This window comes from Bufo bufo, chromosome 4 (genome assembly GCF_905171765.1).
Source record: "Bufo bufo chromosome 4, aBufBuf1.1, whole genome shotgun sequence".
Classification (NCBI taxonomy): Eukaryota; Metazoa; Chordata; class Amphibia; order Anura; family Bufonidae; genus Bufo; species Bufo bufo.
In genome coordinates, this window is record NC_053392.1 from 144,552,103 (window position 1) to 144,696,281 (window position 144,179).

The window sequence follows — 144,179 nt, forward strand, 5'->3', positions numbered from 1 at the left end:
ATGACCAGATGTCTGTTCCAGTGTGTAATCCCATCGTTCCAGCATCTAGCCGTGAGCCAGCTGTGACTTGTGGTGTCACACAGCTTGTCCCAAAGGCGGGGGCTGATGCTGCTCCTTCAGCTTGTCCTGGGAGACTCAGGAATGCAGAGGTCACGGAGCTGCAAAGAGGTCAACCTCTCAGACAGCAGATGGGTAAACATCCTAACTTTCTCTGTGATTTGTTCCAGGTGGATGGCAGATACTTTGTGGAGATATATCTCCAAAATGAACTTATCGGACCAATCAAAGGATTAATAGACACTGGATCACAAGCCACCATTTTATCTATCAGTTATTTCCAAAAGATTTTGAATTTAACATCAAAGAAGCCACGATTAAGGTCATTTGATGGATCTTTGATAAGTGTAGGTGGAGATGCCTTACAGGTAAAAGGAACATCCTGGTTGACATTTAAGATTGGCAAGAAAACAATTAGACATCCCACATTGATTGTGGATCTTCCATATGATCGGATGATCATAGGAATCGATTTATTAAAAAGATTAAGTCCCATAATTGATTTCATTAATGAAGCAGTATGGACTCAGGTGAAGGCACCCATTGCCTATGAATACTCTTGCAACACACAAGCACAACACAGTTGTCATGTGATTGAAGAGAAACCTAGCTCTATTGAAGTGCATTTCAGGAACAATCAAACACCGGAGGTCACAATCCTGAAGAATGGTAAACCCGAGGAAGATGTCAATGGTGCCGCTCACATCATTACCATCCAGAGGGATAAAATCAAAAAGGTAACTCTGGATGATGATATATTAACCATTTCTCTTGAAAGGGGCAATCACGAAGTCGCGGACCTGACAAGGCACATTCAATCGATGGTACGGATTAAAAAGGTCAATGACAATTTATTGATTCCCGTACAGGTAAACAATATAGCCCGGGTGAAATTTGCCAAGTTGGATTTGAAATCCGAAGCAAGTTACATAAGCCTAGGACTCTTGAAACAGATCACCAATCCTAAAATGATTAAAAGTTTCTCTCCACAGGACCAATGGGTTCATGATCTGGATGGAGATTCCCAAAGTCATAATGTGTTTGCAAGATGCGTTTTGTCTATCTCCATAGGAAACAAAACTACGGAGCACGTTTTCATCGTGATAAATGAACCACGGTATCAAATGTATATAGGTAATGACCTTCTGCACCGATTTGCCGTACAGATTGACCTGGTGAATAACACCTTATGGTCCAGATTGCCGGGAAACCCAGAGGGATTCCAGGATATAAAACAAGCCTTACGATGGGGACAACAGATGCCCTATGCCGTAAGTATCATGGTTGCTGAGAAAGTTGAAATTCCTGAAGGATGCAAACCATTTCTTCTACCCATTAAAATAAAGAAGGGACAGAAGCTGAAGAACACAGACGCGTTGATCTGTTTATCAAACAGAATACAGCAACTCGGCCTAAAGGTAAAGCCTACTCCCCTGATCAATATCCATCAGGATCCGTTACATATGGTAATTCATAACATGGTTTCCCATAGCATATCCCTACAAAAGGACACCGTAATTGGTTTGGCTATGGATTCGGAATACTACACATTTGGATTCCAAAATGATGTTATTGGAATAATCCCTGATGAATACCTGACAGAAGAACAAACAGTGGAACAACATTTTTCCTCAACCCCTGAGGGGTTATTTAACATCCACTCTGTTTATCCTTTCAGCTCTGAAGAAGGTACATGCCACATTGAAGAATCATCATTGGTTTTCAACCATGAGATCGATGAAAAAGAGTATGAATCGTACCAGCAAGGAAAGGATAAGGTATGCTACACCCAGAACGATTTAACTAGTGAGCTTGAAGAAGCTTACGAGTTAAGTCAGCCTGAGATTTTTCCAGAATTTCAGGAGCGGGTGGAAGAACAAATCTCCATGGCTGACGCATGCTCCGATGAGTCAAAGCGTCAACGGCTAAAGGAGCTCTTCGCAGAGTTCCAGGAGATGTTCGCAAAGGATTCTTATGATTGTGGGGAAACAGACCTACACGTTACAAGAATCCAGACAGATCCCGATGCACCCCCTGTTTTTGTCAAACAATACCGACTTCCGCTGGCGGCTTACGAGTCACTATCGGAAATCGTCAAAAACTTGGAGGAGAAAGGTATCATCCGTCCAGTACACAGTTCATTCAATCATCCGATACTTGGAGTCCTCAAACCTAATGGTCAATTTCATCTCTGCTCGGACCTAAGACAGTTAAACAAACGTGTTTACATGTCCGGATGGCCCGTGCCATACATTGACCAGTGTTTGGCACAAATACAAGGATCCAAAATCTTCACTGCCCTTGACTGTGCACAAGGATATTGGACGATTAAGGTAGATGAAAGGGATCAGTACAAACTGGCCTTTACATTTGGCAAACGACAGTATGCATGGACCCGACTGCCCTTCGGGTACATAAATGCAGGCCATGAGTTTGCAGTGTTCATGCATAAGGCAATGCCTGATGCCACTGAACGAGGTACCTTATCATATGTGGATGACATCCTGATAAAAAGTACAACTTTTGAGGAACATATTCAGGAATTGAGGCATGTACTAACCCAGCTGAGGAAAGCAGGTGTAAAACTTTCTTTGCAAAAGGCTCAATGGTGCCGGACCAAGGTTAATTTCCTAGGTCATGAAGTCACTGCGGATGGAATTAACCCACAGAAAAAGAAGGTGGAAGCAGTGACTAATACAAAATCTCCTACAAATCTCAAAGAGTTGAGATCATTCCTGGGCATGATGAACTATTCACGTAAGTTCATAGATAATTATGCCGAAATTACAAAACCTCTTTTACAGTTGCTAAAGAAAGGAGTAAAATGGGAATGGAGTGAGCGTCATGAGCAAGCTGTAACCGAGCTCAAGGCCAAACTTATCCAGGCTCCATGCCTTGCTTATCCAGAAGGGGGAAAACCTTTCTTTGTGGAAACAGGTTTCACTGATAAAAGCATAAGTGCAGTTCTTTTCCAAAAACAGGAAAACCGAAACAAGATCATCGCCTATGCCAGCAAGTCCTTGTCACCGGTTGAGGTAAAATTCAATGATTGTGAGAAAGCATTATTGTCAACTGTGTGGGCTTTGCAATATTTTAGGAGTTTCATTCAAGGCGAAAGGATCATTGTGGAGACCGCACATCAGCCACTGCAATACTTGCAGAGTGATCGTATAAGAGATGGAAACTTGTCAAACAGCAGGATAACCGCCTGGACAATGTCCTTAATGGGATGGCCATTGGAAATCAGATACAAACAAAATAATAAAAACCCAGTTGCTCAAGGATTAGCAGAACTCCATGACTGTACCCATACGGAACATAAAAGTGAGTCAACGGAAAATGATTTCCTGGATGAACAATCATCATCACCATATAAATCTTATGAAGAGGAGTATTGCAAATTGTTACCATGTGTGTACGTAGACGGCTGCTCCTTCCATGTCGATGAAGGATCCGAACGTACATTGGTTGCAGGTATTGGAGTCGTATGGAATAATACATTCCTGGATGTATCCGTTGGATACAAGATTGGTTCCAAAAGCAGCCAAGTTGCAGAACTTACTGCTGTGTACAAAGCCGTACAAATGGCTATCGAATATGATGTTAAGGAATTTGTAATCATCACAGATTCTGACTATATTCGTAACAGCTTTGTGGAGTACTTTCCCGGATGGAAAAGGTCAGACTGGACGAGAAGTAATAACAAGCCAGTGAAGCATGGTAAGATGTTTTGTAAAATTGATGAGATGGTTACCGCCCACAGTCTTACCATTTATTGGAAGAAGGTAAGAGGTCATTCAAAATATCCAGGCATGGATAAAGAGGGGAATGACCTAGCGGATTCCCTTGCCAAGCAAGCAACCATTGATGGAGAAGTCTTTGACGTTGATGACCTCATGGGAACTATCCAAGTGGATGCTATGACAAGGAGTCAGGCCCAAAAGGGAGCTGAAGCCAATGTGGCGCAGTGGAGCCAAAATTCCCCTAGTGAGGATCTCATTGCAAGCCAAAAGGGGGATCCAATTATTGGTCTCTTTTATAAGCACATTGAGGATCCACACAACTTCCCCATAACCACGGAAGACTGTGTGGGTAAGGAGGAGTTACGAATTTTGATGAAAGGTAAGTCCCAAATCTCCTTACTGGATGAACTGCTGATAAGAACCTCCAAGAATGGTATCACGCAATGGATAGTACCTGCAGCATACCGAGGTCTGATGTTACAACATGCACATGATGCCCCAACAGCTGGTCATCGAGGTGAGAAAATAACGTACGAGTTACTACGGGACTACGCTTACTGGCCACATATGCTGCAAGATGTGCGAACATATTGTCAGGGATGTCTAATCTGCCCTCAATTCCAGCCACAAGGACCCACTCATCGGGCACCATTGATGAAAAGGGGGATGTCCATGCCATGGTCAGACATCCAAATTGACTTCATTGGACCAGTAACAACCTCATCAAGAGGCAACAAGTATATGTTAACCGTAACTTGTTTGTTCACCAAATGGGTGGAATGTTTGCCGTGCAAAACATGCAGTTCAAGCGCATGTGCATCTCTACTCATTAACCATGTATTTTCTAGATTTGGTCTTCCCCAGCGCATCGAATCCGATCGTGGAAGTCACTTCACCAGTGAGGTGATGACAAAGATGTGGGAAATCCTGGGGGTAAAGAGGAAGCTACATATAGCTTATCGACCAGCCTCTAGTGGTGGAGTAGAACGTTACAACCAGTCCATTGTGAACATCCTGAAAAAGTTTGTCAATGAATCTGGTAAGGACTGGGATGTCAAGTTGCCTTTGGTGCTTATGGCCATCAGAGCCACCCCAAGCGCAGCAACTAAACTTTCTCCCTTCGAGATGATCACGGGAAGGAAGATGGTGTTACCCCAGCATTTACTTTACAGGACAACAGACCATAACTTGATCAATGCTACAACGTCGCATCAGTATGTGGAAAATTTACGCAAGCACCTTCAACATGCTTTTGCGTTCGCCCAGAAAAATATAGAGAAAGCCGCAGTGAATGCTAAGACATACTATGATCTGAAGACTACACAGAAGGAGTATCAAATTTCCGATCGGGTATATCTCTATAACTTCGCTCGGGATCAAGTGAAGGAGAGAAAATTCCTACCTTCCTGGAAAGGTCCCTATGTCATCATTGACAAATTATCTCCAGTGGTCTACAAGATCAAAATCCCCAAGGGGGATGAATTTATTGAAAAATGGGTGCACATTAATCAGCTACGTGTTTGTCATCCTAGTGCACGACTTCGAGAGATTGAAGGAATTGGATGAAAAGAGGTGAAAAGACTTTATGGTTCCAGCTAAAGACGGAAATAAGGATTGGTATCGCATGAACGGAAAAACGTTATCTGTTATTCTACATCTTTAACGCATACTAACCCATCCTGATGTATGTTTCCTCTGTAACAAAATGTCTCCTAACTCACCTCTGAGACCAGAACTTACTCTGTCCAAAAAAAAAAACTTATGCCAATCAGAGGTATATGGTATTAGTAACTCTTTTCTTGCAGGATAAAATAAAAAAAATGTATATACTCATATGTGTCATATAATATTTTATAGGCGTAAGATGTCATCAAAGATGATTGCCATTATCTACGTCGTGCTGATCTTGGGGAAGGAGTTCCATGCTGAGCCGATTGCTGTGCCAGGTCCTTCATCGGGGATCATGCTACAAGATACAGCGGGGTTCATCTTGACGAACAAGAGGATATTATCCCAGAAGGTCTACATCAGCCTGGATCCACGCGTTTTCGTGGAAAGGCAATTCAACGTATCCAAGATCCAGTCATCGGAAATCCAAGCCTGATATCAGATGCACATCGGATATTCCCAAGGACGGATTACGCAAATCCTGGAGCAAGCAAGGAAAACCTTGACCAGAGAACAGTTTTCTACAGACCAAAGCGATTCATGTTTTTGCAATCGTAGCCGCCATAATCTTTGGCGTAGTGGGCACTGTTATTACTACCGGTGTGACAGTTGCCGATTCCATCTCTATCAAGACATTGGAACTTGAAGTTGGTTCATTAAAAAGGAACCTATTAAACATTCATGTGGAGATGGAGAATCAAAACAAACCTTTATCGAACTTATACCCTGTTTTGCAGGATCTATGGGATGGTTGAGTTTGTTGACCATCCAAGTCATGCGTTAGATAAGGTTCTCCAGAAGAACTTTAGTCAAGCTCTGGTTGGAACATTATAAGCCAAGTCTACGCATCGAAGAAGATAATGAAAAGCCCTTTTAAGCATTCCAAATACATTCACATTTTATGGAATATTTTGGAATGAAGGGGGATTTGTTGTGCATTTTCATAAGTGTACAATGTATCTGATGATACCATATTCAATATGGATGATCATTGCCTTTAACAACATGTGATCAGCATGAACCTGAAAAAAACCAAGATGGGTTCATAGCAAGTTCAATGTGTTAAAAGTGAATATATAGAGAAGACTATACTTTTATTATTGTTTAGAGACATGGATTTATCTACACAGGTTTCTCTAAACTTGTCTGTCTGAGGAACAATGGGTGTTTCATGGCTAAACCATGATCTGATAAGAGACGTCCATAAAACACATCTGGTGTGGAACAGATATCTATTCATATATTCGCATATAGATATATTCCTGTGTGCATTTATTTAGCGTTTGAACTTATTAATGATTCATATATACTATGTGATATTGATGTATTATAACCAAATATTATTAATGTATCTTTATATGTCTGTATCTCACTGAGAGGGTATATTCCAGGGGATATAAAATGTGTTTAAGTGGAAATTTCTTAAATAGGGTTTATTTTAGAGGAGCTGATGTTATCTCAAACATCATCACTCAATAGCTGAAGACAGTTAAGGTACACAAACCAGAAAAACCATCCTGACTCCTATCTGCCCCATAAATTCAGGGATTAGGAAAACTTCTGATACCGCTAGTCAGTCTGAGCAAAGTGTCAGAAAGAACCCCTCCTAATTGATTTAAGGTGTGAAAGGGCAAAGTTTAAGTAGTAATAAAACAATCTGTATATATGTTAATTCTTAAAATATTCAAAATTGTTATATGATACAACAGTGCCATCAAGTGGTAGATGGGCAGAAGTTTCTGAGGAATGTCAGTTAAGTGACATCATTCCCATGTTTAACATATGTCACACCCACCTTATCTAATTGGTAATCCCTATTCCAAGAGGGGATGGGCATAGATAAGGATGGGGATATCTGATCCAGTTTTTGGGTAGATCAGCACACTTCTTCACAGACACTTCACAAACTTCACAAAAAGAAAAACTTCACAAGGACTTCTTCACAACGGAACTCTTTACAAAGATTCATTCATCAGCATCACTTCACACGTCAGGAACATACCATAGGACGGGACATATCTGAACCTTGGAAAGCTGGGTCCATTCTAAAAGCTCTTTATCCCAAAGCCAGGGGTAATGTATAATTTATTTCATTTGCAGTAATTATAAATCGCTCCAATTGGCATATAGTTGAGACCCCATTATTAGTGGGTCAATAGTGTTAAAACAATAATTTTATGGGAAATTTTAATGAACGTGCACATCATTAGAATTCCTGTAATATTGATATCAGAGTAGAATCTCTGATCGGATATTATTATCCGTAGTTAGGCCAACGGGCGTATTTATAAGGTGTCTCTTACTGCCATATTCTTTGATTGAGCATGAGGGATTTTCCACAGATTCACTTCTATTGTTTTGTTGTTATTGTTACATTATAATATTTCAATAATCGGTAATAATTTGATAATAATTTGAATAACATTGTATTGTACTTGGTGTACTAAATTAAGTGAGCATCATCTTGTGGTCAATTTTGATATTATCCTTATATTCATTTGTATGCCATTTTTACTGCATGTATTTATTTGTAATAAATTATATTTTATATAATTAATTGCACCCTGTTTCATTATCTGCACAAATTAACTTTAGATCTCATCAATAAAAGAACTGGCGTTTATATGTCCGCCAATTAAATTTTTAATTTTTAATTTTTCATATTTCATAAAAATATGAAATCATAATTTTTATGATTTCATATCTTATATGAAATAAATACCCGACACACCTCTCCCCCCTTGCAAATCAGCCAAGCAGTCTGAGCCCCAAGTCATGCAGCAGTCTCTTCTGCTTTTTGATGACTCTGTTAGCAGGGTTTCCCAGGGCCATCCACCTAGCCCTGCCCCAGAAGTCGAAGATATTGAGTGCACCGATGCCCAACCACTTATTTTTCAAGATGAGTACATGGGAGGACCATTGCAGCACGTCTCGGATGATGACGAAACATAGGTGCCAACTGCTGTTCCTTTCGAAAGTGTGCAGACCGACAAGGAAGTCAGGGGTGAAGACTGGGTGGAAGATGATGTGGAGGACGATGAGGTCCTCGACCCCACATGGAATCAAGGTCATGCGAGTGACCGATGTAGTTCGGAGGAAGAGGCGGTGGTCGCACAGAGCCACCAGCACAGCAGAAGAGGGAGCAGGGTGCAAAAGCGGAGCAGCCGTCCTCTAGACAGTACGCCTCCTACAGCCCACCGCAGCAAGGGACTGAGCACACCAAAGCCAGCTCCAAGGAGTTCCCTGGCATGGAAGTTCTTCAGACAATGTGCTGACGACAAGACACGAGTGTTTTGCACGCTGTGCAATCAGAGCCTGAAGCGAGGCATAAACGTTCTCAACCTGAGCACAACCTGCATGACCAGGCATCTAAGTGCAAAGCATGAGCTGCAGTGGAGTAGACACCTCAAAAACCAAGAAAGGTCTCTGGCTCCTCCTGCTTCCTCTTCTGCTGCAGTCGCGGCCTCTTCATCCACCTCTGGAGTGACAGTGCCAGCTGGCACCCCGCAAACAGAGGATCTGCCAGCAACACCAACACCTGGGTCACCAAGCATCTCCACAATGTCCCACGCAAGCGTTCAGTTCTCCATAGCCCAAACGCTGGAGAGGAAGAGGAAGTACCCCCCTACCCACCCACGATCCCTAGCCCTGAATGCCAGCATTTCTAAATTACTGGCATTTGAAATGCTGTCATTCCGTCTGGTGGAGACGGATAGTTTTAAAGGCCTTATGGCGGTGACTGTCCCACAGTACGTCGTGCCCAGTCACCACTACTTTTCAAGGCGAGCCATCCCTTCCCTGCACGACCAAGTAGGGGACAAAATCAGGTGTGCACTGCGCAACGCCATCGGTGGCAAGGTGCACCTGACTACGGATACGTGGATCAGTAAGCACGGTCAGGGCCGTTATATCTCTATAACAGCACACTGGGTAAATGCAGTGGCGGCTGGGCCTGAGGAGGATAGCAGTTTGGCGCATGTCCTTCCACCACCGAAGATTGCAGGGCGCTTCAGTTTGCCTCCTGTTGCTTCCTCCTCCTACTCTGCTTACTCATCCTCTACCAGCTCCTCATCCGGTCAGCGTAACACCTTCACCAACAACTTCAGCACAGCCAGGGGTAAACGACAGCAGGCAGTTTTAAAACTTATTTGTTTGGGGGACAAACCCCACACCGTGCAGGAGCTGTGGACGGGCCTTGAACAACAGACCGATGAGTGGTTTGTGCCATTCAGTCTCAAGCCCAGCCTGGTGGTGTGCGATAATGGGCGAAATCTCATAGCAGCTCTGGGACTAGCCGGTTTGATGCACATCCCTTGCCTTGCGCATGTGTTGAATTTGGTGGTGCAGAGAGTCCTTAAAAATTACCCTGACATGTCAGAGCTGCTGCAGAAAGTGCGTGCTTTTGGTATTCTCACCCTGCTGCTGCTCGCCTGTCAGCGCTGCAGCGTAATTTCGGCCTTCCCGCTCACCGCCTCATATGCGACGTGCCCACAAGGTGGAACTCCACCTTACACATGCTGGCCAGACTATGCGAGCAGCAGCAGGCGATAGTGGAGTTTCAGCTGCAGCACGCACGGGTGAGTTGCTCGCCGGAACAGCACCACTTCACCACCAATGACTGGGCCTCCATGCGAGACCTGTGTTCCTTGTTGCGCTGTTTCGAGTACTCCACCAACATGGCCAGTGCAGATAACGCCATTCTCAGCGTTACTATCCCACTTCTATGCCTCCTTGAAAAAACGCTCCTGGCGATAATGGAAGAGGATGTGGCACAGAAGGAGGAGGAGGAAGAGGGATCATTTTGTAGGGTTTCCGGCCAGTCATTCCAAAGTGGCTCCGAGGGTGGGTTCCTGCACCCACAAACCCAAGGTACACAATTGTCCAGCCAGGGCACAGTTCTGGAAGATGAGGAGGTGGAGGATGAGGAGGAAGAGATGCAGGGTGGAGGAACCATGTTCACAGCAGGGTGGCACCCAGACCAGCTCATGGCCATCACTGGTGCATGGATGGGGGGATACAGAGGACACAGACGATACACCTCCCACAGAGGACAGCTTTTCGTTGCCTCTGGGCAGCCTGGCACACATGAGCGATTACATGCTGCAGTGTCTCCGCAACGACCGCGGAGTTGCCCATATTCTAACTTGTGCTGATTACTGGGTGGTCACGATGCTGGATCCCCATTACAAGGACAATGTACCGTCCTTAATTCCGTCACTGGAGTGTGATTGTAAGATGCGCGATTACAAGTGCACGCTGGTAGACGCGCTGCTGGTGGCATTCCCACCTGACAGCGGTGGCACAGTGGAAGCACAATGTGAAGGAAGAGGACGCGGAAGAGGTCGCCAACGCATCTGGGGCACCGCCAGCACTTCTGAAGGTAAGGTTAGCATGGCCAAAATGTGGAAAAGCTTTGTCAGCACGCCACAACAACCAGCACCACCAGCTGATATGGAACGTCTTAGCACGCTGAAGCATTTCACCAACATGGTGGAGCAGTATGTGTGCACACACCTACACGTACTGAATGACGGGTCTGCCCCCTTCAACTTCTGGGTCTCCAATTTGGGCACATGGCCTGAGCTTGCCCTTTACGCCTTGGAGGTGCTGGCCTGCCCTGCAGCAAGTGTATTATCTGAACGTGTGTTTAGCACAGCAAGGGGCGTCATCACAGACAAGCGCAGCTGCCTTTCCACAGCCAACGTGGGCAAGCTCACGTTTATTAAAATGAACCAGGCTTGGATCCCACAAGACTTGTCTGTACCTTGTGCAGAATAGACATTTATACCACCATCAAACATACATTCTTGTACTCAAGTCAAGTGCAATGATTCTTTGTTTTCTTTTTTTTTTATTTGTCTCAATATTTTGGGGGCTACCTACCCCAATAAAAAATAAATAAAAAAACATTGCTGGCTACCTCCTCCTCCTCCATTGCTGCCTCCACCTACAACACCACATTCACCGCCTCCTCAACCTCCGACTCCATATCCACCTCCTTCTCTGAGTTGCAGGTTAATAATTTGCAATTTGTAGTTATTTTATTTTATTTTAAGTTATTTCCCTATCCACATTTGTTTGCAGAGCAGTTGCCATGATCTTAAACACATTTTACTGCCTTTTACATCCCTCTAGCCTTTTCAAGTGCCCTAAATTGAAAAAATTCTTATTTTCAATTGTCGGGTGACATTTTACCATTTTTGGGGTAAACAAACCCCTGCTGTGCCTGGGTGACAGGGGCATAAATCTCTCAAAATCCTTTGTTCTATTGCTGGGTGACATGAACCCCCTTTTGCCGTGAATGAACCCCTGCTGTGCCTGGGTGACAGGGGCCTAAATCTCTCAAAATCGTCTGTTTTATTGCTGGGTGACAAGAACCCACTTTTGCTGTGAATGAACCCCTGCTGTGCCTGGGTGACATGGGCCTAAATCTGTCAAAATCCTCTGTTCTATTGCTGGGTGACATGAAGCTAGTTTTGCCGTGAATAAACCCCTGCTGTGCCTGGGTGACATGGGCCTAAATCTCTCAAAATCCTCTGTTCTATTGCTGGGTAACAAGAAGCCCCTTTTGCCGTGAATGAACCCCTGCTGTGCCTGGATGACAGGGGCCTAAATCTCTCAAAATCCTCTGTTCTATTGCTGGGTGACGAGATCACCCTTTTGTCGTGAATGAACCCCTACTGTGCCTGGGTGACATGGGCCTCGTTCTCTCAAAATCCTCGGTTCTATTGCTGGGTGACATAAACCCCCTTTTGCCGTGAATGAACCCCTGCTCTGCATTGCTGACAGGGAACTAAATTTAGTGAAAACATCTGTTACTGATCGGAAGATGCGCGACTACAAGCGCTCCACCACCTCAGCCGAAGGTAGCTGTCTGTCCTTCCCATCATCTACTGGTCCTGATGCTCCTGCTCCTCGCCCTCCTACGCCTCATCAGTCATTCCATCAGCAATCAATCACTGAAGCGATTTCCAAGAGACAACAGTATGCGTGCACTCATCAAACGGCGCAGAAGCTGAACTTGCTCCTGGCCAAGTTGCTGATGCTGCAGTCCCTATCTTTCCAAGTGGTGGACTCTGCACCTTTTAGAAAACTGATGGCTTGTGCCGAGCCGAGGTGGAAAGTCCCAAGCAGTCATTTCTATGCGAAAAAGGCAATACCAGCCCTGCACGAATATATTGAATGGAAGGTGGGCCAGTCCTTCAGCCTGTCGGTGTCTGCCAAAGTGCACCGCAGCACCGACGTGTGACATGTGTAGCTGTAACTATGGTCAAGGACAATATATGTCCTTTACGGCCCACTGGGTAAATGTGGTTCCGACCCAGCCAAACCAGCAACTTGGCCAGGTGACGCCACTTATGCCTCCATGTTCTCACGCCGTTGGTCCTGCGTCAATGTCCGCCTTTGCCTCCCCATCCTCCACCGTGTCCTCAGCCTTCACTGCAGGGACAATTCACAGTGCTCCTCCAGCATTCCACTTGTGCGGTGGTGTCACGCTGTTCTACATGTCATTTGCCTGGGCAAACTGAGTCACACAGGGGAGGAACTGCTCCGTATCCTTCATCCAGAAATCAAATCCTGGCTTTCTCCATGACAACTCAAAACCGGAACCATGGTGTCAGCACTGCGTCAAGGAGGGCTGAGCCATGTGACCTGCAAGGCTCACATTTTCAATCTTTTTTTGTCAAGCGGTTCCTGAAGTCTTCCATCTGTAAGACATCCTAAAAATGGGCAGTAAACTTTGCATGCACTTCAGCCACTCGTACACCACCAAGCATACCCCCCTTGAGCTGAGAAAAAGGTCCCCCAACATAGCCTGATTTGCGACGTTTCCACCCGTTGCGACGTTTCCACCCTCCATATGTTGGACCGACTATACGAACATAGAAGCGGACAGGAGTACTCCCCTGTGTTACTTCGATGTCAGTCAGTGGGAGCTCATTAGTGATACCTGCTGTTTGTTCAGGCCCTTTGAGGAGGCCACGTTATTTGTCAGTCGCAAGGACTACGGGATGAACAATGTCATTCCACTGCTTCATATCCTGGAGCAGATGCTGGTAAATCTGGCTGGTCAGGGGACTGGAGACGTGGTGCCTACATCTCACGGCCACATGAGCCCTGTGGGGGCTGAATTGGAGATGGAGGAGGATATTGGAGCACAAGCAATGTGTAGCGAAATTGGTGGTTTTTCTACACAGATGACAGGAGAGGAGGAGCAGGAGCAGCCGAAGGAGCAAGAGGGAGATGAGAAAGACGAGGCAGATGACCCAGGTACACCGTGGCAGTATGCAGTGGAGATATGGTGGCAGAGAGTCTCTCCGAGTCACTTGTGGCAGAGGGATGACTTCTGGCTCTCCACCTTTTTGGACCCTCGCTACCGGTCCAAAATTACACCCTCTGAGAGGGAGGACAAAACTGAACTACTATAGAGACATTCTATCTGCGCCATCGTCCATCCTCTCACAGGTCTGACCGGCGGGCCCCTGCAGCTTTCTTAACCCGCCTAGTGAAGAATCTACTTACCAGCAGAAGAAGCTAGACCTGGAGCAGAACCTGAACCAGCAGGTGGTCGCAGATGTGAAGGATAGGAGATCTTTTCTTGTCTTATGTCAGCCATCTTAAAAGTTAGAGGACAAGAGATCTTTTCTTGTCTCATGTCAGCCATCTTAAAAGGTTGAAGTGCTTGTGATTATTTTAAAATAATGGTTACATATTTCACATACTTCCTCTTCTGTCTTTTTAATTTTTAAATATCATTGCAGTTTTAGCTGTTTGCACCTGGTGTCGTTTCCTCTTATAATTTTCCGAGAAACTAGGTTCCTAATTTGTGGTTAAGCTGATCTCTGCAATTCTGGTTGTTTAATATTTTCTGCTCTGTAAGCAAATGTGATCATGGCCTTTTATGAGACGTGTGTGGGTGGTTTTCTTCCTCCCCCTTAAAAAACAGTATAAGATTATGTACATTTTGCTTTGAATAAACAGAGACTTGTTTGATCACTGAGTGTCGGTCAATCAATCCTCAATGGGTACCCATTACAAAATCTATGGGCAATGAGCAGCCAAACTGGATTTGTGGCCGCAATTGGCTGAGTTTGCCCTGGAAAAGCTGTCCTGCCCGGCCAGTAGTGTGGCATCAGAGCGGGTGTTTAGTGCAGCGGAAGCCATAGTTACCCCAAGGAGAACTCGCCTGTCCACCCAAAATGTGGAGAGACTGACTTTTGTCTAGATGAATCAGATTTGATCATCCATGCTGCCTTACCCAAACCATTCTGTGATTTCCTTTACAGTAGCATTCCTGTTTGTGGTGCAGTGTCGTTTAAGGGCCCGGAGATCACGGGCATCCAGTATGGTTTTACGGCCTTGACCCTTACGCACAGAGATTGTTCCAGATTCTCTGAATCTTCGGATGATGTTATGCACAGTTGATGATGATAGATGCAAAGTCTTTGCAATTTTTCGCTGGGTAACACCTTTCTGATATTGCTCCACTATCTTTCTGCGCAACATTGTGGGAATTGGTGATCCTCTACCCATCTTGGCTTCTGAGAGACACTGCCACTCTGAGAAGCTCTTTTTATACCCAATCATGTTGCCAATTGACCTAATTAGTGTTAATTGGTCTTCCAGCTCTTCGTTATGCTCAAATTTACTTTTTCCAGCCTCTTATTGCTACTTGTCCCAACTTTTTTGGGATTTGTTGACACCGTGAAAATTGGAATCAACGTATTTTTCCTTTAAAATGATACATTTACTCGGATTAAACATTTGATCTGTCATCTACGTTCTATTACAAATAAAATATTGACATTTGCCATCTCCACATCATTGCATTCAGTTTTTATTCACAATTTGTTTAGTGTCCCAACTTTTTTGGAATCCGGTTTGTATTTTATTTACTATATCAATAACAAAAGAGCTTTTATTAGCTTCAGAAGTGATCCACTGTATCTGTGAAGCCACAAAGTAACTCCTCAGGCAACCATAAATACAACTGCTTTATTCTAACTCTTTTCCGTCCCCATATAAGTTCATTAATTATTCTTTCAATCAACCTAAAAAAATATTCTCTATCCAAATCGTGCAGGGGGTTAAAATACATAATATTTGTGGAATAATTATCATCTTAACTAATCCAACTCTGTCCGATCTACTGAGAGTTAACTTCTGCCATACACTCACCTTACTTTTTATCTTACTGAGAATTGGGGAGATATTTTGTATTGGGTATTCTTTGATTCTAGCTAATATTTTAACACGTAGATACTCAAAGCAATCTGTTTTACATAGTACTTTTAAACCTTCCTTTGATATTATTATATCACTATCCAAGGGGTGCAATGTTGATTTACTGTGATTAATCTTAAATCCTGACAGGGAACTAAAATCTTAAATGACCTTAAATAGCTTAGGAAGTGTCTGTTGGGTAGCCATTAAAAATATTAAAATGTCATCCGCATATCAGCCAAATTTTTCCTTCTCCCCTTGTACCCCAAAACCACAGATTTCCTCGTCATTTCTAATTTTACAGGCAAATGGTTCTAAAAAAATTGCAAATAACATTGGATGATAAAGGGCACCCTTTTCTGGTACCCGTCTTCTACCTATATTAAAGCTAACTGTTTGTTCCCCATTGATCTTTATTTTTACCTTGAGTTTATGATATATCAATTTAAACCAATTTATAAAGTTTTCTTTCTATTTCATTCTATCCATTTCCTTCCAAAGGTAGGACCACTCCACCCTGACAAAGGCTTAAGCAGCATTTAGTGACAGGATGGAGCGGTCCACCCCTTCCCCTTTTGAAATATTCAACAACGCTCTGCGTATATTCATCTTGGCACCCCATTTGGGGATAAATCCACATTGATCCGGATGAATCAATTCACCAAACATCTTTTTTAATCTGCCAACAATTTTGCAAAAATCTTGCAATCTGTATTTAATAATGAAATGGACCTATTAGTTTATACTTCTGAGCCATCTTTCCCTTTTTTTAACAGTAGGGTTATCAATGCTTCTGATTGGGATAGTGGCAGGGAACCATATTTGCATGATTCATTAATGCTTTCCAATAGGAAAGGCAGTAATGCATGTTCACATTTTCTATATACCTCAAAGGGAAGTCCATCTGAGCCCAGAGTTGTATTTCTTTAATACTATACAGTGTTTTTCTAAGCTCTGCCAAACTCATAGGGGCATTCATGTCTGCTTTCTGTTTTTCATTTACTGATGTTAACTTTACCTGTTTAAGAAAATGATCAATCTCTTCATCTTTATCTTTATTATTAACACCATGCTCAAGATCTGCCTATTACAGTTTCCAAATGCACTCTCATATACATAAGGTTTTTCTGACAATGAAGTGCTAAACTTAAAAAGGCAATACTATTAACTGTTATTATCTAGTGTAGGAAGGCGCAAGGGACCGTCGTTGATGGAAGGTATGTGTCACTGAGGTTCCTGGCCTTGGTGGAGTTTTCATGTGTCAGCAGCAGTGAAAGGGGCAATATTCGAATTTTGCAAATATTTAAGCGAATATTCGTCATATATTTGCAAATTAGACAATTCATAATCTCCATTCATTACTTTCTTGATTGCAAAAATCGGCAATCAGAAAATTCTAGATAATAATTAGCAATACGAAAATTTGTGATCAACACTACTCCAAAAGTCAAAGATATTGCAGTCTTCTCATTGGCCCACAAGCAAGAAGCAGTGAAGGATCATGGGTAATGATGAAAATTTTTTTTGAATATTCGTGATTACGAAGATATAGCACTATATTCTAGGTATTGGCGAATTCTCAAAGTGGCAATATTCGCGATAAAAATTTGAGATTAGAATATTTGCGATCAACAGCAGTTGCTGTTTGATACCTTGCTATTTAGTATAGCTGTAATAGCTGATCCGGGACGGCTCTTACTGGGAGTAGTCAAAGTGCTGGGTGGGTGGATACTCCCCACGTTCCTGGCTGGGTCTTGACTAGCCTATATTAAAAATATCAGCCAGCTGTGTCAGCTGTTGGTAATTACCTCTCTCTCTGACAGAGGAGCTCTGGCAATCGCTGGATTGGGATCTGAGCCGTGCGCTAGGCTGGAGGCCTGAGTTTGTGAGGTCTGCTCTGTACTGAGCAATGATGATTGGGTGTGAACTAATACCTAGGATTACAGGTGATTCTTTTGCTGTATCAAAAACTGCAAATGGACTGTCGTACTGTTTTGTTGCCATAAGTGTAAATAAAACACTGAAGTTTTTGAGTTACAAACTGTTCTTTGCCTCTATACTGCATCCGCTTGTCCTGTCTACCAGAGCGAATCCCCACACTAGTTTTCTTTACTGCATTATAACTGTTTGCTCTAGGTTTCCAGCTTTCCAGTTAATATTTATCACTTATAAACCATAGATATTATTATAATTTTTTTCACTTATTTCATTACTTAATTATGGCTTATATGACTATTCAAACAGTCTAATAAACATGTGAATACTGTGTTGTGAATTCAAAGTACCAAATACAAAAACATAATAAAAATGACCTAGGGATCAATGGCAGCTAGCTTATACAGACCACTAGGAGACCATGGAAAAAACATTTTCAGGAAAAAACTGGAAAAAACCTAAATAATGATTATCCCTTACTTTAGCATCACTGTTGTTACTATTTCTAGAATGTGACATCATTATTAAGTACATTATCCCTGTACAATAATACAGTATATATGTCCATTATTAATGTGCTGATGTAATTGTGTCATTTTTCTATACTGTGACATTATTACTTATTTAAAAAATGCATGTGTTGTGACATCACGTTGAAGCATGCCTGTACTGACATCAGTATGTGCTTTGCTCCTCTGCTGTGACATCATACTTAGGCATTATACTTGTACTGTAGCAGCATTTTGTGCTTTATTCTTGTGCAATAACATTCCGTTACACATTTTCCTGTAATGTTACATCATTGTGTGCCTTATCTTTGTGTTGTGACATCACTGGTTATGATATCATTGTACTGTGACTTCACTGGTTACATTAAACTTGAACTAAGACATTAAAGGGGTCCTCCAGGCTACAGATACTGATAACCTCTCCTTTGGATAGGTTGTCAATATCAGATTGGTACGGGTTTGACACCCGACACCCCCACTGATTAGCTGCTGTGGCATCCAGAGGTATATGGTGTATAGAACTGGAGGCAGACAGCATCATACATTATTTAATAGCCGTGTCGGGGTACTACAGCTCTGCTACCACTCAATTAAATGGAAGCTGGGCTTCAGTATACTGCTGCCAGAAAGTACACAATGTACAGATCCTTCTGCTTCCACTCCATTCACTGTTAGTTTCTGGAGCCATATTAGCCTGAAACAGTGAGTGTGCTGGGTGTTGGAACCGCCACAATCTAATGTTGATGAACTCTCCTGAGGATATCACATTAACTGACATTAACTAAAGCATGGTTATCCAATTTGAGCTCCAAGGCAAATGACATTCTATATAGTTGTGTAGTAGAGATGAGCGCATTTTTCAAAAATTTGATTCACCGGTTCAAATATATTTGCGGTGAATTACGTTAAAAAAACAGCAATTTCCTGGCTGCTGAGAGCCTTTATAGTAATAGCCGGACTGGGGGGCATAGCCTTTAGGGGAGGCGAACATGACGGAGGGACTGGTTTGAGGGAGCCCCCAGGGAAGCTAATTGGCTAGTTTAAGTTATGGGGGGCGTGGAGCAAGGGGTTAAATAGTCGAGGGTCCGGGAAGAGGAGGCCATTTTATGGTGAATCAGAGCAGTACACATCGCTACTCACCATGGACGTCGATTCGCTCATCGCTGATCTCAGGATGGCTGCTCAGGGACTCGGCTGCTCAGAGGGGCGGCTGAGGCACCCACTCTGCCTCAGCCAGCTTTATCCCAGCCGCGGTGGTCCAGGCCACCAGCACGCCTCAGCCCAGAGCTTGCCTCCCCTCGGGCTCAGCGCTGAAGACGGTGCCCTGCTTCTCAGGACCCTTCACGTCTGCAGGCACCGGGTACCGCTCCTGCCCGTGCGCCCAGGCATGGAAGGAATCCGGCCAGTAGGCGGAGCCTATGTGTAGGCCACAGGAGGCCTGATCAACAGCCCAGCAGCGCCATCTTGCGGTCAGGACCAGGAACGGCGGGCCCTCTCCGGGACCTGGATGCGGATGAGGCCCCTCAGCTTGACCAGTATCCCAGAGTGCACGGGGCTGCTGCGGACATCCACGGTGGTTCTGAACATGAGGATATAATGAGGTTAGACGATAGGGCGAAGGGCGAAGTCTACGTTTGTTTTGAGGGCCCGTTAGGGGCACATTTAAAGCAGGAGAGGGGAGTACGTGGAAATATTTTCCCTTCTCCCTTTGGACAAATTCAATTTGGATAGGGCGCGAAAGGATGAGGGCAAGAGGGAGGACGAAGAAAAGCGTAGGTACCGGCTGATACCGCGGACATTCCCGAACTGGTTGCAGGTGTTCGCGATATTGGCCAGTGTGATAGGGGAAAAAGCGCCGGAGTACTGCTCCATGGTTTTTTGTTACTTGGATGTCATCGGGGAAGCTTACCGTGTATATGGGGGTATGGCCTGGCTGCGTTACGACGAGCAGTTTAGGCAGCGGAAGGCGGTGCGCCCAAATATAAAATGGGACCACAAAGACATCGCTTTGTGGCTAAAAGTGACGGCGCCGATTAGGTCAGGTCAGCCCTTTCGGAGCGAATCAGGAGCGGGGGGACAATCAATCCGGATTCACGGCAGCATCCACGAAGGGATTGTGCTTTCTATTCAATGAAGGGGGGTGAAAATTTGGAGCTAAGTGCAAATTTAAGTACAAATGTTCCAATTGTGGTGGGTCCCACGGAGCCACGAAGTGTTTTAGAGGGGCCAAGCAGAGGGGGAGCGAGGGTTCTGGAAAAGGGGGAGACACCGGTGCGTCTGCAAAAGATGGACCGGTTTCTCGCTAGATATCCGGATGGGGGCTGAAAAATTGTTACGGGAAGGTTTTTCGGAGGGATTTAAAATTCTGTTTATTCCGTCTGGGCCCGTGCTGCTTAAAAAGAACTTGCAGTCAGCAAGGGAGCTCCCAGACATAGTTACCAAAAAGTTGGAAAAGGAGGTTAGGCTGGGAAGGATGGCTGGCCCGTTTTTGGACTTGCGTTTGTCGCCACTGGGGGTGGTTCCAAAAAAGGAGGCGAATACGTTTCACCTGATTCAACATCTATCCTTTCCAAAGGTATCGTCGGTCAACGACGGTATTGATCCGACCCTGTGTTCGGTAGTCTATACCTCGTTTGATGCGGCAGTGAAGTGGGTTAGGAAGTTCGGGAGGGGGGCATTGATGGCGAAAACGGACATCGAGTCAGCATTCAGACTGTTGCCGGTGCATCCGGATAGCCTGCATTTGTTGGGATGTTTTTGGGAGGGAAAATTTTTCGTTGATCGTTGTTTACCAATGGGGTGTTCTTTATCATGTGCATATTTTGACAAGTTCAGATCTTTTCTAGAATGGACGGTAGTGGACTCCTCCGGATGTGAATCAATCATTCACTATCTGGACGATTTCTTATGTGTTGGCCCCCCGAAATCCAGTGTGTGCTCTTTACTGCTGCACACGATGGAGGTGTTGTTTAATTCCTTTGGGGTTCCCCTAGCGGCAGAAAAAAACGGTAGGACCGACCACGGAATTGAGCTTCCTGGGCACAGTGATTGACTCAGTGAGGATGGAATGTAGGCTGCCCATGGACAAGGTTGAGGACTTAAAAATGGAAGTGGAAAGGGCGCGGCGACTGCAAAAAATTTGATTGCGGAACCTACAGTCACTCCTGGGAAAGCTCAATTTCGCTTGTCGGATCATTCCCATGGGAAGAATATTTAGTAGGTGTTTGGTGGTGGCAATGGCAGGGGGTGGAGGCACCGCACCATTACATTAGGCTAGGAAAAGAGCTGACTGCGGATCTGCAAATTTGGGCATCATTTCTGGAATGTTATAATGGCAGGGAAATGTTTTTGGGGGAGGTGGTGGACTCCTTTGATTTCGACCTTTTTTCCGACTCGGCGGGGGGAGGCGGTTATGGGGTTTACTGTGGGGGTCAATGGTGTGCAGGCAGTTGACCCGATACCTGGGTGGAAAGGGGCTGGGTTAAGAACTTAGTGTTACTGGAGCTTTTCCCCATTGTAGTGGCGGTAATGCTATGGGGGAGGGATTTTAGAAACAAGAAGGTCCGTTTCCACTGTGACAACATGGGAGTAGTACAAGCGATCAACGGGTTGTCGGCTTCTTCACCGTTAGTGGTACGCCTATTACAGAGGCTAGTCTTGGAGTGTTTGTCACTCAATGCTTGGGTAGTAGCAGTGCATGTTCCAGGAGTCGACAACTGTATTGCTGATGCCCTCTCTCCTTCACAGTGGGAAAATTTCTGCCATCCGGCCCCAGAGGCAGAGGAACATGGGCTGGACTGCCCGAGTTGCCTGTGGGAACTCCTGGAGACACCGTAGTGGGGCTCATACGGGCTTCACTTGCACCCGGTACGTGGGAAACATACAATAGGGCATGACAATGCTGGGAAGAATGGAAGACAAGGTTGGGTGTTGAGACAGATGAATTCGAAATTCCCATGCTGTTGTTCATTGGCCATTGTAGAGAGAAGGGGTGGTCTATCTCTAGAATTAACAGTTGCATTTCGTGTTTGGCTTTCGGTTTTTGCCTCAGGAATCTGCTGAACGTCACCAAGTCTTTTCTGGTGGTGAGGGCGTTAAAGGGTTGGCGGCGTTCTCAGTCGGGGGAAGATGAGGAGTAGGACGGTGTCCTTTGCCTTGCTTTTAAGGTTGGGGGAGCAATTAGAAGGTGTTTGTGCCTCGCTGTGGGAGTTGCGTTTGTTTCGGTTAGCTTTTTCACTGGCTTTTTTCGGGGCATAGCGTTTGGGTGAATAGGTTTGTCCGTCGGTTAAAAGACAGGGCGGGCTGTTCAGGGATGATGTGGACCTCTTTCCGGATAGGGTGTAATTTCGCATTAGAAGATCAAAAACGGATGGGGAGAAAAGAGGCCGCAAGGTGGTTCTTTTTGCGGTCCCGGGTTGTTTAATGTGTCCGGTATATTGCTTGCGGGAATATGGGGTGGAGGTGCGGGGGACAACTTCCCCTCTCTTGGTGCATGCGGATGGGTCTTTCCGTTCCCATTTCCAATACACATCGGTCTTCAAACGGTGTTTAGGGCAGTTGGGCATAGAGCTGGCAGGTTACTCTAGCCACTCCTTTAGAATCGGGGCAGCGACCGAGGCGGCTAGACGGGGGCTGGGTCAGGACGTGATAAAGCGGATAGGGAGGTGGGAATCAAATCGTTTTAGATCTTACATACGTCCAGAACAACTGTGATACTGCGTTTTACTTTGTTTCATCCTGCATGGCATGCTTCTTTGATCTTATTATTTCGTTACAGATTCGGACCCAGAGTTAATCTGGATAATGGGTTATTCGTACGTTTTCTGGGGAGCCATCCGGGCAGCGGTTCGGCCGGATGGTCAACAGTTGGGGTTTGATTGATCGGTAGCGCTGGTAAGATGGTTGAGTCGTAAGGTAAAAGTGTGAAGGGGGTGTTGCCTGAAGTCCACAAGTTTGTTAGGTTGGACAGGGCACCGAATGTGTTGGTGTTGCACGTGGGGGGCAACGATTTGGGAGTGCGGCCGTTGAGGGAATTAGTTAAGGACGTAAAGTTTGATTTACTTCGGTTGTGGGCGTTGTTCCCGGGTTTAATTTCCGCTTGGTCGGACATCGTTCCCCGAAAAGTGTGGAGGGGAGCACGTTCTGTGGAAGGGATCAATAAGGCTAGGATAAAAGCTAACCGGACCATAGGGCGGTTCATGGCAAGGAATGGGGCAGTGGTAGTAAGGCATACTGAATTGGAAAAAGGGGTCAGGGCTTTTTGGCACTCTGACGGCGTTCACTTGAACGCAGTTGGGATAGACATGTGGTGCCTGGCGATACAGGAGGGCATAGAGACAGCTCTACGGATGTGGAGGGATGCACAGGCTTAAGGGGTCAAGCAAGTGCGTTCGTGGCGGTGGGAGATCCTTGAAGTTGGAGAGATTCAGGTGATGAGGATGGGAGGGCTCCACAGTTGGGGCTGGACTCCCATGGCTGGTGGTCGGTTATGGCGGAATTTGGGCGAGCCGTCAGTGGTGCCTCCGAGCTGGCGCTTAACGGCTGGCGGGCAAGTCGGCTCAAAGATACTGGTGGAAAATTCCTAGGTTTGGGGCTTCCAGGACCTCCCCCGTGTTACTCAGGGATATGTTGGGAATAATTTGGATATATATCTTAAGGTTATGTTTTGTGAAAAATAAAATGTTATTTATTTATGTATGTGTTTGTAATAAAACGGCTGCTCTGGCCGATATACTCCAACTTGGTGTCCGTGTCTTATTGGGGTTCGGACAAGGCCTGCTTATGGGGATCGGGCTGGGGGTGGGGGAGTCAGGGACTAGTAAGCAATAGATCAAGGAGGGTGAGCGGAGAATAACCAATACCCCGTCAAGTGGTGTATATCACTGTGCCTTGCAGTAACACGCATAGGGAGTCTGCTTTGGTAGTGACTAGTGAAAAAATACTGAGAGTTCATATGACATGCAGATGACAGGTGTCACTCTTAGAATCACTGCACACTTCACTTATTTGGGCAGTCACTGGGCCAAAACTGACCAAATAACAACTGAGTATGAACTCAGCCTTACAGGTTGATGTTAGCGCCAAGAAGAAGTGCACTCTTTACACCGTCGCCAGCTGATTCCACATCAATGTCAACAGAACCTGTTCTATTAAAAGTAGAGCCCCCTGACAGAGTGTTGATGTCACTGATTAATTAGCCCTTCCTCTGATCTGTCAGGACAATAACCCACAAAAAACGGATCCTGTCTGTGGATCTGTGGAGCATACACTTTCACTCGGTCAGTATTGCTAATGCCAAAAAAAACAAACAGGAGTGGATGTAAAACAGAGATGACACGTGAATGGAATATTTGCATGTCTTCTGTGTTTTCTTCTCCTGCTTTTGGCTACCAAATCATAAGCCAATTCTGATGGGACCATACAGGCCTTACAGCTGCTACACAGACAGGATCCGTTGTGCGTCTCATTTTTCCTTCCTTCTGACAGATCAGAAAAAAGGTCAAATAAATGATGATTTTAGCCAGGCTGAAAGCCAAAATAGTGGACCAGTCATGGAGTGGGGAGGGTGGGAACAGCATGAGAAGTCCACAGAGTGGACCTATGAAATAGTGGTGAGGTGGAAGCAGCATGAGGAGACCACAGAGTGGCCCAATGACAGGGTCTGGAGGTGACAGCAGTATGAGGAGATCACCAAATGGCACAATGACACAGTCTGGAGTTGGCAGCATCAGGAGAAGGCCACCGAGTGGCACAATGACAGGGTCTGGAGTTGGCAGCAGTATGAGGAGGCCACCGAGTGGCACAACAACAGAGTCTGGAGTTGGCAGCAGTATGAGGAGGCCACCGATTGGCACAATGACAGAGTCTGGAGTTGACAGTATAAGGAGGCACAATGGCAGAGTCTAAAGGTGGCAGCAGCAGCATTCGGAAGCCACAGAGTGGCACAATGACATAATCTGAAGGTGACGGTAGCATCAGGAGGCCACAGAGTGGCACAATGACAGAGTCTAGAGGTGGCAGCAGTATGAGGAGGCCACTGAGTGGCATAATTACAGAGTCTGGAGGTGGCAGCAGTATAAGGAGGCCACAGAGTGGCACAATGACAGAGTCTGGAGGTGGCGGCAGCATTAGGAGGTTTTCATTGTTTTCATGTACTTTTTGCATATTTGTTGTTTCAAAATATACATTTTCCTCACACTTTCAGACGTCACACGACCTCACACAATGTCATTCGGTCCATACAGAAAAAGGAGTTTTTTAGTCACCCATCAATATTACCAAGGTGGAGGTGGTGGATGCAGCAGCAGCATCATAAGAAGGCCACCGAGTGGCACAATGACAGTCTGTAGATAGTAGCAGTATGATGAGGCCACCGAGTGGCAAGGTGACATAGTTTGGAGATGGCAGAAGAATGAGGAGACCACAGAGTGGCAAGGTGACAATGTGGAGATGGCAGCAGCATGAGAAGACCACAGAGTGACAAGGTGACATAGTGGGGATATGGCAGCAGCAGGAGGATACCACAGAGTGGCAAGGTGACATATAGTGCAGATGGCAGCAGCATGAGAGACCACAGAGTGACAAGGTGACATAATGTGGAATGGCAGCAGGATAACAAAGAGTGGCAAGGTGACAAAGTGTTTAGATGGCAGCAGCATGAGGAGACCACAAAGTGGCAAGGTGACATAGTGTGGAGATGGCAGCAGCATGAAAAGACCACAGAGTGGCAAGGTGACAATGTGGAGATGGCAGCAGCATGAGAAGACCACAGAATGACAAGGTGACATAGTGGGGATATGGCAGCAGCAAGATACCACAGGGTGGCAAGGTGACAGTGTGGATATGGCAGCAGCAGGAGGATACCACAGAGTGGCAAGGTGACATATTGTGGAGATAGCAGCAGCATGAGAGACCACAGAGTGACAAGGTGACATAATGTGGAATGGCAGCAGGATAACAAAGAGTGGCAAGGTGACATAGTGTGGAGATGGCAGCAGCATGAGGAGACCACAAAGTGGCAAGGTGACATAGTGTGGAGATGGCAGCAACATGAGGAGACCACAGAGTGGCATGGTGACATAGTGTGGAAATGTTATTCAACTAGATCAATATAGCAGGTGCGTACAAGGGTGTACTTCCTCTAAATATTTATCAACACAATGATCAAGTACCAAAATACCCAAAATATCAAAGTTTATTATTATCACATTAAAAACATACATACATATATACAGACATGTGGAAACAAAATAAAGTGCCAAAGAGTGACAGCTCGCAATATGGTATTAATCATGGACTACCATCTGAAATACGTGTAAATGTGGGCATATATCTATATCCTCTAGCGATCGCGAATCCTGACTGACACACTCCTGGGTAACCAGGTAAGAGAGGATAAGATCATGCAACCACATTCTTGATTAGTATATGTTAACATTGATTAGTATGAACCGGCTTATGCTCTTTTTACGTATTTGGATTGGTATAGGATAGCATGTATTGTATTATGTGACTCCCGGTTTCATGTGACCATATGACATGCACCACATTTGGTTGCTAGGACAATCTGAGAGGATATAGATATATGCCCACATTTACACGTATTTCAGATGGTAGTCCATGATTAATACCATATTGTGGTGTCTCAGGATATATGCGAGCTGTCGCTTTTTGGCACTTTATTTTGTTTTCACATGTCTGTATATATGTATGTTTTTAATGTGATAATAATAAACTTTGATATTTGGGGTATTTTGGTACTTGATCATTGTGTTGATAAATAGTGTGGAGATGGCAGCAGCATGAGTAGGCCACAGCGTGGCACAATGACAGAGTATGGAGATGGCGGCAGCAGCAGCATCAGGAGGAGGCCACAGAGTGACACAATGACAGAGTTAGGAGGTGGCAGCAGCATGAGGAGACCACAGAGTGTCAAGGTGACATACTGTGGAGGTTGGTGGGATTACCATTACCCGCTGAAGATGGTGGGTGAAAGAAGGAGCACTTGGCATCAGATGTGTGGAATCAGGCGGGTAACAGCATCAGAGTAGTAGCTGAGGCAGGTAGCCAGGAGAAACCGGTCTCTTTTGTCAAATTGTTGGTGGGGCACCATGGATGATCTAGTCTGATGCATCAGGCATTGGTGTGTGGAAATCCTGGCTGATCCATGCCTGATTCATCTTGATGCAGTGTCCCACTATGTGCTATATGTGGGCACTTTAAACTGTTGCTAAATGTCATTTCAAATGTTTTGTGTTATCATGCTGTAATTCCCTTTAACAGTCTGGCAGTGTCATTTACCTTTAGTCACCCCTAGGTGGTGCTGGCACCACTTATATATATAGCTGGGGGGTGTCAAGTCAGTTTTGTGTTGAGGATAAGAATAAAGAGAGGAGGAAGTTAATGGAGGAGGTGGAAATTAGTTTTTTCACCGAAATAATTCACAAAAGATTTCACCGCATATAAGTGCAGTGCTTAACGCTGAATACAATTTTTTTTCCCACCAAAATAAGTCACAAAAGATTTTACCAAATATAACTGCAGAACTGAACGCTGCATGAAATATGTTTTTCTAACAAAATAATTCACAAAAGATTTTACCGCATATAAGTGCAGCGCTTAACGCTGAATACAATTATTTTTTCCACCAAAATAAGTCACTAAAGATTTTACCACATATAATTGCAGCGCTGAACAAAATTTGTTTTTCCACCGAAATAATTTACAAAAGATTTTACTGCATATAAGTGTAGCACTGAACGCTGAATAAAATTTATTTTTCCACCAAAATACTTCAATAAAGATTTTACCACATATAACCGAGCATAGAGATGGAAAGGGACTTCGGATTCCCCCTGCACTATACTGACGTCTCAGAAATGAACCACTACTCCCGACAGCAGCTCCTAGGAAGGTCATGGAGCATCCTGGTCATCCCGCATCTATTTGCTCCGCTAGAGGATTTTTTTGAAAGTGTGTAGAAGCCACATGGGGCCCCCATGCTGCAGATTTATCATGCACGCCGTGGATACACGCAGACCGGCCATCCAGCTTGACAAAGGGCACCGAATGGGCCCGAAACGTTGCAGACAGCAATAAATGTCATAAAATAATTTGAGAATGTACCACTGGTAAATAAAGGTTGAATAATAAGCTACATCGGTGTGCTGTTTCTGAAAAACTTATTTAAAGCTATAATTTCACTCCGCGGGTGGAAGGAGGTTAACAGGAGACGAGCACCCACAAAAGCCGCTTAATTTAGACGTGTGCTGAGGTGTCACTACAACTAAGCAGATTTATCATGGAGACATCATAGAGATTTAACCGCATATAACCGCAGCGCTGACCGCTGAATACATTTTGTTTTTCAACTGAAATACTTCAATAAAGATTTTACCACATATAACCGCCGCACTGACTGACTGCTACCGCCGCTACTCCCATGAACCCCTGCTACTTCCCGGGTAGGTAGACTGCTGCAAAGCAGGTGCTCTACCCCAGGCACGTTTGGCTCCCGACCTCCCACTGCTGCCACCCTGCTGAATACCAGTCATGCTTTCAACACATATAACCGCCAACGTCAACTGATAATGTATTTTTCTTTATGTACTGAAATAGGCCACTAAGCGCTTTCAACACATAACTGCCGCCGACATGAACTGAGAATGTATTTTTAAGTTTGTACTGAAATAGTCCACTAAACGTTTTCAACACATCTAACCGCCGCCGATGTAAACTGAGAATGCAATTTTCTGTTTGTATTAAAATAGGCCACTAAACGCTTTCAACACATATAACCACTGCCGACGTGAATGGAGAATGTTTTTTTCTTTTTGTACTGAAATACAAAATAACACATATAACCACCGTACTGACTGACTGCTACAGCTGCTACTTCCGTGCACCCCTGCAACACTACTTCCCGGGCAGTTAGGCTGCTGAAAAGCAGGTGCTCTACCCCGGGCACATTTGGCTCCCGACTTCCCACTGCTGCCAAGTGAACTGAGAATATATTTTTATTTTTGTACTGAAATAGGCCAGTAAGCACTTTCAGCAGAAATAAATGCACCAGTGAAGTGCGTATATATTTTTCTTTCTGTACTGAAATAGGCCACTGAATGCTTTTGCCACAAATAAGTGCACCAGTGAAATGCATATATATTTTTCTTTTTTTACTGTAATACTTCCCTATACGCTTTCAACGAAATAACTGCAAAAGTGAACTGAGCATATATTTTTATTGTTGGACTGATACAGACCACTACATGCTTTCACCAGAATTAACTGCAACAGTGCAGTGCGTATATATTATTTTTATTTTACTGAAATACGCCCCTATATGCTTTCACCAGAATTAACAGCAGAAATGCACTGAGGATACATTTTTCTTTTTTTTTTACTGTAATACAGCACTATACATTTCAGAAATAACTGCAAAAGTGCAGTGCGTATATATTTGTCTTTTTTTACTGAAATACGCCCCTATATGCTTTTACCAGAAATAACTGCAACAGTGCACTGCCTATATATTTTTATTTTTTTAATGAAATACGCCCCTATATGCCTTCACCAGAAATAGCTGCAACAGTGCAGTAAGTATATATATTTCTTGTTGTACTGAAATACACCCCTATACGCTTTCACCAGAAATAACTGCAACAGTGCAGTGCGTATATATATTTTTTTGTTACTGAAATACGCCCCTATACGCTTTCAACAGAAATAACTGCAACAGTGCAGTGCGTATATATTTTTTATGTTACTGAAATATGTCCCTATACCCTTTCAAATAACTGCAACAGTGCAGTATGTATATATATTTCTTGTTGTACTGAAATACACCCCTATACGCTTTCACCAGAAATAGCTGCAACAGTGCAGTAAGTATATATAATTCTTGTTGTACTGAAATACACCCCTATACGCTTTCACCAGAAATAACTGCAACAGTGCAGTGCATATATATATATTTTTGTTACTGAAATACATCCCTATACGCTTTCAACAGAAATAACTGCAACAGTGCAGTGCGTATATATTTTTTATGTTACTGAAATATGCCCCTATACGCTTTCAAATAACTGCAACAGTGCAGTACATATATATATTCCTTATTGTACTGAAATACGCCCCTATACGCTGTCACCAGAAATAACTGCAACAATGCAGTGCGTATATATATTTTTTGTTACTGAAATACGCCCCTATACGCTTTCAACAAAAGTAACTGCAACAGGGCAGTGCGTATATATATATTTTTGTTACTGAAATACGCCCCTATAAGCTTTCAAATAACTGCAACAGTGCAGTATGTAAATATATTTCTGGTTGTACTGAAATACGGCCCTATACGCTTTCACCAGAGATAACTGCAGCAGTGCAGTGCGTATATATATTTTTTTGTTACTGAAATGCGCCCCTATATGCTTTCAACAGAAATAACTGCAGAAGTAAAATCTGTATATATTTTTCTTGTAGTAGTACTAAATAAGATACTAAGACATAAGCCAATAAAGGCTTTTCAACATAAGACTTACAGCCCAATAATTAAAAACTTGAATGACAGAGCTGTCTAATGACTATGTGGATCCCCAAATAATCGGTCCCTGCACTTGTAAATCACTTTTCTTTTAATGTCCCTAGCGCCTATCAATGTCCCATAGTGTGATTCCTCCCTATCCTTTCCCTGCACTTATAAATAGTTTTTTTCTGTCTTTTTTTTCCACAATAGTTTTTCCAATAGCTGTCCCTAGCGCCTTCACACGTCTGTCCCTGCACTCTGAATGCTGGAAAATGTCAGATTCTAAAATGGCTGCCGTATTTATAGGGCTGTGACATCGGAGTGATTTCTGGCTGCTGATTGGCTGCATGCAGGCATGTCAGTCTGGGTGATCCCGACTTCCAAGAGTTTCTTGCCCCATGTCCTCAGTCCTCACACGTGTAGCCGACATTTTAGGAATATTGTGATTCGTTACCTTGAGGTGGAGGAAATTTGCATTTGTTGCGAATCAAATTTTCCCTGAAATTCTAAATGAATTCCACTTTGTCAGCTTCGATTCGCTCATCTCTATTGTGTAGCTTACTAAAGGAACTACAGAAGACTTTGTAGCAGCTCTGCAGTGTGCTGTGTGTATTATTTGTTCACAATCATATAGTACATGACAACCTCTTTCAAACAAAGCTAAAACTATCTCTGTACCTCACATGGATCCAGAGATCTCTCATTTTATTGCTTCAATTCCTCTGCTAGATTTATTTCAGGCTAGAGAGTGTGTCCTTGCTCAGGGAGTGTGCCTTTTCTCAAGGGATGTGCCTTATCTGCTGTAGCTTACTCCCTGTAACTGTCCAATCTTATAACAGCAGATCAGTAGAGAGCTGAGAAGCATCTTTGTCAGGAGCTTACTGTCCTCTCCAACAAGAACAGGAACCTTTCCCTGCAACCAAAAAAAAGATGTTTGGTCATATATGTGGACAGGTTTTACAAGATAAAGATTCCCTAAACAAATCAGGATTGCACCAAAAGTGGCCTACAGTATATGGGATAACTATTAGATCAGTGGGGGTCCTACTGTTTGGACCAACACCGATCACAAGAATTGGGGGCCCACACTACATGGAGCCTCCCAAAATGAACAGAGAGGCCAATCAAGCATGCACATGGCCACTACGTTAATTTCTTTTGGAGTTTCGTAGATAGTGGAGCACTGTGCTTTTTGTTCTATGGAACTCCCATAGAAATCCATTTTGGAGGGCTCCCCAGAGATTGGGGCCCCCATTCTTGTGATCGGTGGGGGTCCCAGCAGTAGGTCCCTCATCAATCTAATAGTTATCCCCTATCCAGGGGATTATTTAAAATAACTGAAATATCCTTTAAATGGTATGTACTAAATGTCTAACAGGCATTATTGCAATTGTTTTAGGTTACTTTAACACCAGCGTTTTTCTTTTCCGGCACTGAGTTCCTTCATAGGGGCTCAATACCGGAAAAGAACTGATCAGTTTCATCCCCATGCATTCTGAATGGAGAGAAATCCGTTCAGGATGCATCAGTATGTCTTCAGTTCAGTAACTGAACGGCTTTTTGGACGGAGGAAATACTGCAGCAAGCTGCGGCATTATCTACGTCCAAAATTCTGGATCGGTTACCGGAATGCCAGATCCCTGCATTCATTTACATTGAAATGTATTAGTGCCGGATCCGGCATTAAAAATAGCACAATGTGAAAAGAATATATAGCTAATCCATTTCTCCGGATGACATCAGGAGAGACGGATCAGTTTTTGCAATGCATTTGTAAGACGGATCCGGATCCATCTACAAATGCTGTCCATTTGCATGCAGATTGCCGGCGACGGAACTGCTTGCCGGATCACTCTGCCGCAAGTGTGAAAGTTGCCTTAGTCGGTTGCGGTACCGACAGTTTCTTGCAGCACTATCAGTTTGCATTGCGAAATAGCGCCAGTGATCACAATTCTTGTTGATGCCTTTAATTATTTATAATGGCTCATTTTGTCTAGGGAACAAACATAAAGGGCAATAAAATGGCCGCCGTTCTATTAGTACACACAAAACCTTTCCTAGTCACACAGCTGGACAGGTTACTTCAGAACACTGAGCTAATTCAGAGGCAGCTCTTCGGCTCACTGCTTTGAAGTAACTTGTCCACACAGATTGTGTACTAATAGGACAGCAGCCATTTTATTCCCCCTTCTGATTTCCCCCTAGACAAAATGAGTCATTACAAATAAGGAAAGGTATTTGGAAATGTATTTATAATGAAGTTAGATTTAAAGGAGTTGTGCGGTATCCTAACAAATATTTAATTGTGTAAACCTTGTCTAGTTTCCTACAGAACATAATGGTGTACCTGGCGACTTTTCCTGATTCTCCTTGCTCCTGCTGCCTTTATTGTTTACAACCCCAACTTCTAGGTCGGGGTGCAGCAGCCACAGCACTGTGCTCTGCAAGATCAGGCAAACATGTAAACACCGACTACATCCTTTCCTAGTCCAAACCTCAGTCCATTACACCTTTCATAATCCTTTTGCTGTCTCCTCCTAATGTTTCCTATCACAAAGCCTCGATATGACAAGCAGTGGACTCTGCCTACCCTGCTTGCGGATCAAGATCACATAGGTCTAACATTACCACCATTCTGGCGAGGATTCTTATAGAGGGCCTGGTCATGAGGATATGCAGTCTCTACAGAGTTTGCGGTCATAGGATCACAAGACAGAAAAAGTTGCGAAAGTACATTTGTAAGGCCTGGCAGTTGAAGCATGGGGAAAGGAAAAATTTATACCAGATACTCTTTTTATTTTTAGTAAATTTATTTTTATTAATACAGTATCTGGAGAACCGCTTTAGGAAATAGACCCCTCAAAACTAGTAGAGGCCTCACAACCATGGACCAGATCTCGATCAGATAACAATAAAACTTTCACCTCCTTATTTATGACTTGCTCAAATATTTCCTTCTATAACTGTTTACTCCTCTCCTATATTGATAGACCTGTTTTACATCTCATTTACCACACTATTATCATATCCTTGTGTATAAATAAGTGACTCTTTAAATATGGTCTTATACCATGCCCAATGAAGAGGCTTAAAGGCTATATTAACCCCTTCACGACTGCCATACAGCTATATACGTGCTACTTGCACATACCCCGTGCAGCTAGAACGTGTATAGATGTCATGGCAGCTCTTCAATCCAAGCGCTGCAAAACAATTGGATTAAAGCTTCTGCCCCTGAACTGCTGCTGTCAGGGACAGCATACAGTCCAGTAATGTCAGCAAGGGACCAATCGGAGTGGTCCCTTTCCGACGATCACTTGGATTGGTTAGTCTATGCAGAGCGCGGCACTTTAAAAATGCCGGTTTCAGGCTGTGATCTCCACTCTGGAGATCACAGCCTGAAATCAGGTAAGACACCCATTGTTCCCCGTGCCCCTGCCATTTTATATTAGCCCCTTATGCTGGGATTGCCATCCTGTTTGCCCCCATTGCACCCCTTATGCCCCCTGCAGCGATATCCTCCAGCCAGCCAGCGATGGCAGCAGCTCAGGAACGGAGCCGCTGCCATCAGCAGAGAGTGTTAGCTGTAACTTACAGCTAACACTTTGCTGCAACGGGCAAAATTGGTGCTGGCACCAATGGGCTGTTTAACCCCATAGATGCAGCGGTCAGCAGCCGCCTGCGGCATCCATGGGGTTGAGAGGGAGGGAGCTCCCTCCATCTTTCATCGCGTCGCCGCTGCTCCAATGGCAACAGCCCGATGGCTGCCATGGCAACCGGACGCATTACAAAGGTGTCTGGGCTGCCATGTATCTAAGGCTGATCAAACCCTGAGGGTCTGATCAGCCTAAGAGTCCATTCACACATCCGTAGTGTATTGAGGATTCACAATTTTGCGGATCTGCAATACACCTGGCTGGCACCCCTATAGAAATGCCTATTATTGTCCGCAATTGCGGACAAGAATAGGACATGTTCTATTTTTTTCCGGAGGCTCAGACCGGAAGATCGGCGGCGCGCTCCGGAAATGAAGATGCGTAGAGCACATAGTGTGCTCTGCGCATCCATTCCATCCCTATAGAGACTGAATGGGTCCGCAATTTTGCGGAATGGATGCGGACCCATTTGTGGACATGTGAATGGAGCCTTAGTGTAAATGTAGCAGTTTAGCACTGACTATACAGTGCATTGCAATAGAGGACGATAGGTCTTGATAAATAAAATAAAAAGTGTGGATGGAGTAGGAGGAGTAGAGGAGGTGGCAGCAGGCCTGCCTGCAAGTCGTGGCGGTGTCACCAACTCCTCTGCAGAGCCACGCATTCTATTCTTGGCAGCCGTCAGCAGGTTTACCCAATACGCAGTGTAGGTGATATACCTGCACTGACCGTGCTTTGCAGACCAGGTATCAGTGGTCAGATGGACCCTTGCCCCAACACTGTGTGCCAGACATGCCATTACTTCCTTTTGCACAATAGAGTACAGGTTGGGGATTGCCTTTTTTGCAAAGAAATTTCAGCCGGGTACCTTCCACTGCGGTGTCCCAATAGCTACAAATTTTTGGAACGCCTCAGACTCCACCAGCTTGTATGGTAAAAGCTGGCGGGCTAAGAGTTCAGACAAGCCAGCTGTCAGACGCCGGGCAAGGGGGTGACTTTGTGACATTGGCTTCTTACGCTCAAAGATGTCCTTGACAGACACCTGACTGTGGGCAGATGAGCAGGAACTGCTCAAGGCGAGAGACGGAGTGGCGGATGGTTGAGAGGGGGCAAGGAGGACAGCAGTGGTTGACGTGGCTGAAGATGCTGGACCAGGAGGAGGATGGTGGCTTTGAGTTTGTGTGCTGCTTGTACTCATGTGTTGATCCCATAGGCGTTTGTGATGTGCGATCATGTGCCTTCGCAAAGCAGTTGTACCTAGGTGGGTGTTGGACTACCCACGACTCCGTTTCTTTTGGCACAGGTTGCAAATGGCATCACTGTTGGTCTGCAATGACGGCATTCTGGTGGTGGCAACAGCATGCGTTGATTGGCGTGCTGTCTGGCTGACCCCGGGTGCCGATGCATGCTGTCTGACTGTGCCACTAGCTCCTTGCGACGACCTCCCCCTGCTTCCAACTTGTCTCCTCCTCCTCTCTGTCTCCCCATCAGAACTTTCCCCCTGTTCTTCTTCTCTTCGAGCGGGCACCCACGTGACATCCACGGACACATCGTCATCATCAACCGCTTCACTTGTATCTGACAACTCAGCAAAGGAAGCAGCAGCGGGTACAACATCATCATCATCACACCGTACGTCCATGTGTGTAATGCTGCCTGTCTGAGACATATCCCTGTTATCTACATCCTCTGGCAATAATGGTTGCGCATCACTCATTTCTTCCAACTGATGTGTAAATAACTCCTCTGACAGATCAAATGAAGCGGCTGTGGTGCTAGTGTTGGTGGTGGCGGCAGGTGGGCGAGTGATAACTTGAGAGGTGCCCGAAGCTGAGCTGGAGGAGGATGGTGCGTCAAGGTTCTGAGCGGAAGCTGTAGAAGATTGGGTGTCCTGTGTTAGCCAGTCAACTATGTCCTCAGAACTTTTCGAGTTCAGGGTACGTGGCCTCTGAACACTGGGCATTAGTCTAGGGCCAAAGGGAATCACAGCTCCACGACCACGACGGCCCCTGAGGGGTGGCCTGCCTCTGCCTGTCATTTTTTTTAGATTAGTTAAGTTGTACTATGCGTGCAAGCTACTGTGACACAAGATATGAGTTGCGTTGAAGTGACACTGTGCACTTGCAGCTGGGCCTTAAACACACAAACGTGTGTAACTGACTGCTATTTATTCATCCAAAATAGTTATTTTTCTTTAAATGGAATCGAATGTGACACCAGATATGAATGGCGCTGAAGTGACACTATGGACTGCACTGGACCTTAAACACACAATCCTGTAAAACCCCTTTTATGATAATGGATGGGAATATAACAGGAGGTTGAATTTGTACTCTTTGTATATGTGGTATGCTTGGCGTACACTGACTAATTGTCTTTCCCTCCACATGTGGCTTCATATTTTAAACTGAGTCAGCCAACCCCTAGTAAAGGTGACATTTAGTATTCCTAGTGCATATATTGAAGCAGCACTGACTGGATTGTTGATGGTATTTGAGAGGAAATAATTACAGCAATAATGTAGTTTTTACAATCTGAGCTTTTGGAGTAGTTGTACATGAATATTACATATTTCTAACTTGTTTGAAAGCTTTCCAGGGGAAACTTTCTAAATAATTAGCAGAATTATGTGGTGCTTTACATTAGGTGCCTGCTGATCAGTAGTTTAATCTACGTTTTCGTTGATTAGGTTTGCATATGTTTGGTACAGTATGTAAAATATAATCATTAGCACAGGGTGAAAACATTTTCCAAAGTCATAAAATGGAGATATTGCCATTTGCCATGATTATTCCATAGTACAACGTAGAGGAAGTAATTATCTGTATTCGTTTTTTAGCCACAATAAATATTTATTTATGTTAAAGTGAAGCTTTATGGCTCAATTTATTCCATTATTAAATTGTGTGATGTTTTTATTGTTTAATATAGATGGAGTTGACAGTAATATCCAATCATTTATATATTCTATTATTATAGTTAGTAGATGTTGCCTTGTAGAGGGTTGTTTAATATTCTGATCTCCGCTGCTCAGTATATGGCTATGATATTACTGGGTGGTACAGTGTTGTTATAGCGAAATACTATTTACTTAATCAAATCTAGACAATTGTGTTTGTGGTTGTTATTATCATTCACACCATTATCTTTTTTTTTCTTTTTTTTCTGAGAATTAATCAATACTTTGCTCTCCTGGAATGTCTTTTTTGTAAAGGTTTGCATTCCCCATGCAATAATGTTTCTAGAGTATAGAACTTTGTTTTGCGCAGTTCTTTTGTTAAAATTACAAAACAATGTGCAACTCACTGCATTGAAATCCCAATGGCTAAAATGCCGGGAGCATTGATGATATTCCATACCCCAGGAAAAGGAAAAAGTAAATAAATCAGAATAAAATATATTGTGTGGACAGAAATAAAATGTTTCAATATACTCTTAGCTATAATTAACACTGGCAGCCTCAGGTGCCCCACTAAATGCAACTGTATTGCTGTCCTCAGACTGGCGATAGTGTTGAATACTGCCGCAGAGCATAGGATCCCATGATTCCCTGCCCTGTTGTTTACCCTCATTTTTTGATTGAAACGTCTTTATTACAATCAGTCGTCATACATACATACTTTAGTACTGTGACGCAGCACAGGCCACGAATCAGTACATAATAAATTACTTACAATCGTCTTGCGAGCATGGCATTGTTATGTAAAGCACAGGCTAACCTACACTATACATCGCAATAAATGCTACACTAGTTTGCCTATTCAATCACAAAACCTTCCAACAAAGCCTTTAGACAGTGATGAGGGAAGGGGAGGTGGGAAGGAGGGGGTAGGGAGGGGGGATCACATGCCTTTAGCTTTATGGAGAAGACAAATGGTGGGAGAGGGGGAAGGAGAGGGGTTTAGTCCTCTTCTTCTTCGTCGACGTCCAAGATGTTGTAGTCCTGCAGCATACTATGGATAAGTCTGCGGCAGTCCAGGACGGACTTGTTCTCCCTCCTGAGAATGAGCCGGTTCCTAGCAAACCAAATAGCGTCCTTTAGACAGTTCATAAGGCGCCAGGCCTCCTGGATGGCTCCAACAGTATGAATCCCAGGAAATAGTCCGTACAGCACCGAAGTGCATTGCAGGCTGTTCCTGGGCACAGAGTCTTTGAGTTCATGTTCCAGGGCGTCCAACAGGCGCCGTGCAAAGCGGCACTCCCAAAACAGGTGATAAGATGTTTCCTCCACGAAAGGGCACCTGGGGCAGTACCGGGTTTTGCACAGGTTACGGGCATGCATGAATGACCGTATTGGCAGTCCGCCCTGAATGGCCATCCATGACAAGTCCTTTTGCCCGTCGGTCAACCTGTTTGACGACACATTAGTCAAAACTGTCTCTACTGTGTCGTCCTGGATCCCTGTAATTGACTCAACCACGTCCTTTGCTCTGATGAGTTTGTGGATAGTTTTTGGCTTCCACAAGTCGGGTTTGAGGCCCTCCAGCTGGTGTTCCCTCACAAACCTGACGACGTCCCCGTAGAACCAGGGAGCATGCCAGTTGTAAGGGATGGAGCTGTCCCACTTGTCCCAGCCCAGACCACTCCAGAGGGGCAGGAGGAAAAAGCGAGACATAGCCTTGCCCGCAGAGCCGTTGGCAGTTCTCAGAGTCCGGCGAACGCTGTCACAAACAAAGGCGATCCACGATAAAGTGGGCAGGTCCGGTATGCCCTTTCCGCCCTTGCGGGGCTCTTTGTACATGATGGCTCGCTTCACTCTGTCCATCTTAGATCCCCAGATGAAGCGGAACACTGTCCTGGTGATGGCCCTGGAAACGGTGGCAAGAGGGGGCCATGCCTGTACGGTGTATTGGAGCACAGGCAAAACTTAATTTCGCAGGACGAGTGCTTTACCTTCAATCGTGAGGTGTCTAAGGCTCCACAGTCCGATTCTTTGGTTGACTTTGGCCAAGCGTTCTTCCCAAGACTTGAGGGCTGCGCCTTCCTTCCCGAACCAGACTCCCAGAATTTTGATGAAGCCCGATTTGATGGTAAATGGGAAGGGGGCAGAAGAGGCCAGTTGCCAGTCCCCGAAGAGCATGGCTTCTGACTTGCCGCAGTTGACTTTGGCCCCTGAAGCTTGTCCAAACTCCTCGCAGGTCTGGACAAGTGCAGTCACCGAACGCAGGTCAGTGCAAAAGACAGTCACATCATCCATGTACAGCGAGCACTTGACCTCGTAGTGTCCAGGTCCTGGTGCGGTGATCCCTCTGATCTCTCCATTCTGCCGGACAGACTCCGCGAAGGATTCTATAACACAAACAAAAAGGAGAGGTGAAAGAGGGCCTTGTCTGACCCCGGAGCGGACCGAAAAGGGGTCAGTCTTCCAGCCGTTCACCAACACCGTGCTGCAAATGTCAAAATACATCAGGTCAACAAACGTACAGAACCTCCTGCCTAGACCCAGCCTGCGCAAAGCCCTGCCCATGAACGCATGAGACACTCGGTCAAAGGCCTTCTCCTGGTCCAGGCTGACCAGGGCCGCATGTACGCGGCGGTCCTTGACGTAATGTACCGTGTCTCTCATGAGAGCGAGGCTGTCTGCGATCCTGCGGCCGGGAATGCCACAGGTCTGGTCCGGGTGGATGATTCTGCCGATGACGACCTTCAGCCGGTTGGCTAGCACCTTGGCGAGGATCTTGTAGTCCACGTTCAGGAGAGAGTTGGGATGCCAGTTTTTCAGGTCACATCTCTCCCCCTTCCGCTTATACAGGATCGTGATCATTCCTTCCCTCAACGATGGGGGCATCCTACCCTCCACCACCATCTCCTCATAGAGTTCCAGCAGGTCCGGACAGATCAGGTCCCCCAGCGCTACATAGAGCTCCGCTGGGAGGCCGTCACTGCCCGGGGTCCTGCCGGATCTAAAGGATCTAGCGGCAGAGATCACCTCCCCCACCGTCAGAGGGTCATCCATTGCCTCCGTACCTGCAGGGTCAAGGTGGTTAGTGATACCTGACAGGAATTTATCGGCGGCCGTCTGGTCGGTGTTCTTCAGGGAGTAGAGGTCGCTGTAGTAGTCTGTGACGACTCCCATTACTTCCTCCTTCCTCGAACTCATGTTGCCGTCTTTGTCTCGCAGTTCATTCAGGGGCGTGTGACCGGCGTGGAGTTTCTTGAAAAAGAACGAGTTACACTTCTCATCCTTCTCCAGGTTTTCCACTTTGGAACGGAAGACGATTCGCTTGGATTCCTCCTCAAAGTGCCTTTTCAGGTTCTTTTTGGCCTCCTCCAGCTCCTGTCTAACGTTCCAGCCGCACCGGTGAAGGTCTTGCAGGGACCGCAGCTCTCGCTGCAGCGCTCTGAAGGCCCTCTTCTTCTCACACACCTGATGTTGTTGCTTGGCCTGAAAGAAACAACGAAACTGGACTTTAACATACTCCCACCAGTCACTAGTTTGTTGGAACAAGCATTTGACATCCCCCCAGGCTATGTAGACCTCCCTAAGTTCCGCAAGCACGTCCTCACGATTCAGCAGGGCGCAGTTCAGTTTCCAGGACCCACGGCCCGGGGGAAACCCGGTGCCTAGGGTGCACTGGACCTGAATGGCCCTGTGATCGGAGAAGAAGCAAGGGACCATAGAGTGTCTACACTGCCTGACTGCCCGAGAGGTAAACACAAAGTCGATCCGGGAGCGGAGTGAGCCATTGGGTCGGCTCCACGTATAATTAATGGAGCCGTTCCCCATGGAACCCACAACATCCTGCAGACGCGCTTCGGTCACCATCCAATGAGCAGTTTGGAAGTGACGTCAAGCTTGCTTGACGTCCCGGAGCTGCGTCCGTCCTCCTCGATCGGGCAGTTGAAGTCCCCGGCCATCACCACGGTCCTAGTGGTAGCGAGTTGCAGTCGGAGGGCCTGGAAGAGCTCCAGTCGCTCACCATTGTCAGGGAAGGCGTACACGTTGATGAGCCTAACCGGCTCTCCAGCCCAGGAGCCGTCTACGACAAGTAGTCTGCCGCAGACGAGCTCCTGGATGGAGTCAAGAGTGAACGCATTTCCCCTGAGGAGGATGGCAACCCTGGCCGACTTGCAGTCGCCACCACCGGACCAGTAGGACGGGCCGTGGGACCACTCCCTGGCCAAATGGTTGTATGACCTAGAGGGGGGCAAAGTACACTCCTGCAACATAAACACGTCGGCGACCTGTGAAGAAAGAAAGGTTAGTACCGTCTGACGTCTGAACCTGTCCCTGATACTCCTAACATTAATGGAAAAAAGGTTAAGATTTGCCATCATGTAAGGGAAAGAAAAAGGTTAGCAGAAACGATACATCTTAGTTACCACTCCGGTCGTCCGGCGGTTTCTCTATTTCTTGTCCGCTGTCTGTGGGTTGCCCCTGCAACAGCGCAAAGCTGGCTACGATCTCCTCTAGGGTTATCTGTAGCCGCATCGGGTCGGCGGTTGCTCCGTTGGCCACTATTTCCTCCACCTCGGTCTCATCGAGGCTAACAGGGGGGTGGAGGGTTTGCTGTTGGGGGTCCTCGTTGGTGGCCACCGGTTCTTCCGTCTGCTGCTCTGTTTCCTCTTTGTTGGGTGAGGCCCCTTCCTCTACCTCAACCATCTTCTTTTTGGAGTGGTCAGCGATGGGGCTGTCCCTCCCCTTCCTCTTCCCTTTCCTGACCTCTGGGTAGTCAAGAGGGGGAAAATCCTCCAAAGAGAGGGCTGCAGCAGCTGGAGGGGGGGTTAGTGCTGCTGCAGTGGTGACAATGGGGTGGGTTGGGCTTGGGGCGGTGGAGGGTATCACTGAGGTAATGGGCAGTTGGATAAGGGAATTCTCAGTGGTGGTGACGACAGGGCGGGAGGGGGGCTGGGAGAGGGGGGGAACGGAAGCCTGGCCTAGGGCAGGTGTCTGCTTACCCTCCTTCTTTTTAGACTCCTTCGCTTTGGGTCTTGTTGCTGCCGGAGGTGCGGTTGCGGTGGGGTTCCCGCTGGCCGGTGCTCTGGCTGCGACCGCTGCCCAGGTGCGTTCTCTTTGTGGGCAGTCCTTGTAGATGTGCGAAGCCAGTCCGCACAGGTTGCAAGCTGTCCTCTTAGGGCAGTCCCGGGTTTCGTGCCCTGTCACTTGACAGATCCAGCAGGCCACTTCCTTGCAGTCGCTCAGCCTGTGCCCCTTCTTGCCACATTTCCTGCAGGTCTGCGGCATGTCGGAGTAGTAGACGAGCACTTGGGAGTTGCCCAGTGAGAAGGTCGGGGGCAGGTGTTGCACGCCATCCGGGTCTGTGGAGTCCCTGTTCAGGCGGACGATGACTGACCACTTGCCGGTCCAGAAGCCGTTTCCGTCCAAGATGTGGGTGGGGTCCCTCATCACGGTACAGAAGCGCTTCAGGTATGTGACGATATCCTTGCCTGGGATGTGTGGGTTCCACATGGCGACGGTCACTCTCCTTTCTTCTCTCTGGACTGGGCAGCTGCCCACAAAGCGTCGAAAGGGGGAATCTGGCTGTGCGGCTTTCACCATCTCCCAGTACCTCTTGCAGATGGTCACGGAAGCGAAAGTTATCCAGAAAATCCCAGCGAAGAGGGAGTGGATGCTCGTCACTTCCGGTTTGGCAGATCCCTGCTCCAGGACCATCTTCTTGTCAAACACATCCTGGCTCATGTCTGGTGCTCTCCCGTCCACTTCCTTTAGCTTCAGGACGACCGTCTGCCTCATCCAGAGGCCACGGCTTCCTCCTTCTTCCTGCCTTCCTCTCCCTGGAACGTCTTCTTGCTGGGCGGAGCTTCTTCCGGGTAAGGGCGGAGCTTCTTCAGGGGAAGGGTGGAGCTTCTTCCGGGGAAGGGCTTCGCCGAGCCTCTTTTCCGCGTCGGGGCCCCCTGAGGCCGGAGTCTTCAGGCCAGAGTCTTCAGTGCTCGTCGTCGGGGTTCCTTGTCGAGTCTTCGCAAAGTCTTCTCCTGGATCGCAGTCGGAGAAGATCTTCCAGTGGTCGTGTTCAGGCTGTCGAGATCCAAGTAAGCACTGTCTAACGTCGTACACCAAGACTATTAAGCCACAGGCAAAGAGGAGGTCGGAGACCAGAGCACTCTTGTTCCCTGGGGAATAGCCCTACACCCAATAGCAGCAGTGAGCTGAAGCTGAATTAAATCAACGATGCTCAAAGGCAGAGTGCAGGGGGTACCCACAAGGACCTGGGCCGGCAAGAAAAGGCAGACTGATAAGAACAGATACTACACTTGATCTTAGCCAAAAGGCTGTGCACCTGCATATTGGGATGAGCTGACCCCCCCCCCCCCCTTTTGTGTTTCTAGTGTTATATATAGGAGTAGTGGCTGACTCCTATATGCTGGGTCGTGCACTCCCTCCTGCCCCTCCCCTGCCTCGCAGGCTGATTTTAATCAGTTTGAGTATATAGTCTGCTCAGTATGCATGCTGGTACTTGTAGCCCCTGGATTCAATGAAGGCCATTTTGGCTCCACACAGACATAAATCAAGGGGGCCCAGCATACATGTGGGACCTGCACTCTCTGGATCCATGGTCGCAGTTATGGCACCCAACAGGTGAGTTTTAGTGTTAGGACCCGTCTTATAGAGGTCGCCTTGGCGTTTGGCAGACGGGCTCAAATGATTTTGTACAAAATGTATTTGCTAAGCATCTCTAAGTTATTAGCATAGTATATGCAATGTAATATACTTTTGTACTTTTGGTTTGTAGTGTGCTGTTGCACCTTGTGTTTGTCAGATGTATATTTGCAGCCACAAGCAACGTGCACCTGCGTATTGGGATGAGCTGACCCCCCCCCCCCTTTTGTGTAGCTAGGATATGCCTAGTTTGTAACTCCAGTTTCCCTACCTTAAAATCATAATAGCTATGATATAACTAGTAAAACAGCACAAAATAGGAGATGAGTCAGGGGCACCACAACATTTTTTTCTCTCTCTATTTCTATGAGCCTACATGCCGTGAGATGGGAAAAAGGGAACAGAAATAGGGAGACTTCTTACAAAGCAACGCTGAAGAAACACCAAGGACTATGGAACACCCTTTAAACTGAAATATACTGTACATATACTGTAGGACTATTTAACAATGATCAAATGGTTAATTTTTGGCAGAATTTGTATGCTTCCGCCAGACTGCTTGCTTACCACAAATTTTTACAACTAGCCATAGTACTTATTTTTTATTGCAAACCGTTACAAACTGGAAGTTACCAATTAAATTTACTTTAGATGTAAAAAAGGGTTTTTCAATTTGAAGCTTTCTTTTTCTATGTTTTGATGTTTTTGATTTTGATATACCGGTATATATTCTGTTTCTAAAGTTAAATCAAAGAGCACTGTCTCTTAGAGTTTCCAAGCTCTGTAGCCCCAAGCACTGGTATGAACAGCAACATATTTCTGATGTAAGGGTTTGGAAAATAGTTTTTACATATTCATAATGTGCCTGATCTAAAAAAAAGAGTTTAATAAGGTTCTTTATGTCTACCATCTAACTGCATTTTGCACTGTAAAAAGCTGATTGTTATAGTGGTGCATCTACAAAACATGACTATATTTCTTATATCCAGAATTTACAAAGAATGATCAGGAGAGGAACATGTCCTTTTTTATCTCTGCATGCTTCTCTCTTGCCACCAGAAACTAGTACACACAGAAATATTGCCTTTGCAAGTATCTTGGAAAGGAAACAATACAGAATGAGTCAGGGTCTGTTCAGGGAAAAACTGATGGTTCTGCATGCAAGTTTCATCAGTCTTGTCTGCGATTGCATTCAGTGTTTCAGTTTTTCAGTGGGATGCAATCAGTTTTTGACCTGTTTTTCATGCACATGAAGAAAAACGTAAGAATAAAACACATCTCCAAGCAACAGTCAGTGAAAAACTCATCTGGATGCCTTCCATTTTAGTGTTGATCGAGAATATTTGAATTGCTAATTTTTATCGCGAATATTGGCACTTTGAGAATTTGCAAAAATGTAGAATATAGTGCTATATATTCATAATTGTGAATATTCTAGAGGTTTTTTTTCATCAGTAACCTCCCTTCTTGCTTGTGGGCCAATGAGAAGGCTGCAATATCTTTGTCAGAGATTAGCAACATCCCTAGCAACCAATAGGAAAGTTGCCTACCCCTATACCTAAGAAACTCCCCAACAGCCATTTTCTGCAGTTTAGGCTTCCTGCACACGACCGTTTTTTTTAAGGTCCGCAAAAACGGGGTCTGTAGGTCCGTGATCCGTGACCGTTTTTTCGTCCGTGGGTCTTCCCTGATTTTTGGAGGATCCACGGACATGAAAAAAAAGTTGTTTTAGGTTACTTTCATACAGATGGATCCGCTGATCCGTCTGCATAAAAGCTTTTTCAGAGCTGAGTTTTCACTTCGTGAAAACTCAGAACCGACAGTATATTCTAACACAGAGGCGTTCCCATAGTGATGGGGACCTGAGGGGTTAATTGTGCGGATCACAGCCCTCTGTAAGAGATCGGGTGCTGCCAGGCAGCAGGGGGCAGTCATGTACACAGTTCGTAGTATATTCTAACTAGAAGCGTCCCCATCACTATGGGAACGCCTCTGTGTTAGAATATACTGTCGGTTCAGCTTTTATGCAGACGGATCAGCGGATCCATCTGTATGAAAGTAACCTACGGCCACGGATCACGGACGCGGATTCCAATCTTGTGTGCATCCGTGTTCTTTCACGGACCCATTGACTTGAATGGGTCCGTGAACCGTTGTCCGTCAAAAAAATAGGACAGGTCATATTTTTTTGACGGACAGGAAACACGGATCACGGATGCGGCTGCAAAACGGTGCATTTTCCGATTTTTCCACGGACCCATTGAAAGTCAATAGGTCCGCGAAAAAAAACGGAAAACGGCACAACGGCCACGGGTGCACACAACGGTCGTGTGCAGGAGGCCTTATTTGCAGTTCTGAGAGAGAGAGAGCAGTGACATTGCAGTGCTCTGTGCTTTCGTCTGGTTCCTATTCCTTATCCAATTACATTAGATAGTTAGCTCATATGTGCTACAGTGTGATAGTAATTACTGTTTCTCTGCTGTCCATACATACATGCTACAGACATAGTGCTGTGATGCCAGAACAATACTTAGTGCACCAATCAGTAATATCTACTCAGACCTGATAAAATGTGAAGTTGCATGTATTGCACAATTAGTGCCGATTTGCGCAATCGCAAAAATAATGACGAGATCACGAATTCTAGAATTTGCAAATTTATTTTTAATATTATGTGAAAAATTAGCAAAATATAGCGAAAACGATTATATTGCATATGCCGCTCATCACTATTACATTTTTCAAACAAGCCCCATTCATACCTATGGGGCCATACAGTGATTTTTCCTGAACGCACAGATGATCAGTGATAAACAATGTTCATGTGCACAAGCCAGGATTCAGAAAACTCGCTCTTGTGAAAGAGATCTTACATCTAATCCAGCTGCTGAAAACAAATTATCACTGCCATGAAATTCTGTAATCCACATATACCTATGATAGCTATGCTATGCAACGTGAGATTATAAAATGTAACAATGCCGGTGGTGCACAAGATCAAAGTTTTTCAAGTCCTAATAATGATTTTTAGTTCCCCTAGAACAGTGGTGGGCAAACTTATTAGTAAAATGAGCCAAATATCGACAAAACAGCGATTTTATTTTTTTTGAGAGCCAAATTTTTTAAACTTCAAATATATAGGAAGGTACATTGTTATTTACTTCATAAGGGTATTCCTAAACATCTGAACATACCTTTCGCAATCCTTGACACTACATCTTCTTTCACTCCACAACGTTTCACCCTATAAGACGCACGTAGGTTTTAGAGGAGGACAATATGGAAAAAAATATTTTTCATTACACCTCAGGTCAGACCACTAATCAGAACCCCAATGTTAATAAGACCTCCCTGAGATCAGACGTCAGCTCAGACCCCAAAGTAAATGACCCCCTCAATCAGACCTCAGATAAGAGCCCCATGCCTCTCATCATCCCCATTATCATCCATGATGCCTCTCATCATCCCCATTATCATCCATGATGCCTCTCATCATCCATGATGCCTCTCATATCCCCCATTATGATTCTCATCACCCCATTGCCTCAGATCAGCCCCAAGTTTCATAAAATAAAAAAGCACTTACCTCTCCGGCTCCTGGATGCCGCTGCTCCTCACCACCCGCGCTCTGTGTTCCTCCTGCTGTCGGCTGTGCTGTGAACTTGCGTGCACAGCGTGACGTCACAGAGCGCCTCACACTGTGCGCAGCCCTGCACAGCCTACAACCGAGGACCAGGAAGCGGTGAGTACAGAGCCCTCACCGCTTCCTGGTCTTCACCCTCCTGCCTATTTTTGCTACGGGCAACGAAAATGCTATCGCACTGTACATGTGAGCCCGCACCTGGAAGAGCCAATATCAGGGGGCTAAAGAGCCGCATGTGGCTCTAGAGCCACAGGTTGCTGACCACTGCCCTAGGACAACTAATAGAGGTAAATTGCAGAACAACAGGACAGTATCAAAAACAACACATGAAGCATGAATACTGGCAGAAAACAAGACTCACAAGAGGATTACAGGAAGTGATTAATGATGGTCCAGGAAAGAGAAGATGATCCAGTAAGAGTGAATGGCAATCAAGTAGATAACACTATGTATTATAGAACCACCAAAAATATTGAGGGGGAACAAGCAGCTAACATGTTGAAACTAAGGGGCACATTTATTAAAGGAAACCTGTCACCTGGATTTAGTGTATAGAGCTGGGGACATGGGCTGCTAGATGGCCGCTAGCACATCTGCAATACCCAGTCCCCACAGCTCTCTGCGCTTTTATTGTGTTAAAAAACCTTTTTGATCAATATGCAAATGACCTGATATGAGTCCTGTATCCGGAGATGAGTCAAGCGGAAAGGAGCCCAGCACCGCCCCGCGTCCTCCGAATCTCCTCCTTGCTGGCTGACGTCACAGAGCTGGAGCGCCGAAATCTCGCTATGCGCGAGCTAGCGCATGCGCAGTGTCGGCATCATGTTCATTCCCTGTGCTGGCATCAGCACAGGGAACGAACTACGCATGCGCTAGCTCGCGCATCGCGAGATTTCGGCGCTCCAGCTCTGTGACGTCAGCCAGCAAGGAGGAGATTCGGAGGACGCGGGGCGGTGCTGGGCTCTTTTCCGCTTGACTCATCTCTGGATACAGGACTCATATCAGGTCATTTGCATATTGATCAAAACGTTTTTTTAACACAATAAAAGCGCAGAGAGCTGTGGGGACTGGGTATTGCAGATGTGCTAGCGGCCATCTAGCAGCCCATGTCCCCAGCTCTATACACTAAATCCAGGTGACAGGTTTTCTTTAAGACCAGAGTTTTAGATGCTGGGGTTGGATCAGCCAAATTTATAAAGAGGTGCAGGCCTCTCCATAACTTCGGCGTATCCAATGTCAGTCTAAGGCCTCTTTCACACTACCGTATGGCTATTTCAGTGTTTTGAGGTCTGTTTTTCACTGATCTGTTGTTCCGGTTTTTTTCCGTTTTTCCGTTCCGTTTTTCCGTATGGCATATACAGTATACAGTAATTACATAGAACAAATTGGGCTGGGCAAAACATTTTTAATAGATGGTTCCGCAAAAAACGGAACAAATACGTGAGACATACGGATGCATTTCTGTATGCATTCCATTTTTTTTGCGGACCCATTGACTTTAATGGAGCCACGGAACGTGATTTGCGGCCAAATATAGGACATGTTCTATTTTTGCACGGAACGGAGATATGGAAACACGGAAACGGAATGCATACGGAGTACATTCTGTTTTTTTTGCCGACCCATTAAAATGAATGATTCCGTATAAGGAACGCAAAAAACGGCCTGCAAAACTGAAAAAAAAAAACGGTAGTGTGAAAGAGGCCTAAATGTAAGACAGCTCCCTTGCTGTCTTAGATTTTGACCATTTTCAACTGATGAATGATATGGGCCTGCTGGGCTTGTCCTCTTCCCCGCCCATGCCACGCCCACAATTTTAAACCTTGTGTGAGAGGGGAGAAGCGGTGCAAATAACTGTTACGCTGCCAGCTGCACCTGGAATATGCCTAATTTAGGCATATTTCTGATTAGTAAATGACCCCCATAATGTTTATTGTTATTAGGATAAAAACTGAACTTTGATAAAACCAAAGTCATAAACATGCGTGGTTCCAGAATGGATTAGTGAATAGGGGTTCCTTAATATTGTTCCTTAAATAGCACCAGAGCAGGGTCACTACAACATGCCTCGCTGTCTGCTGCAGGAGATTATTTAAGCCCTACAGCCAAACGTGAGTGGAGCACTCATCCTGATAAGGGTGACCCTTGGACTGGCGCTGGGACCTAATCCATGGACCTGAACTTGCTTGCCCTAAATGCTGAGACCTGCTCTCTAATGTGTTTTGCTAATAAAGGTTACTACAGGCTTATCTGGAAGACCACCAGCAGTATAACAGCATAGGAAGAGAATGAGGCAATGGCTGAGACTGTCTGTGGAGGAAGCTACAGTATTTAAGAGGAGAGGCCACCACTCCTTCCCCACGGTCACTCTATACAGATCAGTGCTAAAGGGCTTTCCTCCCAGTGATGCCCACACCTGATTGGACAGATTCAGGTGAGCCTCTAGAGGGTGTATAAGATGAGTGAAAGAGACCTGTTAGTGCGTCTCCATGCCAGGATAAATAATGTCAGACATCAGTTAGGGACACATGGATCTCTATATACTTTGAGATAACATAATGATTCCCTTTGAAAGGGGTAAAGTGTTATAACCTGAAGGAGAGATGTGAGAAGGATCTTGACAAAGCATTGGGGAATACACCTTGCTGATCCACAACTTGGATATGTTCTTGCTCCCAAACCTGTGATCAAATACAAAAAAAGGGAGCAGCTATTAATTGTAGCACTACTGGTATAGTAAATTTGGCACAGTGTCCTTGCCCATTAGACTATGTCGGTAAGACTAAACATCAGCTTTGTCGTAGCAGGAGAGAGCATCATAATGATATTGTTTAACCTTCCTCCTGAGCGGCACCCTTCTGGCGGTCTAATATATAGGAGCATTTATCTAGTTCACCTGCATCGTAATACTAATTTACTTAATTTGTTCTGTTATACATAAAGCATATAAATTACTAAAACTGGAGGGTAGCACGGAAGCACTGAAAAACTATAAGGAAAAAAATAAAACATGTAAAAAACAAATAAAAGCGGCCAAACTAGAGACCGAGAGATTAATTGCCAAAGGGAGTAAAACTAACCCTAAAATGTTCTTCAATTATATAAATGTTAAAAAGTATAAATCTGAAGGTGTCGGCCCTTTAAAGAGTAATGAGGGGGGAGTCGCAGAGAGCGACAAGGAGAAAGCAAAGCTGTTAAATGTTTTTTTCTCCAATGTATTCACTGAGGAAAATAAACTGTCAGATGACATGCAGAATGTAAAAATAAATTCCCCATTAAAAGTGTCCTGTCTGACCCAGGAAGAAGTACATCAGCAACTTAAAAAGATTAAAATTGACAAATCGCCAGGACCGGATGGCATACACCACCGTATCCTAAGGGAATTATGTAATCTCATAGCCAGACCCTTATTTCTGATATTTGCGGACTCTATACTGACAGGGAATGTCCCACAGGATTGGCGCATGGAAAATGTGGTGCCAATATTCAAAAAGGGTCCAAAAACAGAGCCTGGAAACTATAGGCCGGTAAGTTTAACATCTGTTGTGGTTAAACTGTTTGAAGGTTTTCTAAGAGATGCCATCTTAGAGAATCTCAACGGAAATAAGCAAATAACGCCATATCAGCATGGCTTCATGAGGGATCGGTCATGCCAAACTAATTTAATCAGTTTCTATGAGGAGGTAAGTTCTAGACTTGACAGCGACAAATCAATGGATGTCGTATATATCTGGACTTCTCCAAAGCATTTGACACTGTATCACATAAAAGGTTAGTATATAAAATGAGAATGCTCGGACTGGGAGAAAACATTTGGATGTGGGAAAGTAACTGGCTCAATGATAGAAAACAGAAGGTGGTTATTAACGGTACACACTTGGATTGGGTCACTGTCATTAGTGGGGTACCTCAGGGTTCAGTATTGGGCCCTACTCTCTTCAATATATTTATTAAAGGGAACCTGTCACCTGCAAAACGCATATTAAACCGACCACAGTACCTTACAGTATCCCCCAGTGTGTTTCTAATCATGTTTTTCTTTCCTCTTTGTGTTTCTTCATACTTGTTAAAAACGCTGTTTTAATGTCGGTTGGTGCTGTCTCCGAGTCAGGCTTGAAGTCAAGGGGGCAGCGGCCTCCTTGCTACAAGTAAAGCTAAGCCTGCCCCTTACCCCTCCTCTCTACAATTAGATGGACATGCTGCCGTGAAGCCGGGATCGTGCTCTTCTAGCGCATGTGCGGTACGCTGCCTGTTACAGCGCGATCCTCACTCACCCGTATGCATTTCGCTGACTGCGGATGCGCCGGAAAGCTCGATCGCGCGCGCGCCCGACCATCACGCTGTAACCGGCAGCGTACGGCACATGCGCTAGAAGAGCGTGATCACGGCAGCATGTCCATCTAATTGTAGAGAGGAGGGGTAAGGGGCGGGCTTAGCTTTACTTGAAGCAAGGAGACTGCTGCCCCCTTGACTTCAAGTCTGACTCGGAGACAGCGCCAACCGACATTAAAACAGAATTTTTAACGAGTATGAAGAAACACAAAGAGGAAAGAAAAACATGATTAGCAACACACTGGGGGATACTGTAAGGTACTGTGGTCGGTTTAATATGCGTTTTGCAGGTGACAGGTTCCCTTTAATGATCTTGTAGAAGGCTTGCATAGTAAAGTATCAATTTTCGCAGCTGACACTAAACTGTGTAAAGTAATTAACACTGAAGAGGACAATATACTACTACAGAGGGATCTGGATAGATTGCAGGCTTGGGCAGATAAGTGGCAGATGAGGTTTAACACTGACAAATGTAAAGTTATGCACATGGGAAGGAATAATGCAAGTCACCCGTACATACTAAATGGTAAAAGACTAGGTAACACTGACATGGAAAAGTATCTAGGAATTTTAATAAACAGCAAACTAAGCTGCAAAAACCAGTGTCAGGCAGCTGCTGCCAAGGCCAATAAGATAATGGTTGCATCAAAAGGGGCATAGATGCCCGTGATAAAAACATAGTCCTACCACTTTACAAATCGCTAGTCAGACCACACATGGAGTACTGTGTGCAGTTCTGGGCGCCTGTAAACAAGGCAGACATAGCAGAGCTGGAAAGGTTCCAGAGGAGGGCAACTAAAGTAATAACTGGAATCGGGCAACTACAGTACCCTGAAAGATTATCAAAATTAGGGATATTCACTTTAGAAAAAAGACGACTGAGGGGAGATCAAATTAATATGTATAAATATATTAGGGGTCAGTACAGAGATCTATCCCATCATCTATTTATCCCCAGGACTGTGACTGTGACGAGGGGACATCCTCTGCGTCTGGAGGAAAGAAGGTTTGTACACAAACATAGAAGAGGACTCTTTACGGTAAGAGCAGTGAGACTATGGAACGCTCTGCCTGAGGAGGCGGTGATGGTGAGTACAATAAAGGATTTCAAGAGGGGCCTGGATGTATTTCTGCAGCGTAATAATATTACAGGCTATATCTACTAGAGAGTAGAGTTGAGCGAACACCTGGATGTTCGGGTTCGACGAGTTCGGCCGAACTTTCGAAAAATGTTCGGGTTCGGGATCCGAACTCGACCCGAACTTCATCCCGAACCCGAACCCCATAGAAGTCAATGGGGACCCGAACTTTTGGGCACTAAAAAGGCTGTAAAACACACCCGGAAAGGGCTAGAGGGCTGCAAAAGGCAGCAAAATGTAGTTAAATCCCCTGCAAACAAATGTAGATAGGGAAATGATGAGTTAACATAAAATAAATAAAAATTAAACAATATTAATTGGTGTGAGGTCCCATAGCACAGAATCAGGCTTCAAGTCACCCACCAATGGAGAAGGTCACTTACTATTATTTTGACCACAGCACCCAGACAAAGGAGAGAGGTCCCACAGCAGAGAACCAGGCATCATATCACCCACCACAGGAGTAGGCCACCATTTAGTTACTTTGACCCCTACACCCAGACGGAGGAGAGAGGTTACACAGCAGAGAATCAGGCATTTAGATCACCCACCACAGGAGTAGGCCACCATTGAATCAGACCCCGGCAACCATGTCAGATGGCACAAGCATAAGCTTTATATCAATCAGCACAGGAGAAGGCGACTTTGACAGACTTTGACCCCTACACCCGGACGGAGGAGAGAGGTTTCAAAGCAGAGAATCAGGCATTTAGATCACCCACCACAGGAGTAGGCCCCAATTTAATGGGACCCCGGCAACCATGTCAGATGGCACAACCATCAGCTTCATATCAATCAGCACAGGAGAAGGCGACTTTGAAAGACTTTGACCCCTACACCCAGACGGAGGAGAGAGGTTTCACAGCAGAGAATCAGGCATTTAGATCACCCACCACAGGAGTAGGCCCCCATTGAATCAGACCCTGGCAACCATGTCAGATGGCACAACCATCAGCTTTATATCAATCAGCACAGGAGAAGCCACCATTGAGTTACTTTGACCCCTGCACCCAGGAAGAGGAGAGAGGCCCCACAGCACATATTCTGGCATCATATCAGCCACCACAGGAGAAGCCACCATTGAGTTACTTTGACCCCCGCACCCAGGAAGAGGAGAGAGGCACCACAGCACATATTCTGGCATCATATCAGCCACCACAGGAGAAGCCACCATTGAGTTACTTTGACCCCTGCACCCAGGAAGAGGAGAGAGGCCCCACAGCACATATTCTGGCATCATACTAACCACCACAGGAGAAGCCACCATTGAGTTACTTTGACCCCTGCACCCAGGAAGAGGAGAGAGGCCCCACAGCACATATTCTGGCATCATATCAGCCACCACAGGAGAAGCCACCATTGAGTTACTTTGACCCCCGCACCCAGGAAGAGGAGAGAGGCACCACAGCACATATTCTGGCATCATATCAGCCACCACAGGAGAAGCCACCATTGAGTTACTTTGACCCCTGCACCCAGGAAGAGGAGAGAGGCCCCACAGCACATATTCTGGCATCATACTAACCACCACAGGAGAAGCCACCATTGAGTTACTTTGACCCCTGCACCCAGGAAGAGGAGAGAGGCCCCACAGCACATATTCTGGCATCATATCAGCCACCACAGGAGAAGCCACCATTGAGTTACTTTGACCCCCGCACCCAGGAAGAGGAGAGAGGCACCACAGCACATATTCTGGCATCATATCAGCCACCACAGGAGAATCCACCATTGAGTTACTTTGACCCCCGCACCCAGGAAGAGGAGAGAGGCACCACAGCACATATTCAGGCATCATATCACACACCACAGGAGAAGGCCTCTTTCAGTGATTTAGGCCTTTGGACCCAGACAGAGGAGAGAGGCACCACAGCACATATTCTGGCATCATATCAGCCACCACAGGAGAAGCCACCATTGAGTTACTTTGACCCCTGCACCCAGGAAGAGGAGAGAGACCCCACAGCACATATTCTGGCATCATATCAGCCACCACAGGAGAAGCCACCATTTAGTTACTTTGACCCCTGCACCCAGGAAGAGGAGAGAGGCACCACAGCACATATTCTGGCATCATATCAGCCACCACAGGAGAAGCCACCATTTAGTTACTTTGTCCCCTTCACCCAAACAGAGGAGAGAGGTTCCACATCAGAGAATCAGGCATCATATCAACCACCACAGGAGTAGGCCACAATTTAGTTTATTTGACCCCTGCACCCAGGAAGAGGAGAGAGGCCCCACAGCACATATTCTGGCATCATATCACACACCACAGGAGAAGGCCTCTTTCAGTGATTTAGGCCTTTGGACCCAGACAGAGGAGAGAGGTCAGAGATTAGCTTCATATCCCCCAGCACAGCAGAAGACCGCTTTATTTGACTTAGGCCTCAGCACCCAGACAGAAGACAGAGGTAGCATGGCAGAGGTTATGGCTTCATGTCACCCGTTAGTTTAACCGGCCACTTTCATCTGGTTAGGCCCCGGCGCCCAGACAGAGAAGAGTTTCATTCAACTGTGGGTTTCATAAAATTTGTATCAAATAAAGAAGTGGCCCGTAGCACAACAAGACATGTTTTAGGCAGTTAATAAGGACTACTCTGCACAAGGGAGGGACAGGTCCTGTGGGATCCATGCCTGGTTCATCTTTATGAAGGTCAGCTTGTCCACGTTGGCTGTGGACAGGCGGCTGCGCTTGTCAGTAATGACGCCCCCTGCCGTGCTGAATACGCGTTCAGATAAAACGCTGGCCGCCGGGCAGGAAAGCACCTCCAAGGCATAACATGCTAACTCTGGCCACGTGGACAATTTCGAAACCCAGTAGTTGAATGGGGCCGAACCATCCGTCAGGATGTGGAGGGGTGTGCAGACATACTGTTCAACCATGTTAGTGAAATGCTGCCTCCTGCTAACACGTTCCGTATCAGGTGTCGGTGCAGATAGCTGTGGCGTGGAGACAAAACTTTTCCACATTTCTGCCATGCTAACCCTGCCCTCAGATGAGCTGGCCGTGACACAGCTGCGTTGGCGACCTCTTGCCACTCCTCTGCCTTCACCTTCCACCTGTTCCCCTGTGACATGTGGGAATGCTCTCAAGAGCGCCTCTATCAGCGTGCGCTTGTACTCGCGCATCTTACGGTCGCGCTCCAGTTCAGGAATTAAAGTGGGCACATTGTCTTTATACCGGGGATCCAGCAGGGTGGCCACCCAGTAGTCTGCACACGTTAAAACGTGGGCAACTCTACTGTCGTTGCGCAGGCATTGGAGCATATATTCGCTCATGTGGGCCAGGCTACCCATGGGTAAGGACAAGCTGTCCTCTGTGGGAGGCGTATCGTCATCGTCCACCGTATCCCCCCAGCCACGCACCAGTGATGGGCCTGGGCTGCCACCCCGCTGTGAACTTGCGTCATCCTCGTCCCCCTCCACCTCCTCCTCCTCATCCTCCTCGTCCTCCAGTACAGTGCCTTGGCTGGCGACTTGTGAACCTGTCCTCTGCTGCTTAAACAAACCTCCCTCTGAGCCACTTCGAACAGACTGGCCCGAAAGTGTTAGAAACGAGCCCTCATCCTCCTCCACCTGGGCCACCTCCTCTAACATCATTGCCCTAAGTGTTTTCTCAAGGAGACATAGAAGTGGTATTGTAACGCTGATAACAGTGTCATCGCCACTGGCCATGTTGGTGGAGTACTCGAAACAGCGCAGCAGGGCACACAGGTCTCGCATGGAGGCCCAATCATTGGTGGTGAAGTGGTGCTGTTCGGCAGTACGACTGACGCGAGCATGCTGCAGCTGAAACTCCACTATGGCCTGCTGCTGCTCGCACAGTCTCTCCAGCATGTGCAAGGTGGAGTTCCACCGGGTGGGCACGTCGCATATGAGGCGGTGAGCGGGAAGGCCGAAGTTACGCTGTAGCGCAGACAGGCGAGCAGCGGCAGGATGTGAACGGCGGAAGCGCGCACAGACGGCCCGCACTTTATGCAGCAGCTCTGACATGTTGGGGTAGTGGTGAATGAACCTCTGCACCACCAAGTTCAGCACATGCGCCAGGCAAGGGATGTGCGTCAAACCGGCTAGTCCCAGAGCTGCCACGAGATTTCGCCCATTATCGCATACCACCAGGCCTGGCTTGAGGCCCACCGGCAGAAACCACTCGTCGGTCTGTTGTTCAATACCCCGCCACAACTCCTGTGCGGTGTGGGGCCTGTCCCCCAAACATATGAGTTTCAGAATGGCCTGCTGACGTTTACCCCGGGCTGTGCTGAAGTTGGTGGTGAAGGTGTGTGGCTGACCGGATGAGCTGGTGGAAGCAGTGGAGGAGGAAGCCGAGTAGGAGGAGGAGGCTACAGGAGGCAGAGAATGATGCCCTGCGATCCTAGGGGGCGGAAGGACGTGCGCCAAGGAACTGTCCGCCGGGGGCCCAGCCGCCACTACATTCATCCAGTGTGCAGTTAGTGAGATATAGCGTCCCTGGCCGTGCTTACTGGTCCACGTATCTGTGGTTAGGTGGACCTTGCCACAAATGGCGTTGCGCAGTGCACACTTGATTTTATCGGACACTTGCATGTGCAGGGAAGGCACGGCTGTCTTGGAGAAGTAGTGGCGGCTGGGAACCACATACTGCGGGACAGCCATGGCCATCAGCTTTTTGAAGCTGTCTGTGTCCACCAGCCGGAATGACAGCATTTCAAAGGCCAGCAGTTTAGAAATGCTGGCGTTCAGGCCAAGGGCTCGAGGGTGACTCGGGGGGAATTTGCGCTTCCTCTCTAAGGTTTGAGATATTGAGAGCTGAACGCTGCTGTGTGATATAGTGGAGACGCTAGTTGACGGTGGCGGTGGTGGTGGTGTCGGTGGCACATCCTCTGTTTGCTGCTCGGCAGGTGGCAACATTCCTCTCGAGGCGGAAGCCGAGGCAGCAGCGGTAGAGGGAGCAGGGGGAGCCTCAGCGAGTGCCTGGTTTTTAAGGTGTGTACCCCACTGCAGTTCATGCTTTGCATGTAGATGCCTGGTCATGCAGGTTGTGCTGAGGTTCAGAACGTTAATGCCTCGCCTCAGGCTCTGATGGCAGAGCGTGCAAGTCACTCGGGTCTTGTCGGTAGGACATTGTTTAAAGAAGTGCCATGCCAGGGAACTCTTTGAAGCTGCCTTTGTGGGGCTGGGTCCCTGTTGGCGATGTCCAGTAGCAGGCGAACTCTGGGGGCGGCGGCTCGTCTGCTTTGGCCCCCTGCTCCCTCTTTGGCTTCGCTGTTGTCTCGGTCTCACCACTACCTCTTCCTCTGAACTGTGAAATTCATCGCCACGACCTTCAGTCCATGTGGGGTCTAAGACCTCATCGTCCTCTGCATCGTCATCCACCCAGTCTCCCTCCCTGACCTCCTCCTGTTCAGTCTGCACACTGCAAAAAGACGCGGCAGTGGGCACCTGTGTTTCGTCATCATCAGAGAGTCGGTGACTCTGCTGTGGTGGTATTCCCATGTCCTCTTCATCTGGAGACATAAGTGGTTGTGCGTCAGTGCATGGTATGTCTTCCTCCACTGGGGAAGGGCTAGGTGGACGCCCCTGGGAAACCCTGGAAGCAGAGTCTTCAAACAGAAGAAGAGACTGCTGCATAACTTGTGGCTCAGACCGTTTCCCTGATATGCTTGGGGGTGATGTGACAGACTGATGGGCTTGGTTTTCAGGTGCCACCTGTGCGCTTTCCGCAGAAGACTGGGTGGAAGACCATGTGGTGAACGTGCTGGAAGCACTGTCGGCCACCCAATCGATTAATGCCTGTACCTGCTCAGGCCTTACCATCCTAAGAGCGGCATTGTGCCCCACGAGATATTGCGGTACATTCTGCCGGCTAGTTGAGGGAGTTCGTTCCCTACTGTGTGCGCCTGGGGCCGAACGGCCACGTCCTCTACCAGCAACAGAGGCTCCACGGACACCACCACGACCGCGTCCTCGTCCCTTAATAGTATTTTTCTTCATTGTTGCGATTCAACTCGCACCACAATGAAATATATTATTTTTTATAAGCAAAATCCCCTCACTGGAATACTTTCAGTCTTTTGACTGTATGGATTACAGATGGAATGACTGTTATATGTGAGTACCGCTTTCTTTGACAGATTCTAGTATGGGTACATATATGTTTTCCCAACCCCAGCACATTAGTTTGCTAATTCCAGATGTATGAAACGCAGGCCTAACTGTATCTAGTATATTGAACGCCAGATAAACTAACTTGGCCTTTTTTAAATAAAAAAAATTCCCTCACTGGAATACTTTCAGTCTTTTGACTGTATGGATTACAGATGGAATGACTGTTATATGTGAGTACCGCTTTCTTTGACAGATTCTAGTATGGGTACATATATGTTTTCCCAACCCCAGCACATTAGTTTGCTAATTCCAGATGTATGAAACGCAGGCCTAACTGTATCTAGTATATTGAACGCCAGATAAACTAACTTGGCCTTTTTTAAATAAAAAAAATTCCCTCACTGGAATACTTTCAGTCTTTTGACTGTATGGATTCAGGGCCGTCTTTAATATTGATTGGACCCTGGGCAAGAATTTACTTGGGCCCCCTGGATCCCGCCTTCCCACACCTTAAAAAATAGTGAAAATCTTATACTCACCTGTTTCCTTTCACTGGCGCTCACTAGCTGCTGGTACGGCGAGGGATGGTGCAACGCAGACGCGCACACCTCACTGCGTCCTGGCACAGGCGGGCGTGATGACATCATCACGCCTGCCTGCGCTGGGATTTCACTACCAAATAGACCTCAGGCCTGTAGCCTATGACAAGTCTTGTCGCCATCTGCAAATTTTAAGGCGCATTGGCGACCATTTTGGTCGCCATCTGGAGCGCTGTATTGCATCAGTGACATGAACACTCTCCACATATAATGTTATATTACATCAGTGACATCACCGCTCTCCACATATAAGTGATATTTTACATCAGTGACATCACCGCTGTCCACATATAGGCGATATATGTGGAGAGCGGTGATGTCACTGATGTAATATATGTGATGAGCTGTGATGTCACTGATGTAATATATTACTTACCGGTATATGTGGACAGCAGTGATGTCACTGATGTAATATATTACTTATGTGTGGAGAGTGGTGATGTCACTGATGTAATATATCACTTATAAGTAATATATTACATCAGTGACATCACCGCTGTCCATATATAGGTGATATATTACATCTGTGACATCACCGTTCTCCACATATAAGAGGCATATTACATCAGTGACGTCATCCCTTGGCGCTGGGGTGCGCAGCCAGGGCCGGCCTTAGGTGTTCAGGCGCCCTGTGTGAGCTAACCTTGTGGTAGTGTTACCTGCAGTCCTATGTAAAACCACAGATAACACTAGTGCTAAATAATGTAGTAGTGTTACCTGCAGTCCTATGTAAAACCACAGATAACACTAGTGTAGATCATGTGGAAGTGTTACCTTCGTCCTTAGTGTGCCTCCCTGTGTCTATCGCACGGACTCCATGCTGGCGCTGCCTCCTCTTCCATCTTCTTCCTCTTGCCCCGCACAGAACGTTCTGAAGCAGCTGCGTCAAGACATAGGAACACTGTGGGCATGGTGATACACACAGGGAGAGACACACACACACACAGGGACGGACACACACACAAAGGGACGGACACACACACAAAGGGACGGACACACAAAGGGACACACACACACACACACAAAGGGACAGACACACACAAAGGGACGGACACACAAAGGGACAGACACACACACACACACACAAAGGGACGGACACACACAAAGGGACGGACACACACAAAGGGACGGACACACAAAAAGGGACAGACACACACAAAGGGACAGACACACACAAAGGGACAGACACACACAAAGGGACAGACACACACAAAGGGACAGACACACACAAACGGACAGACACACACAAACGGACAGACACACACACACAGGGTCGGACACACACACACAGGGACGGACACACACACACAGGGACGGACACACACACAGGGACGGACACACACACACAGGGACGGATACACACAAAGGGACAGACACACACACAGGGACGGACACACACACACAGGGACAGACACACACACACACACAGGGACGGACACACACACACACAGGGACAGACACACACACACACAGGGACGGACACACACACTGGCACACTCAACATCAGCAGCAAGGAGTTAAAGTCCAACCCTTAATGGCTCCCAAAATCCCTGGCTACCAAATACCTGTAAGTTCTGTTAGTTGCTTGGCTGGCTCAGGCTGTGTCTGTTGTGGCTGCTGGCTGGGGCTCGCTCCGCCTCCTTCTTCTCTCTGCCTGTGCGGCAGCTCAGCTGCGTCACGCTCCAGCAGCCACTGGTCTGCTCTGTTAAAGAGACAGGCAGGCCAGGCAGCAGAGCGGAGCGCAGAGCGGCCGCGGGCCCGGCCCCCTCCTCACTCAGTCTCTTTCTATAGTCCGGACCGTGACTTTGTGATGTTACATGGCCGCCGGGCGGCAGCGGCAACAAAATATAGGGGGTCCAAGTAAAATCCAAGTAAAATGCTGCTTGGGCCCCCCAGGAGCAACTGGGCCCGGGGCAGCTGCCCCGGCCCCCTCCTCACTCAGTCTCTTTCTATAGTCCGGACCGTGACTTTGTGATGTTACATGGCCGCCGGGCGGCAGCGGCAACAAAATATAGGGGGTCCAAGTAAAATCCAAGTAAAATGCTGCTTGGGCCCCCCAGGAGCAACTGGGCCCGGGGCAGCTGCCCCTTTTGCCCTGCGGTAAAGACGGCCCTGTATGGATTACAGATGGAATGACTGTTATATGTGAGTACCGCTTTCTTTGACAGATTCTAGTATGGGTACATATATGTTTTCCCAACCCCAGCAAATTAGTTTGCTAATTCCAGATGTATGAAACGCAGGCCTAACTGTATCTAGTATATTGAACGCCAGATAAACTAACTTGGCCTTTTTTAAATAAAAAAAATTCCCTCACTGGAATACTTTCAGTCTTTTGACTGTATGGATTACAGATGGAATGACTGTTATATGTGAGTACCGCTTTCTTTGACAGATTCTAGTATGGGTACATATATGTTTTCCCAACCCCAGCACATTAGTTTGCTAATTCCAGATGTATGAAACGCAGGCCTAACTGTATCTAGTATATTGAACGCCAGATAAACTAACTTGGCCTTTTTTAAATAAAAAAAATTCCCTCACTGGAATACTTTCAGTCTTTTGACTGTATGGATTACAGATGGAATGACTGTTATATGTGAGTACCGCTTTCTTTGACAGATTCTAGTATGGGTACATATATGTTTTCCCAACCCCAGCACATTAGTTTGCTAATTCCAGATGTATGAAACGCAGGCCTAACTGTATCTAGTATATTGAACGCCAGATAAACTAACTTGGCCTTTTTTAAATAAAAAAAAAATTCCCTCACTGGAATACTTTCAGTCTTTTGACTGTATGGATTACAGATGGAATGACTGTTATATGTGAGTACCGCTTTCTTTGACAGATTCTAGTATGGGTACATATATGTTTTCCCAACCCCAGCACATTAGTTTGCTAATTCCAGATGTATGAAACGCAGGCCTAACTGTATCTAGTATATTGAACGCCAGATAAACTAACTTGGCCTTTTTTAAATAAAAAAAATCCCCTCACTGGAATACTTTCAGTCTTTTGACTGTATGGATTACAGATGGAATGACTGTTATATGTGAGTACCGCTTTCTTTGACAGATTCTAGTATGGGTACATATATGTTTTCCCAACCCCAGCACATTAGTTTGCTAATTCCAGATGTATGAAACGCAGGCCTAACTGTATCTAGTATATTGAACGCCAGATAAACTAACTTGGCCTTTTTTAAATAAAAAAAAAATTCCCTCACTGGAATACTTTATGGCTTTTCACTGTATGGATTACAGGTGGACTGGTATTAGTAGGGGTGACACAAGCACACCCAAGTCCCTGATGTAGGATTTCTATGGCACAGACCACTATTACAAGTGATTAATGGACGTTGGGAGAGATTGTGCTGCAGCACTAGTCCCAAGATAGCCGCCGCCTATCAGCCCAGTAACATGTGCCACAAAATGGTCTGCACAACCTTTAAAAAAAATAGCCTTGGACTGTGCTGCTAAATCGCTATTGGTCTGAATCCCAGGTGTAGATGTCTGACTTGTTTGGAGCTTTGGAATGCACACTGTGGCAGCTTCTGCTGCAGCACTACAAGTCGCAAAATGGCGGCCGGCGGTCAGCCCGGGTACATGTGGATGGAAAAATCACTCTGGCCACTCTAAAAATAGCCAATCCCTATCAAAAAAGCAGCTCAGCTGCAGTTGTTCAGATGAATCACAGGTGGAGGAGAGAAATTTGCTTCCAGTTATTCAATTATCCCTGCCTATTCTCGCCCTAGCATCAGCTGCGTCTATCCCTGTTCTATTCACATCGGGAGTGAGCACGTCCCGACGTGCGCACAAGCTTATAAGAGGCTGAGTCACATGCTGCACTTGGCCAATCACAGCCTTGCCAATAGTAGGCATGGCTGCGATGGCATCTTAGGGCAAGTAGTATGATGCATGTTGATTGGCTGCTTTGCAGCCTTTCAAAATGCGCCAAAATACATGCCGAACGACGAACCCAAACCCGAACTTTTACGAAAAAGTTCGGGTTCGGGTCCGTGTCACGAACACCCCAAAATTCGGTACGGACCCGAACTATGCTCGAACTGTTCGCTCAACACTACTAGAGAGGGGTCGTTGATCCAGGGAGTTATTCTGATTGCCTGATTGGAGTCGGAAAGGAATTTTTTATTCCCCTAAAGTGGGGAAAATTGGCTTCTACTTCACAGTTGTTGTTTTTTTTGCCATCCTCTGGATCAACTTGCAGGATGACAGGCCGAACTGGATGGACAAATGTCTGTTTTCGGCCTTATGTACTATGTTACTATGTTACATAGACTTAGGGTCCATTCACACGTCCGTAAGTGTTTTGCGAATCCGCAAATTGCAGATCCGCAAAACACAGACACAGACAATGTGCATTCCGCCATTTGCGGACAACACATCGCCGGCACTATAATAGAAAATTCCTAATCTTGTCCGCAATTGCGGACAAGAATAGGACATTTTCTATTTTTTTGCCGAAATGTAAGCGGAAGTGCGGATCCGCAAATGCGGACAGCACATTCTGGCCCCATTGAAAATCAATGGGTCTGCACCCGTTCCGCAAAATAGAACGGATTTGGACCCATTTTGCGGACGTGTGAATGGACCCCTACTGTACATCAGACTTGATCACAACAGGCAATCTACTATATAGGTGTGTTTATCTAGTTCACCTGCTTTATCATTAATACTTAATCTGTTCTGTTATACAGTACATAGACTTATTATGCGTCAGACTCAGTCTCAACAGGGTGGTCTTATATATAATTGTACATAGTAACATCATAAATTCAGTTACTGTACACTATGGCCAACAGACAGTTGTCTGGTCCCTCTAAAGGAATGGGCAGTGTCAAAAATGTTGCTGTACCTGGTACAAGTAGCAGCGGAAGAATGATTGGTGGTAGCAGCAACCGCAGCAAGAGACCAGGGCTGCCACTGTCATCCAGCGGTTGTGTTTTGACCAATAATCCAGCTGTACTGGAATGGTTGACTTGCTCTTTAACATCATCTCAAGTGACATCAGACACACACAGCCAGTAATCTTTGGCTTCCCCTGACACCACACTTAGTTGGCAGGAACAACCTCTGTGACCTCACCTGTCCTAAAATTGCCTCTTTCTTTTGCTGCACCTTCTGCTTGGGAAGTAATGTATGCTGCAGACTCTGCTCTGCTTTTCAACAAGGACAAGCTTAGTGAGGACATTCAGCAGCTACAGGCCACCATAGACTGGCCACAGACATGGCCATGAGCCTGGTGAGGGTGACATAAGTGACAACCTCACAGAGGAAGATGTAGTTGATCGCCGGGGGAAGAGGAGGCATAATCATCAGGGGGTGAGGGTGGCAGCAGGCACATGAGACAGTAGCAGGGTGGCAGCAAGCCGATGAGCCAGCAGGGTGGAAGAAGTGGGAGATCTGGAGCCACACCTGGGGTAAAACGTCTGCTACTCAGGACTCTACCTGTCGGGAAACAACTAGTGTTTCACAAGTTCATAAAGGCAATGGCAGACAGTCAGCACTGAGTAGGGAGGAGAAAATGCCATACTCGAGAGTTAGAGTGGCGGTATGCAGGATATGTGTTCAGAAGGTGAAGCATGGTCAGATTGCTAATGTTAGCACCATGGCCCTGCCTCAACACATTGAGTGTCACCATAAAGTGGCCTGGGAAAACTGTGGCACTGATGCAGTGGTACAACCTGACACAGCAACTGCTGTATCTCCCAGTGGCCAGCACACCTTCACCAGCAGTCATGGCTCAGACGAATGTGCACCTGGCCAAATTGCTGAAACTACAGTCCCTCCCATTCCATATTGTCAACTCTGAACATTTTAGAGAACTGATAGCTTGAGCCTACCCAAGGTGGAGAATCCCAAGCTGTCATTACTTCTCTAAAGAAGCTGTACCAGCCCTGCACACATATGTTGAGCAGAAGGTGGGCCAGTCTTTGGGCCTGTTAATGTCTGGTGCAATTCATGCCATCGCTGACGTGTTGCGCTATAACAATGGTCAAAGACAATATATATTCTTTGCAGCTCACTGGTTAAATGTGATTTCTGCCCAGCCATGCCAGCAACTTGGCCAGATGATGACAATGCTGCCTCCGTGTTGTAATTGTGGGACTTCTGCACCAATGTCCTACTCTGCCTCCTCATCCTCCACCTTGTCCTCAGCCTCCACTGTAGGCATAGTTCAGAGTGGTCCTCCAGCATACCACCTATGCAAACCACTGCAATCTAGCAGGAGCAGGTTGGGTCCTGGCTGACAGACACAGCGGGGACCCTGAGGAAAAGGCAATAAAATAAATAAACCACTTCTGCCTTCTTCTGTGCCATCAGGAGAGCGCTGGACGAGCGCATGTTGCAGGGAGCAGGAAGCGGCAGAGCTGCTCCCTCTTTTATACTCGGCGGTCACGTGACCGCCGGGGGTGTCTGGAGCAGAGGCAGGAGCAGAGCTGCAGGGTCTAATGGGACCCTGATCAGCTCTGCCTGTGTGTAATGCCCCCACAGGAGGCTGTTTCCCCTGTAACTGGGGCTCATGTGGATGCACCAGTTACAGTGGAAACGGGGGGGGGGGGGGGGGGAAGTAAAAATAAAAATAAAATAAAAAGTCAGTATCCTCCAGAGGTCTCCTGGGGGACATATGTGCCAAAAAGAAATTAAAATATGAGTGGAAACAAAAAAATAAAATAAAAAATGCAGTCGCTAACAGAAACTTACTTATATATTCCCTCGAGCTCACACATACTGTATACATAACATTGCTCTATCCATCTCACTCAGCTATTTATGTATCTAAGGCTACTTTCACACTTGCATTTGGTGCGGATCCGTCATGGATCTGCACAGACGGATCCCCACCGATAATATAACCGCATGCATCCATTGAGAACGGATCCGTATTATCTTTAACATTGCCAAAACGGATCCGTCTTGAACACCATTGAAAGTCAATGGGGAAAGGATCCGTTTTCTATTGTGCCATATTGTGTCAGTGAAAATGGATCCGTCCCCATTGACTTACCGTATATGCCGGCGTATAAGACGACTTTCTAACACTAAAAATTATTTTCAAAAGTCGGGGGTCGTCTTATACGCCGGGTATACTCAGATCCGATGGTATATTCTAACCCCCAGGCGTTCCCATGGTGACGGGGACGCTTGCCTGGGTGTTAGAATATACAGGGCCCCACCGCTCACTACATTTATTAACTGTAATCTGTAACTTTAACTTTAAATGAGCGCTCATGTCTTTACTATTGTACCTTACTCTCAGCTCCGCTAACAGGCAGTGCGGGCGGCGCTCACTCACTGACGTCTGACGTTACGTGCCTGCTCCTTCCACTAGGCGGCGCAGGCGCGTGACGTCAGTGAGTGAGCGCCGCCCGCACTGCCTATTACCAGAGCTGAGAGTAAGGTACAATAGTAAAGACATGAGCGCTCATTTAAAGTTAAAGTTTACAGATTACAGTTAATAAATGTATACTCCTCTGGGCGTCGGGGAGGGGGATCTGTGGATGGCACTGTCATGGGGAGGGAGATCTGTGGATGGCAGTGTTTAGGGGGGCATCTGTGGATGGCACTATTTGGAGGGGGGTCTGTGGATGGCACTGTTATGGGGAGGGGGATCTGTGGATGGCACTGTCATGGGGGGATCTGTGGATGGCACTGTTATGGGGAGGGAGATCTGTGGATGGCACTGTCATGGGGGTGATCTGTGGATGACACTGTTATGGGTAGGGAGATCTGTGGATGGCACTGTTTAGGGGGGGATCTGTGGATGGCACTGTTTAGGGGGGATCTGTGGATGGCACTGTTTAGGGGAGGGGGATCTGTGGATGGCACTGTCATGGGGTGGATCTGTGGATGACACATATAGCATAAGATGCTATATAGTGTCATCCATAGATCCCCCCCATAGCAGTGTCATCCACTGGTCCCCCTCCCCATAACAGTGCCATCCACAGATCCCAGTCAGTTCCCTGGACTGGAGAAGATCGTCTTGAAGACAGGGAGGGCTGGGCATTCAGGGGTAGTCTTATACGGCGAGTATAGCCCAAACCCTATATTTTAAATGGAAAAGTTGGGGGTCGTCTTATACGCCCAGTCGCCTTATACGCCGACATATACGGTACATTGTGTGTCAGAATGGATCAGTTTGGCTCAGTTTCATCAGACGGACACCAAAACGCAGCAAGCAGTGTTTTGGTGTCCGCCTCCAAAGCGGAATGGAGATGGAACGGAGGCAAACTGATGCATTCTGAGTGGATCCTTTTCCATTCAGAATGCATTAGGGCAAAATCCGTTTGGGCCACTTGTGAGAGCCCTGAAACTGATCTCACAAACGGAAACCAAAACGCCAGTGTGAAAGTAGCCTAAGTCCTGCAATTTCTACACTGCTGCTATTTTGTCAGTATTATAGCCATGCATGTTTTCTATGTAATCCCCCGATCACTATAGTTCCTGTGATTATTTTTGTTTTTTAGCATACAACATTTTAGCAGGCACTCGCTTTTCAACTGGATACACGTATGTTTATTAATAAAATGACAGATTTAAATATAAAAATAAAAGGTTAAAAAATCAATAGTATATAGTAGCTCCTCTGCTGGATAGTTGAAAAAAATTGTATGTATAAATATATATAAAAAATATATAAATAAATGTATAAATAGAAGAGACGGCTGATTAGACTGGATTGCTGGCTATAACTGTATAGTAGTACACTTGTTTGGTTACTACAGTATGTAGGCAGTCCCAATGTTGGAGGCACTAATCAAAGTAGCTCTAGGTACAATAGTTCATAGTTCCAATGATTATGTAAGAGGTCCCCGTACTATATACGCCATATGGTGATAGTTGTCGTCAGGGTATTAGTTTCACAAACCACTATACAGACGCTGTCACCTATTGCATAGCTTCATATACCACAATCAAATTGTTGTTGTCAGAACGATATTTCACCTTTTAGTAATATTAGGGTAACTCACGATTCTGGGGATAATGTCGTTCCGAGGGTGTGCCCAGACGTGGCGTCCCACGTAGTCTGTGGCATTGGTCTTACCTCTAGTTCAGACCTTCCCCTTTACAGAGTTCCCTATGTGGATATTTCTTCTTCAGTGATTTTCTGTCTGTTTCGTGGCTGGAGGTAGGTGCTGCGCTGTGTGTGGTTGCAATAGTCAGCGTTCCTCGAGGCTACTAGCGGCGTGTACTTCTGGGTATGATGACGTGATTGTCTGCGTGACTCGGGACTCCGATCATGTGACCCGAAGGCTCCGTGAGGCAAATAACAGTTCAATGATGAATGCTTTAGGAATCCTTTGCTTTAAATCCCTAGTGATCACTTTGGTATGAGGTGGACCCATTCTTTTCCCAAACGCGTTTAGGGACACAAAGTCCCTTCATCAGTGAGTAAGGGTCTTCCTCCGGATCCCTGCTTTTTATAGGGGATTGTGGGTTGATGTCATACTGTTGATCCCAAAATCCAAAGCCTGGATTACGTGGACATAGATGTTATATAAGACGAATACAAATCGATTTCCATTCCAATGTCTAGATAGCTACTAATGCTAAAATAGATATATGGTCTCAATTATTGGAATAAATAATATACAATAATATACGACAGTGGAATACTATATGAGAGTCATCATTTAGGTCAAATCCATTAATTCATATATAGAAATTGTAAAAAAAACTTGATTGGAAATCATGTTAAAAAATAGTAAAAATATAAAAAAAAATATGTCTATAAAAATTGGATATCGACGTGTGAGCGGAGATATTGGGAGTGGGGGCCTTTCGCCAAGGGGGAACCGGACAGATGAACATGCCTCGTTTCCCCATCTACAAGAGGCGCCCACCACGTTCGTCACCCCCCACAAAAAGCCCAAAAGCTCCAATTCGGCGTTCAGGCCCTTTGGTACTATAGAGTTGAATTTGAATATTCTCTGTGACTCTAAGCGGGACATTCTGCAGATGTGATTGCCTCCCTTCCAACTATTTTCTATCTTTTCTATTGCTGCATATCTGAGACCAGACGGATCCTGATTATGAGTAGTCTTAAAATGGTTTGAGACTGTATGTTTGATGTAACCTTTCCTTATATTGGAGATGTGTTCTGAAATGCGTGTTTTAAATACTCTTTTTGTTTGCCTAACATACCGTTTTTGGCATGGGCACTCCAAAACGTATATTACGTTGGTGGTGCTACAAGTCAAAAATTATTTTATAGAATGTGTGTGGGAATTTGTAGTAGATACTATTTCGGTAGTCTTCCTTGGGAATCATGTAGTCATACAATTTGAGCATTTCCCACATCTAAAAAAAACATACTAGATCTACCCATTCTTGTATATTAGTTGTTTTTCTTTCATTCCTTTTAATGGATGGTGCCACTTTTGGGCCCAAGTTGGGGGCCTTATAGAATGTTATCTTAGGTGATAATGGAACAAATGGGCCTATTACTTTATCTTTTTGTATATGATGCCAATGATTCAGAAGGATTTTTTGAATTTTTTTGTATTTAATATTGTATGGCAGAACTATCCTAATTTGACTTTCTTCCAATGTTTTTTCATTTTGTTGTGATTTGTTTACAAAAAAGGTATTTCTATCTAGAGTTCTCACTTTATCTAATGATTGCTCCAATAATTTTGTTGGGTATTCTTTGTTAACAAAAAATTGTTTCATTTTATCTGCTTCTTCCTCAAATTTCCCTTGGGCGGTACAGTTTCTCTTTATTCTGTAAAATTGGCCCTGCGGAATGTTTGAAAGCCATCTGGGTAGATGGCAGCTTATAAATAATATATAGCCATTTTTGGCTGCGAGATTTGCGTAGCTGGGGGCGAACCTGGTACCCATGGCCATTCCTCGTGTTTGTAGGTAATAGTGAGAGTCAAAATAAAAATAATTGGGGTCCAATATAAATTGTATCCCCTCTGTTATAAACTCAATCTGTTATACTTGTAATCTTGCTTCTTGAGTTAATTGCAATCTCGTTGCTTCAATGCCTTGTTTGTGGTCTATACATGTATATAGGGATTGGACATCCATTGTCCCTTTAATACAACTTGGGTCATTGATAAAATGGCCAGTCTCTGTACTCACTTTCACAATGAATGCACTGCAGCGAGCGAGCCGGCCGGCGCGTGACTGACGTCACTTTGGTAACGCTCCTGCTTCCTGAATTAAGTGGGAGGAGCGTTACTAAGTGACATCAGTCACGCGCCGGCCGGCCAGCTCGCTGCAGTGCATTCATAGTGAAAGTGAGTACAGAGGCTGGCCATTTTAGCAATAGGAGAGAGCTTGTTTCAGACAGTAGTAAAATACTTTACACACAAAGCCAGTTATGTGCGCAGTTAAGGACACATGAGAGGACACATAGGGCCATGAGGGGGACCAGCATAGGATGCTATATGTGTGTCTTATGCTGGCCCCCCTCATGGCCCTATGTGTCATAGCACACATCCCCTATAACAGGGCCATCCACAGATCCACCCCATAACAGCGTCATCCACAGGTCCCCCATAAGTGTCCTCCACAGATCCCCCATAACACTGTCCTCCACAGATACCCACATAACAGCGTCATCCACAGATCCCCCACATAACAGCGTCATCCACAGATCCCCCACATAACAGCGTCATCCACAGATCCCCTCCATAACAGTGTCATCCACAGATCCCCTCCATAACAGTGTCATCCACAGATCCCCCATAACAGTGTCCTCCGCAGATCCCCCATAACAGTGTCCTCCGCAGATCCCCCATAACAGTGTCCTCCACAGATCTACACCTCCACAGATCCCCCACATAAGAGCGTCATCCACAGATCCCCCACATAACAGCGTCATCCACAGATCCCCCACATAACAGCGTCATCCACAGATCCCCCACATAACAGCGTCATCCACAGACCCCCCACATAACAGCGTCATCCACAGATCCCCCACATAACAGCATCATAAACAGATCCCCCACATAACAGCGTCATCCACAGATCCCCCACATAACAGCGTCATCCACAGATCCCCCACATAACAGCGTCATCCACAGATCCCCCACATAACAGCCTCATCCACAGATCCCCCACATAACAGTGCATCATCCACAGATCCCCCACATAACAGCGTCATCCACAGATCCCCCACATAACAGCGTCATCCACAGATCCCCCACATAACAGCGTCATCCACAGATCCCCCACATAACAGCGTCATCCACAGATCCCCCACATAACAGCGTCATCCACAGATCCCCCACATAACAGCGTCATCCACAGATCCCCCACATAACAGCGTCATCCACAGATCCCCCACATAACAGCGCCATCAACAGATCCCCCACATAACAGTGCATCATCCACAGATCCCCCATAACTATGTCATACCCAGCCGCATCAGCGGCTCATATGGGAAAATCCAAGCAAATAGACCTCTAGCACAATTCCCTTAAAATATCGCATCGCATATCGTTATCACAATTTTTAGGGCCCTAATCGCAATCGCACAAAATTCCCATATCGTGCAGCCCTAGTTTTTACTCTCGGTTGCAGTAACCTATCAATGTACAGGGTGGGCCATTTATATGGATACACCTTAATAAAATGGGAATGGTTGGTGATATTAACTTCCTGTTTGTGGCACATTAGTATATGTGAGGGGGGAAACTTTTCAAGATGGGTGGTGACCATGGCGGCCATTTTGAAGTCGGCCATTTTGAATCCAACTTTTGTTTTTTCAATAGGAAGAGGGTCATTTGACACATTAAACTTATTGGGAATTTCACAAGAAAAACAATGGTGTGCTTGGTTTTAACGTAACTTTATTCTTTCATGAGTTATTTACAAGTTTCTGACCACTTATAAAATGTGTTCAATGTGCTTCCCATTGTGTTGGATTGTCAATGCAACCCTCTTCTCCCACTTTTCACACACTGATAGCAACACCGCAGGAGAAATGCTAGCACAGGCTTCCAGTATCCGTAGTTTCAGGTGCTGCACATCTCGTATCTTCACAGCATAGACGATTGCCTTCAGATGATACGAGATGTGCAGCACCTGAAACTACGGATACTGGAAGCCTGTGCTAGCATTTCTCATGCGGTGTTGCTATCAGTGTGTGAAGAGTGGGAGAAAAGGGTTGCATTGACAATCCAACACAATGGGCAACACATTAAACACATTTTGTAAGTGGTCAGAAACTTGTAAATAACTCATGAAAGAATAAATTTACGTTAAAACCAAGCACACCATTGTTTTTCTTGTGAAATTCCCAATAAGTTTGATGTGTCAAATGACCCTCTTCCTATTGAAAAAACAAAAGTTGGATTCAAAATGGCCGACTTCAAAATGGCCGCCATGGTCACCACCCATCTTGAAAAGTTTCCCCCCTCACATATACTAATGTGCCACAAACAGGAAGTTAATATCACCAACCATTCCCATTTTATTAAGGTGTATCCATATAAATGGCCCACCCTGTATTGTGACAAATTGGCCTATAATGACCCTATTCCCGATATGATGGGGCGGCCTGGGGGATTTTCCTTATCCTTATGTATTTTAGGCAGGCAATATAGGACAGGTAATCTCTGTTCTGTGTTTCGGATAAATTTGTATTCACTGTCTGATAATATGCCCTTGTTTAGGCCTTTGTCGCAATACTCAATGAGTTCTTGATAGAACTGTGCCGTAGGGTTGCCTATCAACTTTTTGTATGTTGTGGTGTCGGATAATTGTCTATAACATTCATTATTATATTTCTTGAGATCCTGAATTATAATGGCACCACCTTTGTCAGACGGGTATATGACAATTTCATTTTGAGATTGAAGTTCTTTAATTGCATCAATCTCTTTTTTACTTAGATTGTTTTTGATCTTTAGTCTATCTTATAATTTTACTTAGATCTGTCTCCACGCATTGTCTAAAAGCCGCTATCTCCTGGCTTATTTCCTGATGGGGATATTTCTTAGATGCTTCTTTCAGGTTTGTGTGTATATATGTATCCTTTTTTAAGTCAGTATTTATTGGATTTTTAAAAAAAATATTTTTTAAGACACAATTTCCTAATTAATTTTTCCACACCAATGTAAGAGTAAAATGTATTTAATTTCTTGGTAGGTGCAAATTTCAATCCCTTATTCAATAAATTCCTTTGTGCTGTTGTGAGAGTAATTGAACTTAAATTAATTATAGAACTCTCTATGCTATCTTGTGCTATCTGTTGGGGTATTTTCTTCCTTCCTTCCCTTTGTATCAGTTTTTTTGAGTTTCGTATTTCTTTGTTTGGTGCCTTTGTGCATAATTGTTTCTAGACCGATATGGTGGTGATCTCCGTGTGCGTGTCTCCTGTGTGTATTGTTCCCTGTAATTCTCTTCCTGTGATTGGTGTCTTTGTCTCAAATTGTATGGGTGATTGTATTGTGTCCTGTGTCTCTTTATTGGTGATTGTGGTGTTCTTTGACGTATTTGTGCTTCGTGGTGTGATTGTGGTGTTCTTTGACGTATTTGTGCTTCGTGGTGTGGTGGAGTTGCGTCTAAAAAATGCTGTTCTTCTAGTACTTCAAACCTATTGCTGATTGGAATAGTTGGAATATTTTGTGTATTTATTGCCTCTAATGTTCTTCTATTTTGGATTGTAGAGGATTGATTTCTATTACCATTCTCCTCCCTCCTTTGACTCCTATTGGTATTATTATTTAATTTCTTTATTTTTTTTCTCTAAAATTTCTTGTTCCACTTTGTCTAAATTTTTGCTAAGTTTCTGTTGGAAATTGTTATGTTCTTCATTTTTCGGTAATTCATTCATAACTTCTTTAATTTGGTCTATTTGGAGTGTGACCTGATCTAAAATTGTTTTGCTCCTTTTTATTATTAGTTGGATTAGGGCAAGGGATTGATCATGAAGTAATGACCCCCATTCTTTGATAAATTCTATACCGTACAAATCCTGAGCCGGAGATTTGGTCAGTTGTAATCCTTTTGGCACCTTTCTATGTTTTATATATTCTTCTAATGTTTTAATCTCCCACCATTGTTTGAGCTGTCTAGTGAGAAGAGTTTCTGCTTCTCTAAATAGATTAGACATATTGACTTCTTGGTTTTCGTTATTAGTATCTTCTATTGTGTCCAGAGTGAATGTTTCTACTTTATGACGTTTGTCATCTAAGTGTTTCCAGATGTCCATTTGTGTCAGTAGGTGAGCACTACCTCTTTAGGTGAATTTGTTATTTGTAAAATATGGCTGAAGTGAGATGGCTCCGCCGTCTGACTTTAGTGGTAGCGGTGCTCTTGCTATGCTACACCCAAGCTCAGATAAATAGTATACAAAATTTTAGCAGGCACTCGCTTTTCAACTGGATACACGTATGTTTATTAATAAAATGGTAGATTTAAATATAAAAATAAAAGGTTAAAAAATCGATAGTATATAGTAGCTCCTCTGCTGTATAGCTGAAAAAACTGTATGTATAAATATATATAAAAAATATATAAATAAATGTATAAATAGATGAGACGGCTGATTAGACTTGATTGCTGGCTATAACTATATAGTAGTACACTTGTTTGGTTACTACAATATGTAGGCAGTCCCAATGTTGGAGGCGCTAATTAAAGCAGCTCTATGTACAATAGTTCATAGTTTCTCTCACACGTCGATATCCAATTTTAATAGACATATTTATTTTAATATTTTTACTATTTTATTTTGATTTCCAATCAAGTATATTTTACAATTGAATATATATTATATATATTTCTATATATGAATTAATGGATTATATATACCGACTTGTGATATTGACCTAAATGATGACTCTCATATTGTATTCCACTGTCGTATATTATTGTATATTATTTATTCCAATAATTGAGACCATATATCTATTTTAGCGTTAGTAGCTATCTAGACATTGCAATGGAAATCGATTTGTATTCGTCTTATATAACATCCATGTCCACGTAGTCCAGGCTCCGGATTTTGGGATCAACAGTATGACATCAACCCACAATCCCCTATAAAAAGCAGGGATCCGGAGGGAGACCCTTACTCACTGATGAAGGGACTTTGTGTCCCGAAACGCGTTTGGGAAAAAGAATGGGTCCACCTCATACCAAAGTGATCACTAGGGATTTAAAGCAAAGGATTCCTAAAGCATTTATCATTGAACTGTTATTTGCCTCACGGAGCCTTCGGGTCACATGATCGGAGTCCCGAGTCACACGGAAAATCATCTCATCATACCCGGAAGTACATGCCGCGCCGCAGCCCGCAGCCGGCCCACACGGGCGGGCGGCCGGGCCGGCCTGATCAGAAAGAATCATCAGCCTCAGACAGTGAAACACTCACTAACTTGAGGAGGGAGGAGGTCGCCGGGCAGCAGGACCGCAGTGCGCGGCAGCGGCCGCACAGTGTGCAATGTATGATGTGACGTCACACGTCATCAGCTCAGCGCTCTCTGCTGTGTGAACTGTGGTGGCACTGTCTGAGTGTCATCTCTATTCCATATCTATTCTTTAGGCGCCGGCGCTTCATCTGGGGGAGGTGCTTCACTGTCTGTCTACTTCAGCACTACCCCCTGGCGCAAATAGGGCAGTCAGGCAGTCACTAGACAGTGAGACTGAGAGAGAGCTCAGAGAGAGTGACTGTGTCAGTGTCGTGACCGTCACCTTTTAGTGGCAGCAGTGCCCACTCTGCCAAGTGCCACTGCCAAGTAAAGTGCCACTGGCAGCACTGCCACAGGCCCATTTGCCATCCTGCAGCAGCACCCCAAGAAAGCAGCAGAGGCAGGCTCAGGCGGCTGGCCGCTGGGAACTTGGGAAGGCTAAGCCACTGCCACTCTGCCACCTGCCACTGACTGTGCCAGTAAAGTAGTGTGGAGCCAGTGGAGGTCGACTACTAGAGCCTCTGGATTGGAGCCTGGAGGAGGAATCTGAGAAAAAAATATAAACTCATAAGGTAAGTGGCCGTGGGCCCGTGGGTGAATGAATGATATTGATAGTACAGTAATACGACCCTAAAAATGCAATTGCAGCCCACTCAGAGGGGGGGGGGGGGGCGAATTAGTAAAAAAAGTGGTTATCAAGTTATTAAAAACGTACATATTACCTTTCCACAGGATAGGGGATATAATAAGTATTTGATCACAGGGGGTCGACATCCAGAATGGGGCCCAGCTCACTCTTCCCCCATCTTCCAAATTGTATTTGTCTTGGCAGTGACGGTCGCTAAGCGAATCGCCCGCTATAGTGAACAGCGCTGAGTGGTCCACCACTGTCTGCCAAGACAAATACGGGCCCCATTCTGGAGATCGCTGGGGCCCGGGGGAGTCCCCCCCATCCTGTGGATAGGGGATACATTTTTAATTACTGGATAACCCCTTTAAAGTCATACAAGTCTGTCATACGCCATTTATTAAAATTTCCCTCCTTTGTGCCCCCATATAGTACAGCCCCCCCATATAGTACAGTCCCCCCATATAGTACAGTCCCCCCATATAGTACAGCCCCCCCATATAGTACAGTCCCCCCATATAGTACAGTCCCCCCATATAGAACAGTCCCCCTGTGCCCAAAAATACATTACAGACCCCCCTCTGTGCCCCCAGATAGTACAGTCTCTCCCTCTGTGCCCCCATATAGTATAGGCCCCCCTCTATGCCACCAAATAGTAAAGACCCCCCCTCTATGCCGCTATATAGTACAGGCACCCCCACTCTGTCCCTCCATATAGTACAGGCCCCACGCCTCTGCCGCCATATAGTACAAGCTCCCCCCTCTATGTCACCATATAGTACAAGATCCCCCCTCTATGTCACCATATAGTACAGGCTCCCCATTTGTGCTGTCATATAGTACAGACTCCCCTTCTCTGTGTCGCCATGTATCGACAAATAGTGGGCTCCGCTATTACTGTGTAGGGCAATACACATTGGGAGTTTGTAAAGAGGTGGGGATGGTGCTGGAATAAGTAGCCTAAAATATTTGTCTTGCAGATTCTGCGGAGATGAGTGGTGGCCAGAAAAAGAGACCGATTCCAATCAAAGAAGACGTCACCTTTGATTCACTCTGAGAAGTCGCTCTGTGAGTCAATAATTTTAAATATGAACTTTTAATCACTTAACATAGAATGTGTCGGCAGATAAGAACCATTTGGCCCATCTAGTCTGCCCAATATACTGAATACTATGAATAGCCCTTGGCCCTATCTTATATGAAGGATGGCCTTATGCCTATCCCATGCATGCTTAAACTCCTTCACTGTATTTGCAGCTACCACTTCTGCAGGAAGGCTATTCCATGCATCCACTACTCTCTCAGGAAAGTAATACTTCCTGATATTACTTTTAACCCTTTGCCCCTCTAATTTAACACTATGTCCTCTTGTAGCAGTTTTTCTTCTTTTAAATATTCTCTCCTCTTTTACCTTGTTGATTCCCTTTATGTATTTAGCAGTTTCTCTCATCTCCCCTCTGTCTCGTCTTTCTTAGTGGTTACTTATGGTTTGCAGAAGCTGTGTAGTGCTAGTATTTTCCACTATATGGTCATATTGGTCTTTGTTTAGTGGATTTTATTTAGTTACAGTGTGGTTTTAGTATCCAGTCACTATGCTGGGGTAATTGTAGTGGTCCTAGTGCACCGGTATACGGTATACCTTGTATACTGGTATTATTGGAAATAATGGTCAGTGTACAGGATTTGATCAGTAACAGTATGATGGTGATATGTATGGTGATAATATTTCTTCTTGTATACTGGTATTAGTGGTAACATTGGTCTCAGTATACAGGATTTGGTCAGTAACAGTATAAGGCCTCATGCACACGGCCGTGTTCAGCGGCCGAGACCGGTCCGTGGTAATCCGGCCAGTATTCCTGCTGACAGCAGGAGCGCACGGTGTCATTGGTTGCTATGACGCCGTGCGCTTCATGCCGCCGCTGCTGTACAGTAATACACTCGTATAGATCATACGAGTGTATTACTGTACAGCAGTGGCGGCATGAAGCGCACGGCGTCATAGCAACCAATGACACCGTGCGCTCCTGCTGTCAGCAGGAATACCGGCTGGGTTACCACGGACCGCTCTCGGCCGCTGAACACGGCCGTGTGCATGAGGCCTTATGGTGATATGTATGGTGATAATATTTCTTATTGTATACTGGTATTAGTGGTAACATTGGTCTCAGTGTACAGGATTTGGTCAGTAACAGTATAATGGTGATATGTATGTTTAGAAATTTGTCTTAACATATGTTAACACTTTTAGTGCTGTTGGGGGGTTAATCAGACACTGAAGCATGTCTACTAGTGACTCGTGAATTTTTGTAGTCTTGGTAATACTCTATATGACGGACCCCCGTACTCAGGAAGAGTATGTCCGCCGCTGTCTTCTTCCTTGCTGAGGAGATATTGGAACCCACTGATTTGTAGCTCCCAGTTTCCCCAGTCACTGGTCGGGACTCAGTGTAGGGTAAACAAAACTCTGGTTTATTGAGAAACTGCACAAACTTTTATACAGCAAGTGATGAGATCAGATTATAATCCCATCACATCTACCCTCCCCGCCTCACAGACCATCGGTCTGCTCAACACCACAGGGCTTCTCCTGCTAACGAGCTCCAGACACCCATAGCAGGAGACTAGCCAGAATGTCATTGTTCTGAGCTCCCTCAGAGAACAATGGGAGATAATGAGGGATGGTGCTGATAGTCTTTTCATATCAATGTTATACAGCATAACGCACTCAAACACAACTCGATACCAATACACATTTAACTTATAAACTCATCAACATGTCGTTACACTCTACATCAGTATTCCCCAACTTGTGGCTCTCTGGCTTTTGCAAAACTACAACTCTCTTTTAGGGCATGATAGGAATTGTAGTTTTGTAATGTATTGTCATATACGGAAAATACATTTGTAAAGGGGTGAAGTTAATAAAGATAGCCACGACCTAGGGGGGCCCCAAGAAATAATTTTGCATGACCCTAGTATCAGCCGTGTTTGGCCACTCAAAGCCAAAAGCTCCTGGGCAGGGCTGCAAGCCTATAATATTCTTGTGGGTCAGCCAGGCCATACCTGCAGTCAGTCAGTATGAGTAGAAACCTGAGGTTTCTACTCATACTGACTGACTGCAGGTATGGCCAACCTGGCATTTGATTTGCCAGTCTTCTGTAAACTAATTATGCACAGGTTGTGCCCTGAGGTCAAAGGGCACAGCTGTACCATACATGACAGAAGCCTGGTAAATCAAATACCAGGCTTCTACTACATAAGCTCTTATCACTACAGCCTGCCAGGGAAGCTTGACATTTGATTTGCCCAACTTCTGTCATCATGTTGCAGACTTGACGCTGTGCCCTTTGAGTCAAAGGCCGCCCATAACATCAAGTTTGTAACACTATGGAAGCCCGGTAAATGAAATGTCAGGCTTCTCTATCCCCTAGCATGATGCTGAGTTCATACACACTTTTGTTTAAGCAAGTATCTCTTTTTTAGTGATTGTCATATTGCTATGGATAAGACAGGCGAAGGAAAAAGGAAACAGAAAGGAGGTGCAGAAAAAGAACGTGAAAAAAAAAAAAAGACTTTTAGAACAAGATGCAAGCCAATGTCAAAAAGTTAGTAGCTTGTTCAAGATAGTGGCAAAAAAACAGGATCTACCTGCATCTCCACATGAAGACAGTGATGCTAGTTGTAGCACAGCAATGCATAGTACTATGCAAAGCAGTGTAAGTGAAGATATTAATACTAATGAAGGAGAATATATTCACCACTGTATTGGAGCTGCTATTGCGCTAGAAACTGATGAAGAACTTGAAGAAGTAATTGCTAGAAAATCATTAGGAGGGGAAGAAATTCCAGAAGTAGTTCCCAGTAAGGAGAGTGCACCTGACACAGTTGATGACAAAATGTGGTTTATCAGACCAAAATCTGAAAATGTGGATACCTTCTTATCGTTTCATCCATGTCAACCAGATGTACTTCCTTTTACCTCAAAAAAGTTATATCAGAGGAGAGAAGGACAGAAGCGTTACTGGTTGACATATTCACATGGATATGGTGCTTTTTTCTGCACGGTGAGTCTTGCTTTCAGTAGAAATACAGACAGCAGTGCTTTTGTTGATGGTTGCATTGATGAAAAGCACATGTATCAGAGAATTGAAGAGCACGAAAGAAGCAACCTCCACAATAATAGTGCTGAATCTTTATTGATGAAATCAAAGAATATGGACATATCCAGTCGTTTCTTTGAGAAACAAACAACAGCCAGAAAAGAGGAAGTAAAGCAAAAACGTTCCATCCTTGAAAGAGTGATTGAAACCATCAAGCTGATTGGGAAAAGAGGCCTAAGCTATCGTGCATCAACTGAAGCAGCATATACTTTAGATGATGAAAAGTTGGACCATGGAAATTTCTTAGAGATTTTGATACTCCTAAGCAAGTTTGATCCCTTGTTAAAAAATCATCTTGATGCAGTCATCAAAAAAAGTAAAAAGCAGCATGAAAGTGCAACGAGTAGCAAAGGCCGTGGCGGATTTGTTACACTTTTTTCAAAAACTACAGTGAACAATATCATCAGTGTAATTTCAGCACTTTTGAAAAAAGGTATTGCCGAAGAGATCAGAGATGCTGGCATGTTCTCAATACAGCTGGATACAACACAGGACATAAATGTCTCAGACCAGTGTTCAATAATAATTTGGTATGTCACAGATGTGGTCCATGAACGTCTGGTCGCTGTGGTGACTTGCACATCCACTACAGGGAAGGCTTTGTGTGAAATGGTCAGCAATGTATTGGAATCCTTGGATATTGATATTACCAACTGTGTTGGGAACTCAACAGATGGAGCTTTTAATATGCAGGGTCAGTACAATGGGTTCAGCACATGGCTGAGTAAGAAAGCACCTGGCCAGATCCATGTGTGGTGCTATGCACATGTACTAAATCTGGTGATGATGGATGTCACAAAGATATCTGTTCAGGCAATATCATTGTTTGGTTTGTTAAATTCATGTGCTGTCTTTCTCAGCGAATCCTACCTCAGGATGAATGTATGGCGGGAAAAGTGTCATGAAGAACGATTTCGATCGCTTTCCGTGATAGGAAAAACAAGATGGTGGTGCAGAGATGCAGTACTTAAAAAAGTGTTTGGTTCCTTTAATGATCCAAGTCAAGCCTTGTATGTAGATTTGATCCAGACCATGACAGAGATATCACATTCTGATCGGTTTAATGCTGACACAAGGCTGGAACTTACTTGGACTCCCTTAAGAAATTCAACATAGTTGGAACAGCACAGCTTTACTTATTCATTTTCAAAAATACCGCTCCACTATCCCTGTACCTTCAAACACAGGGTATGGATGTACTGCAGGCATACCGGATGGTGACAGAAACCGTGGATATGTTAAAAAAACATGATCGTGATTTTAAAATGATTAAAGATGCTGCAAAGAAGTTTGCAGTCTGGGCTAACAACAGGTTGGATACAACTGACTGCAAAGTTGAGATTGAGGAAGACTTTCCACCACTGCGAAGGATACAACGGAAGAAAAGAATGGCTGGTGAGCTTGCAGTAGATGAACCAATCTTGTTGGCGGATGATCAGTTCCGGGTGGAGGTGTACAATGTGACCATAGACAAGATTATTAATAGTTTGCAGAGCCGATTTACTACACATGGTCAGCTGTTTGCAGATTTGGCATGTTTGGATCCCAAGCATTTTGAAGACATTTTAGCACACCTTCCCAACAATGCACTCGAACGACTGAGCAGCCTTGTAATTAGATTTGACCCTATGGCAACTAAAGAGAAACTGCAAAGTGAGCTTCTTGATTTTGCATCAAAGTGGCACCGATTAAAAATGTCTCTTGATGAAGAGTATACAGATGCCAACAATGAAGGTCAAGATGAAGACGTCATCCATTCTCATCTTATGTCTGAAACTGAGAGACAACTATACTCAAATGTTAGTGAGAAAAGTGGAAAGTGCAAGACTTGTAAGAGCTGTATAGCCTGCTGCTACAATGTGTTACTGCATTTCAACTTATACAGTCTAGCATATTGTTCACTTTTCAATGCATACAAATTGACCCTGACACTTTCCTCTTCCCAAGTAGCATGTGAATGGTCTTTTTCGAAACTTAAGTTTATCTTAAACAGGCTTCGAAATTCCCTCTCCCAACCACATTTGGAGGCCTTTATGCTGATGTCCGTGGAAAAAGATGCCCTGGTTGGACTAAACAATGACACCATCATTGATGTTTTGGCTTCAAAAAGTAGCTTGCTTCAAGGGATGTTGCTTACATAACACAACAAGCATGTCAATGGACTAGTTAATAGGGATGTACCAATGCCAGTTTTTAATGACAGAGTTTCCAGATACTTGGAAATAATGATCTCTAAATGGTGGAATTTGAGTGATTCCAGCTCATACAGGGCTTATACTAAATGCCTATTTACTGAGAGATTTAGTAAAAACCCTCTACATGCTGGAATCATATAGATTTCCGCATGTACTGGCTGCCAGCCTGGGCATGATAGGAGTGATTGCTTAAAGCACTAACACTTTATATCATGCCCGGGCAGCCAGTACATGCGGAGATCTAAGCAATTCCAGCATGTATAGGCTGAGGCTGATAGTGATAGGAGCGTGATTGGTTTTTTGAGTAATGTATAAATGTTTCATTCTGAAAAGTGTTGGGTTGCTTACCATGATACTGGTGGATCTTAAACTTTAGTTCTTTTCTGAAATGGGGATGTTATTATGACATCTATAGAAAGTTTTTTGCACTGTTAAAGAATTTGTTAAAGAATTAATAGCAACATATTTGCACTTTTTTTGGGTCAAAAACGTTATGTGAACTGTTAAACTATCTAATTATTGTTTAGTGTAACATTTTGCACTTTTTGCCTCAAAATGTTTATTTGCACTTTTTTTGTCAAAAACGTTATTGGAACGGTTAAAATACATAATTATTGTTTAGTATAACATTTTGCACTTTTTACCTCAAAAGGTTTATTTGCACTTTTTTTCCCCTCTTAAGGTTTTTTTTGCACTATTCATCATCTACTGGTTTTGTGTGTGTTGAGTAACTAAAATAAAGTAAGAGTTTGAAACGGTGTCTTCCATTTTCTTTAAAGTAAAGTTGTTTGATTGATTATTCTTAGTTCTGACCCAATTGGATGGGATAATGGTCTACTGTAGTGTTTCCCTACCAGGATGCCTCCAGCTGGTGCAGAACTACATCTCCCAGCATGCCCTGACAGCCAAACGCTGTCAGGGCATGCTGAGAGTTGTAGTTTTGCAATAGCTGGAGGCATCCTGGTTGTGAAAAGCTTGTCTACTGTGATATGAACAATGGGGGTTCTACAAAAGAGCTATTGTGGGGCAAAGTTCATATTCGTGTTTGCACACGTGTTTTAAAATGAATGCTTTCCCCTTTTATAAACAAGTAAATAATGACGCGATGCTGTGGGGCTGGTATGCAACTTTTTCCAGGGCTGGTTTTTATCCCCAATCCGGCCCTGTTCAAAGCCCTGAACAAGCAGGAATTTAAATGAATAAAATGCAAGTTACACTGAATATCAATCTATTCAGCTCCTCCTTCTCTATAACCTGCTGCTGGAAGATTACACTACATTTTCATGCTGACAGGTTCCCTTTAATAGTATAACTTACATTTTTAAATCTTCAGTTTTACTCAAAGTAGTTGATGCAAAAATGAATGTACCTCACATCCAAAAATACTACAGCTAGGATTTTCTAGTATTTTGTATGACCTCCAAGACTTCTAGGCATGGAATAAACAAGTTGGCAACCTACTGTATTGTAATATATATATCTTTTTTCATTCTTCGAGAAACTCTTTTAGAGCCTGGATGCTGAATGGAGAGTGAAGGGACAATTTCAGAATTTCCCTTATTGGGTTCAGATCAGGAGACTTACTCGATTTAACCCTGTTTTCTTCAGAAATGCAACAGTGGCCTTAGGGCTCATGCCTTCCGTATATGGGCTGTATTTTGATTCCGTATGCGGAACCATTCATCTCAATGGGTCCGCAAAAGATGCGGACAGCACTCTGTGTGCTGTCAACATCCGTTGCTCCGCTCCGTAGCCCCGCAAAAATTATGAGGCATGTCCTATTCTTGTCCGTTTTGTGGACAAGAATAGGCATTTCTTTAGTGGACCTCCTGTTCCGTTTTGCAAATTGCGGAAGGCACACAAGCGGCATCTGTTTTTTGCGGATCCACAATTTGCGGACAGCAAAAAACGTTCATGTGCATGAGCCCTTAGATATGTGTTTTGCATCATTGTCATGTTGGAAAAGTGCACCACAACCAAGAGCACAGAGTGATGGTAGAATCTTCTCTTTCAACATAGAGCAATACATCTGTGAATTCAGGAAATCATCAATGAAAGTGGGTTCCTGACACCAGCAGCACTCATGTAAGGGCACTGCCACCTATGACATCATACAGTTTTGAAACCATCAGTTTCGAAAAACATTTATCTTGGTCTCATCACTCCAGCATATAGCGTCCCAGTAGTCTTCATCTTTTTCAGTATGGGGCCTGGCAAATTTTAGGTTGGCTTTTTTGTGTATGAGCCTTAGATGAGGCTACCTTCGTGGATGACACACATGCATGCCATTCCTCTGCAGTGTACGCTGTATTGTGTCATCGGAAACATTCACCTTAGTTTGGTTTTCAACCTCCAGTCCGCGGTTCCCGAAAAAAAAAGAACATGTTCTATTCTTGTCCGCAATTGCGGACAAAAATAGGCAGTTCTATGGGGGTGCCGGCCGGGTGTATTGCGGATCCGCAATACACTATTGACGTGTGAGTGGAGCCTTAGAGTTAATGTCTATGGACAGCCTGGATGTCTCTGTGAGATGGTTGCAGTTCCATCTTTTTTACATTTTTATATTACTTTTGCTACACTATTCTGACTGATAAGTAAAGCTTTTCTGGTCTTCTTGTAGTCTTCACCTTTCTTGTGTAAAGAAATTATTTTCTCTCTGTTGCGGACAGCATGAAATGGGAAGAGATTTTCTTTGTTAACCACCTCAGCCCCCAGTGCTTAAACACCCTGAAAGACCAGGCCACTTTTTACACTTCTGACCTACACTACTTTCATTTATTGCTCGGTCATGCAACTTACCACCCAAATGAATTTTACCTCCTTTTCTTCTCACTAATAGAGCTTTCATTTGGTGGTATTTCATTGCTGCTGACATTTTTACTTTTTTTGTTATTAATCGAAATTTAACGATTTTTTTTGCAAAAAAATGACATTTTTCACTTTCAGTTGTAAAATTTTGCAAAAAAAACGACATCCATATATAAATTTTGCTCTAAATTTATTGTTCTACATGTCTTTGATAAAAGAAAAATGTTTGGGTAAAAAAAAAAAATGGTTTGGGTAAAAGTTATAGCGTTTACAAACTATGGTACAAAAATGTGAATTTCCGCTTTTTGAAGCAGTTCTGACTTTCTGAGCACCTGTCATGTTTCCTGAGGTTCTACAATGCCCAGATAGTACAAACACCCCACAAATGACCGCATTTCGGAAAGTACACACCCTAAGGTATTCGCTGATGGGCATAGTGAGTTCATAGAACTTTTTATTTTTTGTCACAAGTTAGCGGAAAATGATGATTTTTTTTTTTGATTTTTTTTTTCTTACAAAGTCTCATATTCCACTAACTTGTGACAAAAAATAAAAAGTTCTATGAACTCACTATGCCCATCACGAAATACCTTGGGGTCTCTTCTTTCCAAAATGGGGTCACTTGTGGGGTGGTTATACTGCCCTGGCATTCTAGGGGCCCAAATGTGTGGTAAGGAGTTTGAAATCAAATTCTGTAAAAAATGACGAGTGAAATCCGAAAGGTGCTCTTTGGAATATGGGCCCCTTTGCCCACCTAGGCTGCAAAAAAGTGTCACACATCTGGTATCTCCGTACTCAGGAGAAGGTGGGGAATGTGTTTTGGGGTGTCATTTTACATATACCTATGCTGGGTGAGAGAAATATCTTGGCAAAAGACAACTTTTCCCATTTTTTTATACAAAGTTGGCATTTGACGAAGATATTTATCTCACCCAGCATGGGTATATGTAAAAAGACACCCCAAAACACATTCCTCAACTTCTCCTGAATACAGAGATACCAGATGTGTGACACTTTTTTGCAGCCTAGGTGGGCAAAGGGGCCCATATTCCAAAGAGCACCTTTCAGATTTCACAGGTCATTTTTTACAGAATTTGATTTCAAACTCCTTACCACACATTTGGGCCCCTAGAATGCCAGGGCAGTATAACTACCCCACAAGTGACCCCATTTTGGAAAGAAGACACCCCAAGGTATTCCGTGAGGGGCATGGCGAGTTCCTAGAATTTTTTATTTTTTGTCACAAGTTAGTGGAAAATGCTGATTTTTTTTTTTTTTTCATACAAAGTCTCATATTCCACTAACTTGTGACAAAAATAAAAACTTCCATGAACTCACTATGCCCATCAGCGAATACCTTGGGGTCTCTTCTTTCCAAAATGGGGTCACTTGTGGGGTAGTTATACTGCCCTGGCATTCTAGGGGCCCAAATGTGTGGTAAGGAGTTTGAAATCAAATTCTGTAAAAAATGACCTGTGAAATCCGTGTCACACATGTGGTATCGCCGTATTCAGGAGACGTTGGGGAAAGTGTTTTGGGGTGTTTTTTTACATATACCCATGCTGGGTGAGAGAAATATCTTGGCAAAAGACAACTTTTCCCATTTTTTTTATACAAAGTTGGCATTTGACCAAGATATTTATCTCACCCAGCATGGGTATATGTAAAATGACACCCCAAAACACATTCCCCAACTTCTCCTGAGTACGGCGATACCAGATGTGTGACACTTTTTTGCAGCCTAGATGCGCAAAGGGGCCCAAATTCCTTTTAGGAGGGCATTTTTAGACATTTGGATACCAGACTTCTTCTCACGCTTTGGGGCCCCTAGAATGCCAGGTCAGTATAAATACCCCACATGTGACCCCATTTTGGAAAGAAGACACCCCAAGGTATTCAATGAGGGGCATGGCGAGTTCATAGAATTTTTTTTTTTTTTGGCACAAGTTAGCGGAAATTGATATTTTTTATTTTTTTCTCACAAAGTCTCCCGTTCCGCTAACTTGGGACAAAAATTTAAATCTTTCATGGACTCAATATGCCCCTCACGGAATACCTGGGGGTGTCTTCTTTCCGAAATGGGGTCACATGTGGGGTATTTATACTGCCCTGGCATTCTAGGGGCCCTAAAGCGTGAGAAGTCTGGAATATAAATGTCTAAAAATTTTTACGCATTTGGATTCCGTGAGGGGTATGGTGAGTTCATGTGAGATTTTATTTTTTGTCACAAGTTAGTGGAATATGAGACTTTGTAAGAAAAAAAAATAATAATTCCGCTAACTTGGGCCAAAAAAATGTCTGAATGGAGCCTTACAGAGGGTGATCAATGACAGGGGGGGTGATCAATGACAGGGGGGGTGATCAATGACAGGGGGGGTGATCAATGACAGGGGGGTGATCAGAGAGTCTATATGGGGTGATCACCACAGTCATTGATCACGCCCCTGTAAGGCTTCATTCAGACGTCCGTATGCGTTTTGCGGATCCGATCCATCCATCAGTGGATCCGTAAAAATCATGCGGACATCTGAATGGAGCTTTACAGGGGGTTGATCAATGACAGGGGGGTGATCAGGGAGTCTATATGGGGTGATCACCACAGTCATTGATCATGCCCCTGTAAGGCTTTATTCAGACGTCCGTATGCGTTTTGCGGATCCGATCCATCTATCAGTGGATCCGTAAAAATCATGCGGACATCTGAATGGAGCTTTACAGGGGGTTGATCAATGACAGGGGTGTAATCAATGACAGGGGGGTGATCAGGGAGTCTATATGGGGTGATAACCACAGTCATTGATCACGCCCCTGTAAGGCTTCATTCAGACGTCCGTATGTGTTTTGCGGATCCGATCCATCTATCAGTGGATCCGTAAAAATCATGCGGACATCTGAATGGAGCTTTACAGGGGGTTGATCAATGACAGGGGTGTAATCAATGACAGGGGGGTGATCAGGGAGTCTATATGGGGTGATAACCACAGTCATTGATCACGCCCCTGTAAGGCTTCATTCAGACGTCCATATGCGTTTTGCGGATCCGATCCATCTATCAGTGCATCCGTAAAAATCATGCGGACATCTGAATGGAGCTTTACAGGGGGGTAATCAATGACAGGGGGGTGATCAGGGAGTCTATATGGGGTGATAACCACAGTCATTGATCATGCCCCTGTAAGGCTTCATTCAGACGTCCGGATGCGTTTTGCGGATCGGATCCATCTATCAGTGGATCCGTAAAAATCATGCGGACATCTGAATAGAGCTTTACAGGGGGTTGATCAATGACAGGGGTGTAATCAATGACAGGGGGGTGATCAGGGAGTCTATATGGGGTGATCACCACAGTCATTGATCATGCCCCTGTAAGGCTTTATTCAGACGTCCGTATGCGTTTTGCGGATCCGATCCATCTATCAGTGGATCCGTAAAAATCATGCGGACATCTGAATGGAGCTTTACAGGGGGTTGATCAATGACAGGGGTGTAATCAATGACAGGGGGGTGATCAGGGAGTCTATATGGGGTGATAACCACAGTCATTGATCACGCCCCTGTAAGGCTTCATTCAGACGTCCGTATGCGTTTTGCGGATCTGATCCATCTATCAGTGGATCCGTAAAAATCATGCGGACGTCTGAATGGAGCTTTACTGGGGGTTGATCAATGACAGGGGTGTAATCAATGACAGGGGGGTGATCAGGGAGTCTATATGGGGTGATCAGGGGCTAATAAGGGGTTAATAAGTGACGGGGGGGGGGGTGTAGTGTAGTGTAGTGGTGCTTGGTGGGACTTTACTGAGCTACCTGTGTCCTCTGGTGGTCGATCCAAACAAAGGGGACCACTAGAGGACCAGGTAGCAGGTATATTAGACACTGTTATCAAAACAGCGTCTAATATACCTGTTAGGGGTTAAAAAAAATCACATCTCCAGCCTGCCAGCGAACGATCGCCGCTGGCAGGCTGGAGATCAACTCTCTTACCTTCCGTTCCTGTGAGCGCGCGCGCCTGTGTGCGCGCGTTCACAGGAAATCCCGGCTCACGCGAGATGACGCGTATATGCGTCGCTGAGCGCAGGGCTGCCACCTCCGGAACGCGAATCTGCGTACAGCGGTCCGGAGGTGGTTAAAGGGGTTTTGCCACTTTAGCAAATAGCATTTATTATAAATGCTAATAATACAAAGCACTTACTAATGTATAGTGAATGTCCATATTGCCTCCTTTGCTGACTTGGTTCATTTTTCCATAACATTATACATTGCTCGTTTCTATAGTTACAACCACCCTGCAATCCAGTAGTGGTGCTCGTGCTTGCACACTATAAGAAAAAAATGACAGCCTCTCTGGTGGCTGGGACCGTGGGAGCTCACGTAAGCTGGTGCTTTTTTCTATAGTGTGTAAGCATAGCCATGCTGCTGGACTGCAGGGTGGTCATAACCATGGAAACTTTCTCTGCATAATAAATGCTTTTTCTGAAGTAGCAAAACCCCTTTAAGTAATACCCTTATAGCCAATTGTCTGCTGCACACCTGTTTAATGAATACTTACTCACCTGTGACTGAATTCTTGTGAATTAGAATTTTGTAGTCTAAACTTTAGCTTTGCTCCTAAGACTTTGATTGGAAGTTTGTGGGAGTATTTTGTAGCATTGTATCCCTTAGAAAATGTTGATTCTGAAAGGAAGGTTTTCTGACATATCTGTTGGGGTGTACTCATTACATAGCTATGGGAAAACACATAGTTAAATGGTGTTAACGTCCCATGTGGTTTTTTTTCATATTAGAAACGTTCCCGAAATTGTCCTTTATTGGAGGCGCATGGCGTTTTTAAAACACATGGTGTTATGAGAAAAAAAAAAACTGTGGCATGTTGGGACCAAGTGTCCAAAAATTTTGCCTCAATGAGGACAGATACCTACCAGTGTTTATACACACACAAATGTTAGTCAGAAGCAATCAGTATGGTTATGAAAAAAACATGAAAAATTATCCCATATTTTTGGGAGCAGCAGCAGTACAGTGTGGATGTGGAAAGGGTAGGGTAAGGTCTAAGGAATGTAGGATTAATAGTGGCATGTGGCAGCAGCTGAAATAAAGCATAGGACAGACACGCCAGTTGATGAGTGTGGGGATGTTTAGTGGTAGTAGTAGTTGTAGCAGTTGGAAGGGGTAATGGTAGTTGTATTAATGGGAGTAGCAGCTGTTTCAACAAAATGTGGAAGCTCTTTCTCTTCTGCTGTCCCACCATCATGAGCCTGTACTTTAAAATAAATATCAGGGGGATGACATTGCAGATTCCTCAGCTGTCCCTACTGACAAATCTGGTGGCTGCGTTAAAGGTCCCGAGTATGTGACATGCATCTCTGATTAGCTGCCACTGCCTGACACCAAAAACACATGCTCCCTGCTGAGGTGAAAAAATTCATTCACTGCTTTATCCTGCTTGCACAGTTTTTTCAGCATATGCAAGGTAGAATTCCAGTGAGTGTGAATGTTGCAGATCAAGTGGTGCAATGGTAGACCATTCTGTGGCTACAAGTCCAGGAGAGAGTTTTTGCCACATAAGAATGGGTAAAATGTGAGGACAGTCTCCTGGACATTGCTAGCGCTTTCTGCAAGCTGCAACACTTTTTCAAAAAGCTTTGCATGACAAATTTATCACATGCACCATGTGGATATTCTGCTCCGTACAGTATTAGAACAAAATTTTATGCGAATCGGGATGTTTGCTTCATGATCCACTTTAGCAACTGATCGCCTGTGTGGATACTGTCACCCAGGCTAGATATGCTTTACAGGGAACGTTCTAAGGAGGTCATATGCACCAGAAGACCATCTCGCTTGGCTCCATCCTTCCAGAGGCCGGTTCTTCCTCCAGTGTCCACCCCATCTGAACAGCCCATGCAAATAGAGTGCCTTTGATTGTCTGACCAGGAATGTTTCTTCCGCAAAGCAGAGAACCTGTGTCTGTATTGTGGAGGCAAGACCCATTTTGTGCTTAATTGTCCACAGAACCCGGGAAATGTCAATGTCTAGAATCAGTTGGAGAAGTGGTTCTAGACAAGGAGAAGTCCTCTCCAAAACTTTCAGTTCCGGTGACTCTCTCTCACAAGGGAGTCACACTGTCTATGCCTGCATTCTTGGACTCTGGGTCAGCCGGTAACTTCATTCAGCAAGCTCTGGTCCATCAGTACCGGCTCCCTACCATCAGTACCAGCCTGTGATTTCTGTTACTATGCCCCTTAAGTTGCAAATAGGGGTTCTGCATTCAGAGATGATCTCCTTCTATGTGCTGCCAGCATCCGTAAATCCGGGTATCCTTGGTATTCCCCGGCTGCGTCAGCACACTCCAGTTATGGACTAGCACTCTGGTCAGATTCTGCATTGGGGGATGATCCTGTCAGTCCACCTGCTTATCGGAGGTCTGACCTGCTTCCTCGCCTACAGTACCTGAAGACCTGCCTGGACTTCTGCAGCAGTATGCCAGTTTTGCTGATGTCTTTAGTAAGAAAAAGGCTGAGACCCTGTCACCTTACGGTCTATATGATTTGTCTGATTGACCTTCTACCTGGTGCCACTCCTCCTTGTGGTCGAATCTACCCACTCTCGCTTCCGAGACCCAAGCGATGTCTGATTACATCAAAGAGGATATCAAGAGGGGGTTTATCCGGAAAGCTATTTCGCCAGCCAGTTCTGGGTTCTTCTTTGTACAGAAAGATGGATTCTTAGGCCTCTTGCACACGACCATATATCTTTTTCAGTATTTTGCGGTCCGCAAAAAACGGATCCGCAAAAAAATACGGATGACATCCATGTGCATTCAGTTTTTTGCAGAACGGAACATCTGACCCCTAATAGAACAGTACTATCCTTGTCCTTTATGCGGACAATAATAGGACATGTTCTACCTCTGAACGGAACGGAAATACGTAAATGAAAGGCATACGGAGTACCTTCCGTTTTTTTGCAGATCCTTTGAAATGAATGGTTCCGTATATGGTCCGTATATGGAACGCAAAAAATGAAACAAAAAATAAATAAAAAAACATTCATGTGAAAGAGGCCTTGCGGCCCTGTATCGACTATCGAGGTCTGAATAAGGTTGTGGTTAATAATCTATACCCTCTTCCGCTAATCTCCAAATTCTTTGACAGGATCCGGGGAGCTAAGGTCTTCACTAAATTAGACCTGCGCGGTGCATACAACCTTATTCGCATTCGAAAGGGTGATGAGTGGAAGACTGCTTTCAACACTCGTGACGGTCACTACGAGTATCTCGTTATGCCCTTCGGTCTGTGTAATGCTCCAGCGGTGTTCCAGGAGTTGGTAAACAATATCTTCCGTGACCTGCTCTATGTCTGCGTGACAGTGTACCTAGGTGATTTACTGATCTATTCTCCAAATCTAACTACTCACCGGAGGCTTGTGCGTTCAATTTTACAACGGTTGAGAGAGAATGAGAAAACTGAATGCGGTAATGGACTGGCCCTGCCCACAGGGTCTTCGTGCCATACAGCACTTCCTTGGATTTGCTAATTTCTAAAGTCAGTTCATCCCAAATTTTTTATCTGAGGCTGAACCCTCTTTTGTCCAATTAAAGAGGTCCTTTTGCTTCTGCACCTGTTCTGCATCATTACGATGTCTCCTGTCAATTATTTTTAGAAGTGGACTACTCCTCCATAGGAGCCATTGTTGTTTTACTACAACAATGTTCAAAGGGCAAGACATCTACATTTTTCTCCGAGCTCTTCTCCCCTGCAGAGAAGAATTACTGTAAAGAAGATAGAGAGCTTCTGGCCATAAAGCTAGCCTTGGAGGAGTGGCGTTATCTATTGGAGGGAGACCAGTATCCGGTGATAATCTTCACTGACCACAAGAACCTTATATATCTGCAGACGGCCCAGTGTCTGAACCCTCCCCAAGCCAGATGGGCACTCTTCTCCCATTTTGATTTTGAGCTTCACATTCATGTGGCCGAGAACAACATCAAGGCAGATGCTCTGCCTCAGTCATTGGACTTCTCTGACCAGCAGAATGAGCCCCAGTACATTGTAGATCCTGCTCGCTTGATCACATTGGCTCCTGTCCTGGTCAAAGACATTCCCGGGAATACATTTGTGCTGTCTGCCAAGAGAAAATTTATTTTTAGCTTGGGGGCACAACTCCAAACTGGCTGGTCACCCAGGATCCGCAAGACCTTAGAAATTTTGTCTCGCCACTACTGTTGGCACACACTGCCTAAGGATGTGCGTGATTATGTGTCTGGCTGCACCATCTGTGTTCAGAATAATGTCTCCAGGACCAAACCACCCGGGCTGTTGTTACCTCTTCCTGTTCTTAATGCCCCATGGCAACACATTGCCATGGATTTTGTTACCAATCTGCCCTCTTCTGCCAGATGTACAGCTATCTGGGTGGTTGTGGACTGGTTGTCCAAGATGACGCACTTCAGTCCTTTGGCTGGACTGCCCTCGGCTGCTAAACTTGCTTAACTGTTTGTTAAACACATATTCCATTTGCATGGACTACCTTGGCATATTGTTTCCGATCGCGGAGTCCAGTTTATCTCCAAACTATGGAGAGCTTTTTGCTGCCTGCTCGAAATTTAGCTAGACTTCTCTTCTGGTTATCATCTCCAGACCAATGGGCAAGTAGAGTGGGTCAAACAAATATTAGAGAATTATCTCCGGCATTTTGTTTCAGCCCAACACGACAACTGGGTACAATTGCTAACTTGGGCTGAGTTCTCCTATAACAACCGCTCCGGTGAGTCTACTGGATCCTCTCCATTCTTTGTTGTTTATAAACAACATCCTCGTACTCCTCTTACTGTTCCTATATCATCTGGGGTACCAGCTGAGGATTCCTCTTTTAGAGATTTTTTTGAAGATTTGGCGTGACACCAAGGACTGCATCAACAAAGCGGTGACTCGCATGAAAATAAATGCAGACAAGAGAAGAAGAAGACTGCATTAGTTCTCATCTGGAGAAAAGGTATGGCTCTCCTCAAAAAATATCAGTTTAAGGGTTCCCAGTTTTACGTTTGCTCCTAGGTTCCTTTGAAGTATTTAGGAGGATCAACGGAGTGACATATAAAAGTTATGTCTGCCTCTCTCTGCGGATTCCTAATGCCTTCCACATGTCCTTACTGAAACCAGTAGTTCTTAAAGGGGTTGTCCGGGTTCAGAGCTGAACCCAGACATACCTCCATTCTCACCCCGGCAGCCCCCCTGACTTGAGCATCAGAGCAGTTTATGCTCCGATGCTATCCTTTGCCCTGCTTTAACTCGTGCAGGGCAAAGGCATTTTTTGGAGATCCGGTGACGTACAGAAGCTCTCCATGGGGCTGCCAGGAAGCCCAGTGACGTCAGCGGCACTGATGGGCGGGATTTAGTGCTGCCCTAGCCAGTAAAACGGCTAGGGCAGTGCTAAAGCCCACCCATCAGAGCCGGTGACGTCACCGAACACACTGCCGCGGGGGAAGTTTCCGCCTGGCAGTGTGTTGATGAAAACAAAAGAGACCTTGCCCTGCGCGATTTAGCACAGGGCAAGAGAGTGCATCGGCGCATGAGATGCTCCGATGCTAGCCTCAGGGGGGCTGCCTGGGTGAAAATAAGGGTATGTCTGGGTTCAGATCTGAACCCGGACAACCCCTTTAATCGCTAGGGCTCCCTCTACTCCGACTTCGGTATCTTGAGATTATGACAAGGTATTTGAAGTCAAAGACATCCTGGACATCAAAAAGCATGGTAATAAGACTGACTGACTATCTTGCATATTGGAAAGTCTTTGATCCTGATGAGAGGTCTTAGAAATAAGAGTAAAACATTCATGCTTCGAACTTGGTAAAGAGGTTTCAGTCTAGAAGACAGGGCATAGGGGATGGGGTACTGTAACAGCAGCTGCTTTTTCTGAAATCAGCTCCACAGTTTCCTTTTAGCCCTGGCCAAAGAATGCTTGCTGCTTCTTCCCTAGAGCACTTTCTTAAGGGTCGGTGCTCGTCACTTCCTGTGCTTTATGGGTTAGATTATGTGACCTTGCTTACCAATCCTAGCCCTCATGCATGTATATAAGTGGCTCAGTGTCACTACCAGAGCTTTGAGACGTTCTCACAGCTCTGTTTCTCCACCCCTGTGATGATGTCACTACCAGAGCTTGGAGGAGTTCTCACTGCTCTGTTTCTCCGCCCCTGGAATGAGGTCATTACTTTCTGTTTCCTTCCTCCCAGCTGTTCCTCCTATGTTTGATTTATCTGCCTTTAAATCACCCCTCCTCCTTTGTAGAGTGTGGATTATATTTCTCATTTGAGTTGTAGCTCTTGCTTGAGTATCTTCACTTGTAAGCTATCATTTCACTGGACCTGTGTTCTGCTGCAGCAAGTACTCCGGATATTGCCACCTGTCTTTGGATCCGTCTTCTCTGCTGCTGCAGCTCCTTCATCTAAGTGTGCAGACATTGTAGTGTATCTGTTTGTTTTCTGACCGGATCCGAGGCGACCACGGTTCCCTCCATATACTGAGCAGGGCACCGGTGGCCGTGCCCCTTCCACTATTGTAGGGGTTGCAGTGGTCATCAGTCTTAGGTACGCGAGCATGCCTCGTTCCACCATTAGGATCCGGGTATGTGCTTAGCAGCATAGGGAGAGCTTTGAGGGTCTGACAGGGGTCACCCTTTATCCCCCCTAGTTTGGGTCCGGTCAGTGGCTCTATTTTCTGTGTATGCTCTAGTTGCTCACATACAGCCGTGACACTCAGCCCCCTTCCCAGATGCCTGAGTGTCAAGGTCGTTGTGTCCTGCAAAGGTTGCTGATTTCTCTGCTTGTCTTTCTGTGTACCGGACCTGTGCTTGTGTTCCTGGACTCTGCTACCTGTTTGATCCCTGCCTGCTTTCCTTGACTCTCCTGTTGCTGACCCGGATTGCAGAGGTGATTTTACATCATTCTGCTGTGACTGAGAGAAAGAGTGAACCATCTAGTCCACAATGTCATCGTAATACATCAGCACACAGAGTTTTTTTTTTATAACCTCAAGGATACAATCATTAAAGCAGTTTTTGGGTGTTTAAAATTGATGACTTCAGGATAGTTTATCAATATCTTATCAGCGGGGGTCACACACCTGGCAAACCTGTCAATCAATCATTTCAGGAGGCTCTGGTGCTCTGGTGAGTGCTTCAGCCTCCTCACAGCTTCACAAGAATAGCACCATCCTTTGGATAGCAATTGTGCTTAGTATTGCAGCTCAGCCCCATTCACTTGAATGGGACTGAGTTGCACTTAGGCCATGTGACTTAAGATCGTGATGTCATTGGTCTAGGAAGGGACCACAACGCTGCCAGAGTGCAGCAGTCTCTTAAAACAGCTGATCGGTGCGGGGTATGGAAAGTCCGACCCCTGCTGATCTGATATTGATGACCTATCCTGAGAGTAGGCCATAGATATCAAAATCTCTGACAACCCCTTTAAAAATGTTAAGCATCTAAACTGTTACTTGCAAATGAGCCTCAGTAATGTGGGGTATCCTGGAGCCCCTTTTTACGTGTACAAAATTTAACCATAATGATGACATTCCTGAGGATGATAATTATATGAGACATTCTGTTAAACTATGTTTCATCGGTAGTTGCATAGTTGAATTTTTAAAAAAGGTTTATGCTTGATATGTAGAAAGTAGATCCAGAACTGCATCCAGATTACACAGATTAAAGAGATTTTGAAATATATTTAATGCATTTGATTTTTATTGCTGTATTCTCTCAAATGAATTACCATTATTTCACATGCCAAGCATTGTACTCAATTCATTATTCGTACACTAATGGGATGGTAATTAACACTTGGCTGCTAGAGGAATATTTTTCACTTCAAGCTCAGATGTTGAAAGACCACTCAGAAACACATTTAACAATATTATACAGTATTTACAATTCTGTATATCTGCAGTTTGAGGACAAAATACAAATACCAAAATATTGCATTTTTACAAGTCTGCAGCAGTTTAGACGGTTGAAACAAACCCTTGTAAACACTGGGTCCATCTCACTCACTAAAAAGTTTTTGTTAAAGAAGTAGAGGAACGTATTTGTGAAATATGTTCAGTAGCTGCCCTGCCCCCTTTCCTTCCAGTGATGTCATACAGATGTTGCCAGCATTATAAAGTTATATCTGATTCGTTATCACACAAGATTATCACGCTGGCTTTGTTTAACTTTGTGTCTAAAGCTTAAGCCCTTAAACCACCATAACGTACCTGTACGTAATGGACTGCACTGCATTAAGTCACCATGACGTACAGGTTCGTCATGGCAGCAAATTGTCACCATGTCTACAGTTTGTGACTGTGGGGATCAGAACCCTGTGAACAGTATAAATGAATCAAATTACCCTATCCTCAAGATAAGTCATCAATTTTAGATCAGCGGGGGTCCGACACCCGGCAACCCTGCCGATCAGCTGTTTGAGGAGATGGCGCACACAGTGAACACGTGCCGTCTCTTTAAACAGCTGATCTGCAGGGGTGCCAGGTGTTGCACCCCCTGCCAATATTATATTCATGACCTATCCTGAGTGTCACTTAAAAATTGTATTATCAAGCGACCAAGTATTCCAATATAAAATAAAATTGTATTAATCAAACTCACCCCGCAAAAAATGAGCCCCTACATGAGACAATCGCCTAAAAAAAATGGAGACACAAAAACATGATTTTTATTTTCCAAAAATGCTTTTATTGTTTAAAATAAAATAGACATAGTACGTATTACCGCATCTGTAGCAACTTGCTGTATAAAAATAGCACATGATCTAACCTGTCAGGTGAACATCATATTGAATATCAGTATAAAACAAACAGTACTATACACTGCAATAGATTACTATTGTACTGTACTGTACAGCAATCATGCCCACTGAAAACTTTCAATGGCAAATAATAAATAGCATTTTCCCCTTATGCACTCATTTATAATTGATTAAAAAACAAAACCGTAAAATATACTACACAAAATTGATATTGTCACATTCATAGCGACCTGATCTATAAAAGGATCATGTTGCTTATCCCGCCTGGTAAACATCTTAAAAATAAATAAATTCAAAAACAATGATGGAATTGCTCTTTTTGTCAACTCACCTCCACCCCAAAAATGTTAACAATAAAAACTATAGTCTATCCCACAAAAAATAAGCCCTCATACTGCTATATTGGTGTAAAAATAAAAATGTTATGGATGTTAGTATATGACGATGCAAAATATCTTATTTTTAATTCAAAAAGTGATTTTATGCTGAAAAAGAAGTATAACATGAAAAAAAACCTATATAAATGTGGTATCCCATAACCATTTAGATCCACAGAACTATCAAATTACATATACTGCATGGAGAACCCTATAAAATAAAAAACAATGGCAATAAAAAAGTTATTTGTACCCCAAAATGGTACAAAAACAAAAACTATAGCTTGGTTTGCAAAAAGCAAGCTGCCACAAAGCTTATTTAACAAAATGTAAAAAAATTTATGGCCCCTAAAATCAACTTCAGCAAATGCCATGTTAGAAAATCCAGATGCCACTCCTTAAATTCTAAACATTGCCGTGTCCCCAATTTACACATATGGGGTGATTATCTCCAGTTACGCCTTGTGAAAATGAAAAATTTGGGGCTAAAACAATATATCATTTAAAATAAAATGTAATTATTCATTTTCACAGCCATGTGTTTCTAAATTCTATGAAGCGCTTGTTGGGTCAAAACATTTACTTCACTCTTCGATCAATTCCTTCAGGGGTGTAGTTTTCAACATGGGGTAATGTTTTGTGGAATTCCTGTCTAGGGATACCTCTGGGTCTCTTCAAATATGAACATGGCACCCGAAAACCATTCCAGCAAAGTCTGCCCTCCAAAAATAATATTGCACTCTTTGACTTCTGCAAAAAATAAAATAAAAATTCATTTACTGCAATAAATGCAGTAAATGAATAGTTTTTTTTGCATCTGTTTATCTGGACGGCGTGCACCACCCCAGAAAAACCTAAAAACCTGAATATTGAGAATTTAAAATTGAAATCCAGTGTTGGTTTGCCTGATTCCAAAAAATGTCTACAGCATTGCGATCTGTTGAACAATGTGAGGATCGCCTCCAAAAAATGGACAGCATTTTCAACATAACAGGCACCAACTCACAAAAAGATATGGATTTAAACAACAAAATGCTATCATTCGAGAAGCTGTTGACTAAAGAACTGAGAATGTGGTGGGATCTAACTTCACTTAAAAGATACGTGGATAAAAAGATGATACCACGGGGATCACGGATAAAAAAGAAACCCATCATTGTTTATTCGGACACTTTTAGTACACGGTGGTATGGTATCCTCACTGAATGCTCATTGAATTTGATGAAATTGATTATAGAGCATGAGGAAACTACTTTGAATGAACTGCATGGGGAAATAAAAACCGCACAAAAGGAGTTAAAAAACTATGAGTTACAACCAAACTTTTTGGACTTGGACCAGAAGCTGAAGAACAAATTTAAATGAATTGGAAGAAACTCTTATGAACCTCAAACAGGAGAAATATAACAGGGATGTCATGGATTATAATAATGACGTTGTTTATACATGGTCTAATGTCAAACTGGGCACACCACACTCTATTTTGAAAAAAAATTACAACGCACTCGCAATAGAAGGAGTGCCAGGGTCTCTTTTAGTTCCACGGAACATGATTCCGGTGATTCGTCTGCAGGCTCATCTGTGCGCCCAAGAAGCACGCAGCCTGTTGGAACTGCAGTGCAAGAACAGTAAACTGTTGATATAAATCGGTCAAAAAACGCAGGACGGGGAGAAAGCATCGAAAAAAGTCGGCGATATCCAGTATGCCAAAAATAATGGTACCGAATATTCAGGTTGTCAACCTTTCTTCCCAGGTCATTTCTCCGATACAAGAGAGGGTATTAAGTAAAGGTTTGACTTTCTCCCCGTCCTGCCACTTTGTCTTATACCGCACAATCATTGATGTTAACAAGCTTGCCAGAAATTTGACACTTTTTGTTGAGGATCAACAAAAAATTATCTCAAGCTCCACACCAGAGGTTGTATTAAAGAGTGGTGAACACAATGTACTAGGGGCTGTAAAAAGCATAGTTCTTCCAATATATGAATTGAATCCCATATTAGAGGTCGCAGAAAATACTGCAACATGTGAATTGAGGTCTATGCTAGGAGCTATAGCAAACACAACCACACCCGTATGTGCATTACAGACTGGTGAACACAATATATCAGGGGCTGTATAAAACATAGCTGTTCCAATATGGGAATTAAATCCCGTGCTAGAGGTTGCAGAAAACTCAGCAACATGTGAATTGAGGTCGATGCTAGGAGCCATAGTAAATACAGCCACACCCACATGTGATTTGAGTCCTAGGCTAGACACTGCAGATAATTCTGTGAGATCAAGATGTCTATTTGATTTTTCAGAATTGGTGCAGATAGCATCGCTCCAAGAAAATTGTCAAGTACCAGACTCTGAACGAACACAAAATTCCTCGGGGAAATTTAAGGTTATGAACAAGGATTTTTATCCTGTGCAATCGAGGTCTAAGGCACTTGACAAGTTTCAGGATCTAGTCATTAAGGATTTATCTGTCTTGAAAGAAAAAGTAAAGCGCATGAAATATACCCACAATTTAACAAAGGATGAATACATAGCACTGAGGGAATTGTGTGAGATGAAAGAAATCATTATCAAACAGGCAGATAAGGGGGGGGGGGGGCAATTGTGTTGTTGGACAACAATGTCTACAAAAAACAGATTATGGAGATGCTGTCGATATTAAGACCTATGTACCACTAAGATCCAATTCCCTCTCGCTATGTCAAGAAAAACGATGGAACATGCTGGAGGAGGGAACACGGCATTATAACACAAAAGGAGATGGATTATATATTTACAGAACATCCAATCACTCCAATTTTCCATGCCTTGGCAAAAATTCACAAAGGCATTCTTCCTCCTCCATTGCGCCCCATAATAGCAGGAATCGGATCCTACTCCGAGAGACTGAGTGGACCGATTCTCTTCTGCAACCACTGGTTCCACTAGTACCGGGTTACATTAACGATACAGGAACAGTACTTCAGAATTTCCAGAACTTCAGCTGGGCAAACAATTATGTATTGGTTACTGCTGACATAACATCTTTGTATACAAGTTTTCCCCACACAGAAGCAATTATTGCATTGAAATGGTTTCCTGAGACATAGGTCCCTTTCACACGAGCGAGTTTTCCGCGCGGGTGAAATGCGTGACGTGAACGCATAGCACCCGCACTGAATCCTGACCCATTCATTTCTATGGTGCACTGTACATGAGCGTTGTTTTTCACGCATCAGTTCTGCGTTGCGTGAAAATCGCAGCATGTTCTATATTCTGCGTTTTTCACGCAGCCCCATAGAAGTGAATGGGGCTGCGTGAAAAACGCATTGCATCCGCAAGCAAGTGCGGGTGCGATGCGTTTTTTTCATTGATAGTTGCTAAGAGATGTTGTTTGTAAGCATTCAGTTTTTTATCAGGCGCGTGAAAAACGCATTGCACCCGCGCGGAAAAAACTGAAAAACTAAATGCAACCGCAGACAAAACTGACTGAACTTGCTTGCAAAATAGTGCGAGTTTCACTGAACGCACTCTGAACGCATCCGGCCCTAATCCGCAACGCCGAGTGTGAAACCAGCCATACAGTGAATACACCCTGGAACTCCGGGACTTCATTTGTATTTGTGTTGATTTTTTGTTGAAAAATAACTATTTTATGTTCAATGGCGAATATTTTTTGCAATGGTCCGGAGTTTCAATCTGTGCTAAATTTTCTCCGTCCATTGCAAACATATATATGTCCTGGTGGGAAAGACAGTATATGTATGACAGCAGTAACCAATAAATGGACTGTATAAAATGGTATGGGCGTTTCATTTACAACATGTTGTGGGTTTGGCAGGGGAAGTGGAGGATTTACCCCATTTTGTGTAGCACCTAAATAGCTGTACTCCACACATCCAGCTTCCACACATTTGTGACCCCCTCTCTATAGACTTTTTGAACTTGCGACTTATGTCGGGAGGTAATGAAGTTAGTGTCACCACTTGTACTTTCCGGAAAAATACGTCCGAAAATACTACCCTCCTTGCCTCCTCCTGCCATCACCCACATGTCGTCAAAAATATCCCTAAGGCCTCTTTCACACTACCGTTTTTTTTTTCCGTTTTGCGGGCCGTTTTTTGCGTTCCGTATACGGTCCGTATACGGAACCATTCATTTCAATGGTTCCGCAAAAAAAACTGAATGTGTTCCGTATGCATTCTGTTTCCGTATTTCCGTTTTTCCGTTCCGTTGAAAGATAGAACATGTCCTATACTTGGCCGCAGATCACGTTCCGTGGCTCCATTCAAGTCAATGGGTCCGAAAAAAAAACGGAACACATACGGAAATGCATCCGTATGTCTTCCGTATCCGTTCCGTTTTTTTCTGAACCATCTATTGAAAATGTTATGGTCAGCCCGATTTTTTCTATGTAATTACTGTATACTGTATATGCCATATGGAAAAACGGAACGGAAACACAACGGAAACAAAAAAATGGAACAACGGATCCGTGAAAAACGGAACGCAAAACACTGAAATCGACATACTGTAGTGTGAAAGAGGCCTAAGGGAGAACTGATTAGAGCAAAAAGGAATTGTTCCACTCCTGAACTGTACAACAGGGAAGTTTCTGTAATTACACAGACTTTTGAATAGAGGTTATTCACAGCATAATATAACAAAAAATAAACAAACGGTGGATCATTTAACCCCTTAACCACTTACCGTCACACTAACGCTGAAAGGCGTCATCTCTGCGGCGCTCCCAGGTCACACTAACGGCGTCATCTCGCGTGAGCCGAGATTTCCTGTGAACGCGCGCACACAGGCGCGCGCTTTCACAGGAACGGAAGGTAAGAGAGTGGATCTCCAGCCTGCCAGCGGCGATCGTTCGCTGGCAGGCTGGAGATGTGATTTTTTTAACCCCTAACAGGTATATTAGACGCTGTTTTGATAACAGCGTCTAATATACCTGCTACCTGGTCCTCTGGTGGTCCCCTTTGTTTGGATCGACCACCAGAGGACACAGGTAGCTCAGTAATATGTTGCACCAAGCACCACTACACTACACTCCCCCCCCCCCTGTCACTTATTAACCCCTTATTCACCCTTGATCACCCTTGATCACCCCTGATCACCCCATATAGACTCCCTGATCACCCCCCTGTCATTGATTACCCCCCTGTCATTGATCACCCGCCTGTAAAGCTCCATTCAGATGTCCGCATGATTTTTACGGATCCACTGATAGATGGATCGGATCCGCAAAACGCATACGGACGTCTGAATGGAGCCTTACAGGGGCGTGATCAATGACTGTGGTGATCACCCCATATAGACTCCCTGATCACCCCCCTGTCATTGATTACCCCCCTGTCATTGATCACCCCCCTGTAAAGCTCCATTCAGATGTCCGCATGATTTTTACGGATCCACTGATAGATGGATCGGATCCGCAAAACGCATACGGACGTCTGAATGGAGCCTTACAGGGGCGTGATCAATGACTGTGGTGATCACCCCATATAGACTCCCTGATCACCCCCCTGTCATTGATCACCCCCCTGTAAAGCTCCATTCAGATGTCCGCATGATTTTTACGGATCCACTGATAGATGGATCGGATCCGCAAAACGCATACGGACGTCTGAATGGAGCCTTACAGGGGCGTGATCAATGACTGTGGTGATCACCCCATATAGAATCCCTGATCACCCCCCTGTCATTGATTACCCCCCTGTCATTGATCACCCCCCTGTAAAGCTCCATTCAGACGTCCGCATGATTTTTACGGATCCACTGATAGATGGATCGGATCCGCAAAACGCATACGGACGTCTGAATGGAGCCTTACAGGGGCGTGATCAATGACTGTGGTGATCACCCCATATAGACTCCCTGATCACCCCCCTGTCATTGATTACCCCCCTGTCATTGATCACCCCCCTGTAAAGCTCCATTCAGACGTCCGCATGATTTTTACGGATCCACTGATAGATGGATCGGATCCGCAAAACACATACAGGCGTCTCCCTAGAGCCTTCCAGGGGGGGTGATCACCCCATATAGACTCCCTGATCACCCCCCTGTCATTGATCACCCCCCCTGTCATTGATCACCCCCCCTGTCAGGCTGCATTCAGATGTCCGTATGATTTTTACGGATCCACGGATACATGGATCGGATCCGCAAAACACATACGGACATCTGAATGGAGCCTTATAGGGGGGTGATCAATGACAGGCGGGTGATCACCCCATATAGACTCCCTGATCACCCCCTGTCATTGATCACCCCCCTGTCATTGATCACCCCATATAGACTCCCTGATCACCCCCCTGTCATTGATCACCCCCCTGTCATTGATCACCCCCCTGTAAGGCTCCATTCAGACATTTTTTTGGCCCAAGTTAGCGGAAATTGTTTTTTTTTTCTAACAAAGTCTCATATTCCACTAACTTGTGTCAAAAAATTAAATCTCACATGAACTCACCATACCCCTCACGGAATCCAAATGCGTAAAAAATTTTAGACATTTATATTTCAGACTTCTTCGCACGCTTTAGGGCCCCTAGAATGCCAGGGCAGTATAAATACCCCACATGTGACCCCATTTCGGAAAGAAGACACCCCCAGGTATTCCGTGAGGGGCATATTGAGTCCATGAAAGATTGAAATTTTTGTCCCAAGTTAGCGGAAAGGGAGACTTTGTGAGGAAAAAATAAATAAAATCAATTTCCGCTAACTTGTGCCAAAAAAAAAAAAATTCTATGAACTCGCCATGCCCCTCATTGAATACCTTGGGGTGTCTTCTTTCCAAAATGGGGTCACATGTGGGGTATTTATACTGCCCTGGCATTTTAGGGGCCCTAAAGCGTGAGAAGAAGTCTGGGATCCAAATGTCTAAAAATGCCCTATCATTCTGAACATTATGCACAGGCAGAACTTCAGAAAATGAAATGGTGGATGCAAAATCCTGTACGTCATTACCTGTATGCAAAATCCTGTACGTCATTACGTCATTAGCAAGAGATTGGCTTAGAGTCTCCAACTGGCTCATCTGTGTTGTTTTTGCTGATCATTGCTTGAGAAGAGGTAAAGGAATTCGGTCAGCTGTTTGCTATTGTGCGTTTGCTAATGAGCCTAGCTCACTAAGGTGTTACATTTGTTGCTGGGGGAGGAGTTTGGGAAGGAGTGTGTGTATATATAGAGACAGACTCATTAGCTGGCCTAATTCATTAGCTGCAAGCACTAGCTTCAAGTACTACATTAAGTACTAGGAAAGAGATATTGCAGGAGACAAGAAGAGATTCCAGAGATACTGCAAGAGATTGGCTTAGAGTCTCCAACTGGCTCATCTGTGTTGTTTTTGCTGATCATTGCTTGAGAAGAGGTAAAGGAATTCGGTCAGCTGTTTGCTATTGTGCGTTTGCTAATGAGCCTAGCTCACTAAGGTGTTACATTTGTTGCTGGGGGAGGAGTTTGGGAAGGAGTGTGTGTATATATAGAGACAGACTCATTAGCTGGCCTAATTCATTAGCTGCAAGCACTAGCTTCAAGTACTACATTAAGTACTAGGAAAGAGATATTGCAGGAGACAAGAAGAGATTCCAGAGATACTGCAAGAGATTGGCTTAGAGTCTCCAACTGGCTCATCTGTGTTGTTTTTGCTGATCATTGCTTGAGAAGAGGTAAAGGAATTCGGTCAGCTGTTTGCTATTGTGCGTTTGCTAATGAGCCTAGCTCACTAAGGTGTTACATTTGTTGCTGGGGGAGGAGTTTGGGAAGGAGTGTGTGTATATATAGAGACAGACTCATTAGCTGGCCTAATTCATTAGCTGAAAGTACTAGCTTCAAGTACTACATTAAGTACTAGTAAAGAGATATTGCAGGAGATAGTCAGGAGGTAGGCTGGAAGGTGGAAACAATACAAAAAGGTAAGATTTGTTTGATTTAAAGTTACAAATTTATTTTTATTTTTTTATTTTTTTTCTCCTCTTTAAAATGGCAGACTTGGTTCAGTGCAGGAATTGTTGTGCATTTATTTCATGTTCCACTCTTTGGAGATTCGGATGCTGTCAGATCTGTAGACAGTTCTCCTTACTGCAGCAGGAAATTGCATTTTTGAAAGCTGAAATATTTAAATTATCTGTTAAACAAACTCCAGCTAGGACCGCTGCAATGCCACTGCCACAGAGGACCCCCAGAAATGGCAGATGGGTTACTGTAGGTTCTGGAAGACTTAGAGTGGTGGATAGAAGACATGTCCCACAGTCGGTGGTTCTCCATAATTCATTTGCAGCACTCTCAGAATGTAAGGACAACATGGATATGGACTCAAGCACAGAGGGTGAGAAACCATCGACTCCTATGTCTAATGTATGCAACAAAAAAGATAAAGTGAAGTCTCAAAGGAAGCAGCTGTTGCTGGGTGATTCAATCATAAGAAGTGTGGAGCTTAAAGAAAATGGTTTTGTGAGATGTCTCCCTGGGGCTACTGCTAGAAGAGATAGAAGACGTATTATTAATATTGTTAAGCAAGCAAAGCAGGAAGGGGACGTGGATGTTCTGGTCCATCTAGGGACAAATGACCTGGCTTGCAATGAAGTGTCAGAGGTGAAAAAATCTTTTATCACACTTGGTAATGACGTACAGGATTTTGCATCCACCATTTCATTTTCTGAAGTTCTGCCTGTGCATAATGTTCAGAATGATAGGCAGAGGCGCATAAAGGAGTTCAACATATGGCTTGGTAAATGGTGTCAAGAGCAAGGATTTGGCTTTGTTTCTCATGATAGCTCTACTTGGAATAGAAAGGAACTGTACAAAAAATATGGCTTGCATCTTTCTCTCAAAGGAACAAATGTTCTTAGTGAACAACTCCAAGAATTTGCGAAAGAGTATTTAAACTAGTAAGGGGGGGCAAAAGAGTGAAAATAAAAGAGTCCAATTGCCCCCCGAAACAATGCCAGAACAGGTCAGAAGCACAGAGGTTAAGAAATGATAAGCTCAGAGTCCTGTCTACAAATGCTCGCAGTTTAGGTAAAAAAATCTATGAACTTGGGTCAATAATGGCATCTGAGAATGTAGATTTAGTGGCTGTTACGGAGACATGGTTTAATGAAAGAAATGACTGGGACATAACCATACCAGGGTACTCTTTATACAGAAGAGACAGAGAAGGCAAGAAAGGAGGAGGAGTGGCCCTGTATGTGAAAGATAGCATTAAATCTAACCTAATACAAGTTGGTGAGGCCAACATAGAGTCAGTTTGGGTTACGTTGCAGTTTGCTAACCATGCAGTAACTCGTGTAGGTGTGATATATAGACCACCTGGTCAAGTTAAAGAACTAGATGATCTACTAGTTGAAGAAATAGCTAAAATGACAATGAAAGGAGAAGTTATCATTATGGGAGATTTCAATCTTCCAGATATAAACTGGAAAACCAAAATAGCAAGTTCTACCAGGAGTACAGATATTCTAAATTCCCTACTGGGGTTATCTCTACAACAAGTGGTTGAGGAGCCAACCCGGAGGGAGGCCATTTTGGATTTGGTATTCACAAACGGGGATTCGGTATATGATGTCATTGTAGGCGAAACCTTGGGATCTAGTGATCACCAGTCAGTGTGGTTTAATATAAGAACTGTGAAAGAGTCCCACCACACAAAAACAAAAGTTTTAGATTTTAGAAAAACAGACTTTTCAAAAATGAAATTAGTCATAAATGAGTCCTTATCAGACTGGAACGGATTACATGGAGTCCAGGAGAAATGGGACTACTTAAAAGGTGCATTATTGAAGGCAACAGAAAATTGCATTAGACTTGTCAGTAAAAACAAAAAAAGGAGGAGACCACTGTGGTACTCAGCAGAAGTGGCCCAAATCATTAAAAATAAAAAGCTAGCATTTTGTAATTATAAAAAAACCCAGAGCAATGAAGATAAGGAAATCTACAAGATTAGGCAGAAAGAGGCCAAGCAAGTTATAAGAACTTCTAAAGCGCAGGCAGAAGAAAAACTAGCTCAGTCTATTAAAAAAGGGGATAAGACATTCTTCAGATATATAAATGAAAAAAGGAAATTAAAACAAGGAATAACTAAATTAAAAACAAAGGACGGAAGGTATGTAGAAGAGAATAAAGGGCTAGCCGACTGCCTTAATGAATACTTCTGTTCAGTTTTTACAAAAGAAAAAGGAGAAGGACCTCCACTAGAAAGAATGACTAATAAATCGTTTGATGCATGTATCTTTACAGAGGAAGATGTTCTAAGTTTGCTGTCTAAGGTGAAGACAAATAAGTCACAGGGGCCTGATGAGATACACCCAAAATTATTAAAAGAGCTTAGTGGTGAGCTGGCAAAACCGTTAACAGATTTATTTAACCAATCATTAGTAACAGGAGTCGTCCCGGAAGATTGGAAATTGGCAAATGTCGTGCCCATTCACAAGAAAGGTAGTAGGGAGGAATCGAGCAACTATAGACCAGTGAGTCTGACATCAATAGTAGGCAAATTAATGGAAACCCTATTAAAGGATAGGATTGTGGAACATCTAAAATCCCATGGATTGCAAGATGAAAAACAACATGGGTTTACTTCAGGGAGATCATGTCAAACAAATCTTATAGATTTTTTTGACTGGGTGAATAAAATAATAGACGGTGGAGGTGCAGTAGACATCGCATATCTAGATTTTAGTAAGGCTTTTGACACTGTCCCACATAGAAGACTTATCAATAAACTGCAGTCATTGAGCATGGACTCCCATATTGTTGAGTGGATTAGGCAGTGGCTGAGTGACAGACAACAGAGGGTTGTAGTCAATGGAGAACATTCAAAACAAGGTCATGTTACCAGTGGGGTTCCACAGGGATCTGTACTGGGACCGATTTTGTTTAATATCTTCATAAGTGATATTGCAAAAGGCCTCGCTGGTAAGGTTTGTCTTTTTGCTGATGACACAAAGATATGTAACAGGGTTGATGTTCCTGGAGGGAAACGCCAAATGGAAAAGGATTTAGGAAAACTAGAAGAATGGTCAGAACTCTGGAAACTGAAATTTAATGTGGATAAGTGCAAGATAATGCACCTGGGGCGTAAAAACCCAAGGGCAGAATATAGAATATTTGACACAGTCCTGACCTCAGTATCTGAGGAAAGGGATTTAGGAGTAATTATTTCAGAAGACTTAAAGGTGGGAAGACAATGTAATAGAGCAGCACGAAATGCCAGCAGAATGCTTGGATGTATAGGGAGAGGTATAAGCAGTAGAAAGAGTGAAGTGCTTATGCCGCTGTACAGAACACTGGTGAGACCTCACTTGGAGTATTGTGCGCAGTACTGGAGGCCATATCTCCAGAAGGATATAGATACTCTAGAGAGAGTTCAGAGAAGAGCTACTAAACTAGTACATGGATTGCAGGATAAAACTTACCAGGAAAGGTTAAAGGACCTTAATATGTATAGCTTGGAAGAAAGAAGAGACAGAGGGGATATGATAGAAACTTTTAAATACATAAAGGGAATCAACTCGGTAAAGGAGGAGAGCATATTTAAAAGAAGAAAAACTACCACAAGAGGACACAGTTTTAAATTAGAGGGGCAAAGGTTTAAAAGTAATATAAGGAAGTATTACTTTACTGAGAGAGTAGTGGATGCATGGAATAGCCTTCCTGCAGAAGTGGTAGCTGCAAATACAGTGAAGGGGTTTAAGCATGCATGGGATAGGCATAAGGCCATCCTTCATATAAGATAGGGCCGGGGGCTATCCATAGTATTCAGTATATTGGGCAGACTAGATGGGCCAAATGGTTCTTATCTGCCGACACATTCTATGTTTCTATGTTTCTATAAAAGGAATGTGGGCCCCTTTGCGCATCTAGGCTGCAAAAAAGTGTCACACATCTGGTATCGCCGTAATCAGGAGAAGTTGGGCAATGTGTTTTGGGGTGTCATTTTACATATACCCATGCTGGGTGAGATAAATATCTTGGTCAAATGCCAACTTTGTATAAAAAAATGGGAAAAGTTGTCTTTTGCCGAGATATTTCTCTCACCCAGCATGAGTATATGTAAAAAGACACCTCAAAACACATTGCCCAACTTCTCCTGAATACGGCGATACCACATGTGTGGCACTTTTTTGCAGCCTAGGTGGGCAAAGGGGCCCGCATTCCAAAGAGCACCTTTCGGATTTCACAGGTCATTTACCTACTTACCACACATTAGGGCCCCTGGAAAATGCCAGTGCAGTATAACTACCCCACAAGTGACCCCATTTTGGAAAGAAGACACCCCAAAGTATTCCGTGAGGGGCATGGCAAGTTCCTAGAATTTTATATTTTTTGTCACAAGTTAGCGGAAAATGATTATTTTTTTATTTTTTTTTCTCCCTTACAAAGTCTCATATTTCACTAACTTGTGACAAAAAATAAAAACTTCCATGAACTCACTATGCCCATCACGAAATACCTGGGGGTGTCTTCTTTCTAAAATGGGGTCACTTGTGGGGTAGTTATACTGCCCTGGCATTCTAGGGGCCCAAATGTGTGGTAAGAAGTTTGAAATCAAAATGTGTAAAAAATGACTGGTGAAATCCGAAAGGTGCTCTTTGGAATATGGGCCCCTTTGCCCACCTAGGCTGCAAAAAAGTGTCACACATGTGGTATCTCCGTACTCAGGAGAAGTTGGGGAATGTGTTTTGGGGTGTCATTTTACATATACCCATGCTGGGTGAGAGAAATATCTTGGTAAAAGACAACTTTTCCCATTTTTTTATACAAAGTTGGCATTTGACCAAGATATTTATCTCACCCAGCATGGGTATATGTAAAATGACACCCCAAAACACATTCCCCAACTTCTCCTGAGTACGGTGATACCACATGTGTGGCACTTTTTTGCAGCCTAGGTGGGCAAAGGGGCCCACATTCCAAAGAGCACCTTTCGAATTTCACCGGTCATTTTTTACACATTTTGATTTCAAACTACTTACCACACATTTGGGCCCCTAGAATGCCAGGGCAGTATAACTACCCCACAAGTGACCCCATTTTGGAAAGAAGACACCCCAAGGTATTCGCTGATGGGCATAGTGAGTTCATAGAAGTTTTTATTTTTTGTCACAAGTTAGTGGAATATGAGACTTTGTAAGAAAAAAAAAAAAAAAAGTTCTATGAACTCACTATGCCCATCAGCGAATACCTTAGGGTGTCTACTTTCCGAAATGGGGTCATTTGTGGGGTGTTTGTACTGTCTGGGCATTGTAGAACCTCAGGAAACATAACAGGTGCTCAGAAAGTCAGAGCTGCTTCAAAAAGCGGAAATTCACATTTTTGTACCATAGTTTGTAAACGCTATAAACGCTATAACTTTTACCCAAACCATTTTTTTTACCCAAACATTTTTTTTTTATCAAAGACATGTAGAACAATAAATTTAGAGCAAAATTTATATATGGATGTCGTTTTTTTTGCAAAATTTTACAACTGAAAGTGAAAAATATCATTTTTTTGCCAAAAAATCGTTAAATTTCGATTAATAACAAAAAAAGTAAAAATGTCAGCAGCAATGAAATACCACCAAATGAAAGCTCTATTAGTGAGAAGAAAAGGAGGTAAAATTAATTTGGGTGGTAAGTTGCATGACCGAGCAATAAACCGCTAAAGTTGTGGAGTGCCGATTTGTAAAAAAGGGCCTGGTCTTTAGGGGGGTATAAACCTGTAGTCCTTAAGTGGTTAAGGACCGGGCTCATTTTCACCTTCAGGACCAGGCCATTTTATGCAAATCTGACCAGTGTCACCTTATGTGGTGATAACTTTAAAACGCTTTTACTTATCCAGGCCATTCTGAGATTGTTTTTTTCGTCACATATTGTACTTCATGACACTGGTAAAATGGAGTAAAAAAAAATTTTTTTTATTTATAATACCAAATTTGACAAAAATTTGAAAAAATTTGCAAATTTCCAAGATTCAATTTTTCTACTTCTATAATACATATTAATACCTACAAAAATAGTTATTACATTACATTTCCCATATGTCTACTTCATGTTAGGATCATTTTGGGAATGACATTTTATTTTTGGGGGACGTTACAAGGCTTAAAAGTTTAGAAGTAAATTATTGAAAGTTCTCAGAAATTTTCAAAGACCAACTTTTTCAGGACCAGTTCAGGTCTGAAGTCACTTTGTGAAGCTTACATAATAGAAACCACCCAAAAATGACCCAGTTACAAAGCAAGGGTTCACTTTTTTGACACCATGTCCCATTTGAAGCCCCCCTGATGTACCCCTAGAGTAGAAACTCCATAAAAGTGACCCCATATAAGAAACTACACCCCTCAAGGTATTCAAAACTGATTTTACAAACGTTGTTAACCCCAACAGTTATTGGCAAATGGAGATGAAATTTCCGAATTTAAATTTTTGGGCAAATTTTCCATTTTAATCCATTTTTTCCACTAACAAAGCAAGGGTTAACAGCCAAACAAAACTCAATATTTATGGCCCTGATTCTGTAGGTTACAGAAACACCCTATATGTGGTCGTTAAATGCTGTACGGGCACATGGCAGGGCGCAGAAGGAAAGGAATGCCATACGGTTTTTGGAAGGCAGATTTTGCTAGACTGTTTTTTTTTTTTACACCATGTCCCATTTGAAGCCCCCCTGATGCACCCCTAGAGTAGAAACTCCAAAAAAGTGACCCCATTTTAGAAACTACGGAATAGGGTGGAAGTTTTGTTGGTACTAGTTTAGGGTACATATGATTTTTGGTTGCTCTATATTACACTTTTTGTGAGGCAAGGTAACAAGAAATAGCTGTTTTGGCACCGTTTTTTTTTGTTATTTACAAAATTCATCTGACAGGTTAGATCATGTGGAATTTTTTTAGAGCAGGTTGTCACAGACGCGGCGATACCTAATATGTATACTTTTTTTAATTTATGTAAGTTTTACACAATGATTTCATTTTTGAAACAAAAAAAATCATGTTTTAGCATCTCCATAGTCTGCGAGCCATAGTTTTTTCAGCTTTTGCGCGATTGTCTTAGGTAGGGTCTCATTTTTTGCGGGATGAGATGACGGTTTGATTGGCACTATTTTGGGGTGCATATGACTTTTTGATCGCTTGCTATTACACTTTTTGTGATGTAAGGTGACAAAAAATGGTTTATTTAGCAAAGTTTTTATTTTTAATTTTTTACGGTGTTCATCTGAGGGGTTAGGTCATGTGATATTTTTATAGAGCCGGTCGATATGGACGCGGCAATACTTAATATGTATACTTTTTTTATGTATGTTTTACACAATAACAGCTTTTTTTATTTTTTTTATTATGTTTTAGTGTCTCCATATTCTGAGCCATAGTTTTTTTTTATTTTTTGGGCGATTGTCTCAGGTAGGGGCTAATTTTTTGTGGGATAAGGTGACGGTTAGATTGGTACTATTTTGGTGGGCGTACGCCTTTTTGATCGCTTGCTGTTGTACTTTTTGTGATGTAAGGTGACAATTTTTTATTTTATTTAGCACAGTTTTTATTTTTTACGGTGTTCAACTGAGGGGTTAGGTCATGTGATATGTTTATAGAGCTGGTCGATACGGACGTGACGATTCCTAATATGTCTATATGTCTTTTCCCTATTTTTTACAATTCTTTTTTACTTTATTTTTGGAAAAGGACGCTTTTTTTTTTTTACTTAACTTTGAATTTCTTTTTTAAAACTTTAATTTTATAAACTTTTTTTTTCCACTTTATTATTTGTCCCATTCTTGGACTTCAACATTACAGGGTCTGATCCCTTTTCAATGCAGCACGATACATCTGTATTGTGCTGTATTGAACTGTTAGTGTCTTACACTGTAAGACGCTAACAGTTGCCTAGGAGACCCAGCCTGGGGGCTGGGCCTCCTAGTCCTCCGTACATGCCAGGCCCCAAGCCTTGGAATGGCTTGGGGCTGCCATGTCAATCATCGAGTCCCCGCCACAGCAGCGCGGGGACCCAATGTATGAGGTGAGGGAGCACAAACCTCCCATATGCTGCGGTCAGCGCTGACCGCGGCATATAAGGGGTTAATCGCGTTATCGCCGATGCTGGTGGATGCAGCAGGGAGCCGGCTGCCAGTAACAGACGGATCTCTACCGCTGATCGCGGGACCGCACGCGGGGGGAGGAAAGACTGCAGGACGAGAACGCTCGTCCTTTAACGCTAAGTGCCGGCGATTTAGGACGAGCATTCTCATCCTGAGTAGTTAAGGGGTTAAATAGACAGGTTTTGCTTTTTCCTGAAGATCAAGATATACAGACTTGTCATAAGGAAAAAAATAAAAATAAAAGCAGTAAAAATAGAAATAAATTTAAAAATGACAGTAATTCAAAAAACAACAAACCTGTGACCTTTGTAACAGATTACAGCAGGGAGTATTACCAGATATGCAAAATAATAAGAAAACATATCCCTGTATTAAATTTTAATCGGGATTGGGGGGCAGTGGTAAATGCAGGTGTGAGATGTGTGGCAAAAAAAGCACCAACGATTGGCAGCAAATTGAGCCCCAGTTTGTTTAATGATCAGTACAGTAATACACCCACATGGTTGCAGTTCAAAGGCAATTTCAAATGTGGCAGCAAAAATTTATTTGCTGCCGCTATATGCGGATAGGTAATAACATCATGTCAACAGCAAACAAAAATATATATACACTATGAAACAGTATATCAATTGTAATACTGAATATGTAGTATATACACTCACCTAAAGAATTATTAGGAACACCATACTAATACGGTGTCGGACCCCATTTTGCCTTCAGAACTGCCTTAATTCTACGTGGCATTGATTCAACAAGGTGCTGATAGCATTCTTTAGAAATGTTGGCCCATATTGATAGGAAAGCATCTTGCAGTTGATGGAGATTTGAGGGACGCACATCAAGGGCACGAAGCTCCCGTTCCACCACATCCCAAAGATGCTCTATTGGGTTGAGATCTGGTGACTGTGGGGGCCATTTTAGTACAGTGAACTCATTGTCATGTTCAAGAAACCAATTTGAAATGATTCGAGCTTTGTGACATGGTGCATTATCCTGCTGGAAGTAGCCATCAGAGGATGGATACATGTTCTCATTCTGTTTACGCCAAATTCGGACTCTACCATTTGAATGTCTCAACAGAAATCGAGACTCATCAGACCAGGCAACATTTTTCCAGTCTTCAACAGTCCAATTTTGGTGAGCTTGTGCAAATTGTAGCCTCTTTTTCCTATTTGTAGTGGAGATGAGTGGTACCCAGTGGGGTCTTCTGCTGTTGTAGCCCATCCGCCTCAAGGTTGTGCGTGTTGTGGCTTCACAAATGCTTTGCTGCATACCTCGGTTGTAACGAGTGGTTATTTCAGTCAACGTTGCTCTTCTATCAGCTTGAATCAGTAGGCCCATTCTCCTCTGACCTCTAGCATCCACAAGGCATTTTCACCCACAGGACTGCCGCATACTGGATGTTTTTCCCTTTTCACACCATTCTTTGTAAACCCTAGAAATGGTTGTGCGTGAAAATCCCAGTAAATGAGCAGATTGTGAAATACTCAGACCGGCCCGTCTGGCACCAACAACCATGCCACGCTCAAAATTGCTTAAATCAACTTTCTTTACCATTCTGACATTCAGTTTGGAGTTCAGGAGATTGTCTTGACCAGGACCACCCCCCTAAATACATTGAAGCAACTGCCATGTGATTGGTTGACTAGATAATTGCATTAATGAGAAATAGAACAGGTGTTCCTAATAATTCTTTAGGTGAGTGTATAATCACATGCCAAAGTTGTGAACTTCAATATGTGGGGTGCACAACAAATGCATTAAAGGTCAGGATAAGAAAACATCTCAGTGACATTCCACATCCTTTACACGAAATGTATCCGCTGCGTCTTTGCATTTTGCAACAGTTCACAGCGGGGATACTTCAGCGTTTACAGTGCAAGGACTAGAAAGGATTTTTATGCCTATAAGAGATGGGGATCGTAGGCAGAAATTACTAAGTAGGGAAACCTACTGGATGTTCTGCTTAGATACATGTATACCAAAAGGTTTAAATAGGAAACACGACCTCACTTTACAATATAAATAAATAACAGTTTTTTGCAAGTTTGTTTTTGAAAGAAGGACCCATGTTCATTGAGTAGATAATATAATATATAGTGTTGATCACGAATATTCGAATTTCAAATTTTTATTGCGAATATAGGCACTTTGAAAATTTGCGAATATTTCGAATATAGAATATAAAAAATCGCGAATTTTCGAATTTGCGAATATTCGACGAATATTCTACAAAATATTCGCGAAATATTGCAAATTCGAATATGAGCCCTGCCGCTCATCACTAATAATATAGTATTGCACATTTCTAGTAGACCATACACCACTATGTTTACTCAGAGAAACAATCACCTGTTGCCTGATTTGGTGATCCATCCTCCCCCACACTGCATCCACCTCTGTGGCTGCGCTGTGGATGATGTCAATCACCAAATCAGGAGAGGGTGCATTCTGAGTATATAAAAATGTTGTTTTTAGTCAGTTGTACATGTCTGGATGAAGGGCCCATACGCAAGTGGCTAAAAACCCGTCACATTGTGCTACAGTTTCTCCGTTTGTACACATGGATTTTAATTGAATATGTGAAAGAATAAAGCATTGGTTTTTAAGGAAAAGGAGCTGGACTTTTTTTGCTACTCTTTTACTTCTGCACCCTGCTATGTGCCCTTGAAGAGAGTAGTGATGAGCAGCATAGGCAATATTCGTTTTCGCAATATTTCACAATTTTTTGGCCTAATATTAGCCATAAATTCGCAAATTCTAGAATTCGTCATCTCCAGTAATTATTTTCTTGATTGCGAAAATCAGCAATGTAATATGCGCGTATTGCGCACGCAATACAGGCGTGGCTCACTTTTGCTACATTTTTCAAGCTGCTAGAAGTTTCCTGAGACTGGAGAAAATGGTTGGCAGCAAATTTTGTGACTGTGAGGAAGTATTTCTGATCACTGTAAGTAATTTTACATTACAACACTGTTTAAGATTATATTTCGCATGCATGGCAGAACAATAGCTTTATATGCAGATAGAGTGCCCCAATATATTCGCAATTATGCAAATCGGCACTAATGATGCACATAGTTTTTGGCGTAATACATGAGACTTCACATTTTATCAGGTCTGAGTAGATATTATTGATTGGTGCGCTAAGTATTGTTCTGATATCACAGCACTATGTCTGTAGCAGTAATTCCTATCACAGCACACTAATCCCTATTACAGCACAGTAATTCCTATCACAGCACAGAAAAACAAACAGCAAATGACTTTTTTTTTTTAAAGATGAAAGACAAAGACACTAATCCCTATCACAGCACAGTAATTCCTATCCCACTACCTAACACCCTGCACTGGAACCTATCAGCTACACTATATCAGTAGCTAACCTAAACTGGCTATCTGTATTATATATGTGAGCCAACTAACTATCTAATGTAATTTAATAAGGATCCAGATGACTCAGCAAAGCACAGGGCACAGCAATTACACTGCTCTCTCTCTCTCTGAACTGCTAATAACAGCAGAAAATGGCTTCTGGGGAGTTTCTTATATAGTAAAGGGTATGCAACTTTCCTATTGATTGCTAGGGATGTTGCTAAGCTCAGACAAAGATATTGCAGCCTTGTCATTGGCCCACAAGCAAGAAGCAGTAGTACTGATGAAAAAAAAAAAATCTAGAATAGTCTAGATCTTCGAGAATTCTCCAAGTGCCGATATTCGCGATAAAAATTTGCAATTAAAATATTTACGATCAACACTAAAATAGAGTTACGACAACATATGCATTGTTTGTGTAAACTGAAGAGTCAGACTAATACTATACCTATTGAGGTTTGCTTTGCTGTTAACCCTTGCTGTGTTACAGGAAAAATGGATTAAAATAAAAAATCTGCACAAAAAAATAAAGGGGGTCATTAATCACTGGTGTAAAGTAGAACTGGCTTAGTTGCACCTAGCAACCAATCAGATTCTTTCTTTCATTTTGGACAGCTCCTATGGAAAATGAAAGGAGGAATCTGATTGGTTGCTATGGGCAACTAAGCCAGTTCTACTTTACACCAGTTTGATAAATGGCACATTTTTTAATTTCAGCTCTGAGTTGCCTTAATTTCGTTTGAACAACTAAAGAGTTAACACAGTTTGAAATATCAGTTTTGAATAACTTGAGGGGTGTAGTTTACAAAATGTGGTCATTTATTAGTGGTTTCTATTATGTAAGCTTCTTAACCACATCACATTCGGGCCATTTGGCCCCTTCCTGGCCAGGCCTAATCTTGCTAATCTGAGCCACTGAGGAAGGGGAGAGACGTCCCCGAAACACGTCTGGCAAGTTCACCACCAAAGAATGACCTGGAATTATTAAATAAGTTCTTAAGACTTTCGGATGTTGGAGCGCTCCACATATATCTAATGCGAAAGTAGCCGGAGGAAAGAACTGAATGAACTTCCTGAAAGGCAAATCCCGCGAGACAAGTATCACGTGACTCGACAGTCTCGAGCGAGGACGCCGAACAGCGTGAGTAGAAGCCGGCGCATCGTGGTGAGTAGCGGCAAGAGGAAGAGACATCACAGTTACCGGACCCGAACCAGAAGGGTAAGATACACCGGTCCCGCTTTACTCCCCACCTGCAGCCTTTCAGTGACTTTGTGGTATATCCACATTAGCTGGAACTCGGAATCTTCTCCTGGAATTGTCACTACTACCGGCCACAGCGCCGTTCCTGGAACAGTCCGCATCCTAATATTTTAATCGATTGTGCATTATATTGGTTTTTATGTAATAAATTGTCACTTCTATTGATTTCACATATTTGAGTGCCAGCCTTATACTTTCTCCACTATATCTCATTTTATGTGGTAATAACTTTGGAACACTTTTACTTATCCAAGCCATTCAGAGATTGTTTTCTTGTGACACATTGTACTTCATGATAGTCATAGATTTGAGTCAATATATTTCACCTTTATTGATGAAAAAATTCCAAATTTACCAAAAATTTTGAAAGATTCGCAATTTTCAACATTTCAATTTCTCTACTTTTAAAACAGCAAGTGATACCTCATAAAATATTTATTACTTAACATTCCCCATATGTCTACTTTATGTTGGTATCATTTTGAAAATGTCATTTTATTTTTTTAGGACGTTAGAAGGCTCAGAAGTTTAGAAACAATTCTTAAAATGTTTTAAGAAAATTGCCAAAACCCATTTTTTAAGGACCAGTTCAGGTCTGAAGTCACTTTGTGGGGCTTACATAGTGGATACCTCCATAAATGACCCCATTGTAGAAAGTACACCGGTAAAGTTACCGTACTTAAAACTGATTTTACAAACTTTGTTAACCCTTTAGGCGTTCCACAAGAATTAAAGGAAAATGGAGATCAAACTTTTTAATTTCACTTTTTTGGCAGATTTTCCATTTTAATCCAATTTTTTCTTTAACACATCGAGGGTTAACAGCCAAACAAAACTCAATATTTATTACCCAAATTCTGTGGTTTACAGAAACACCCCACATGTGGTCATAAACTGTATGGGAACATGGCATGGCGCAGAAGAAAAGGAGCACCACGTTGTTTTTGGAAGGCAGATTTTGCTGAACTGGTTTTTAGATGCCATGTCCCATTTGAAGCCCTCCTGATGCACCCTTACAGTAGACACTCCCAAAAAGTGACCCCATTTTGGAAACTAGGGGATAAGGTGCCAGTTTTATTTGTACTATTTTTTGGGTACATATGATTTTTGGATCATTCATTATAACACTTTATGGGGCAAGGTGACCAAAAAATTTGTTGTTTTAGCACAGTTTTTATTTATCTTTTTCTTATTTAAGTTTTACACAATAATAGCATTTTTGAAACCAAAATATCATGTTCTGAAAGCTATATATTTTTTTTTTTATGATTTTCTTATGTATGGGCTAATTTTTTGTGAAATGAGGTGACAGTTTTAGTGGTACCATTTTGTGGGACATACGCCTTTTTGTTTTGTAAGGTGACAAACATGGCATTTTTTGACACAGTTTTTATTTTTTAACGGTGTTCACCCGAGGGGTTAGGTCATGTGATATTTTTATAGAGCTGGTTGTTACAGACTCGGCGATACCTAATATGTATATTTTTTTTATTTCACTTTAACACAATAATAGCATTTTTTAAACCAAAAAAAAAAGATTTTTTTAGTGTCTCCATGTTCTGAGAGCTATAGGTTGTTTTTTTTTGTGATTTTCTTATGTAGGGGCTCATTTTTTGCGGAATGAGGTGATGGTTTTAGTGGTACCATTTTGTGGGACATGTGCATTTTTGATCACTTGGTGTTGCACTTTTTGTGATGTAAGGTGACAAAAATGGATTTATTTGACACAGTTTTTATTTTTAATTTTTATGATGTTTATCGGACTGGGTGGATCATGTGATATATATATAGAGCCGACCGTCACGGATGCGGCAATACCAAATATGTCTATTTTATTTTATGTGAAACCTTTTTTTATTTTTTTATTTTACACTTTTTGTCCCCATAAGGTCATGCAAGACCTCTGGGGGACATTTAACTTTTTTTTTTTTTCACTATTGATTTCTCCTGTAACTGGGGCTGACATAGTAGCCCCAGTTACAGGCGAAATACACCCCTCAAAGAGGCTGTACAGTGGTATACTGCGCTGTACAGCCTCAGTGCAGGGCTGATCGAGGTCTTTGAAAGCATTTCCTGCACTGTATACACAGCGCTCGGTGACAGCTCACTGACAGCGGGCAACTCGATCTGCAGCTGCACGATTAGCGTGCAGCTGCGATCTCTGATTAGACATTCCAGAACGTCTATTCAGAGAAATAGAACCACCTCCCGGACATTTTTAGTCAACGTGTGGGTGGGAGGTGGCTGAAGTGACTTCAGAACTGAATTGGTCCTTAAAAAAGATGGTTTAGAACATTTTCTTGAAAATTTTAAAAATTGCTTCCAAAATTCTAAGCCTTCTAACGTTTAAAAAAAATTACATTTCAATTACAAAATGATGCCAACATAAAGTACACATATAGTGAATGTTAATTATTAACTATTTTGCAAGGAATCACTGTCTTACAAGTAGTGTTGAGCGTGAATATTCAAAAAGCTAATTTTTATCTCGAATATCGCAACTTCGAGAATTCGCGAATATTTCGAACATAGAGCTATATATTCGTTTTTCGAATATTCATCATTTTTTTTCTATCTGAAGTAAGCAAATTAAGCAGGGAGGAATCAAGACTTCAGATGGAAAAAAAGACGAATATAAAAAAAAACACGAATATATGGCACTATTGCTATATATTCGGGTTTTTTTATATTCGTCATTGAAGAATATTCCCAAAAATTGAATATATAGCAATAGTGCAATATATTTGTTTTTTAGAATATTCGTCATTTTTTTTTCCATCTGAAGTGAACACTGAACACTGTTCACTTCAGATGGAAAAAAATGACGAATATTTTATCCACACTGTATTGATTGCATAATATTTGCATATTATGCAATCATTACCTTGACGATTTTCGAATAAAAAAGAATGTAGAATATAATGAATATTCAAATTCACGAATATTCAACGAATATTCTACAAAATATTTGCGAAATATCGCAAATTTCAATATGACCCCTGCCGCTCATCACTACTTATAAGCAGAGAAATACAGATTTTAAAAAATGCACATTTTTAAGGTAAAACATTTTGACTCAAGTTCACCACTATCGTGAAGTATGATATGTCATGAGAAAACAATCTTAAAATCACTTGGATAAGTAAAAGCAGTCTAAAGTTATCAAATAAAGTGACATGTCAAATTTGAAAAATGGGGCTTTGGCATTTGGCTTTTGCTGGAAGGGTTTTACCGGCTCCGGACCGCCTAACGCAGGATTGCGTTCCGGAGGCGGTCGATTCATTCCTCCTGGAGGCGTCGGCATGTCATCTCGCGAGAGGCGAGATTTCCTGTGAACGTGCGCACACAGGAGCGCGCGTTCACAGGAACCGAAGGTAAACGAGTGGATCTGCAGCCTGCCAGCGGTGATCGTTCGCTGGCAGGCTGTAGATGCGATTTTTTTTAACCCCTTAAAGGTATATTAGACGCTGTTTTGATAACAGCATCTAATATACCTGCTACCTGGTCCTCTGGTGGTCCCTTTTGCTTGGAACAACCACCAGAGGACACAGGCAGCTCTGTAAGTAGCACCAACCACCACTACACTACACCCCCCCTGTCACATATTAACCCCTTATTAACCCCTGATCACCCCATATAGACTCCCTGATCACCCCCTGTCATTGATCACCCCCCTGTAAGGCTCCATTCAGACGTCAGTATGTGTTTTGCGGATCCGCGGACCCACGGATCCGCGAATCCACGAATTCGCAAAACACATACAGACGTCTGAATGGAGTCTTACAGGGGGGTGATCAATGATAGGGGGGTGATCACCCCATATTAGACTCCCTGATCACCCCCCTGTCATTGATCACCCCCCTGTAAGGCTCCATTCAGACGTCAGTATGTGTTTTGCGGATCCGCGGACCCACGGATCCGCGAATCCACGAATTCGCAAAACACATACGGACGTCTGAATGGAGCCTTACAGGGGGGTGATCACCCCATATAGACTCCCTGATCACCCCCCTGTCATTGATCACCCCCCTGTAAGGCTCCATTCAGACGTCAGTATGTGTTTTGGGGACCCACGGATCCGCGGATCCACATATCCGCAAAACACATACGGACGTCTGAATGGAGCCTTACAGGGGGGTGATCACCCCATATAGACTCCCTGATCACCCCCCTGTCATTGATCACCCCCCTGTAAGGCTCCATTCAGACATCAGTATGTGTTTTGCAGATCCGCGGACCCACGGATCCGCGGATCCACGGATCCGCAAAACACATACGGATGTCTGAATGGAGCCTTACAGGGGGGTGATCACCCCATATAGACTCCCTGATCACCCCCCTGTCATTGATCACCCCCCTGTAAGGCTTCATTCAGATGTCCATATGTGTTTTGCGGATCCGCGGATCCGCAAAACACGGACACCGCGGATCCGCAAAACACGGACACCGGCAATGTGCTTTCCGCATTTTGCGGATCCGCACATTGCCAGAACTATATAGAAAATGCCTTTTCTTGTCTGCAATTGCGGACAAGAATAGGACATGTTCTATAGGCTCTACAAAAAACGCAGTGTTTGCCCGATCAGGCCTGATCTTGTGCGCACACTTGCGTTCAGTCCGTCCCACCGCAGTGACAGAATTTTTTTTTTTATGATCACTGCAAAAACACCGTAAAATCGCTGCGGCGCTATAAAAAGATCACTTTTGAGGGGCATGGCGAGTTCATAGAAGATTTTTTTTTTGTCACAAGTTAGCGGAAATTGATTATTATTTTTTTGTTTTTTTTGTTTTTTCTAACAATGTCTCATATTCCACTAACTTGTGACAAAAAAAAAATCTCACATGAACTCACCATACCCCTCACGGAATCCAAATGCGTAAAAATTTTTAGACATTTATATTCCAGACTTCTTCTCACGCTTTAGGGCCCCTAAAATGCCAGGTCAGTATAAATACCCCACAAGTGACCCCATTTCGGAAATAAGACACCCCAAGGTATTCACTGAGGGGCATATTGAGTCCATGAAAGATTGAACTTTTTGTCACAAGTTAGCGGAAAGGGAGACTTTGTGAGAAAAAAAAAAATCAATTTCCACTAACTTGTGCCAAAAAAAAACCTTCTATAAACTCACCATGCCCCTCACGGAATACCTTGGGGTGTCTTCTTTCCAAAATGGGGTCACATGTGGGGTATTTATACTGCCCTGGTATTTTAGGGGCCCTAAAGCGTGAGAAGAAGTCTGAAATCCAAATGTCTAAAAATGCCCTCCTAAAAGGAATTTGGGCCCCTTTGCGCACCTAGGCTGCAAAAAAGTGTCACACATGTGGTATCGCCGTACTCAGGAGAAGTAGGGCAATGCGTTTTGTAGTGTCTTTTTACATATACCCATGCTGGGTGAGAGAAATATCTCTCTAAAATGACAACTTTGTATAAAAAATGGGAAAAGTTGACTTTTACAGAGATATTTCTCTCACCCAGCATGGGTATATGTAAAAATACACCCCAAAACACATTGCCCTACTTCTCCTGAGTATGTCGATACCACATGTGTGACACTTTTTTGCAGCCTAGGCTGGCAAAGGGGCCCACATTCTAAAGAGCACCTTTAGGATTTCACAGGACATTTTTTACACATTTGAATTTCAAACTACTTCTCACGCATTAGGGCCCCTAAAATGCCAGGGCAGTATAACTACCCCACAAGTGACCCCATTTTGGAAAGAAGACACCCCAAGGTATTTCGTGATGGGCATAGTGAGTTCATGGAAGTTTTTATTTTTTGTCACAAGTTAGTGGAATATGAGACTTTGTAATAAAAAAAAATTTCCACTAACTTGTGACAAAAAATAAAAAGTTCTATGAACTCACTGTCATGGTCTTACCTTCTTGCTGTTCTCCTTCGTTTGACATGTGCTGGCGGCCATCTTGGTTTCTGGGTTTCTTGTAGCCTTCCACCCTGCGGCTCCTCCTTCCCACTGGGAGGAGCTGGATGCCTAGCTCATATATATAGGAGGTCTGTGGCTTCAGTTCCTTGCTTGGTCCTCCTGTGTTCACATGCTTCTAAGACTGCTGCTGCTTCTGGTTCCTGATCCTGGCTTCGTCTGACTACCCTGCTGGTTCCTGATCCTGGCTTCGTCTGACTACCCTGCTGGTTCCTGATCCTGGCTTCGTCTGACTACCCTGCTGGTTCCTGATCCTGGCTTCGTCTGACTACCCTTCTGGTTCCTGATCTCTGGCCTCTCTAAGACTCTGCTTCGGTTTCACCATTCGTTTGGACTTTTGTTTTACAGCTTTATTTTCAATAAAGCCTTCTTATTTTCACTTATCTCTTGTTGTACGTCTGGTTCATGGTTCCGTGACATTAGGACCAAGCCATGAGTTCTGACGGTACAGGGCCATCCTCGCTACCCATGCTGGTTGCCAGACTTGATCAGCAGGATCACCTGTTGGGTCGGTTCGCTGTGGCGTTGCAAACCCTGCTTGAACGCACGGCTCATTTCGCTCCCGTTGCCGATGGGTCGGTTGTCGCTCCTACTGCCGCTCCGGTTGTTGCGCCAGAGTCTACCCCGACACCTGTTGTTGCGCCTGCGGTGTTTCGGGGTATGACCGGTTCTGCCCCTCTTCCACAGCGCTTTGGGAGAGAGCCAACTCAGTGCCGAGGTTTCCTTAACCAGGTGGGCATTTATTTTGAGTTGCTGCCACATGCCTTTCCTACTGAGAGATCAAAGGTGGGCTTCTTGATCTCGCTGCTCTCAGACAAGGCCTTGGCCTGGGCCAGCCCTTTATGGGAGAACAACAATCCGGTGGTTGCCGAGTTTTCCGGTTTTGTTGCTTCTCTTCGGAAGGTATTCGATGTGCCGGCTCGTGCTGCCTCTGCTGCGAAGCTCCTTATGTCCATCAGACAGGGTTCACGATCCGTAGCTGAATACGCCATTGAGTTTCGTACCCTGGCAGCAGAGGTGGGCTGGAATAATGAGGCTCTGGTCGCTGCTTTCTCTCATGGTCTCTCGGATGCCTTGAAGGATGAGGTTGCAGCTAAGGACCTACCAGTGGAGCTCGAGTCTCTTATTTCTTTCCTGATTTTGATTGACACCAGACTCAGGGAGAGACCTTCCTTTAAGGAGAGCCTGCGGAGGTCTTCTAACAGATTGGCGCCTACGTTTGCTGTCCCACCCGTGCCTCCCTCTCCTCCCACGCCTCCTGGGGATGACTTCTCTGGGGGTGAACCCATGCAGCTGGGGTTTGCTCGCCTGTCCGAGGGGGAGAGGGTACTCCGGAGACGCGAGGGTCGATGCATGTACTGTGGTCTCGGTGTGCATTTTCGGTTGGCATGTCCGAACCGTCCGGGAAACGCTCGTACCTGAGATCCTGTCGGGGGCAGATCTTGGGTGGAGTCTCCTCGTCCCCGGTTTCCCGTGTTGACAAACCACTGATCACTGTTGTCCTCTCCTGGGTCGGGGGCTCGGTGACGACCCAGGCGTTGGTGGACTCTGGTGCTGGTGGTTTGTTCATTGATAGTGTGTTCGCTGCCGCCAATTCCATTCCTCTGCAGGCTCGAGGTTCCCCACTGGCTCTTGAGGCGATAGACGGCAGACCCCTTCTGTCATCACACGTGACTCATGAGACCCTTCCAGTGGGGATAGCCATTGGTGCCGTTCACAGAGAGTCGGTCTGCCTCCAGGTTATTTCGTCTCCACACTACTCGGTGGTCTTGGGCTACCCCTGGCTCCAGAAGCATAATCCGACTTTCGATTGGAGATCGGCCGAGATCCTCTCGTGGTCACCGCAGTGTGGGGCTAGTTGCATCCATGGGTCTGTCAAGTTGCTGTGTACTTCCTCGGACTCTCTGTTGCCTCCTGAATACGAGGAGTACCGGGATGTATTCGATAAGGTGCGCGCGGTTGCCCTACCTCCGCACCGCCCATACGATTGTGCCATAGAGTTACAACCTGGTGCCGTTCCTTCTCGTGGCAAAGTCTATCCACTGTCGGTAGCGGAGAATGAGGCCATGGAGGAGTACATGAGGGAGGCGCTTTCACGCGGACACATTCGCAAATCCTCGTCCCCGGCAGGGGCTGGATTTTTCTTTGTGAAAAAGAAGGGCGGTGAGTTGAGGCCTTGCATCGATTACAGGGGTCTCAATCGCATCACGATCAAGAACGCTTACCCGATTACCTTGATTTCCGAGCTGTTCGATCGCCTTAAAGGGGCCACGGTCTTTACCAAACTCGACCTGAGGGCGGCATATAACCTGGTAAGGATCAAGGCGGGCGATGAGTGGAAGACCGCGTTTAACACCAGGACCGGTCATTATGAATCCTTGGTTATGCCCTTTGGGTTGTGCAATGCGCCCGCAGTCTTTCAGGAATTCATCAACGATGTTTTCCGTGACCTGTTGCAGCAGTGTGTGGTGGTCTATTTGGATGACATCTTGGTATATTCTGAATCCATGGAGGCCCACATTCTGGATGTCAGACGAGTGTTGCAACGGTTACGAGAGAACAAGCTGTTCGGTAAGCTTGAGAAATGCGAATTTCACCGATCCCAGGTAACCTTCTTAGGTTACATCATTTCCGCTGAGGGGTTCTCCATGGATCCTGAGAAGGTTTCGGCTGTCTTACAGTGGCCCCAGCCCAGTGGTCTTCGTTCCCTGCAGCGCTTTTTGGGCTTCGCCAATTATTATCGGAAGTTCATCAGGGACTTTTCCATGCTGGCCAAGCCTCTCACGGATCTGACCAGGAAGGGCAGTAATTCCCAGGTCTGGCCGCTCGAGGCCATCCGAGCTTTTGAGGCCCTAAAGTCCGCTTTTGTGTCGGCTCCGATTCTGTCGCATCCCAACCCGGGGTTGCCCTTTGTCCTCGAGGTGGACGCGTCTGAGACGGGAGTAGGCGCCCTTCTGTCTCAGCGTAGAACACCGGAGGGTCCTCTGCTTCCTTGTGGGTTTTACTCCCGGAAACTGTCTTCCGCGGAGTGCAACTATCAGATTGGTGACAGGGAGTTATTGGCCATCGTGCAGGCCCTTAAAGAATGGAGGCACTTGCTCGAGGGTTCGGTGGTTCCGGTTCTCATCCTGACGGACCATAAGAATCTGACCTACCTTTCTGAGGCCAAGAGATTGACACCACGTCAGGCCAGATGGGCTCTGTTCTTGTCACGTTTTAATTACGTGGTCTCCTACCTACCCGGTTCCAAGAACATCAGGGCGGATGCCCTATCACGGCAGTACTCCGAGCTGTCCAGGGAGGAGTCGATTCCGACTTCGGTCATACCTCCGAATCAGATCCTGGCCGCCATTCGCACCAGCCTGACCTCTCCCCTGGGTGAGCAGATTTTGGCGGCTCAATCTGGTGCTCCCTCTGGGAGACCCAACGGCAGATGTTTTGTGCCTGAGGAGTTGCGCACTCGGTTGTTGCGAACCTACCATAACTCCAAGACCGCGGGGCATCCTGGAAAGAATCAGCTGTCCTGGGCTGTTTCACGTCTGTTCTGGTGGCCTTCCCTACGTTCCGACATCGCCGCATATGTAGCGGCATGCTCCGTTTGTGCCCAGAGTAAGTCCCCTCGGCACCTTCCGTTGGGCCTTCTGCAACCCATAGCCACCGGGGAGCGCCCATGGTCACACCTGGGGATGGATTTCATTGTGGACCTCCCTGCATCCCGAGGCCATACGGTCATTCCCATGATTGTGGATTGGTTTTCCAAAATGTGCCACTGTGTTCCTCTCAAGAAGTTACCCTCTGCACAAGAGTTGGCCACGATTTTTGCCAGGGAGGTCTTCCGGTTGCACGGTTTGCCCAAGGAAATTGTGTCGGATCGGGGGAGTCAGTTTGTGTCCAGGTTCTGGCGCGCCTTTTGCTCCCAGTTGGGGATTCATCTCTCCTTCTCCTCGGCCTACCACCCTCAGTCCAATGGGGCCGCAGAACGATCCAATCAGGCCTTGGAGCAATTTCTTCGTTGCTATGTCTCCGATCACCAAGACAATTGGGTTGACCTTCTGCCTTGGGCTGAGTTTGCCAGGAACACGGCGGTGAACTCTTCCTCTGGGACGTCTCCCTTCATGGCCAATTATGGGTTCCAACCTGCCGTGTTACCGGAGGTATTCTCTCCCCAGGATATTCCGGCTGTGGAGGATCACCTTTCCGTCCTACATGCTTCTTGGGTACAGATCCAGAAGTCCCTTGAGGCCTCTGCGCAGCGCCAGAGACTCCATGCTGATCGCAGACGAGCGCCTGCTCCTTCCTACCAGGTCGGAGACCGTGTATGGTTGTCCACCTGCAACCTCAACCTTCGAGTGCCCACTCCCAAGCTGGCGCCTCGCTTTGTTGGTCCCTTCCGAGTGCTTCGCAGGGTAAACCCGGTAGCCTATGCCCTTGCGCTTCCTCCTGGCATGCGGATCTCTAACGTGTTTCATGTCTCCCTGTTGAAGCCACTGGTGTGTAACCGTTTCACTTCCTCGGTTCCTCGGCCTCGTCCGGTCCGAGTGGGCAATCATGAGGAGTATGAGGTGAGCAATATCCTGGACTCACGCCTGGTCCGCGGTCGGGTGCAGTTTTTGGTCCATTGGCGTGGTTATGGTCCAGAGGAGCGTTCCTGGGTTCCCTCCGCAGATGTCCATGCTCCTGCCTTGCTCCGAGCCTTCCACGCACGCTTCCCTCAGAAACCGTTTTTTGCTCCGCGGAGGAGGGGCCCTTGAGGGGGAGGTACTGTCATGGTCTTACCTTCTTGCTGTTCTCCTTCGTTTGACATGTGCTGGCGGCCATCTTGGTTTCTGGGTTTCTTGTAGCCTTCCACCCTGCGGCTCCTCCTTCCCACTGGGAGGAGCTGGATGCCTAGCTCATATATATAGGAGGTCTGTGGCTTCAGTTCCTTGCTTGGTCCTCCTGTGTTCACATGCTTCTAAGACTGCTGCTGCTTCTGGTTCCTGATCCTGGCTTCGTCTGACTACCCTGCTGGTTCCTGATCCTGGCTTCGTCTGACTACCCTGCTGGTTCCTGATCCTGGCTTCGTCTGACTACCCTGCTGGTTCCTGATCCTGGCTTCGTCTGACTACCCTTCTGGTTCCTGATCTCTGGCCTCTCTAAGACTCTGCTTCGGTTTCACCATTCGTTTGGACTTTTGTTTTACAGCTTTATTTTCAATAAAGCCTTCTTATTTTCACTTATCTCTTGTTGTACGTCTGGTTCATGGTTCCGTGACACTCACTATGCCCATCAGCGAATACCTTAGGGTGTCTACTTTCCGAAATTGCGTCATTTGTGGGGTTTTTCTACTGTCTGGGCATTGTAGAACCTCAGGAAACATGACAGGTGCTCAGAAAGTCAGAGCTGCTTCAAAATGCGGAAATTCGCATTTTTGTACCATAGTTTGTAAACGCTTTAACTTTTACCCAAACCAATAAATATACACTTATTGCATTTATTTTTTTTATCAAAGACATTGTAGATCAATAAATTTAGAGAAAAATTTCTGTAAATTTCGATTAATAACAAAAAAAGTAAAAATGTCAGCAGCAATGAAATACCACTAAATGAAAGCTCTATTAGTGAGAAGAAAAGGAGGTAAAATTAATTTGGGTGGTAAGTTGTATGACCGAGCAATAAACCGTGAAAGTAGTGTAGTGCAGAATTGTAAAAAGTGGTCTGGTCATTAAGGGTGTTTAAGCTAGGGGAGCTGAGGTGGTTAAGTAGTGTTTAGCAAAGCGAGCTTCGAATGATAGATCTAAAGTCGCATTCAAATGTATGGGCTCCTCCGAGGTGACATGCATTATCTCAGAAGTCTCGCAAGACTTCTATGAATAACTAGGGACTTCTTTTTTTCATCTTGAAAACAATTTTAAAACTGGGATCTGAAGTCTGCTTCGGTACCTATTGGTACCTGGGCATTTACACATGTGAATGTGCAGATTGGCAACATTTCATTTACAACAATTCATTGTGGGTGTAGTCAATCATGATTCTGATTATTGTAGCTTTTGTCATATTATACCAACCACTTATTACCTCTAAGACATTCCATTAATAGTGAAGAATGCATGTGCTGTAATATTTAAATTCATTTTAGCGGTTTGTAATATTTTAATGCAGCTGTTCTTGGTGGATAAAAATTCTCATATACAAAGACAATGCATGCAAATTGAATTTATGAAAAGCAGCTTTTTAGCTAAAGTGCAATTTTCTACCAAGTTAAATACATTGCCTTAGTTTTATAATAAATTAGCTTCAAGTACATGTGCTCCAATCACCAAAAACACTCGCATTCTGGCTTTGGAAATAAATATTCCAGATAACAACTAGTGATGAGCGGGAGGTGCCATATTCGATTTTGCGATATTTCGCGAATATTCGCATGAATATTCATGTTATATTCGTCGAAATCGAATATTCGCAATTATTCCAATTATCGCGAAATTATTTTTTCGCATATTGCGAAAATTTATCTTGATAGTATAAGGCAACGTTCCTATGCTAATGACTATGGCTAGGCTAATATGTGTATTTTACGAAATTTCGTAATATTGCTCTAACTTCGTCTCTTAGAATATTACGAATATTCTAAAAGACGAAGTTAGAGCAATATTAAGAACATTTGCAAAAGTCGAAATTGCGATGCGAGTAATATAACACAAAATAGTCGCATGAAGATTTAAACTTAGCACTGCTATATTCCATATTCTAGCCTAATATGGAATATAGCTGTGCTAAGTTAGCACTGCTATATTCCATATTAGGCTAGAATATGGAATATAGCTGTGCTAAGTTGAAATCTTCATGCGACTATTTCGTGTTATATTACTCGCATCGCAATTTCGACTTTTGCAAATGTTCTTAATATTGCTCTAACTTCGTCTTTTAGAATATTCGTAATATTCTAAAAGACGAAGTTAGAGCAATATTACGAAATTTCGTAAAATACACATAGATTGTATTTAAGCTAATATACTGCTATAGTAATAATTTTTAATAGTGTACATATTTTACAAAACTTAAGTTCAGAAGAGGCAAAAAAAAATTACAGGAAAAAAAAGGGATTATAGCACTATATTAGCTAAATTACAATCTATATGTGTATTTTACGAAATTTCGTAATATTGCTCTAACTTCGTCTTTTAGAATATTCGTAATATTCTAAGAGACGAAGTTAGAGCAATATTACGAAATTTCTAAAAGACGAAGTTAGAGCAATATTAAGAACATTTGAAAAAGTCGAAATTGCGATGCGACTAATATAACACGAAATATTCGCATGAAGATTTCAACTTAGCACTGCTATACTCCATATTCTAGCCTAATATGGAATATAGCAGTGCTAACTTAGCACAGCTATATTCCATATTAGGCTAGAATATGGAGTATAGCAGTGCTAAGTTGAAATCTTCATGCGAATATTTCGTGTTATATTACTCGCATCGCAATTGCGACTATTGCGAAATTTCGTAAAGTACACATATAGATTAGATTGTAATTTAGCTAATATGGAATATAGCAGTAAGTTGAAAACGCCACTGACTGGAGCAGCCAGGAAGCCAGGAATCCAAAGGACAGGTAAGAACAACTTTAGGGAAGTGGGAAAGAAAAAAATATAATAAAAAAAAAACGAAAAAAAACGAATATTCGATTTCGCAAATATATAGAACGATATTCTAAATATTCGCGAAATCTCGAAATTGCGATATTCGAGAAAAAAATTCGCAATTCGAATATTCGCGCTCAACACTAATAACAACCTAGTCAAAAAGTTTTAAATTAATAAAGGTAAACAGCCATTGTTTTATATAGGGTCATTTTTTATAGTGTCATTTTATTATTTGCCTCTGTAACACATTCAATTATGACTAAAGATAATACCACATATGTATAGGTTTTAATAGTTAAATAGTTGGGGAAAAAAATTCAACTTTGAAAATAATATTTTTTTTTTACATCACCATACATCACAATTGTGACCCTTTATTCCGTTACTCCATTCGCCATATTGGAAAAATATTTTTATATTTTAATAGTATGGGTGTTTTCGGATGCGGTGATGCCCATGATGTTAATTTTTTTTATTATTTATGAATTTATTTGTTTATGCTACAGAAAGAGGGGTGATTTAAACTTTTTTTAAAATATTTTTTAAGTTTTTTTTAAACTTGTTTATGATTTTGAAGCTCGTATTTGAGCCTACAAACCCCAATTTTCATTCTGAACCCTCATCGGTCTTTTAGACCCAAGATTTGAGGAGAATTGCTAATTTCCTATGTTGACATGCCACCTGCTGGCCAGAATAAGAATTGCTGCTTCAATACCCTGGGTCTCTTCAGAAAGAACCAGCGTATTGAAACCAATTAATGGCATCCTAAGTGGACGCAAAGAATGCATGAGTTTTTCACCTTTTAGATGCTGTCATCTCACTTGATCATGGCATTTAAAAAGGCTTTAATTACCCGATCTGCATTATAGTTTGAAACAGCAGAGACCCGCCAGCCATGACACCCACTGCATGTGGTAGTGGGCTCCATCTTTTCACTTCGGCACCGAACATGTACGGCAAACGGGTTAGTGTTTGTCACATTGTCTATTGTAAAACAAAAAACTGGAACGTGACTTTTGAAAAAAATATAAATAAAAAAAAGAGTTAATGGGTTATCCTGTATTAAAAAAACATGGTGCTTTGTTCTAGTAACAGCACCAAACCTTTCCATGTACTGTGATTGGTATTGAAGCTCAGCTGCATTGCAATGAAATGTGATCAGTACATGCTGATCTGAAAAATGTGGAACGCACAAAGCAGGTATCCATGCTTTCCCATTTCAAAATTTGCAGCCGTGTCATCAATGTATATCCCATGAGCCTACTCAAATCAAGATAGTGTCTAATGTGAACAGAAAGTATGCAGAATTGCAGGGATAAATGTAAAATACTGTATAAATACAACATTTGGGTAGTTTTATGATGGGAAGTTGAGCATTCTTTGGAGGATTCTGTAATGTTGTAAAAAGGAAGGAAGGAAGGTCATATTTATAAAATCACCTAAATTATGCTCATACTAGAATGTAGTACAAGTCCTGCTGTACAAACTACATGAAGTGCAACAAAACCTTAAAATAAATGAAGTATATCAGGCACCTTTTGGATCCATCAATATGATTGCAAGCAACTGTGCAGATATGAATAGAATCTAATGTGTACAGGTAGATAATAGTAATAATTGCATACATTTTACTTAAAGGGCGGCTGTCATGTTGAAAATGCATTCCAGACTGCAGGCAGCATATTATAGAGTCGAAGGAGATGAGCAGGTTGGTTTTGTGGGAAAATATTTTGCAGAACTAGTACTCGAGTCATACAAACCTTTGCTCCTTTTGTGCTTAGGAGTCCAGTGGGTGGCCCTACTGAGTGACTAACAACTTTGCATGCACTACGTCACTACAGCATGGGCAGCACAGTGGCACAGTGGTGCCTTGCAGTGCTGGGCTCCTAGGTTCGAATCTGGCCAAGGACAACATCTGCATGGAGTTTGTATGTTTTCCCTGTGTTTTTTCCTCTGGTTTCCTCCCACACTCCAAAGACATACTGATAGGGAACTTTGGGGACAGTTTGATGATAATGTCTGTAAAGTGCTATGCAATATAGCAGTCCTATATAAGTGCATAAAATAAAATAGTACTGTCCAATGGACTCTTTAGTAGAGATGAGCAAACTTCTGTTTTCAAGTTCGGTGTACAATGTTCGGGATCAGGTTATCTAAGAATTCTGATATGCATTCCGCTACCACGGACCATAATTCTTAGATAACCCAAACCTTGTACACTAAACTTGAAAACACAAGTTCACTAATCCCTACTAGAGATGAGCGAATTTCTCAAAAAATTAGATTCAGTCGGTTCGCCAAATTTTCCGAAAAGATTCGATTAGAATTAATTTGTGGCGAATGGCATTAAAAAACAGCTGTTTCCTGGCTGCAGAGAGCCTGTATGGTGTTGAAGAACCCTTGCATAAACATCCATAGTTATGGTAGTGAAACAATACTGTGAGTCAGTGTGACATGCAGATGACAGGCGTCGTTCTTAGAATCACTGCACACTTCACTTCTTTGGGCAGTTACGGGGCCAAAACTGACCAAATGACTCAAGTGTAAACTCAACCTTAAAGAGCGATGTTAGCGTCAGGTATGAAACAACCGTGCAGAGGCCCAAGATCCTACTATAGCAAGAAAGAGCGCACTTCTTTTACACAGTCATCAGTTGTCTATAGAACCTGTTCTATTAAACGCTTATACAAGTAGAGCCCCCCTGACAGAGTGGAGAGGTTAAGGAGAAAAGAGACCGGCACTCGCTTGTTAGATAATCTTGCTGTGATTTATTGTCACATTCCAGTGACACGTTTCCGCATACAATCTGCCTTTGTCAAACTGCCAGATTGTATGCCGTAACGCGTCACTGGAATGTGACAATAAATCACAGCAAGATTATCTAAGGCTACTTTCACACTTGCGCTTGATCGGATCCGTTCTGAACGGATCCGATCATATTAATGCAGACGGAGGCTCCGTTCAGTACGGATCCGTCTGCATTAATAACTTAGAAAAATTTCTAAGTGCGAAAGTAGCCTGAGCGGATCCGTTCAGACTTTCAATGTAAAGTCAATGGGGGACGGATCCGCTTGAAGATTGAGCCATATGGTGTCATCTTCAAGCGGATCCGTTCCCATTGACTTACATTGTAAGTCTGGACGGATCCGCACGCCTCCGCACGGCCAGGCGGACACCCGAACGCTGCAAGCAGCGTTCAGCTGTCCGCCTGGCCGTGCGGAGGCGAGCGGAGCGGAGGCTGAACGCCGCCAGACTGATGCAGTCTGAGCGGATCCGCATCCATTCAGACTGCATCAGGGCTGGACGGAAGCGTTCTGCTCCGCTCGTGAGCCCCTTCAAACGGAGCTCACGAGCGGACAGCAGAACGCTAGTGTGAAAGTAGCCTAAACAAGCGAGTGCAGGTCTCTTTTCTCCTTATCTACAAGTGGACGCCGGCCCTGAGACACGTGCACTGCTACTCTACTTCAAACCGTAGTGCCGATTGATATATTGTATTACAGAGTGGAGAGGGTGTCAGCAGTAAGTTTGTGTTGACGCCACTGATTATTTTGCCCTTCCACTAATCCGTCAGAGCAATAACCCCCAAAAAAAGGATTCTGTCTGTTGAACATTAGAGATGTCGCGAATATAAAATTTTCCATTTGCGAACGGAGAACGTGAATTTTCGCAAATGTTCGCGAACGGGCGAACCGCCATAAACTTTAATAGGCAGGCGAATTTTAAAACCCACAGGGACTCTTTCTGACCACAATAGTGATGGAAAAGTTGTTTCAAGGGGACTAACACCTGGACTGTGGCATGCCGGAGGGGGATCCATGGCAAAACTCCCATGGAAAATTACATAGTTGACTCAGAGTCGGGTTTTAATCCATAAAAAGCATAAATCACCTAACATTCCTAAATTGTTTGGAATAACGTGCTTTAAAACATCAGGTATGATGTTGTATCGATCAGGTAGTGTAAGGGTTACGCCCGCTTCACAGTGACAGACCAAACTATGAAAGACCAAACTCCCTGTTTAACGCACCACAAACAACCTCAAACAGTCCATTTGCACAACCGCAAACTCCCCATTTGCACAAGGTTGGATACCAAGCTAGCCATGTCCCGTTCCTTGTCCTCACTGATGTCATTGAAGGTCTCTTCCTCCACCCAGCCACGTACAACACCAAGGGTCCCCGAAAGGTGACAACAAGCCCCCTGGGACGCCTGCTGTGTTTGGTCTTCCACCTCCTCAAAGCCACCTTCCTCCTCTGACTCCTCTTCTTCAGACTCCTCTCTCTGCGTTGCCTCTCTCTGTGTTATTATAAGGTGTGTTAAGTATTACTATTCCTATCAGTTTAATCCCTGTTACGTCCCCTATCAGGGGACGTGCATGGAATAGATTTTAGGAACCGGGAGATGGAAAAAGATGCTTGGTGGGTCCTCCTACTTCAAATTTGGGGCACTGCACGTGCAATCTACTGTGCCACCAGATAGGAGTGGTGTGTTAAGTAGTATTATTTCTATCAGTTTAATCCCTGTTACGTCCACTAGTAGTATTATTATTATTATTATTATTATTATAAGGTGCGTTAAGTAGTACTATTCCTATCAGTTTAATCCCTGTTACGTCCCCTATCAGGGGACGTGTATATGGAATAGATTTTAGGAATCGGGAGATGAAAAAAGATGCTTGATCGGTCCTCTTACTTCCAATTTGGGGCACTGCGCGAGCAATCTACTGTGCCACCAGATAGGAGTGGTGTGTTAAGTAGTACTATTCCTATCAGTTTAATCCCTGTTATGTCCCCTATCAGGAGACGTGTATATGGAATAGATTTTAGGAACCGGGAGATGGAAAAAGATGCTTGATCGGTCCTCCTACTTCCAATTTGGGGCACTGCGCGTGCAATCTACTGTGCCACCAGATAGGAGTGGTGTGTTAAGTTGTACTATTCCTATCAGTTTAATCCCTGTTACGTCCCCTATCAGGGGACGTGTATGGAATAGATTTTAGACAACCGCAAAGAGTTGTTAATAGTTGACACACTCATGACATAAATTTTATTCCTCTATGCGTCAATCTTGGTGTAGTGATGACTGTGCTCGTGCACACGTTTGGGAGATTGCAGGCGATGGGGGTTTTTCAAAGCCTATGGTCGTGCTGAGGTAGTTCAGTGACAGTTAAGTGACCCAGAAAACAATGATTCTGCAGTGTGGGCCCATTGTTGGCCTAGTAAGCTCCGTAAAGGGGGGCTCGTTCAGGGCCAGCCTTTGGGGTGTGCGGGCTGTGCGGCCGCACAGGGCGCCATAGCAACAGGGGCGCCGGGCGGCCGACAGCTCGCAGTGTAATATGCGCCAAGGAGATGAGCGCTTCCATTGTGGAAGCGCTCATCTCCCGTCTGATCAGAGGCCGGCGCAGGCGCTGGACGCGATGTACGGAGCGGGGGCCGGTGGAGGGACAGGGAGGAGGAGCTGGGGGCCGGCAATAGCGGTGGGGCGGTGCGGTCACTGTACTATAGCCCCGCCCCACCGCTCCCTCCGTTATATTAATATAAAATGTATTATTGAATTAAAAGTTATTAAACATGCCCCCCTCACTCCTAATAGTACCGTATATCCGAATTTCTTCTGTATAATGCCGGCAGGCGGGCCGGGCGGCCGGCGCGTCCCTCAGTGATGTCACGTGCCTGCGCCGCCTGCCGGCATTATACAGAAGAAATTCGGATAAACAGTACTATTAGGAGTGAGGGGGGCATGTTTAATAACTTTAAACGGCGGCGGCGGGCACACGGAATCTGTGGATGGCACAGTTAAGGGGTGGGGGTCTGTGGATGGCACTGTTATGGGCTGGGGGGGCACTGTGGATGGCACTGTTATGGGGTGGGGGTTCTGTGGATGGCACATATATAACAGTGCCAGCCACAGATCCCCCTGTAACAGTGCCAGCCACAGATCCCCCCCATAAGTGTCCGTCATCCACAGATCCCACCATAAGTGTCCGTCATCCACAGATCCCCCCATAAGTGTCCGTCATCCACAGATCCCCCCATAAGTGTCCGTCATCCACAGATACCTAGGTGGGTGTTGGACTTCCCATGACTCAGTTTCTTTTGGCACAGGTTGCAAATGGCATCGCTGTTGTCAGAGGCAGACACACAAAAAAAAATGCCACAATGACGGCATTCTGGTGGTGGCAACAGCATGCGTTGATCGGCGTGCTGTCTGGCTGACCCCGGGTGCCGATGCATGCTTTCTGACTGTGCCACTAGTTTCTTGCGACGACCTACCCCTGCTTCCAACTCGTCTCCTCCTCCTATCTGTCTCCCCATCTGAACTTTCCCCCTGTTCTTCTTCTCTTCGAGCGGTGTCACGGGGTTCCGAAGGTGCACTCGGTCCCCCATTGCCCGCAGAACTGTTGCTTAGCTTTTAGAATGAGGTTCTGTGTTTGACCTCATTCCCAGGGCGGCTTTACTAGCTGGGTGGCTCCCTGCTCCTAAGTCTGCCTTGAGCGCAGAGCTGATCACTCGGTGCTCGACTGGTTGGTCTGTCGGTCATGTGACGCTGGCCACGTCACATGACCCTCACTCCCCACTATAAATACAGGCAGCCTGCTGGCTACAGGTTGCCTGTTAATTTCTAGGTTCCTGGCTATTTGTTGGACTACTGAATATTTACCTGATCCTGTTCCCTGACGATCCTCTGCCTGCTCCTCCTGTACTGCGCATACATCCTGGTTTTGTGACCTCGGCTCCCACCTGACTACTCTCTTAGGACTCCTCTTGTACTTCTCTACTCTCCTGGTATTTGACCCCGGCTTCTCCTGACCATTCTTTGCTTAATCCGTTGTACTGCGTAGCTCTCTTGGTTCTGACCCGGTCCATTCATGTTCCGTATTTTGTCTTGTCTGTCTTCCCTGCACATATCCTAAGTTAGGGACTGCCGTCCAGTTGTCCCCTGTCATCAGGACTCGTGAGGCAAGTAGGCAGGGACAGGGGTGAGGGTGGAGCGCAGTGGTCACTACCCTTCCCCCTGTGTGTGTGTGGACGTGACCGTTACAAGCGGGCACCCACGTGACATCCACGGACACATCGTCATCATCAACCGCTTCACTTGTATCTGACAACTCAGCAAAGGAAGCAGCAGCGGGTACAACATCATCACACTGTAAGTCCATGTGTGTAATGCTGCCTGACTGAGACATATCCCTGTTATCTACATCCTCTGGCAATAATGGTTGCGCATCACTCATTTCTTCCAAATGATGTGTAAATAACTTCTCTGACAGATCAAGTGAAGCGGCTGTAGTACTAGTGTTGTTGGTGGCGGCAGGCGGGCGAGTGGTAACTTGAGAGGTGCCCGAAGCTGAGCTGGAGGAGGATGGTGCGTCAAGGTTCCGAGCAGAAGCTGTAGAAGATTGGGTGTCCTGTGTTAGCCAGTCAACTATGTACTCAGAACTTTTCAAGTTCAGGGTACGTGGCCTCTGAACACTGGGCATTATTCTAGGGCCAAAGGGAATCACAGCACCACGACCACGACGGCCTCTGCCTGTCATTTTTTTTAGATTAGTTTAGTTGTACTATGCGTGCAAGCTACTGTGACACCAGATATGAGTAGCGCTGGTGACACTATGCACTTGCAGCTGGGCCTTAAACACACAAACACGTGTGTGCAACTGACTGCTATTTATTCGCAGTCAAAATTGTTGTTTTTCTTTAAATATAATCTACTGTTACACCAGATATGAGTAGCGCTGGTGACACTATGCACTTGCAGCTGGGCCTTAAACGACTTCTGTCACCCCCCTACAGTCATTTTTCATTTTTTGGCTACTTAAAATCCCTATACTGCGATTTATCAATATATACTGCTCTTACTCTTTTTTGTTCAGTAGTTTCTTCAAAAAACTGACTTTTATAATATGTAAATTACCTCTCTACCAGCAAGTAGGGCGGCTACTTGCTGGTAGCAGCCGCATCCTCCTTTCATAAAGACGCCCCCTCCTCATGTTGATTGACAGGGCCAGCGAGTGCTCTCGTCCTCTGGCTGGCCCTGTCTGCGTTTTAAATCTCGTGCCTTCGCTGTACCGGTCTTCAGTCGGCGCAGGCGTACTGATAGGAGGCTGCTCGCTCGGCCGCTCCTTCCTCAGTGCGCCTGAGCCGGGTGTAGATGTGACATCATCGGCGCAGGCGCATTGAGGAAGGAGCGGCCAGGCGAGCGTCCTCCTCTCAGTGCGCCTGCGCCGACTGAAGACCGGTACGGCGCAGGCGCGAGATTTAGAACGCAGACAGGGCCAGCCAGGGGACGAGAGCGCTCGCTGGCCCTGTCAATCAACATGAGGAGGGGGCGTCTTTATGAAAGGAGGATGCGGTTGCTACCAGCAAGTAGCCGCCCTACTTGCTGGTAGAGGGGTAATTTACATATTATAAAAATCTGTTTTTTGAAGAAAATACTGAACGAAAAAGAGTAAGAGCACTATATATTGATAAATCGCAACTGACTGCTATTTATTCACAGTCAAAATTGTTGTTTTTCTTTTAATGTAATCTACTGTTACACCAGATATGAGTAGCGCTGGTGACACTATGCACTTGCAGCTGGGCCTTAAACACACAAACACGTGTGTGCAACTGACTGCTATTTATTCACATTCAAAATTATATATATATTTTTAAATGTAATCTACTGTGACACCAGATATGAGTAGCGCTGGTGACACTATGCACTTGCAGCTGGGCCTTAAACACACAAACACGTGTGTGCAACTGACTGCTTTTTATTCACAGTCAAAATAATTGTTTGTCTTTAAATGTAATCTACTGTGACACCAGATATGAGTAGCGCTGGTGACACTATGCACTTGCAGCTGGGCCTTAAACACACAAACATGTGTGTGCAACTGACTGCTATTTATTCACAGTCAAAATTGTTGTTTTTCTTTAAATCTAATCTACTGTGACACCAGATATGAGTTGCACTGGTGACACTATGCACTTGCAGGGCATGAAACACACACGCGTGCCAGCAACTGACTGCTATTATATTACAGTCAAAAATGTATTTATTTTTTTAAATGCAAGCTACTGTGACACCAGATATGAGTGGTGGCACTGGGCAAGTGGGCACAGTATACGCTGTGAGACTGACACACAGACTGATGTTCTAGCCCTAAAAAGGGCTTTTTGGGGTGCTGTCCTTACAGCAGAGATCAGATGAGTCTTTCAGGACTGTAGTGGACACTGAATACACTAGCCTAGCTATCAATTTCCCTATTAAATCTGCAGAAGCTACACTGTCCCTCCTCTCACTAAGAATGCAGCTTCCGAATGAATCTAAAATGGATGCTGTCCAGGAGGTGGGAGGGTCTGGGATCGAGGGTGTGATGCTGATTTGCTGGAATATGTCTGCTGACTGTGAGGTACAGGGTCAAAATTTACACAATGATGACGAATAGGGGGCGGACCGAACATCGCATATGTTCGCCCACCGGGGCGAACGCAAACAAGCTATGTTCGCCGGCGAATAGTTCGGGACATCTCTATTGAGCATCCGCCTTCACTCGGTCAGCATTTGGTCAGTAATCCATAAGAATTGCTGTGTTTTGTCCCCACTCCTGCTTTTGGCTACCAAATCATAAGCCAATTCTAATGGGACCATACAGGCCTTACAGCTTCTACACAGAAAGGATCCATTGTGTGTCTCATTTTTCCTTCCTTTTTACAGATCAGAAGAAGGGTAAAAAAAAAATGATGATGTCAACAAGGCCAAAAAGGCAAAATAGTGTCCCAGTCATGAAGTGGGGATGGTGGGAAAAGCATGAGAAGTCCACAGAGTGGCCCAATGACATAGTGTCGAGGTTGTAGCAGCATCAAAAGACCGCAGAGTGGCAAGGTGACTTTCAAGGTGTGGTGTAGGAAGAAACTCCACACCAAACACCGATGGGAATCGGGAACAGAAACTAGGCCTGGACATCGAAGAAAGGGAGCAGGGCACCTCCTAATGCCATCCTCATCCTAGCTCTGACTCCTATCCATATGAGCGGACCTAGATGGTAGGACGGCTCATACACTGGAACCTCAGACCCTGAGTCGCCCTGATGATCCCTGGAAATAATGTCAGGAACTTGAGATGTCCTGTTCCTCCAAGATACGGAAGAACAGGAGTGTCCCACCGACCTAGATGCAAGGAAAGGGGTAGACAGTGAAAAGCAACTGGATCAGCAGGTAAGAACCCAAAACAACTAGCACTTACCTGTGGCAGCAACAGGAAGGAAAACCAACACACCAGTAACTGCCTGGATCCACATGCGGACAGGGTGCATGGCGGCCCCAGGCAGAGTTGCTCAATGACTTGTTGTTCCCCCTCTGGGGAACCCAGGAGCCCTCTCACCGAAGGCACAGACAGACAGGGGAGTGTCTAGTAGTGATGGACGAACATCTGCTGGGACGGTTCGCAGACGCAATCGCGCGAACGCGATCAAATGTTCACGAACTGCAGGTTCGCGGTGGGTCCCATTCATTTTAAGGGCAGGAGAACCAGAAAAACCTCCAGGTCATATTTGCAGCCACAAAATACTTACTAGATGTGCACACATAGTCCCACAGCATGGACACTGACATACAAGAAGTATTAAGTGAATCTGCTATCTACAAGCATTATTTTTTTATATGCGAAATTTCAGCAAAGTATTAATCACAAGAGTACATGCGCTAGGAAGGTGTGGCCTACAGAAACTGGTTCGCTACGACTAGAAATTACATGGATGCGATGGTTGGAACCAAAATCAGCGACGAAGAGGAAAAACTCCTGGTGACTGTAAGTAATCTTACATTAAATTGGTGTATTTCATTACATTTCACCTGCAAGTCTGAACAATCGCTTTA